Source organism: Vipera berus (genome assembly GCF_964194415.1).
Source record: "Vipera berus genome assembly, chromosome: 7".
Classification (NCBI taxonomy): domain Eukaryota; kingdom Metazoa; phylum Chordata; class Lepidosauria; order Squamata; family Viperidae; genus Vipera; species Vipera berus.
Genome location: NC_138209.1, coordinates 53,432,805 through 53,576,983, shown reverse-complemented (window position 1 = coordinate 53,576,983; position 144,179 = coordinate 53,432,805). Strand labels below are relative to the sequence as shown.

General features: G+C 43.1%; 1 protein-coding gene across 3 annotated transcripts; it reads left to right on the top strand.

Annotated features, from left to right (window-relative positions):
• The first annotated feature begins 43,946 nt into the window (after window positions 1–43,946).
• GALNT7 (polypeptide N-acetylgalactosaminyltransferase 7) lies at window positions 43,947–140,470 on the top strand. Of its 3 annotated transcripts, none has more exons than XM_081332316.1 (12): window positions 43,947–44,540; window positions 93,442–93,905; window positions 102,711–102,877; window positions 115,837–115,967; window positions 116,163–116,242; window positions 117,584–117,766; window positions 119,339–119,456; window positions 126,233–126,355; window positions 127,903–128,121; window positions 129,867–129,965; window positions 130,900–131,028; window positions 137,603–140,470. In XM_081332316.1, exons 1-12 carry the CDS (start codon window positions 44,415–44,417, stop codon window positions 137,738–137,740), a joined length of 1,977 nt encoding a protein of 658 aa, XP_081188442.1. In that variant the 5' UTR covers window positions 43,947–44,414; the 3' UTR covers window positions 137,741–140,470. The 3 variants fall into 3 exon arrangements, with proteins under 3 accessions (XP_081188442.1, XP_081188443.1, XP_081188444.1); XM_081332317.1 differs by lacking the exon at window positions 117,584–117,766 and adding an exon at window positions 117,249–117,431; XM_081332318.1 differs by lacking the exons at window positions 127,903–128,121; window positions 129,867–129,965.
• Window positions 140,471–144,179: the final 3,709 nt, after the last annotated feature.

Genomic DNA, 144,179 nt, shown 5'->3' with positions numbered 1-144,179 from the left:
TAAGTTCCTGTACGAGAAATGCAAAATCTTTCCTTCTCCTTAAAATCTTTGGAGGAATCTCTTTTAGAACCAGGACTTCTTGCTCAGCGACCACAACTTCAGTATCATAAGCAGCTTGAATAACTTCATCTCTAGTTGCTCTCTTTGTAAAATAGACCACCACATCTCTAGGTAGCTTCCTCTGCCTTGCAATCCATGAATTTACACGAAAATTTTTATCCATGCATCCCTCTATTTCAGATGCTGGCTGGCCCAATACTGCTTCCAAAGCCTCAGAAATCAGCTGCTTTAAGTCTTCTTTAGGATTCTCTTTTAAGCCCCTGATTCTAATAGCATACTGCATCTGATGATACTGAACAAGGCTTTTTAAGTATAGGTATCATTTGAAATAAAAATAAAAATTTTGGCAAAACATTCATTTTCACTGCTGCAATTCTTCCCAATAAAGATAATTGTAATTTTTTCCAACTATCTAATTCTTTTTGTATCTTTCCCCATAACATTTCATAATTATTTTTATATAACTTCACATTTGAGGCTGACAGATATATCCCCAAATATTTAATCTTTTTAACTATTTCAAATCCCGTTAGCTCTTCTAAAACAGCCTTTTGTGATACTGTCATATTTTTAGACAATATTTTAGTTTTTTGTATATTGATCTTAAATCCAGAAACTTTCCCATATAGCATTATTATCTCCATCAATTCTACAACTGAATAATCCGGTTGAGTTACTGTAACAACCAGGTCATCTGCAAACGCCCTCAATCTATAATCCTGGTCTCTTATTTGAATTCCCCTAATTTTTTCTGAGTCACGTATTTTAATCAGTAATATTTCCAATGTTAAAACAAATAATAGAGGTGACAACGGGCACCCCTGTCTTGTGCCCTTATACGGGCTGTTTGCTTTTGATATATTGCCCTAATTGGTTGTAAAAATTTGTCCCCAAATTCCATTTTCTCTAATACTTTCATCAAAAATTGCCAATCCAATTGATCAAAGGCTTTTTCAGCATCCAAAAAGATCAACGCTGCAGTGATCTGATTGTTTCTTTCCAAAAATTCCAATAAGTCTACAATATGTCTCACATTATTCTTCATTTGTCTACCACTTATAAATCCAGTTTGATCACCATGAATCACTTGTTGTATTACCCTCATTAATCTATTAGCTAAGATTTTTGCAAATATCTTATAATCAGTATTCAAAAGCGATATTGGCCTATAATTTTAGCTTGGGTGACATCCTGATCTTCCTTCGGAATCAAGGAAATAAAAGCAGTCTTCCAGGATGGAGGTACCCCTCCTCCCATTTGAATTGTCTTAAACAATTCCCTTAAAGGTTCCACCATTTCTAACTGAAAGTTTTTATAGTATACGGCAGTCAAACCGTCAGTACCCGGCACTTTACCCACTTTTAATTGTTTGATTGCTAAAAAAATGTCTTCATCAGTTATCAATTGATTCATCCCTTCTTTTTGTTCTTGCGTAAGAACAGGAATATTAGCTTTTGTCAAATAATCATCTTTATCTACATCTCTAATCTTATCTCTAGCATACAACTTAGAATAAAAATCAACAAAAGTCTTTTTAATAAGACTCTGCTGGTACACTACTTTACCCTTATGTTCTATTCTATCTATATTAGAAGCACTTTGCTTCTTCCTTAACAAGTAAGCTAACCATCTACCTGGTTTATTAGCATTACAAAAAGTGTTATGTCTAACATACCGTAAGTTAGTTGCCACTTGATCTGCCATTAACTTATCAAACTGACCCCTTAATAAAGTAATTACCTCTTTGATCTTCCCATCAGATGGATTCAGAATTAAAGCCTTTTCTTTTTCTTTAATTTCATTCTCTAATTCTTTCCTCCTAAATTCTAATTTACGTCTATGTTTATTGTTCAAATATATTAATACACCTCTCATATAACCTTTACTTGCATCCCAAACCATCTCAATAGATGTACCTTTATGCATATTAATTTTAAAAAATTCCTTCATCTGTTTTTTACACTCTTCCACATTTTCCTGGTATCTAAACAAATTTTCATTTAAACGCCAAGACCGTCTATCTCTATTATCTTTTTCTATCTCTAACCATACTGGACTATGATCAGATATAGTTCTTGGACAAATCTTGATCTTCTTAATCCTAGAAAAAAAAATCATTAGTAATTAATACAAAATCAATCCTAGAAAAAGATTGATGCCTGTCGGAGAAAAAAGTAAAGTCTTTTTCTTGCAAATTCCTTTCTCTCCAAATATCTCTCAATTCCAGGTCATCCTTCATCGCAAAAAAAAGATTTAGGCAGTTTAGCATGACTTGGGATGCTTTTAAAAAGACCACCCTTGTCCATTTGTACATCCAAAACACCATTCCAGTCTCCCATAAAGATACAAGATTTATAATCCCACTGAATAATCTTGCTATGTAATAAACTGTAAAAATCTCCTTGTTCTTGATTAGGAGCGTATAGTCCAACCAAGAGCGTTTTCTTGCCTTCTATTAATAGTTCAATCACAACATATCTTCCTTGTTTATCTGCTTCAATTAAAGTCGCTGTCAAAGTATTCTTAACGTGAATAACCACTCCATTTTTCTTATCAGTCGCAGAAGCAATAAACTGTGTGCCCAACCTCAAGTTTACCAAATACTTTTGATCCGTCGCTCTAATATGTGTTTCCTGTAAGCAAATAACATCGTTTTTAAATTGCTTTAGATATTGAAATACTTTCTTTGTCTTATGTGGTGAATTTAGACCATTAGCATTCCAGGTTAGAAGCTTTGTCGCCATCTTTTGCGACCTGAAGCTTTTGGAGCGCCTCTTCCAAAATCACCTGCACTCTCTTTGGCCTCGCTCCTCCCACTACTTTGCTGTAAGTAGGTTTTTGAGGTGCTGTCATACCTCTCTGCTGTTCTTGCTCTTGTCTCATTCGTCTAGCAGCAGCACGTTGTTCTGTACCAGCCTACTATCGGCCTTGCAGAAAAGGCAACCCCTTTACAGACGGCAAGAGGCTGGAATACGTCTGCCAAATTTATTACAAAAACAAACAAGACAGGAACCAAGATACCGGAGCTTTGAAACACTATCTGAGTGGTTGCTTTCAGCAAACCAGCCCTCCCCACACAAGTCCTTTATAAAGAGTTCAGGGTGTGGCTTCTCTCTCCCTCCTTCCGAGAAGCCCCATTGCCTTCCTCTGTTTACTCCTAATTGACTGCCTCCTGCGTTGGGCGTCCTTGAACAGGGCCAGCTGTGGGTCATCTTCATCCACGCTGTCAGGCTCACACAGCTAGGTCTCCACCAGGTGGGAGGGGCCTGGCTGGGGGCTCTGCGGAGCCTCAAAGCCATCATCAGCAAGTTCTTCAACACCCCCCTCCTCCCCCTCATCTGAGTCATCCGACCCAACTGCCGAACCCACAGGCTGACCCTGAATCACAACACTATCCCGCACCGCAGGGCCCTTCCCCCGGGTCTGCCGATCCGGATGCGGTCGAGATGGAAATTGTTCATGAAAAGCGGTCACCAACGCCGGGGCATGAACGGCAGTCGCGTCTTCCCAGGTGAAGTCCTCTGGTCCGTAACCTTTCCATTCAATCAGGTACTGGAAATGACCTTATAGCCAACGGGAATCCCTGATGCTGGCGACCTCGTACTCGGGGGTGCTGCCTCCATCACGAGGTCCTGATGGGGGAGGTTCCGCTCGGCGGAGTGGACAGGCCGGTTGCTCGGGGACCAACAGAGACCAATGAAAGACTGGGTGCACGCGCAGGGAATGTGGCAGAGTTAAGCGATAGGTGACCGGATTGATGACAGCCTCGACTGGGAACGGTCCTAAATATTGGTGATCTAACTTTCTCACCGGCCGTGTTGACGGTAGGTTCCTGGTGGACAACCAGACCCGATCTCCCACCGATAGTGGAGGCGTATCCCGTCTTGACCGATCAGCAAACCTTTTGTAATCGGCCTTGGCCTTCTCTAACTGACGTCGCACCAATCGATGGATCACCTGTAACTCTGCCATGAAGTCGTTCGCTGCCGGCTCCGGTGAGTCCACGGGAGAAAGGGGGAAAAACCAGGGGTGATATCCCACATTGGCCAAGAACGGTGTCATCTGTGTGGAGGTGTGCTGCGAATTGTTAAATGCAAACTCAGCTATGGCCAGATAGTCCACCCAATTGTTTTGCTGCAGATTGACGTAGCAGCGCAGATATTGTTCCAGGATACCGATGACCTTCTCGGTTCCCCCGTCAGTTTGAGGATGATGCGCGGACGAGAGGCAAATCTTGATATCCAACGCATGCATCAACTCCTGCCAGAAGCGGGCTGTAAACTGGGCCCCCCTATCAGAGACGACTCTATCAGGGAGACCGTGCAGCCGAAACACCTGCTGAATGAACATACGACTAGTGGCGCGGGCTGACGGTAAGCTGCGACAGGGGATGAAGTGCGCCATCTTGGTCAGCATGTCCACCACCACATACACTGTCGTAAAACCAGAGGATGGGGGTAAATCCGTCAGAAAGTCCATGGACACAGCCCCCCAGGGTCTTTTGGGTGTCGGCCAGGGATGCAGTAATCCAGGTGGGACCCCTGTCGCTTACTTGGCCTGCCTGCATGGGATGCAGGAAGTGACATAGGACTGGATGTCGTGTCGGACTCGGGGCCACCAGAAGGTATGGGAGACCAGGTTCAGGGTCTTGAACAGGCCAAAATGCCCCGCCGCCGGGTTATCGTGACACTGGCTGAGGATGATTCCCCTGAGTGGCCCTCCCGGAACGTAGAGCCGGTCACGATAATACAAGAGTCCATCCGTGACCGTCCAAGGAGAATCTGGCCCCACCTCCTCCTTCCGCTGAGCCACCCACACCTCCTGCTGCTGTGCCTCCCGGATCCGAGCCCGTATATCAACCGGCTCCCGCACCGCAGCAAAAGACTCGACGGGGATCACTGTCCTAGGCAGAAGCTTGTCTTTCACTCGGGAATATTCGGACTTCCTGGACAGAGCATCCGCTCTTTGATTGTGCCCGCTAGGTATGTACCGAACCCGGAAGTCAAACCTCGCAAAAAAAAGAGACCACCGGATCTGGCGTTGGTTCAAATTCCAAGCGGTCTGCAGGCTTTCCAAATTCTTCTCCAGAAAGTCCCGCAATGCAGCCAACTCGGGGTCCGACATGGAGTACAAATGCCCCACTGGGAGAGGCGCATCAGGGACTAAATCAATGGGGCAGTCATAGGGCCTGTGCGGGGGTAATTGATCCGCCTCTGTCTCGCTGAACACATCAGCAAAGTCGGACAGTTCGGGAGGCAAGGAAACCCCTGGGGAACCCTCCACCTGGCAGGCACAGATATGGCGGGAGTGGTCCACGCACTGCAAGCTTGGGAAGGTGACCAAGTTCTGTGACCAATAGATCTGTGGGTCATGCGCCCGGAGCCACCCCAGTCCCAAGACCACAGGGAAATGCAGATCTGAGGTGATATAGAACTGGATGGCCTCCACATGGGAACTGATGGCCATACATAATGGTTGCGTGGCGGCCGTAATTGGCCCAGACAGGAGCACTCGACCATCGATAGTCTCCACTAACATGGGTGGACCCACCGGGCACTGGGGAACAGCCCATTTGGCCACAAATGCTGAGTCCATAAAATTTGTGGTGGCCCCAGAGTCAATTAAGGCATGGACTGGAATCCCCTCTGGCTTGCCAGGAAGGATCAGACGTGCCTCCAATATCAGATGCCGTGGAGGTCCACAGGCAGCATCGGAAAGACGTCGCTCAGTGTTGTTGTGGGATGCCCGATCTATCACACCATGTAGATTGGGCTCGGGGCGTTTCCCGACAGAAAAGTAGGGGACTTTCTCGGGGCAGACTCGGTCACTGATGCCCGCTGTCACTTCTTTGGGCAAAAAGCAGCCAAATGCCCAGGGTCCCCACAGTAAAAACACAACGCCCCCGATCGTCATCTGTTCATTTCAGTCACCAATAGATGAGACCTGGCGGCACCCAGCTCCATTGGCTCCTCCCTTTGAACTGGGGGCTCATGCACAACAGGGGCTGCAGGGGTCTGTGGGGTGGCACGGCGACTCCTTCGCTGCTGCAACCGAACATCGATCCGCAGGCAGAGATGGATCAGCCCATTCAGGTCTGAGGGAATATCCACACGGGTCAGCTCATCCAACATCTCCTCCGACAATCCATCTTGGAAGGCATCCACAAGCGCAGCCTCATTCCAGGTGGAATCCTGGCTAAGCAGCCGAAAATCGCTGATATAGACCCTGCCTCAGAGCTTTCAGGCGTCGAGTAGCAGTCTGCGTCTTTATAGGGTCCTCATACATCAGACGCATATGATCACAAAACCCCACAAAGGTGTCCAACAATGGGCTAGGTTGAGCCAGCAGAGGCGTGCCCCAACGAGCTGCATCACCCGAAAGAAGGCTTAACACAAACCCCACCTTATCCCAGTCAGTGGGGAAATCAGCTGTTCTCATGCTGATAAGTAGCTGGCATTGTCCCAGGAAAGCAGGGAACAGTTCTGGAGTGCCTGTAAATTTATCCGGCATCGCAACTTGGCATTTTCTCCTGGGTGGGGGTGATGGTGGGGGTGCAGCATAAACCTGAGCTTGCAGTTGAGCCACCTGAGCTGCCAGCAAAGTGAGTTGCTGGGTGAGCTGGGCATTCTCAGCACGTAGCTGCTCCATAATATTAGTAAGGGGTGGGAGGCTGAAGGCAAACTGTTCTGTACCAGCCTGCTACCGGCCCTGCAGAAAAGGCAGGGACAACCCCTTTTACAAGAAGGCAAGAGGCTGGAATTACGCCTGCCAAATTTATTACCACAAAAACAAATGGAACAAGACAAACCAAGAAACAGGAGCTTTAAGAAACATGAACTATCCAAGTGGTTGCCTTCAGCAAACCAGCCCTCCCCACACATTCCCCTTATATAGAGTTCAGGGCGTGGCTTCTCTCTGCCTCCTTCTGAGAAGCCCCATTGCTTTCCTCTGTTTACTCCTAATTGACTGCCTCCTGCGTCGGGCGTCCTTGAATAGGGCCAGCTGTGGGTCATCTTCATCCACACTGTCAGGCTCACACAGCTGGGTCTCCGTGGTGACCAAGTAGGAGGGGCCTGGCTGAGGGCTCTTATCAGCAAGATCTTCAACCCCCTCAGCAAGGTCTTCAACACCCCCCTCCTCCTCCTCTGAGTCGTCCGGACCCACAGGCTGACCCTGAATCACAACAAGACCAGGCCTACAACTGCAAGGTCCAAAGATGCCAGTAAAGCAGCCAAGAATGTTTGTATGGTGAAACACTGCTTCATGTGTGGTTCTACAGAACATCTGCCCTGAGAGGAGAAACAGAGGAGCAGCGAAACATGATCATAGAACTACACAACTGACGTTTCCCTGGCAGCAACATTAACTGAAAAAAACACTTGGTTGTTGGACAGTGGGGTGAGTCAGAATATTGCAAATGATCCACAAATGTTTTCAAACATAAGACCAGCTAAACAAACATTTGTTAGCTTGGCTAATGGTCTGCTATTAAAGGGGAAGGTAATTTATGTAACTGGTATAGGAGAAATGGATAATGTATTACCGTATATACTTGAGTATAAGCCGACTCGAGTATAAGCCGAGACCCCTAATTTTACCCCAAAAAACTGAAAAAAGTTATTGACTCGAGTAAAAGCCGAGTATAAGTATAAGCTTGGCCCCTTCTTAGCAACATATCTATATTCTGTGCCACGCCGAGCCTCTCGTTGACTCTGGCAGCATCCCGGAGCTGGCTCGGGCCGCGGTTCACAGGGTCCGCTCATCAGGCTGCCAGGCTTCCTGGCAACACATCCCGCAGGGAAGGTCTGCTAGGGAGGCGGCAGTCAACCGTTGTTTCCCTCCTCGTGCGTGTGTGTGTGTGAGAGAGAGAGAGAGAGACCTGCGGGAACGGCTGGTAGAGGTGGCGGCAGTCCGGCGTTTGCGTTTTTTTGTGTGTCGAGCCCCGTGGGCCTGACACACAGGAAGGGGGGGAATGCCGGAATGCCGCTTCTTTACCAGCCATTCCCGTGGGTCTGACACACACACGCACGCACGAGGGGGAGAAACAACGCTGGACTGCCGCTGCCTCTACCAGCTCTGCAAGCCTCTGCCGCCCCTTCTCTCCGCTGCCTGTTCCGAACGAAGGGGCGTCCCTTCGTTCGGGCCAGGCTGTTGAGAGAAGGGAGCGGCAGAGCCTTGCAGAGCTGCTCCCTTCGGCTCCTCTTTGTTCAGGCCAGGCAGCGGAGAGAAGGGGCAGCAAAGGTAGAGAAACGCAAATGCCGGACTGCCGCCACCTTTACTAGCCATTCCTGCCGGTCTGACACACACACACACACACAAACACACACGAGGGGGGAAACAATACCGGACTGCCACCTCCCTAGCAGACCTCCCCTGCGGGATGTGCTGCCAGGAAGCTGAGAGAAGGGAGCGGCAGGGGCTTGCAGAGCTGGTAGAGGCGGCGGCACTCCAGCGTTGTTTCTCCCCCTCGTGCGTGTGTGTGTGTGTCAGACCCACGGGAATGGCTGGTAGGGAAGCGGCATTCCGGCATTCCCCCCCTTCCTGTGTGTCGGGCCCACGGGGCTCGACACACAAAAAAACGCAAACGCCGGACTGCCGCTGCCTCTACCAGCTCTGCAAGGCTTTGCTGCCCCTTCTCTCCGCTGCCTGGCCTGAACAAAGAGGAGCCGAAGGGAGCAGCTCTGCAAGGCTCTGCCGCTCCCTTCTCTCAGCAGCCTGGCCCAAACGAAGGGACGCCCCTTCGTTCGGAACAGGCAGTGGAGAGAAGGGGCGGCAGAGGCTTGCAGAGCTGGTAGAGGCGGCGGCAGTCCAGCGTTGTTTCTCCCCCTCGTGCGTGCGTGTGTGTGTCAGACCCATGGGAATGGCTGGTAGGGAAGCGGCATTCCGGCATTCCCCTCCTTCCTGTGTGTCGGGCCCACGGGGCTCAACACACAAAAAAACGCAAACGCCGGACTGCCGCCGCCTCTACCAGCTCTGCAAGCCTTTGCTGCCCCTTCTCTCCACTGCCTGGCCTGAACAAAGAGGAGCCGAAGGGAGCAGCTCTGCAAGGCTCTGCTGCTCCCTTCTCTCAGCAGCCTGGCCCGAATGAAGGGACGCCCCTTCGTTCGGAACAGGCAGCGGAGAGAAGGGGCGGCAGAGGCTTGCAGAACTGGTAGAGGTGGCGGCAGTCCAGCGTTGTTTCTCCCCCTCGTGCGTGTGTGTGTGTGTGTGTGTGTCAGACCCACAGGAATGGCTAGTAAAGGTGGCGGCAGTCCGGCATTTACGTTTCTCTGTGTGTCAAGCCCCGTGGGCCCGACACACAGGAGGGGGGGACGCCGCTTCCTTACCAGCCATTCCCGCGGGTCTGACACACGCACGCATGCATGAGGGGGGGAAACGCTGGACTGCCGCCGCCTCTACCAGCTCTGCAAGCCTTTGCTGCCCCTTCTCTCCGCTGCCTGGCCTGAAAAAAGAGGAGCCAAAGGGAGCAGCTCTGCAAGGCTCTGCCGCTCCCTTCTCTCAGCAGCCTGGCCCGAACGAAGGGACGCCCCTTCGTTCGGAACAGGCAGCGGAGAGAAGGGGCGGCAGAGGCTTGCAGAGCTGGTAGAGGCGGCGGCAGTCCAGCGTTGTTTCTCCCCCTCGTGCGTGCGTGTGTGTGTCAGACCCACGGGAATGGCTGTAGGGAAGCGGCATTCCGGCATTCCCCCCTTCCTGTGTGTCGGGCCCACGGGGCTCGACACACAAAAAAACGCAAACGCCGGACTGCCGCCGCCTCTACCAGCTCTGCAAGCCTTTGCTGCCCCTTCTCTCCGCTGCCTGGCCTGAACAAAGAGGAGCCAAAGGGAGCAGCTCTGCAAGGCTCTGCCGCTTCCTTCTCTCAGCAGCCTGGCCCGAACGAAGGGACAGTTCTTTTTTTTTGTTGTTCACTGGAGTATAAGCCGAAGTGGATTTTTCAGCCCAAAAAGTGGGCTGAAAAATTCGGCTTATACTCAAGTATATACGGTATATATACCAGAGTTAGACCATAATTTACTCAGTATTTCGAGCTTGGATAACATTGGGTATGAAGTACTGTTTGCAAAGGGTCAATACACCATCAGAAAAGGTGGGAGGATTTGTGCACAAGGTGTTAAGCTGGATAATTTATATATGTTAGAAAAGAAGCAGGATGGTTGTGCACGAACACTTACAGACACTCCCATGCATAATAATTGCGTACATTTATTACACAGGAAGTTAGGCCATGCAAGTTTTAGAGTGCTGCAAAGGATGCCAGACCTAGCTGAAGAACTACAAATTAAGCAATGCAACACATATTTAGATTGTGCTATTTGTAAGGAGTCAAAGTGGATGGATGAAGACATGTTCCGGTCTTAACATTTTAACATCTTAACATTTTTAACATCTTACAACATCTTATAACATCTGACTTTCCATTGTGAACAATGGCTCACACGGATATTTGCTCTATATGGGCCGATTACAATATTCTAGGTCAGACTTGTACGCCCTTAGGGGGGTTTCTCCCTCCTGCTCACAACCAGCCTTTCTGTCTACCATCTCCCTTGATGACGGGCCCAATTGTTGGGATCCCGAGAGGTGGTTGGGTTTACCTAGGGGCCTCTGGGGGAGATGCACTAAGAGCCCCCTGATATGTTTTTTAGCCAGTTATTTTAAGGGGTTAGGGAGGGGGAGGAATAGTGGGGAGGGGAGGGAACTAATAACCGGCATTCAGTCTGGGTCCGTTATGGGCTCTGGTGGAATGGGGTTGGGGGTAGAGGCTGCTGGCTCTGCGTGTGCTGGGGTGGGGTGTCAAATCCCCACAACGATAGGGAATGGCAGCAGGTGGTTGCATGGAGGGCCACATCAATATCTGGGATCACGCCCTCGCTATCTTCAAGCGGTGGTCCGCTCCGACCCTCCGATTAGCACCCTTTTGCCTGGGGATGAGGGTGATCAGGTCCCTGAGCTTAGGCTGGTGTATTTTAATGCCAGATCCATTGTTAATAAGGCTCCCCTCGTTCGTGATTTGATCAAGGAGGAATGCGCGGATCTGGCATGCACTACCGAAACCTGGTTGGGCTCGGAGGGAGGGGTCCCTCTGACTGAGCTATGCCCCCCAGGTTTCTGTGTGCTACACCAGCCACGGGCTCAGGGTAGGGGCAGTGGGGTGGCGGTGGTTATTCGGGAGACTTTATGTCCACGGAAGACCACCATTGTCCAGATAGGTGGGAGTGAGTCCCTCCTCCTGAGATTTGGCCCTCGGGTCCATATGGGCTTGTTGCTCACATACCTGGCACCCAGCTGTGTGGCAACAGCCCTGCCTGGGCTGCTCGACACCCTCTCAGGGTTGGTGGTGGAGTTCCCCAGGCTTATAGTGCTGGGTGACTTCAACCTGCCTTCCCTGGGAGGGTTGTCAGAGTTAGCTCGGGAGTTCATGGCTTCCATGATGGCCATGGACCTGACCCAGGTAATTCAGGGCCCAACTCATGTGGGGGGGGTCACACTCTCGACCTGGTGTTTTTATCTGGGCAGTGGTTGGATGATCTGGGAGGGGGTTTGCCAGCCATTTTTCCCCTGTCATGGTCCGTTCATTATCTCCTGCGGCTGGTCTTCCGCTACGCCACCCCCGTCGCTGGGCTGTGGAACCGACCAGGTGGTTCCGCTCCAGGTGCCTAATGGACCCAGAACGGTTCCAGATGGCTCTTGGGTCTATACCCATCGCCCTCATTCACAGCCCGGCCGATGCCTTGGTGGATGCCTGGGAAAGGGTGGCCACCGAGGCACTCGACCATGTTGTACCCTTGCGACCCCTGACCCGGCGCAGATCCCGTTGGGCTCCATGGTTTTCTATGGAGCTCCGGGAGATGAAGCGTCGGAGACAGTGTCTGGAGAGTGGTTGGAGGTCCAGCTGGTCCAAATCTGACCGATTGCAGTTAAGAACCTTCATAAGGTCTTATCTTGCAGTGATGAGGACAGCGAAGGCTAATTATTTCGCTGCCCTCATCGTGTCCGCAGATAATTGCCCGGCCGCCCTGTTTAGGGTGACTCGCTCCCTTCTTAACCAGGAGGTGAGGGAGGATCCCTTGCAGGGTCGGGCTGAGGAGTTTAATCAATATCTGGCGGATAAAATTGCTCAGATTCGGGCCGGTCTGGACTCCAACTGGGCAGAGTTTGATGACGGGAAAACGAGTGGTCTTGGGAACATTACTTGGGAAGAATTTGATCCTGTGACTCCAGAAGAAGAGGACAGGATCATGGGGAGGCTGAGTTCCACCACGTATTTATTGGAACCGTGCCCCTCCTGGCTGGTTTATGCAGCTCGGGAGGGGACACAGCGCTGGCTCCAGGCAGTAATAACTGCTTTTTTGAGAGAGGGTAGGTTCCCCGCCACCTTGAAGGAGGCAGTGGTGAGGCCCCTCCTCAAGAAGCCTGCCCTGAGCTTCCGGGTGGCAAGGCTTCGTTGACGGCAGCCATTTTGGCTGTCAGCCCCGTTGTTTCCGTAGAGCCGCCAAAAAAAAATCCAGAGTGTATCCTATAAGTAAGAAAACCTCAAGGCAAACAAACAGAGTTTTGCAGGTAGTGCATTCTGATTTAATTGGTCCTATGGTGCCCTCTCTAGGAGGAGCTAGGTACGTACTAATCTTAGTAGATGACTACACCAGATATGGGTTTTGCTATTTATTAAAGAGCAAAACAGAATTTCTTCAACAGTTCAGGCAATGGGTGAACCTTGTAGAGTGAAGATACGGCGAGACCTCCGGCATGGCGTCAGAGGCAAGCGGAGCAGTAGGGAAGGTTTTCCTGAACCGCCGAGCTTTGTTTTCTTTTTACCGAGCGGCTAAACGTGCCATTGCTGATCGTGGAGCGATCGGTAAAGAAGGATAGATGTCCAGGCTTGCCAGGGGTAGTGCGAACTTCCGGTGAAGTGAAGGACGGTCCTGATCTCCGGTAAGAGAAGAGGGCCCTGCCGAGAGGACATCAGGGCCACCGCCATGACAGAGCATTTTTTCATTTGGGGGAATGGAGCGAAAGCAGCGTTGGCACTTTACTAACTGAATTGCGAGGGAGGAACGGATCGCCCCCTTTAAAATTGACTTCGAAGGGATTCGGGAGGTGTAAGGCTTGATTGCGGCTGGAAGCGACAGAATAGTTTCCTTTACGAACAGCTCAGAGGTGGTGTGAAGATTGGGGGAGATCGGGTAATGGACCATTTGCTGAGTTAGTGGAATTGACTGGGCGCAGCCTTCTCCCCAATTCCAGTGTATTTGGGAACCTCCTCGGACTTTTACGATCTATTTTGCCGCTGCAATTTTTATAAATTTGTCCGACAATAAGCTGGCAAGTGACAGGAAGCTACCCTCTATCGTCTCTCTTCCGGCTTGGATGTGGACTGTATGGTGACTAAGTTATGGTTATTAATTAGCCACGGGGAGCTGCAGGAGAGCATTATATGCTAGTTTGGAGGAGGCTCTTCCTCTGTGTAACAGAAATGTCTAGCTCCTCATCTAAAACCGGGAAGAAGCTTCCGACATCTACATCATTGGCTCCAATTATGACTCCTCCTACTCCGCAAAGATACCTAGAAGCTGTGGCAGCAGTTGAGAAGACACCTACGCTTCAAGGAATTCAGAATCTGATATATTCCATACAGGAAGTTATGACAAAAAATCAGGAGTCCACAGTGAAGGATTTGGCTGAATTGAAACAAAAGATAGGGGACATGCATGGAGATATGAAACAAATCTCCGCAACATTGAATGACATCTGTATGACAATGGAAAGACAGGAGGGCCAGATCCAGGAAGTAGTTACAAAGGTTGAGAAGGTTGAAGCGGTGATTGAGAGGCGTGAGCTGTGACAGCTACTAGTTAATAAGCAGCTTGAAGACGATATAGTTCTGCTCGAGATGGAGAAATCTGCTCACATCCTGAGATTCCAAAATGTTAGGGAAGAGCCAGAAGAAGATTTAGGAAAAAAGATGGTGGAGATGGTGGCAGGATTGCTGCAGAAGGACAAGCAGATGGTGCACAATGAGTGTTTCCGGGTGTTTACATCGAAGACGGAACTATCACACCCTGACAACACAATTACGTAAATATGGGGTGAGATACAAATGGTTTCTCCCAGATGAGCTCTTGGTGATGTGGCAGGGGAAAAGAATACGTATTGAAACTCCCCAGGAGGCTGATGGTTTCCTCAAGAGCGAATTTAAAATTGTGAGAAGGATGGAGAAAGAGAAGATTTAGATAGCAATGGCCAAGAGAGAGAGTTGGAGGAGAAGGGAGCGGTAGGAGGAGGAGAAGGAGAAGGAGAAGGAGATGAAGAGAGGAACCAACAGGTAACCAGACAGACTACTAGAGCAAAGAACATAGATAAGTAAGGATGGGGGAAGAAATATGTCTGTTTTTGTTAAATATAAATGGTCTAAATGTACAGGGGAAGAGGAAGCGGGTCTTTAAGAATTTATTGAAATTGCATATGAATGTTATATGTCTCCAGGAAGTTCACATTAAAAAGCAACATGAATCTGTTCTGCATTGCCCAGAACTTGGTCAGCTATTTGTGGCACTAGCGGATGAGAAGCAAAGAGGCGTGATTTTTTATGTTAGGAATTACTTGGAACCAAAACTAATCTATAAGGATGATGAGGGAAGAATTTTAATGTTGGAGATATGCATAGGCCAATTACAGGTCCTCTTGGTGGGAATATATGCCCCAAATAATGGACAATCTGATTTTTATCAAACATATCAAAAGCTTAGTGGTCTACAATAAGAACATGTATCTATATTAGGCAATTTTAATGCAGTAATTGACAGGGATTTGGACTATAAACTGGGGAATAGTCAAACGAGAGGAAACAGGAGAATACTTCTGAAAATGTACGTAGATATGAGGGACGAGCTGGGTCTTACGAATATTTGGCGAACATTCCACCCTCAGACAAATCAATATACTTTTTTCCCTCCAGGCATGGATCATGGTTGAGACTTGATATGGTGTGGGTAACTACGGATTTAAAAGCTTGTACGGTAGCAATTGAGATAGAGCCTAGTATTTGGGCAGACAATAATCCACTGTTTGTTAGATGGAAAGGTGATACAATTAAAAGAAATAAGAGGTGGATGCTGAGAACAAGTATCTTGAGAGAGATAGAATTCCAACAGATGGTAAAGAGAGAAATGGAAACCTTTTTTATGGTCAATGATAATGGTGAAACCTCGATACAGACCTTGTGGGATACGGCTAAAGTGTATATGAGAGGGTTAGCGATTAAATATACAGGTGGAAAACAAAGACAGAAATTTAAGGAGAGGGAAGTGTGGGTAGCAAAGCTGCGGACCGCTGAGAGAAGTCTACAGACTAACCCCCTAGATGTTAAAGCTAAGGAAGCGGTAGATGTTAGTAAACATCAACTTCTTTTATTAGACCCCTCGTAATGATGGTTTACCAGTAGAGAAAGTATAAAACTTTCACAGATCTCTTTATAAAATATATGAAGGAGATCTTTAATATGGTCTTGAAGGAGTCTAAAGTTCCTAAGTCATGGTTGGAAGCCTATATTTCTTTGATACCAAAGGAAGGGGTGGAGCACACTCTTATACATAACTATAGGCCCATTTCACTTCTTAACTCTGACTACAAAATCTTTGCAGCTATAATGGCGGCTAGACTTAAGCGATATCTCAATGAATTAATTCAGATTGATCAAAGTGGTTTTTTACCTGCTAGACAGCTAAAAGACAATGTGCGAATTATAATGGATGCTTTGGAGTATTATGAGGCCCACCCTGAAAAACAGGCGGCATTCCTCTTCTTAGATGCCCAGAAAGCCTTCGATAGGGTCAATTGGAACTATCTTTTATCACAATTGAAATATATGGAGGCTGGCGATTATTTCTTGAATGTAATTCAGGCCATTTACAGTCAACAGAAGGCTAAGATCTTGGTCAATGGAGAAGAGTCGGATGAAGTGACGATAGCAAAAGGCACGAGTCAAGGCTGCCCACTTTCTCCATTGCTGTTTGTTTTTACTCTAGAACCTCTACTTAGGTCAATAAGACAGGATTTGGGTATAAAAGGGCTGAAGATTAGAGAACAAGAATACAAAATCCAGGTGTTTGCAGATGACCTGGCCTTTGTCTTAGAAGAGCCACTAACTTCTGGCTGCCGACTTATTGATAGGATACAGAAATTTGGTGAAGTAGCTGGACTACGAATAAATAAAGAAAAAATGAATATTATAGTCAAAAACATGACGGGAACACAGAGATTAGAACTACAAAATACCTTGGGCTTCCAGATAGTTTGTAAAATCAAATATTTAGGTATATGGCTGTCCGATAGATGTTCTTCAACAAAGGTCGATAATCATTTAAAATTGGTCGGACAATTGGAGAAGGATTTAGAGAAATGGGGTAAGCTACAACTTTCGCTAATGGGTCGGATAGCTTTGATCAAGACCCAGGTCTTGCCTAGATTGGTATTCCTTTTTCAGATGGCCCCGGTTAGACTGGATAAAACTTTTTTTAGGAATTTAGATAGGAGTACTAGTAGATTCATTTGGCAGGGCAAGAAACCCTGAATTAGATTAAAAATGATGCAGAAACCGAAAGAACAAGGTGGATTCGGAGTTCCAAATTGGCAATACTACTATAATTTGGCGATCCTGGTATGGGTTCGTGAATGGGTCACATTGGCGTGTAAACGTTTGTTGGCAATTGAAGGTCACGATCTCCAGCAGGGGTGGCACGCCCACCTATGGTGGGAACAAGGTAGATTCCCAGAATATTTTACTAGGCATTACTTATGTGGAGTTTTGATTGAGATCTGGGCCGGAATTAGGAAAATACATTATAATAAAGTGCCACTTTGGACCTCACCCCTGGAAGCTGTGATTTATCTGACACTATACAATTTTGAGAAAAAGTTGACTTATAAAAAGATATTAGATTCAAATGGGAATTTAAAAACAAAGTTATTACTTCAGGAACAAGGGCTAAATTTAGATTGGTGGACTTATATGCAAATTAGTAGCAAATACATGAAGGACAGACAGAGGCCTGGAATTTGCCGAGAGCTCCATACCTTGGATAGGATTTTGTTGGGAGCGGATGATAAGATCTTATCTAAATGTTATAAATTTTTTATGGCTATGGAAGAAGCTGAAGAAGATGTGAAGACTTTGGTCCATGCCTGGGTGAGAGATTTAGGTTGCTCAATAGATACTGAGAGGTAGAGCGAAATTTGGATTAAGAACATTAAATTAACTCAATAGCATATAAAAATATATATACAAAATGTTATATTGTTGGCATTTGCCGCCGGCCAGGCTCGCCAAAATGTTCCTGGGAACATCCTCAACTTGTTGGAAATGTGGTGTCATAGAAGGCACATATTTCCACCAATGGTGGACCTGTCGAGTGGCTATGAAATTCTGGAAGAATATTCAGAAATGGCTAAGTGAGATGTTGGGGTACCATATACAATTGTGTCCTGAGGTATTCTTATTGGGGAGAAGACCACAAAATATAAATAGAACTGTGTGGTACCTGTTGCTACATATTTATTTATTTATTTATTTATTTATTTATTTATTTATTTATTTATTTATTTATTTATTTATTTAATTTAATTTAATTTAATATATAGCCACTGCTTCAAGATTGGCGTGGGCCCAATATTGGAAGATGGATGTTAGCCCACCTGATCCTGGGTCTGTTCCTATCTCCCTCACTGACAGCTCGGCTGCCACTGAGGCACTCGACCGTGTTGTCCCCTTGCGACCCCTAACCCAACGCAGATCCCGGTGGGCTCCATGATTTTCTTCGGAGCTCCGGGAGATGAAATGTCAGAGACGGGGTCTAGAGTGCTGTTGGAGATCCAGCCGATCTGAGCCTGACCGATTGCGACTAAGAGCCTTTACAAGGTCTTATCTCGTTGCAATGAGGACGGCGAAGTCTAATTACTTCACTACCCTCATCGCGTCCACAGATAATCGCCCAGCCGCCCTGTTTCGGGTTACTCGCTCCCTCCTTCATCAGGAGGAAAGGGAGGATCCCTTGCAGGGACAGGCCGAGGAGTTCAGTCGTCATCTTGCGGATAAAATTGCTCAGATTCGGGCCGGCTTCGACTCTGACTGGACAGAATCTGACAGGGAGGATTTGATAGTGTTATCTGGACTGAGTTCGATCCTATGACCCTCGATGAGGTCGACAGGATCATGAGGAGGCTGAGCTCTACCACCTGTTTATTGGACCCGTGCCCCTCCTGGCTGGTTTATGCAGCCCGGGAGAAGACACGAGGCTGGTTCCAGGCAGTAATAACTGCTTCTTTGAGCAAGGGTATTTTCCCTTTTGCCTTGAAAGAGGCAGTGGTGAGGCCACTCCTCAAGAAGCCCACCCTGGACTCGGCGATTTTGAATAACTATTGTCCTGTCTCCAACCTTCGCTTTTTGGCGAAGGTTGTTGAGAGTGTGGTAGCGCATCAGCTTCCTCTGTTCCTGGAGGAAACTGATTATCTCGACCCGTACCAATCGGGTTTCAGACCTGGGCATAGCACAGAGACGGCATTGGTCGCACGGGTGAATGATCTCTGGCGGGCTTGGGACAGGGGTTGTTCCTCTATCCTAGTCCTATTAGACCTCTCAGCAGCTTTTAATACCATCGACCATGGTATCCTACTGCGGCGTCTCAGGGGGCTGGGAGTGGGAGGCACCGTTTTACAGTGGTTCTCCTCCTACCTCCTGGGCCGCTCGCAGTCGGTGTTGACGGGAGGACAGAGGTCCACCCCGAGATCTCTCGTTTGTGGAGTCCCTCAGGGGTCGGTCCTCTCTCCCCTCCTGTTCAACATCTACATGAAGCCACTGGGTGAGCTCATTTGTGGTTTTGGGGTGGGGTATCACCAGTACGCTGATGATACCCAACTTTTTCTTTCCACCCCGACCCAACCCAGTGATGCCCTCACTGTGATGTCCCGTTGCCTGGAGGCGGTCCGGGTTTGGATGGGGAGAAACAGGATTCGTCTCAATCCTGACAAGACTGAGTGGCTGTTCATACCGGCATCTCGGGCTGACCAGCCTTCTCCATCATTAACAATAGGGGATGAGGTATTACCCCCCCGTTGATAGGGCTCACAACTTGGGAGTCCTCCTGGATTCACGGCTCAGTTTGGAAGATCATATAGGAGCTGTGACCAGGGGGGCTTTTGCCCAGATTCACCTGGTGCGCCAGTTGCGTCCCTATCTGGACCGAGATGCTCTACGTACAGTCACTCATGCGCTCGTGACCTCCCGGTTATACTACTGCAATGCCCTTTACATGGGGCTGCCCTTGAGGACCACCCGAAGGCTTCAACTGGTGCAGAATTCAGCCACGCAAGTTTTGATGGGAGCTTCCCGATACTCCTGTGTAACACCTCTTCTCCGTGAGCTGCATTGGCTTCCGGTTGCCCTCCGGGTGAGATTCAAGGTGCTGGTAATGACCTATAAAGCCCTAAATGGCTTGGGTCCGGACTATCTAAGGGAACACCTGCTGCCGGCATCATCTTCCCATTGTCCTGTGCGCCCCCACAGGGAGGGTCTTCTCAGGGTACCGCCGGTTAATGAATGCCGGCGGGTTATTCCCAGGGGAAGGGCGTTCTCTGTGGGTGCGCCTGCCCTATGGAACCAACTACCCACAGAACTTAGGACTGCCCCCGACCTTCGCTCATTTTGCCGGGACCTGAAAACTTGGCTCTTCGATCTGTTTGGTCCAGACTGTGGGGTTGTTAATTTAACTGGGTTTTAGATGTACTCTTGGGGCTTGAATTTAATTTAATTGTTTTATTTGTTTTTAATTTTTTGTATTCATGGTTTTAACTGCCCTGTAAACCGCCCTGAGTCCTACGGGAATAGGGCGGTATACAAATCCAATAAAATAAATAAATAAATAGTAATACAGAAAATAATGAACTGTGCAGAATCAGATCGGCTTACTATGATGTTGAGGGGATGAGGGGACACAGATTACTATTTATCTTGGAATCAATGGTATAATTGGATGTTAAAAAGAGCTTTTAATTGAACTATTCTTCTTTTCTTTATGGTTGTTTTCTTATATGTAACAGGACAATATTATTCCTCCTCACACTGTGATGTAGACCGCTATTGATTTAATGTTTGTTCAGTTTATAAATAAATAAATAAATAAAAGATATGGCCATAAATTATGCCAGCTGCAAACAGACATGGGAACAGAGTTCATGTCTGGCAACTTCCAAAGGTGGCTGAGGAACCTAGGCATAAGGCATAGATGTACGAATCCATATTCGCCAGCAGACAGTGGTGTGGCTGAATGCAGGAATGGCATATTGCAAACAATGAAAGACTCACTGTTGGCAGATGCAGGAATGAGTAAAACATACTGGCGGGGGAAGCCATGAAAACAGCCAACTATTTAGTATATGGAGTGTTGCTATAAATGAAACTCCATATTTCCTGTTATATGGAAGGAAACCTTCATTGGCTTACCTAAGGACATTTGGCAGTTATGCCTAGGTGCATTGTTATGTATTCACATGTTTAATGAAAACAAACGTTAACCATACTTCAATGTAAACCAACGGGGCTGAGGTAAAACCGCGGCAGCTTTTGACAGCTGTCAAAAACTGCTGGAGGGAACTACGCAGGCGCTAACTGACTGACAGCTCTCGGCTGTCAAAGTCGCCAGCTACAGCGCACGTGCCACCAGATGACAGCTCCGAGCTGTCAAACCAGCCCGACTCCGATTGGCTGAAACAAACGAAGCGGGAAACCGGCACAGCCCTGATTGGTCAGACATCTGAAAGCTGCAAGTATAAATAGAGCGATGTTCTTCTGTTGTTTGCCTGGTTCCAAATAAAGTTAAGTTTTGCTTAACCTCGCTGTCCTGCCTGCTTCTTCAAAGCACTGGCGACGAAGGTGGGATATCTGCTTCACGTAGCTGAAGTCACCGCCTAAGGGGAAGAGAGATTTTTTCCCTTAGCCCGAGCTAGTCACTCGCTGAAGTCACTGACTGGAAGCATAGCTTCCACGATAACGCAAGCAGCACCCACGACCGGACAGCATGACGAACCACGGCCATATTCGTGAATTCAACACCCGCCACCCAGAATGCTGGGAATCACACCTAGGCCAGGTAGAAGAGTACCTGGTGGTAAAAAAGATAACCGACGATCGGGCCAAAGCAGCTGCACTTCTCTGGCTCAGCGGGCCGGCCGTATACGATGCCGCTGTGGGACTATTCAGTCCGGAACCCATCGCAACTATATCCTACGCAGAACTCACCGAGGGACTGAGCAAACACTTCATGCCAACGAAGTCAGAGCTGTTCTGGAGAGTGAATTTTGCCCGACGCGTACAACTCCCTGACGAACCCGCTAATGACTTCATAACTCGAGTCAGGCACGCTGCACAGCGGTGTCGATTCCCTGACCTGGAGGACCGGATCCGTGACCAAATCGTTATTGGGCTTAAAGACGAGCGCCTGCGGAGAAAACTAATCGCCAAACCCGCTCTAACGCTGGCAGAAGTAGCCATGAAAGTCATCGCCTATGAAGATAGCCACGGCGACAACCCCCGACCCCCTGATAGCGGACCCAGCGGGTCCGTGCACCAGGAGGACGGCACCTTCAGCGGGCCATAGGACGACGACATCTCCACGGACATCGATGCCGTTCAGCGTAGATTCGAGAGACTCAAGTCCCAGCGCAACAGCCGAGGGGGTCCTTCCAATAACAACAAGAGCGCCAGCTACCAACCTAGCAGAGCCAAATGTGCCAGCTGCGGCGGGTACCACCCGAGGGCATCGTGCCGGTTCCGCAGTGCCAAATGCCACGGATGCGGGAAAACAGGTCACCTCAAAGCCGTGTGCCATAGCCGGAGCCGAGAAAACCTACATGAATTGGAGGTGACGTCTGCAGGTACGAACCGACCCACATCCAGGGAAAAACAAAAATTTAAACCCCTAGTACAAAATGTTAAGGGAAAGGCAAGGGAAGATATGATCCACACCATCCTTAAGCCCAAAGTTAAAGTGGACGTCCTAATCCACGGAGTCCCTTGCGAGATGGAAGTTGACTCAGGGTCCTCCGTCTCTCTCATCTCATGGCAAACTTACAAGAACATTTGTAGCCGCAGCCGGCAGCAACCTGCCTTATGTCCCACTAAACTCCGCCTAGCGGATTTTCAAAAAACGCCCATTAAGCTCAAGGGAAAAGCCTCAGTCCCAATGGAGTTTAGGCAATTTAAGGGACCCCTTACTATACTAGTCACCCAAGAAAACAGGACCAGCCTGCTGGGGCTGGACTGGTTCGAGGCATTAGGAATAGCCCTAACAGGCGTCAACGCCACTCAGCTGTCAAACGTAGATACCGTCTGCCATCAATTTGCGGACGTTTTTGACGGCTCGCTAGGGAAATATACAGGACCCCCGGTGTCACTAAAACTGAACCCTAACGTAATGCCCATAAGAATTAAGGCTAGGAGGGTCCCCTTTGCTTTAAGAGGAAAAAATAGAAAACGAACTAGACAGGCTAGTTAAATTGGGAGTTTTAGAACCAGTCGAAGGGGCCGAATGGGAAACACCTATAGTGACCCCAATCAAGCCCAATGGCCAAATCAGACTCTGCGCTGATTATAAGGCCACCCTGAACCGCGCATTAAATGCCCATGCTTACCCTGTCCCGGCTGTCAAAGACATCCTCGCGGCCATTAAGTCAGGCGCCATTTTCGCTAAATTAGACTTGGCGCAGGCGTACTTACAGCTGCCTGTCACCCCTGACACCGCCCTAGCACAGACAATTGTCACGCACAAGGGAGCCTTCAAAATTAACCGCCTTCAATTAGGCATCTCTGCAGCCCCAGGGACCTTTCAAGAAATCATGGAGAAAACACTAAAAGGAATCCCTGGGGTCTGCCCATATTTTGACGACGTTCTAATTGCAGGTGTCGGGCCTCGGGAGCCCGACACTCGAGGGGGGGCCCCTCCACCTCCCCGGCACCCCCTGCCTGGCACCCGCCGGACTTGCCTGGCTCCTCAGTGGTCTGAGAGGCTCCGGAGGCTGCGCCGGACTTGGCCGGCTCCGTGGCGGCCCGGAAGGCTCCGGGGCCCGTGCCACCGCTTCGGCTTCCCCCATCCGCGCCGCGGCTGCCGTCTTTGCCCGGCGGCGCGTCTGTGCAGGGCTCCCCGGCCCACGGCGTGACCGGCAGAGGCCCGGACCCACCCTGCGTCACGGTGGCCTGGGAGGCTTCGGGAGCTTCGGCTGCACTACAGAAGGCTTCGGAGACCCCGCTGCTGCAGCTGTCTCCTCCGGCCGACGCCACGCCTGCGCGGGGCTCCCCAGCGGGTGGCACGCCCAACGGACGCTCCAGACCAGCTGAGGGCGGGACCGCCGCTTCGGGAGCCCGCAGCACGACACCGGCCTTTCCCCGGCTTCGGCTGCCGGGGCTACGTTCAGCGGAGCAGGCCGAGGCACTGGATGGTCGTGCGCAGGACTGTGTTGCTCGGGAGCCGGCAGGCCCGTTGGGGGACGGGTCCCTCCCCGCCGTGGTGCCTGGGTGGCTGGGGGTCCCGAGCGTGGACGACGACAGGGGGGGCCGGAGTTGGGCGCGGCAGGGAGGGGGTGAGGGGGTGGAACATGGTGGCGGCAGAGCACGGGAGGGGGCTTACCTGGTTGGGCGTCGGGCGAAGGGGCTTGTAGGGGAGAGGTGGGGAAGTTATAGGGAATGGGAGGGGGTGGGCGTATTTGGGTGGAGTATGGGTGGGTGTTTCAGGTGTGTATATAGTAGCGTTGGCTGCAGGTAGCGGCCAACACTGGCTTTGTTTCTTGCTGCGGCTGTTGCCTTGGAAAATAAAGTGCTTTCAGATCGCTGCGGAGGTCTCTCGTTCCTGTGTTCGGCACTTTGCCCTGCTTGCTGCAGGACGAGCTTTGACAGCAGGGGAATCGGAAAGGGACTTAGCGACCAAGCTGGCAAAGGTGCTCCTTAGGTTCAGAACAGCAGGGCTCAAATTAAGGTGAGACAAATGCTCCATAGGGGTGCCCTCAGTGGAATTCCTAGGGTTCAAAATTGATGCAAAGGGGATTCACCCCACTGAGTCTAAGATAAAAGCCATCAAAACAGCCCCTATCCCAAAAAACAAACAAGAACTGCAAGCCTTTCTGGGGTTAGTTAATTTCTACCACACCTTCCTGCCACATAAAGCCACAATAGCAGAACCCCTCCATAGGCTTTTAGATAAGGGCAACCCCTGGTCTTGGTCCCCGCAGCACGATGAAAGTTTCAGGCTTCTAAAAAACTTACTGACCAGCAACGCCACAGTAGCACTGTTCAACGAACAGCTACCCCTGTGTTTGGCATGCGACGCCTCTCCCTATGGCATAGGAGCAGTCCTAAGTCACTTAACGAGGGAAGGAACCCAAACTCCTATAGCGTTCTATTCCAGGACGCTGTCAAAACCTGAGCGCAATTACGCTCAAATCGATAAAGAGGCTTTAGCCATAGTGGCCAGCGTGAAAAAGTTTCACGACTACCTCTATGGTCGCCAATTTACCATTTTTACAGATCACAAGCCCCTGCTAGGGATTTTTACAGTCAATAAACAAACGCCCCAAATTTTGTCTCCCCGCATCCTCAGATGGTCCACCTTCTTGTCAGCCTATTCTTTCACACTCTTTTCCAACAACCCAAGAGACGGCTTTACACATGGACATCACCAGACGGTCAACACAGAAATCAGATTGACTATATGCTCTGCAGCCAAAGATGGAGAAGCTCTATACAGTCAGTAAAAACAAGACCAGGAGCTGACTGTGGCTCAGACCATGAGCTTCTTCTTGCAAAGTTTAGGCTTAAATTAAAGAAAGTAGGGAAAAGCGCTAGGCCAGTCAGGTATGAATTAAATCATATCCCTGTTGAATATACAGTAGAGGTGACAAATAGATTTAAGGAATTAGATCTGATAGACAGAGTGCCTGAAGAACTATGGACAGAGGTTCACAACATTGTACAACAGGTAGCAACCAAAACCATCCCAAAGAAAAAGAAATGCAAGAAAGCAAAATGGCTGTCTGAGGAAGCTTTGCAAATAGCTGAGGAAAGGAGGGAAGCAAAAGGCAAGGGAGAAAAAGAAAGATATGCCCAATTAAATGCAGAATTCCAAAGAATAGCTAGAAGAGATAAGAATGCCTTCTTAAATGAACAATGCAAAGAAATAGAAGAAAACAATAGACTAGGGAGGACCAGAGATCTTTTCAAGAAAATTGGAGAGATGAAAGGAACGTTTAATGCAAAAATGGGCATGATAAAGGACCAAAATGGCAGGGACCTAACAGAGGCAGAAGAGATTAAGAAGAGGTGGCAAAACTACACAGAAGAACTATACAAGAATGAGATTAACGTCCCTGATAATCACAATGAGGTGGTCACTGACCTCGAGCCAGACATCCTAGAATGTGAAGTGAAGTGGGCCTTAGAAAAGCTGAGCAACAACAAAGCTAGTGGAGGTGACAGTATTCCAGCTGAGCTATTCAAAATCTTAAAAGACGATGCAGTAAAAGTGCTACACTCAATTTGCCAGCAAATTTGGAAAACTCAACAGTGGCCACAGGATTGGAAAAGATCAGTTTACATTCCAATTCCAAAGAAAGGCAGTGCCAAAGAATATTCAAACTATCGCACCATTGCACTCATTTCTCATGCTAGTAAAGTTATGCTTAAAATTCTACAAGCTAGACTCCAGCAGTATGTGGATCGAGAACTACCAGAAGTACAGGCAGGATTTCGAAGAGGCAGAGGAACTAGAGATCAAATTGCTAACATACGCTGGATCATGGAGAAAGCTAGAGAGTTCCAGAAAAACATCTACTTCTGCTTCATTGACTATGCTAAAGCCTTTGATTGTGTGGATCATAACAAACTCTGGCAGGTCCTTAAAGAGATGGGCATACCAGACCATCTTATTTGTCTCTTGAGAAATCTATATGCGGGCCAAGAAGCAACAGTGAGAACTGGACACGGAACCACTGATTGGTTCAAAATTGGGAAAGGAGTCCGGCAAGGCTGTATACTGTCGCCTTGCCTATTTAACTTATATGCAGAGCACATCATGAGAAAGGCAGGGCTAGATGAATCAAAAGTTGGAATTAAGATTGCCGGAAGAAACATCAACAACCTAAGATATGCAGATGATACCACTCTAATGGCAGAAAGTGAAGAAGAACTAAAGAGCCTCTTGTTGCGGGTGAAGAAGGAGAGTGCAAAACTTGGGTTGAAACTAAACATTAAGAAAACCAAGATCATGGCATCCGGCCCTCTCAATTCCTGGCAAATAGATGGGGAAGAAATGGAGGTAGTGACAGATTTTATTTTCCTGGGCTCCAAGATCACTGCAGATGGGGACTGTAGCCAAGAAATTAAAAGACGCTTGCTCCTTGGGAGGAAAGCCATGGCAAATCTAGACAGCACACTAAAAAGCAGAGACACCACCCTGTCAACAAAAGTGCGTATAGTCAAGGCTATGGTCTTCCCAGTTGCAATGTATGGCAGTGAAAGCTGGACCATAAGAAAGGCTGAGCGCCAAAGAATTGAAGCCTTTGAACTATGGTGCTGGAGAAGACTCCTGCGAGTTCCTTGGACTGCAAGGCGATCAAACCGGTCAGTCCTAGAGGAGATCAACCCTGACTGCTCTTTAGAAGGCCAGATCCTGAAGCTAAAACTCAAATACTTTGGCCACCTAATGAGAAGGAAGGACTCACTGGAGAAGAGCCTAATGCTGGGAAAGATTGAGGGCAAGAGAAGAAGGGGACGACAGAGAATGAGGTGGCTGGATGGAGTCATTGAAGCAGTAGGCGTGAGCTTAGATGGACTCCAGAAGATGGTAGAGGACAGGAAGGCCTGGAGGAACATTGTCCATAGGGTCGCGATGGGTCGGACACGACTTCGCAACTAACAACAAATTCTTTCACATTAGAACACAAACCAGGAAAAAGCATGGGTCACGCAGATGGGCTTAGCAGGCTGCCCCTACCAGAGATAGACCCGGACCCCGCACCAGCTGGAAAAATACTAGCTATCTCTGAATTGCCAGAATGCCCATTATCAGTCAGGGACATTTCTTCAGCTACTGCTATGGACAAAATCCTGGGCAGAGTCTTAGGCTACGTCACTTCAGGGTGGCAAACCACACCCCCAGAGCCAGAATTCCAACCCTACTTCCTAAAACAAAAAGAATTATACTCCCACCAGGGATGCATATTATGGGGCAGCAGGGTAATAATACCTGAAAAACACAGAGCCAAAGTCTTAGAAAGCCTGCACGAGGGGCACCCGGGAACTGTCAAAATGAAAGCTTTAGCCAGGAGCTACGTCTGGTGGCCTGGCCTCGACAAACAAATAGAAACACATGTGGCTGGGTGTTACCCCTGCCAACTTGTCAGAGCAGCCCAACCCCAAGCCCCTGTACACAGATGGGAAACAACAAAAACACCCTGGTCCCGCGTCCATTTAGACTTTGCGGGTCCCTTCCAGGGACAAATGTTCCTAATAGTGGTAGATAGTTATTCCAAGTGGTTAGAAGTGACCCCAGTCACAAGCACGACCTCTGCAGCCACAATACAAGTATTAAGGGGATTGTTTGCCACACATGGGCTTCCGGATGTGTTAGTCTCCGATAACGGCCCCCAATTTACTTCCCACGAATTCCAGAGTTTCACAACGGCGAACTCTATTAGGCACACCACCACGGCTCCGTTTCACCCCTCGACGAACGGCTTGGCTGAGGTGATGGTGAAATCAACCAAAGAGGCACTGCGGAAAATCATCACCGGCAATTGGCACCGCAGACTTGCTCAATTTGTATTAGCACAACACACCACCCCCTGCACGACCACCGGGAAGTCCCCGGCAGAACTCCGCTGGGGCAAACGACTTACGACCAGATTGGATCGCTTACATCCAGACAGAAACCCAGCAGACCCAGAACTTCCCCTCCGACACAGGACTCTCAGTACCGGGCAAGCCGTCTGGGCTAGAAACTACGGAGGTGGGAATAAATGGACACAGGGGGTCATCATAGAACAGACGGGTCCCCTGTCATACATCGTCGAGACCGGAAACAACACCCACCTCCGTAGACACATCTACCAGTTACGGCGACGCAGCCCACAAAATATGGGAGAAAGGGGGAACTACGAAAGGCTATCAGAACCCCCCCCCCGCAAACACTGTCACACCAAAACCTCCCCGAGAAAATGTCATCACAGCAAAACCCCACACAAAATGACTTTTTCCCACAACACGATTCCAACCCAGAAACGACGGAGCCAAACCCTCTGCCCCCTGAGCCAGACTCTAACAGAAGCACTACACCTAGGGGCAAGGAACGACCAGAGGAGACACCCCCCCGGTGCTCCGAAAGAACAAAAAGACCCCCCGCCTACTTGGAAGACTTCGAATGGGAAAAGCCGAAAAGAAACAGCCGGGGGAAAACTTCAACTCAATCAGAGGGAGGGGTAAGGGGTGTTATGTATTCACATGTTTAATGAAAACAAACGTTAACCATACTTTAATGTAAACCAACGGGGCTGAGGTAAAACCGCGGCAGCTTTTGACAGCTGTCAAAAGCTGCCGGAGGGAACTACGCAGGCGCTAACCGACTGACAGCTCTCGGCTGTCAAAGTCGCCGGCTACAACGCACGCGCCACCAGATGACAGCTCCGAGCTGTCAAACCAGCCCGACTCCGATTGGCTGAAACAAACGAAGCGGGAAACCGGCACAGCCCTGATTGGTCAGACATCTGAAAGCTGCAAGTATAAATAGAGCGATGTTCTTCTGTTGTTTGCCTGGTTCCAAATAAAGTTAAGTTTTGCTTAACCTCGCTGTCCTGCCTGCTCCTTCAAAGCATGCATATTCCCAAAAGCACCAGAAGGAAAGGACAGAAAAAGGCCAGGAAACCTAGGTTTGTTGGATATGAGCCAGGTTCAAAAGGATATTGATTCACAGATGGAACAAAGTTTATGATTTAAAGGTCTGCTAGTTTTACAGAACAAAACAATTGAGACAGGGTGCATGCTAACACCGAGGTGTTCATGCCAACATGTAGCGCTAGTTCTCAGGAAGGAAAGACTACACAAAGCCCAATGAAGGAAGAACAGAATAGCAGGTTAGAAATAGTAGGAATAGAAGAGGATAGACTTGAGGTAAAGAGAGAAGTAACAGAAACACAGGAACAGATGATACCAAGGAACAATAAACACAGGAACAGATGATACCATGTAGCAATAAAGGTGTACCTCTTGATTGGTTCTCAGCAGGTGGGGTTAGAGCATATAATGTAAGGTATGAACCTCGTAATTATCAAGAGATGTTATCATTGCCTAAAGTAGAACAGGATAAATGGAAGGAGGCTATGGACAGGAAATGGAGTCTATGAATGTGTATCAGGTGTTTACCCTTTTGAGATTAACAGAAGAATAAAAGGCCATGGGGTGTAAATGAGTACATAAAAGCATTTGGGTTAACAGCTGTTTAGCTTTAAATGGGATGAATGTCAAGGTATTGATTTAACAGCTAACCAGCTTATGTAATATAAGATTTAAGATGTAATGATGGGAATGACTTAGCAGGGTCTGTGTCTCTTTAAGAGTCTTCATATAAAGGGAAGGCTCTGCTGATGTGTTCTCTCTCTTCCATTTCCTGCTGTAACTGTGGTTTGTTGGCTCCTGCTATATTAGCACGTGCATGTATATTGTTCCTGGTGTATGATATTGTAGATAGTGTAAGATAAATCGCCATTTAATATAGACCACTATTTACTGTGTTTACTTCTGGGTTTACTCCTCACACAATAAGACTATGCATGCTCTAACACCTATTATCAAAAATTTAAATGGACCAGATCGTTATTGATGTGACATAAAGTATTCCTAAAAAGACTAGCTTAAATTTTTTCCTTAATATTAATTAAAAATGAACAGTCATAAAATTTCTTATCAGACAAATGCATGCTGAACAATATTAACACAGTGAAAATAAAGTGTGGCTGTAGATCCTACCATGCTCTTCCATCTGTTTACACTAAACTGTCCATAACATTAGCCTAAAGACTACTTATGTGACTCTGGCAGTTTTCCAAGAGAGAGAATACCCTATCTCAAATGCTACTTAATGGAGTAAAAGGTCTTGATCCCTTGTTTATGTGAGTCATATTCATAGGATAATTCTTCAGGCAGAACACAATTTGGAAGTGAACCAAGAACTGACTGAAAATAGCACAAAAAAGACACAAGCCCCATTCTCTAGATTCTATATACTTGTGGATAAGTTCCAAGTACACATACAAAATTAGATTCATCTTATCCACATATGGGCTTATCCATGAGTATATATGGCAATATTTTTTTAAAAAATACCGTACCTGTAGATACCTGGGAATAAGCCCATCTGTAGAACAGCTGTCCCTTTAAGTACTTTTTAACCAAAATACTGAAATAAATCAAAGTAATTGTGAAAATTAAAATATACAAAATTTTAAAGAGTTGGCTTATCTGCAGGTAGCATATTTTTCATAGTATTTTGCTTAAAAATTGAGGGTTGATATATCTAGAGGTAGGCTAAAAAATGAATATATACAATTACTGCAGTTATGAAATGATCAGATGAGATTAGTGTGTACAGCACACTCTTTCTCTGTGCAGTTTCAATTACCCTATCAGTTCTGCAGGCTACGTATAAGTCAACTGATTGTGATGTTTTAAGTCTAACCTTATGGTAATCAAAAATGTGGGATTTATTCCCAGTATTGCTGGATCATCTTCTGTTTTCTTACAAAGTTGGTGATTCTTGGAGCCATCACACTTTGGGGCACTTCCATTGGTTCTGGCTATGTCTGTTCTAGACAAGATTAGAACTGGAACTCTGACAAACTTTAGGTTTTCTTTCTCCCAGTACTAGTGTTTCACTTACTATAACAGTTGATTTAGTGTGACAAAAGAAAAGAAATTCTAACTGCCACAATTTTAGATAGAGGCTTCATCTCATCCATTCTGATTTTTCTATGTATTTATCATGAGTTAATAGTTTCAGTTCCCTTGGGTTTGCCTGCTATCTTCCCAATCACAAATGTAAGCCTTATTTGAGGATATTAAGGGCTGCTACCTCCATGTCTCTGAAATGCTTCTGACAAAGGTTACATTCCATAATTCCACTTTCTCCTGATTTTCAAACCACACATAGCAAAGCTACTTAGCATCAATATTTCACAGCCATGTTGCAGTTCAACTGATTAACATATCAGTCTTTACCATGTAGGGGAATTAAAGCAACATGCTTCTTAAACTGCTGCACTAGAAGAGTAAAAGCAGGTGACAGTCAGGTAAACTGATGGAATAGCTGCTACAACAATTCTGCAAAACTATTAAATGTTTCCAGACAGATTAGAGAAACATGTATGCATTCATTCGACCCAGCTCCCTGTTTCATAGCACTCTGTCAGGAAGAAATACAAGGAGAAAAGAATGGAAAATAATCACTTTGTTATTTTAGCTTCATGTTACCAGTTTTAAATGAAGAATTGACTTAATTTTTTTCGTGACCTAATATTTAGAGCAGCATTTCTTAATCTTGGCAATTTTAAGACATGTGGACTTCAACTCCCAGAATTCCCCAGGCAGCTTAGGTTATCAGTTCATCATGTAATAAAGACAACTGTCTGTACATTGTACATGACATATACACAGCATATAATATGTACCTCTTAACAACAGCTCACAGTATCTCTTCATAATAAATATGGAAGTCACAGTACAAATGGTATACTAAATATAATAAAAAATAAATGTAGTTTGTCTTTAAAAGTGAATGTTATTCTAAGTCCAAATGTTAAAAATGCTTACCTACAAGCATAGCTACATTCTTTATTTCCATGTAAATGGGACAAGTGCCAGTTAGTATCAGAAATTTAAGCATGAAGAGCCTTGGTGGAGCAGTGGGCTAATGCCTCCTTAAGTAACACCAGCTGCCTGCAATTATTGCAGGTTCGCATCCCACCAGGCTCAAGGTTGACTCAGCCTTCCATCCTTCCGAGGTAGGTAAAATGAGGACCCAGATTGTTGGGGGCAATAAGCTGACTTTGTAATAATGCCGCTTGGGGGTGTGTGAAAGCCCTAATAAGCAGGTATATACATAGAATGAAGGCTACTGCTAAGCTTGTAAGCCGCCCTGAGTCTTCGGAGAAGGGCGGGATATAAATGGAATAAAAATAAAAATAAATAAATAAAAAAATGAAGAACTTTAATTGGAAGAAATGCCAGTTCCTTAAAAAAAGCAAAAATATCCCTGCAGCTGCAGCACAAACATATTTACACACTATAAAAATCAATAAAACCCTTTCTCAAGGTTATTTACGATACAAATGCCAGTATTTGTAAGGTTATGCTGGTAAATTTTACTACATAGGACTACAATATAAGGTATTGCCTATTTGACGGCAACTCCCAAATTGAATGTTCTGTCTAAGCACAAGCTTGTTAAAAAATTACTTGGATGACAGAAAAACAGGGCGTGTGTGTTACTGACTCATCCCAAAATACGACATTTTAATTGAGTACAAATTAATGTTCTTAGAGCAAATCAGAGAGGCGTGTCATTTGAAAAAATTCAAAACTTAAGTAAGCATGTTCCATGGTTCAGTCATACCACTAACTAAAATTAATGGTACCACTAAATTAAAGCAGCCAATGGCAAATCTGATTGGTAGCAGGCAATCCTTTAGCAGCAATGCCAAAAATGAAGGAAAGAGGTGACATAAAAGCAAGGACAGATGCTCTGATAGCTTCCTTTCCATCAGAAAGATGACCAATCCTATGGCATTCTTGCTTTCAGACTTACATGAGAAAAACAAGCGAGGGCAAGTGACAAACATACAATTTCACAACGTAAACTCTACCCCAATAGACTCATGTGCCCTGTTGCAATTCAAGTATAAAAGGGTGGAGTTTCTGTCATGATGTCCCTGACATATTTTGTCATCAATGTGACTATCTATGTCCTTTACCAAGTATGTTGCATTGCGGTTTGGGAGAAAACATGTATAGGGAGAAAACATGTGTTCCCTTGAAGAGTATCTATCTGAACACATATATCTATACCCTTTTGGTCAGTAAAAATGTGATTTAAAAGAGGAGATGGAAAACATGATTGGGCCCAAGATAAATGACAGAACCACTAAAAAAATAAGAATCTGGCATGTATATAGCATAAACATAATATGTTTGTATGAAGTAGGCTAAGTACTCCTACTTCATGCTATGGAAGCTGGTGAAAGACAGAATGCCCCTAAAAGTCTACAGGTTAAGATGGATAGTGAATAATAATAATAATAATAATAATAATAATAATAATAATAATAATAATAATAATAATAATAATAATAATAATAATAATAATAATAATAAGAAGAAGAAGAAGAAGAAGAAGAAGAAGAAGAAGAAGAAGAAGAGGAGGAGGAGGAGGAGGAGGAGGAGGAGGAGGAGGAGGAGGTAGTAATAGTAGTTGGAAGGGACCTTGGAGGTCATCTAGTCCAACCCCCTGCTCAGGCAGGAAACCCTATACCATTTCAGGCAAATGGCTGTCCAGTCTCTTCTTAAAAACTTCCAGTGTTGGAGCATTCACCACTTCTGGAGGCAGGTTGTTCCACTGGTTAATTGTTCTAACTGTCAGGAAGTTTCTCCTTAGTTCTAGCTTGCTTCTCTCCTTGACTAGATTCCATCCGTTGCTTCTTGTCCTGCCTTCAGGTGCTTTGGAAAATAGCTTGACTCCCTCTTCTTTGTGGCAGCCCCTGAGATATTGGAACACTGCTATCATGTCACCCCTCACCCTTCTCTTCATTAAACTACACATACCCATTTCCAGCAACCGTTCCTTATATGTTTTAGCCTCCAGTCCCCTAATCATCTTTGTTGCTTCTTTGTACTCTTTCTAGAGTCTCAACATCTTTTTTACATGGTGGTGACCAAAACTGGATGCAGTATTCCAAGTGTGGCCTTACCAAGGCATTGTAAAGTGGTATTAATACTTCATGTGATCTTGATTCTATCCCTCTGTTAATGCAGCCTAGCACTGTGTTGGCTTTTTTTTTTTTTGCAGCTGCGGCACACTGCTGGCTCATATTTAAGTGATTGTCCACTAGGACTCCAAGATCCCTCTCACAGTCACTACTATTGAGCAAGGTACCACCTATACTATACCTGTGCATTTGGTTTTTCCTACCTAAATTTAGAACCTTACTTTTTTCACCATTGAATTTAATTTTGTTAGATAGCGCCCAGTGTTCAAGTCTGTCCAAATCCTCCTGTATCTTTAAGCCTATCTTCTGGAGTATTGGCTATTCCAGCCAGCTTGGTGTCGTCTGCAAATTTGATGAGTTCCCCATCTATCCCCTCATCCAAATCATTGATGATGTTGAAGAGCAGTGGGCCCAGAACAGAGCCCTGGAGCACCCCACTACACATTTCCTTCCATGTAGATGCAGTTCCATTGAGGACCATACACTGAGTATGTCTGGTCAGCCAGCTACGAATCCATCTGGTGGTGATACTGTCTAACCCACATTTTTCCATCTCATCAAGTAGTAGGTTGTGATCTACTTTATCAAATGTCTTATTGAAGTCCAAGTAAATTATATCCACAGCATATGTATTTATATGTAAGGGTGTAAATATATACTTATGTCGTATATAGCATGTTTATATGTCTGTTATGTACACAATTGAGGACAACAGAATTTCATTTCTAATATGTGCCAGTGTGCCTACAGTAAAAAATGACAATAAAGGGTATCTTATCTTAATAAATGTTGTTGTTGTTGTTAGTTGCAAAGTCGTGTCTGACCCATCGCGACCCTATGGACAATGTTCCTCCAGGCCTTCCTGTCCTCTACCATCTTCTGGAGTCCATTTAAGCTCATGCCTACTGCTTCAGTGACTCCATCCAGCCACCTCATTCTCTGTCGTCCCATTCTTCTCTTGCCCTCAATCTTTCCCAGCATTAGGCTCTTCTCCAGTGAGTCCTTCCTTCTCATTAGGTGGCCAAAGTATTTGAGTTTTAGCTTCAGGATCTGGCCTTCTAAAGAGCAGTCAGGGTTGATCTCCTCTAGGACTGACCGGTTTGATCGCCTTGCAGTCCAAGGGACTCGCAGGAGTCTTCTCCAGCACCATAGTTCAAAGGCTTCAATTCTTTGACGCTCAGCCTTTCTTATGGTCCAGCTTTCACTGCCATACATTGCAACTGGGAATACCATAGCCTTGACTATATGCACTTTTGTTGACAGGGTGTAGACAGCATTTTAGTGTGCTGTCTAGATTTGCCATGGCTTTCCTCCCAAGGAGCACTTCCCAAGGAGCACTTTCCTCCCAAGGAGCAATTTCTTAGCTACAGTCCCCATCTGCAGTGATCTTGGAGCCCAAGAAAATAAAATCTGTCACTACCTCCATTTCTTCCCCATCTATTTGCCAGGAATTGAGAGGGCCAGATGCCATGATCTTGGTTTTCTTAATGTTTAGTTTCAACCCAGGTTTTGCACTCTCCTTCTTCACTCGCAACAAGAGGCTCTTTAGTTCCTCTTCACTTTCTGCCATTAGAGTGGTATCATCTGCATATCTTAGGTTGTTGATGTTTCTTCCGGCAATCTTAATTCCAACTTTTGATTCATCTAGCCCTGCCTTTCTCATGATGTGCTCTGCATATAAGTTAAATAGGCAAGGCGACAGTATACAGCCTTGCCGGACTCCTTTCCCAATTTTGAACCAATCAGTGGTTCCGTGTCCAGTTCTCACTGTTGCTTCTTGGCCTGCATATAGGTTTCTCAAGAGACAAATAAGATGGTCTGGTATGCCCATCTCTTTAAGGACTTGCCACAGTTTGTTATGATCCACACAATCAAAGGCTTTAGCATAGTCAATGAAGCAGAAGTAGATGTTTTTCTGGAACTCTCTAGCTTTCTCCATGATCCAGGGTATGTTAGCAATTTGATTTCTAGTTCCTCTGCCTCTTCAAAATCCTGCCTGTACTTCTGGTAGTTCTCGATCCACATACTGCTGGAGTCTAGCTTGTAGGATTTTAAGCATAACTTTACTAGCATGTGAAATGAGTGCAATGGTGCGATAGTTTGAACATTCTTTGGCACTGCCTTTCTTTGGAATTGGAATGTAAACTGATCTTTTCCAATCCTGTGGCCACTGTTGAGTTTTCCAAATTTGCTGGCAAATTGAGTGTAGCACTTTTACTGCATCGTCTTTTAAGATTTTGAATAGCTCAGCTGGAATACTGTCACCTCCACTAGCTTTGTTGTTGCTCAGCTTTTCTAAGGCCCACTTCACTTCACATTCTAGGATGTCTGGCTTGAGGTCAGTGACCACCTCATTGTGATTATCAGTGACCACCTCATTGTGATTATCAGGGACGTTAATCTCATTCTTGTATAGTTCTTCTGTGTAATTTTGCCACCTCTTCTTAATCTCTTCTGCCTCTGTTAGGTCCCTGCCATTTTGGTCCTTTATCATGCCCATTTTTGCATGAAACGTTCCTTTCATCTCTCCAATTTTCTTGAAAAGATCTCTGGTCCTCCCTATTCTATTGTTTTCTTCTTGCATTTTTCATTTAAGAAGGCATTCTTATCTCTTCTAGCTATTCTTTGGAATTCTGCATTTAATTGGGCACATCTTTCTTTTTCTCCCTTGCCTTTCACTTCCCTCCTTTCCTCAGCTATTTGCAAAGCTTCCTCAGACAGCCATTTTGCTTTCTTGCATTTCTTTTTCTTTGGGATGGTTTTGGTTGCTACATGTTGTACAATGTTGCGAACCTTTGTCCATAGTTCTTCAGGCACTCTGTCTATCAGATCTAATTCCTTAAATCTATTTGTCACCTCTACTGTATATTGAACAGGGATATGATTTAATTCATACCTGACTGGCCTAGCGCTTTTCCCTACTTTCTTTAATTTAAGCCTAAACTTTGCAACAAGAAGCTCATGGTCTGAGCCACAGTCAGCTCCTGGTCTTGTTTTTACTGACTGTATACAGCTTCTCCATCTTTGGCTGCAGAGCATATAGTCAATCTGATTTCTGTGTTGACTGTCTGGTGATGTCCATGTGTAGAGCCGTCTCTTGGGTTGTTGGAAAAGAGTGTTTGCTATGACCATCGTATTCTCTTGACATAATTCTATCAGCCTGTGCCCTGCTTCATTTTGTACTCCAAGGCCAAACTTGCCTGTTATTCTACTTATCTTTTGGCTTCCTACTTTAGCATTCCAATCCCCCATGATGATAAGGACATCATTTTTGGGTGTTAGTTCTATAAGGTGCTGTAGGGCTTCATAGAACCGGTCAATTTCATCCTCTTCAGCACCAGTGGTTGGGGCATAGACTTGGACTACTGTGATATTGAATGATTTGCCTTGGATTCGAACTGAGATCATTCTGTCATTTTGAGGATTGTATCCCAGTATTGCTTTTCCTACTTTTTTTATTGACTATGAAGCCTACTCCATTTCTTCTGAGGGATTCTTGCCTGCAGTAATATACCTGATGGTCATCTGAATTAAATTCACCCATTCCTGTCCATTTTAGTTCGCTGATACCTAAGATGTCGATGTTTAGTCTTGTCATCTCTTGTTTGACCACGTCCAGCTTTCCTTGATTCATGGATCTTACATTCCAGGTTCCTATGGAGAAAAACCTCTTTACAGCATCGGACTTTCCTTTCACCACCAGACATATCCACAGCTGAGCGTCCTTTCGGCTTTGGCCCAGTCGCTTCATTCTTTCTGGTGCTACTAGTACTAGCCCTCTGCTTTTCCCCAGTAGCATATTGGACGCCTTCCGACCTGAGGGGCTCATCTTCCAGCATCATATCATTTTGCCTTTTGGTACTGTCCATAGGGTTTTCATGGCAAAGATACTGGAGTGGTTTGCCATTTCCTTCTCCAGTGGATCACGTTTTGTCAGAACTCTCTGCTATGACCTTTCCGTCTTGGGTGGCCCTGCATGGCATAGCTCATAGCTTCATTGAATTATGCAAGCCCCTTCGCCACGACAAGGCAGTAATCCATGAAGGGGATTAATAATAAATAGCCATAGCTATTGTAGAGCTGAGTGCAGAAAAGGACTATTGTTGGAAGAAAAGTCTTCATTATGGTTCATCCAAGCTGGGAATAAACATGGCAACTGCTTTGGGAAGAAGGTTGTAGTTTATTGGAGGGGAAAGCCAGACAGAAAGATGGTTGCAGCAGAAAAGAAGGGCTGACCACATGTAAGGAGTAGGTTTTTATACCCTCTGGATCCTTTTGTTTAGAGTTGCTTCCTGTTCCTGTTTGAAGCTATTTCCTGTGTCATGAACTTTGGACCTGAGTCTGAGTGTGCTCTTCTGGTATTCTGATGGTGATGGGTTGATCCTATTATGTCCAAAGGTCATGTCCTGCTTCCCTGGGGCTGGGGTATGTAGATTTTAGGTGTCTTTGTCTTCTTAATGTTCTAGTTCCAACCTTCCTGATGGTTCACATTTGCATATCAATAGAACTGGTTTTTCTGCTTGGGGAGAGGAGACCTGGGACTATTAAGAAATCTGGGCGTGCTTTCTGGTTCTTCAATATCTTTTAGGAAATATATTTTTCTGCCCTTTTAATATTTCCTTCTCTGAGGAGCTGACTTTCCACAGTATGTATCATGTAATTTATTATTCTTACCTTACTACAGTCATACATGTGCTCTACTAGGAGAACTCTTTGTGTGTCAGTATTTTTCTTTATGTAAAATGAAGAAAATAGCATTTTATTTTCCGCTCTTGACACTGAATTCATTAAGACTTACATGACTTATTTCAGCTCTGCAAATGGAAGGCAGCATTGAAATGCAAATTATATTATCTGAACAAAAGATCCCATCATTAGAATAATAGAAGCTAAAATGAAAACCAGACAAACTTTTTTTTTACTTCTTAGCATGTTGAAATTAGTCTAATGCCTATGTCAAAGCAAGAGAAACAATAAATAATGAAAGGTGGGTGATGCTAATTGTTAGAGAGAAAGAATAGCAAAATCAGCAGCACAGAAAAACAGATTTAAAAGTTGGCAATTGCTCACTTGTGTTATGTTAAAACAAATTAAATTCAGACTTATGCTACCATTGTAATATGCTATTTGCTAAATAGTCTTGGGCAAAAAATCAAGAGAAAAGAAATATTGGCTTCAGAATTTTTCTATTCTGTTCTGAGCATTTTTGCTATTTACATCATTAGCATAAGATGCTTCATTCTGAGCCAGATAATGTTATTTATATCAACAAACAATGTTGTGGAAAGATAGAGGTTTTCTTTTAGAGAATCAAACTATTGCCCACCTAGTCCAGCTTCTGATGGTTTGAGGATGGAGCAGGCTTTGCACAGGATGTGAAAAGACATATTTCAAAAGTGGATGGGAGCAGGAGAATGATGGAGACTGTATATTTTAAGAGATGTTGATTTATTGATTAAATACCATCAGATTGTTCTCAACTTTAGTAACCACACATACAGATTTTCTCCATGGTGATCTGCCACTAACTGTTCAAGTCTTCCAATGGTAGACTCATTGTTGCTGTAACTTAAGTCTATCAATCTTGCTGTTGGTCATCCACTTTCTTTCCTTTAATCTTTCCCAGCATTAAAATCTTCTTGAGAGCTAGGTCTTTGCATAATATGTCCAAAGTAGGTTAATTTGAACCTGGTCATTGTGTCTTGAGTGACAACGAATTGATTTATTCTATCATCTTGGTTATCCTGTAATCAAGTAAGCGTGCTGTGAATACATACTCTGGGCATACACTCCTGACGTTCTTCACTCATGTTTACCAGGAACATACCTCTTCCACATAGAAAAACCACACAGGACTCAGAGGGGAGTTGGGGAGTTAAAGAATGAAATGGGCATCTTACATTTATGCAAAACTTTATTTTGTTCTTAAAACCTCACACAGATTTGCCCCAATATATAAAATTGGTGATAATAAGGATCTAAGAGATTTTCAAAAACAAATGCATGCAGTGGTTTTTGCACATCTGATCTAACCCATTAGCAGCAGTTCTCCATAGTAAGAGATGCCAGAATTCTGCATGCAATACATGTGTTCTCATCCTGGCACTTGTTATACTGATGACAATTGCATTCTCACAATATCTTCAAACATTGTCATGACTTGTAATTTCAGAAATCTTAATATTATTAGATATGGTTTTATGTGAAATAAATACACTTAAAATAAAAATACACAGAACAAGTGACTTAAGAAAAATGAATTCTAAAGAATAAACTAATTTACTGCAGAAAAAGAATTACCTTGCTTGGGTTCAAGAAACGATGAATTGGAAATACATTTCCTATCTGGAGGAAAATGAAATTTGGGGGTAGGAAGAATGACTGTGTTCCAGAGCTAACCTTCATATATTAAGTTAGTGAAGCATTATCTTGAAGCAATTATTTTGATTGAAAGGATAGATCTGCTCTATTAGATTCAAAATTCAAATATTACATGTAGCAAGATGCACAGATGTAAATATATCCATGCATAAGTGCTCAGTTTGTGATCCTTTAACTATTGATGAACCATAGCTCCCAGCAACACCAAAGTCATGACCCATATTTTAATTTTTTAAAAACATAAATACACACAATATTACAATTTCAATATTTGAGTCCTTCGGGAGAAGGGCGGTATATAAATTTAATAAAATAAAATAAATAAATAAATAAATATTTGAATCTCTTTTTCAGAACATGTTTTTGGTAAGACTCGTCTATGTTTACCATGACTGTTGATTCACATAAGAAACATAAGAGCTATTTTTTTCCTGCAATAAGTCTTCTTTAAGTCTGCATAAACCAGTACAACTTGATATTCAACCAGTCTTTGTACCAATCTTGTCTACTATCAAATTTCTGTCTCATGGTTTGTATGATGCTTTGTGTCTCAGTTTTCTGTTAAAAGTTAAACACCTATTGCAAACATTAAAATGACATGAATAAATGCAAGGATACCCCTGATGAAAATCTGATATGAACTCAGATAATAATATTGTCTTCATGCAATATGTTTTTAAAAGGTTATCCTTAAGCCTTGCTGATTCATTGTTTGAATTAGGCTAATAGATTTCATTCAAGTTTCCCTATTTTGTTTTAGTTACACAATTCTTATATCCATGCATGTATACCTGTAAAAGTATGTGGGAATGACCTAGGAACAAAAGAAGAGACCAGTTCAATTTTTTAAATATTGAGAAATGATAATACTGCAGTTGTTCAAACAGGTAGCCAATGCGTCAGAGAATTAAGATTTTTAGTTTAGTATCTCTCTAATACAATGTAATCATTGTGGAAGCAATGCAGTTTTCTACCTTCACAGCAGAATCTATATTACAAACCCCAGTAGCCAATAAGATATATGAATCTGTAACGCAAGTTTAAGTTTTATTTAGATTTTAAATAAAAATACATAAATAACAAAAATTATATAATATTGTATCTGCTCCTCAAAAGTTGTATGTGTGCTTCTGTACATAATATTTCAAGAGATGAGGTCATAATTATATGCATATTCAACAGCTATGGGTTACAATCACAATTATATTGTGAAAAACAGTATTAAAATAATTTTATATATAGTTTTCTATTAACACACATCTTATTTTAAGTAAGTCATATTAGTTTTCATGGGTGTACATGATGGAAGAGTGCTTAAGATTATGGGCACTACCAGGCATTATCTTTGAATCAGGTCATAATAAAGATGTGTGTAATTTTATTAAGTGCCTAGTAATTCTTTGTATTCTTAGTGAAATGCCATTTAGCTTAGCTCTTGAAAAACCTGATGTACCTTTTTGCTTTATTTTATTTATTTATGGGCTTAATATGACTACACAATTTGATCATTGAGACTCAGGAAGCTAACAACAAAGCAAAGAAAAACAAACAAAAAATCAATTCTAGTGAAGATATTTTATTTATGGATAACTTTACAATCAGCATGAACCTTTTATGAAGGTTATTCCACATAGCATTTTTTGTACCCAGAAGAAACTATTTTGCTGACAAAAATCAACAAGATGTACAGTTAGTCCTTGATTTATGACCATAATTCAGCCCAAAATTTCTGTTTTCTAAACAAGACAATTGTTGAGTTTTGTCCCATTTTATGACCTTTCTTGCCATAGTTCTTAAGTAAATAACTGCAATTGTTAAGTTAGTAAAATGGTTGTTAAAAAATTCTCCCTTCCCCATTGATTTTGCTTGGTAGGTCGCAAAAGGTGATCACATGACCCTGGGACACTGCATCATCATAAATACATGCCAGTTGCCAAGTGTCTGAATTTTGATCACATGACTGTGGGGATGCTGCAATGGTTGTGTGAAAAATTATCCTAAGACACTTTTTCAGTGCAGATGTAACTTCAAATGGTCACTAAAAGAATGGATACGTCAGAGACTACCTGTAGAAGCAAATTAACATTTTGCTCTGTGGATATATTACATTGAACCTGTTGCCAATATCCATGTAATTTTAACTTATGATACATATTGTTATCCTTTTTTTTAGAGGTAGAATAAACATTGTGTCAATATGAGATTTTCGTTATCAAGTACATTAGATTTTTTGCAACTTGTCCATTAGATCTTGCAGAAAAGGCATGCTCTAGATCTGTGGTGGCGAACCTATGGTATGCGTGCCACAGGTGGCACGCAGAGCTCTCTCTGTGGGCACGCGTGCCATTGCCTCAGTCCTAGGCCTTCAGCTGGGTTTTATAAAACCTCTCTAACAGCTTTTTTATTTTTAAAAAACATCAAAACCAAATGTAAAGTCATTCGATGTTCTCTGTTCTTCAGTATAGGATGGCTATGTCCTTGACACATATGAACTACTAAATAGATTATTATAGAAACATCCATGTTTTTAAAATAAAAGGCAAGGCAATGGATAATGTAACAAAAAGACAGAAAAGGCACTTTCAATAGCAGCTAACAATTATTCTAAGGGCTTGCCCAAAAAACATATCCAAGTCCCCCAACAGCCCCCCAAAATGAGGGAACCAAGAGAGGGAACTAATTTGCCAAAATTTTCCTTGATACTTTTTAGTTCCAGATTTCACTCTTACTCTAAAAAATCAGTGAGTCTAAGTAGACATTTAAAATTCTGAAGATCAAACAACACTTTCTATTGCAATCCTCCCCTCTCCTCAGGAAGTGATCAACACAACGATTTACTTGATTTGGCCTTTCATTTTGCAGGTTTGAGAGACAACTTAGAATTGAGTTACCAGAGCAGAATCTGACCAAGAGAGGACAACTAGGGACACTCATATCCAGAAGTGAGTACAATTCCTTCTAGAATAATCCTTTGGGGCTTATTTGTTTAAATAATTCCACACTGGCATTTCGTTTTCTGAGGCAGAATGCCTTTGAGCACTTTCCTCCCCTCATCCTTTACCCAAATAACCTCCTAGGATATTATTTTTAACCTGTGTAGTAATGATTGATAACCACCGACATTAAGAATCCTTTTTATGATGTAGTTCTCGGGCACACCGTTTCTTTTTGATCGAATTTTCTCCCGTGTCAGTCCAAAGAAAAAGGCCAGCTCTGAAAGAATTGGCAAATGTGCTAATCCTTCCCACCTCACCAGAGCTAGGAGAAAGAGTCCAGTATTTACCCAACTTTTGTCAGGTTTACAGTTGCAAATCCACCTCCTTAAGGCGACGTGTCAAATGAAAAAAAAAGGGGATAGGAGGCAACCTCGAGTTCTCTAGTGTCAATCCAAAGCAAGCCACGTGGAGCCTTTGCTCTGGAGGTAACTTCCTGCTCAGCTTCAACAAGCTGGCCGAAAGATTAGCAAGGAAAGCAGAAGGAACGAGACATACAGAATATTCAAAGAGAACCAGGGGAAAAAAACAGGCACAGGGTATTAGGGAAGAGGAGCAAAAAAAAGTTTGTGATTTTACAGGGAGGGAGCGGGCGCGCAGTAAGAGACCGAGAAGGAGAGGCGGTAACAATTGGAGAAAATTGAGGAAGGCCGAGGGAGGAGGAGGAAGAGGAGGAGGAGGAGAAACGAAGCTGCAGGGGAGGCGAGCGAGAGCAAAACGGGGCTCGGCGCCAGGCGCCTGCCTGTGAGGGAAAAGAGGCAGCAGCGAAAGGAGGAAGGAAGGGGAACCACGCAAAGCTCGGCGCTCAAGTGAAGAGCAGCAACAGCAGTCGCCGGGAGGGGGGCGAGAGCAGGATCCCGGTGGAGGCGGCGGCGGCGGCGGCGGCGGCTGGGCAAGCCGCTGTGGCAGGCGCTGAAGATGCGGCTGAAGCTGGGCTTCCTCTTGCGCGTCGTCCTCCTGGTCGGTTCCTTCCTGGGGCTACTGCTGCTCTGGTCTTCGCTTTCCCCCCGGGCCGAAGAGCCCAGCCCGGGGGAGAAGATTCGGGTAAGTGGCTACCGCGAAAGGGATGGGGGAGTGCCTGCGGGGGGGAAAGGTGGTGTGAGGTCCGCGCACCGGCCGACGGCCCACTCCCGCCGGTTGCCTGGGTGTCGGGCCGAAGCTCTCTTTCGATCTGGGTCCGGCCGAGAGGGGGCGGTGGCGGCTTTGGTTGCTGTTTGTTCTGTTGCCCAGGCTGCGGCCTGTGGCGTTGGCGAGGCCTGCGAAAGGACATTGGTGGCTTTGGAGGGGCTCTGCTACAAGCTGGGAACTCCCCTTTGCCATGGGGCGGTGGTGGGCAAGCAGCCGCCCAGCAGCGGGTGGGCGGCGTTTCTTGAGGCAGCCGGACATTGCCTACTTAAATGCTTTTATTGATGTTGTATGAAGCGGGACTTTGCCCTTAGCAACCTTCTAATGTGTGCGGAAGGTTGAAAAGGCTGTGCAAAAGCCGTAATATTGTAGTTTGAATGGCAGGTGTAGGATGCCTCTGACCCCAGATTGTGGGAATAAGTGGCATGCTTTAACACAGGATCTTCTGTCAGGTGCTTCTATCAGAAACAATGACATGCAGAGATGCATAAAATATTTTCTTTTTAGTATTTCTAAATATATCCCTATAGAAAGATATATGTAGTTTAATAATTACTATCCTTTGGAGGCTATTTTTGATCCGTGGGAATGTGCTAGAAATGTAATGGGATATTTCTATCTTTAGCAGTTTGTTTTGCACCTGTAAAGTGTTATGAATTTAATATTTCCTCCCCTATTATCCGCCCCAAATCATGTAGTTAGGTTGGGCTGTGAATTAATTACTGCAAAATCATCACTTAATTTTCTATGGCTAAAGATGGACTTGAACCTGAGCCTCCCTATCTCAACACAGAGCAAAAATTAAAACGTGGGCAGAAAAGAAAATTTTACCCAGAGGGCTTTGCATTGTATCTTATTTAAACCAGTCAACCTGTTTCCTTACCATACATACCAGGAACTTGTAGTCCAGCAGGTGGTGCATTTCTGTGCCGCCTTGCACACTTGTAGTCCAGTGCTATGCTCTTGAGTTCACCAGAACGTATTTCTAAAAAACAATACATGTAGATGTTTAAACTTCAGAAGTAAATTAGTCAATGTCAGAGTGTTTACTTTTTTGTTCACTTAGTCCTGCTTCTTTGAGTCCTGCAAAAACTTTCAGATGTATATTTTTAAAATCTTTTTCCAAACCAAAACAGACTTACTAATAATATTTTTGATTGCTGGTAAAAGTAAAAGATAGGGCTTTTAATTTTGGTAGCAGTTATACTGAAACTTGGTAAATTTGATGATTTGTCCATGGATTGTAGTTGGATAAAATCTCACTTGTGCCTTTTTGAACTAAAATAGTGCATGCTTACCTTTTTACACTTCTTTAGCTGGCCTTTGTGGCATGAACATCAGCTGTTTTTGTTTATTAGGTAGTCTTTTTTTAATTATAATGGCAAAGCTTTGACTGAAATATATGCACCCAGCATAATTAATACATTTAATTTCTAATGGTGTATATACTGATCTGTGTTACATCAACCTTAGGGTTGCTTTCGGCATTGATCTTAATTTAAAACATTTATATACCCATCCATCTTATATTGAACTTTGGATGCTTCCCAATGAACAATCAAAACAATATCAATAATAAAACAACATAATACATAAATATATTAAAATCAGAAACATAAAAAATCCCTGGCACCAAAGTTAAGCTTGCAACATACAATCCCTTATGAAATCCTCTTATCCGTTTCATCATATCCCAGTGCTTGGGGGGGAAAGCCAGTTTTTAGTGCTCTGTGGAAGGCTAGGAAGGTGGAGAAGCCTGCTGAATTTCAAAAGGGAAGATATTGCAAAGGTAAATCAAATATTTCCAGAATTCTGTCTGGAATGAATACAAAGATACAGGTTTGCAGTAGAATGGTATAAATACAGATAGTTCTTGCTTAATGATCATTCATTTAGCAACCATTCAAAGTATGGGTGATGTTCAACAAATGGTGCTTATGTCCAGTTGTTGCAGCAATCCCACTGTCCTGTGATCAAAATTTGGGGTTTTGTAACCCACACTTAAAATTGCAGGACACTTTAAGTCCCCTCACCCACCTATATTCCCCATCTCTGTTCTTTTGATTGCCCAGCACAGCAGCGCTCCTCTGCAGCAGCACTGGGGCTGAAGTAGAGGCCAAGTCCTCTAACTTTAGTGCAAGTGTCACTGTGGCCAAGAGTTTCATTGTGCAGCAGAATCAAAAGGAAAGAGATGGGGAAGATAGGTGGGTGGCTGGGGTTGAAAAGGAGGCAGTTCCTTACCGTATGGAGGCTTGGGGCTGGAAGGGAGCAAGCTGGGAATGACTTGGATCAGGTTGGGTCCTGGCCTAGTGACTGATAGGGTTTGATTAAGAACAAAGGGATGGCTATCGCTAAGCAGTGTAGTCACATGATGTCAGACTTTTATGCTTCTAATTACTGTCATAACTTGAGATCACCTGTAACACGATTTACTTGCTTTTTCCAGTTGAGTCCATGGTAGTTCTATTTAAGAAGTAATTAAAATTTATATATTCTCTTGATTTAAATTAGTCTGATGTCAAAACTGAAACAAATACAGTATGGGTAAAGTGTTTCTTACTAAGAACCTTCTAAAATGGTAGTGTTAGCCAAAATACTAAATTATGTACACATCTGAATCCGACCGATTGCGACTAAGAACCCATATTAGGTCTTATCTCGCGGCGATAAGGGTGGCGAGGTCTAATTACTTCACTACCCTTATCGCGTCCGCAGATAATCGCCCGGCCGCCCTGTTTAGGGTGACTCGCTCCCTCCTTAATCAGGAGGTGAGTGAGGAACCCTTGCAGGGGCGTGCCGAGGAGTTTAGTCAACATCTGTTGGACAAAATCGCTCGGATTCGGACCGGTTTGGACTCCGACTGGGCAGAGTACGACGATCAGGACACGGGTGGTCTTGTCAATGTTATCTGGGAGGAGTTCGATCCTGTAACTCCGGAGGAAGTGGACAGGATTATGGGGAGGCTGAGCTCCACCACATGTTTATTGGACCCGTGCCCTTCCTGGCTGGTTTATACAGCTCGGGAGGGGACACGAGGCTGGTTCCAGGCGCTTATATCTGCCTCTTTGAGTGAGGGTAGTTTTCCCGCCGCCTTGAAGGAGGCGGTGGTGAGACCTCTCCTCAAGAAGCCTGCCTTGGACCCAGCTGTTTTAAATAACTTTCGTCCGGTCTCCAACCTTCGCTTTCTTGCGAAGGTTGTTGAGAGCGTGGTGGCGCATCAGCTCCCTCTGGTTCTGGATGAAGCGGATTATCTAGACCCGTACCAATCGGGCTTCAGGCCCGGGTACAGCACGGAGACGGCATTGGTCGCGCTGGTGAATGATCTCTCGAGGGCTCGGGACAGGGGATATTCCTCTGTCCTAGTCCTATTAGACCTCTCAGCGGCTTTCGATACCATCGACCATGGTATCTTGCTGCGGTGTCTCAGGGGAGTGGGAGGCACGGTTTTTCAGTGGTTCTCCTATCTCCTGGGACGTTTGCAGTCGGTGTTGGCAGGGGGGCAGAGGTCGACCTCGAGGCCTCTCGCTTGTGGAGTCCCTCGGGTCGGTCCTCTCGCCTCTCCTGTTCAACATCTACATGAAACCGCTGGGTGAGATCATTCGTGGTTTTGGAGTTGGGTATCATCAGTATGCTGATGATACCCAGCTTTTCATTTCGACCCCAAACCACCCCAGTGATGCCCTCGACGTGATGTCCAATTGCCTGGAGGCGGTTCGGGTCTGGATGGGGAGGAACAGACTTCAACTCAACCCTGACAAGACTGAGTGGCTGTGCGTACCGGCATCTCGGGATATTCAGGATATCCCATCTCTTTCTATGGGGGGTGAGTTATTACCCCCCGTAGATAGGGCTTGCAACTTGGGAGTCCTCCTAGATTCACAGCTTTCTTTAGAAGACCATATAGTAGCTGCGACTAGGGGGGCTTTCGCCCAGGTCTGCCTGGTGCGCCAGTTGCGGTCCTATCTAGACCAGGATGCCTTACGTACGGTCACTCACACGCTCGTGACCTCTCGTTTGGACTACTGCAACACTCTCTACATGGGGCTGCCCTTGAAGACCACTCGGAGGCTCCAACTGGTACAGAATGCAGCCGCGTGAGTTGTGTTGGGAGTTTCCCAATACTCCCATGTTACACCTCTGCTCCGCGAGCTGCATTGGCTTCCAGTTGTCTTCCGGGTGAGATTCAAAGTGTTGGTAATGACCTACAAAGCCCTACATGGCATGGGTCTGGAATACCTTAGGGAGCACCTGCGTCCGGCATCAACTTCCCTCCACCCAGTACGCTCCCACAGAGAGGGCCTCCTCAGGGTGCCACCGGTCAAAGAATGCCGACTGCTGGCCCCCAGGGGGGAGGCGTTCTCTGTGGGCGCGTCAGATTTATGGAACCATCTTCCAGTTGAGCTCCGGATGGCGCCCGACCTCCGCTCCTTCCGGCGTGATCTAAAGACTTACCTCTTCGAACAAGCTGGCCTGGCCTGATGGGATGGGGTTGGGTTTTATTAATGTGTTTTAACTTTTCTTATTGTGTTTTAACTTATTGTAAGAGTTGTGGGCATTCTGTTTAATCTCTTTTAATTTTTGTATTTTGTCTTTTACCATGCATTGCCCTGTTCACCGCCCTGAGTCCTTCGGGAGAAGGGCGGTATACAAATAAAATTAATAAATAAATAAAATATAAAAAAGACATTTTTAATGAAAATGCAGAATGATAACTTCAACACTATTGTATATAAACCAAAATCCTGGATCATATTTTGTGAAGCATGTTACTTTTAGTCAGGAATTGCACTTGAAATACCAGGAGCAACTAATTCCTTTTCACCAAACATTCTAGCTGTTTAGGACGATAAAAAAGTATAGATGTGCTCCCATATTATTATAAGGCAGCTTTGCTCTAAAATGAGATTCTAATAAGATTGAAAACAAGTTACAGCATATATTGGAATTCTTAAAGAATGCCCTTTGACTTAAAATAATTTTAAAGAGATTGAATTCATGTTTAAACTTACAATAATGACACAGTAAAGACAATAATGTGCTCCATAAACTTACATTTTTAAAAATCTAAACTATTTGAATAGTAGATACTAACAACCTGCAAATTCCAAAGCCATGAGAAGTACATGTGTTAATGTAATTTATCTCCAAATTAAAAAAAAAGGAAAGAGATACGTGCATATATCTGTTGATATTAGTTATACATATACATTCTTATTTTGTTGATATGAATGTTGCTTGTGTAGGTACTGCTCCTAGAGTGTGTTTTATGAAAAGCTGCTTCTTGAATACATTTTCATATCACACATCTTAAACACAAACTTATAGAAAAGGCTCAATATGTATATGAAGACTATATAAATAAAAAAACATTAATAACTTAAGGTAAAGGTTCCCCCGCACATGCGTGCTAGTCGTTTCCGACTCTAGGGTCCGGTGCTCATCTCCGTTTCAAAGCCGAAGAGCCAGCGCTTGTCCGAAGATGTCTCCGTGGTCATGTGGCCGGCATGACTAGACGCCAAAGGCACACGGAACACTGTTACCTTCCCACCGTAGTGGTCCCTATTTTTCTACTTGCATTTTTTTACGTGCTTTCGAACTGCTAAGTTGGCAGAAGCTGGGACGAGTAACAGGCACTCACTCTGTTACGCGTCACTCGGGATTCGACCTGCTAAACTGCCAACCTTCTGATCGACAAGCTCACTGTCCCAACCCACTGAGCCACCGCGTAATAACTTACTTTATACTAATTCAAGAGATGAAGTCTATCCAGCAAGTGCTGATTAACTTGCTCATCCAAGTGTGTTTGTTTCTTGCTTTATTTTTAATGTATCAAGTTTATGGCAAGTGTACATTCCTATCACCTAGTATTTGATCCTTTTTAATTTGAAGAACAAGTGACCTACCCTGAAATCTGCATGTAAAACATACTTAATCTCCACAGAATCTCTCTAAAATAATTAAAATAATATTTCAGTTCCCCCTAAATAAGCAGTAGTCTGTATTCTTAGTGTTTTGCTTGTAGATTCATCAAGTTTGCCAGTGATATTTTCTTTTCCTGAAGGATAGTATAAATGAGGTGTAAGTAGAACTTCATGAATTTTTAATCCCAAAATAGCATGTACATCAATTTCTAGAGAAGATCACAAATAGTGTTAAGTATTCTAGGCTATTGTCCTTTTTGTTCTCTTTTGTACTATGGCAATTTGGCCATTAAAAGTAATTGGAACATTTATCATTCGAAAAGTGTTACAACACTTTAATGGAACTAATGGTATAAAAGAAAAAGGTAGGATTCTGAAGAAAAAAATACATCTGTTTTTATGAAAATCAAACATCGTGGGCTGGACGTCGTAGATTTTACAAGTAGTGTGTTTTGGGGTGATATTTTGTACTGTCTTCATTATGCAAGGAAACAAATAGTGGAGATCAAAGCTTGAATTGCTATAATGCACTGTAGTCTTCTGCTTTGCCTAATTTATGGTGCTAACCCCTCTCCTCCATTAATCATGAGCTTTCCAAAACACACTGTTTAATGATGCTACAGAAAAACTTTTGGATTTTTTTTAGTAATCATAGCTGTAATTCCAAGAAAAAGACAGTGTGTTTAAATAAGCATTCAGTACAATGCTGTTTTCTAAAAGTAATTATTTAACAGTGAATTATCTGCTTTGGGGGAAGTGTGCCATCACATTAGTTAACGAGTAGTTCACTGGAAAAAATAACATCCTCACCAACTGTGTTGAACATTCATTGTGATACATGAGAGGTTCAATTCCAGCTCTCTGGGGGATAATTTCTGTTGATATAAAGAATATAAAGCAAGAGCAGTGTTCAAAAAGGCCACAAATCACCTTTTCAGCATTAAAGAGCTTATGAAATCCTGGAACAATGAGTATTTTGATTGCAAAAGTGTTTCCTAAATTTGTGTTGGCAGAATCTCACTCTATGGGACAAGGCCAAGGAAATGTGCATGTTTAAAATTGTGTGAACTTTTATATTACATCTTTTAACTGTATTTAGAATCTATACAAAACCATTCCAAATGAATAGTGTAACTGCACATTATGACCAGCTTTTATATGATCTGAATTCATGAATATGCTGTTCAAAAGAGTATTGTTAAGAAAGCAAACAAAAGTACTTTATCCATAAAGATGTTGCTAATGTATGATATGAGGAAATTTTGGGAGAGAAAGGATTGATGGAAAAATAGTCCCAGGCCATTTTACAGTATTTTTTGTTTGTTTGTTCAGTTTATATAGCTGTCCATTTCACATACCTTATTTCCTTACTATAAAAATACCTTTATGTACCCAGGCCAGAAGTACTCTACAATACTTTACAGTGGTAAAATTGAATTTTACATTAGCTAAAATATCATGTCAACTGAAGTTTATGAGATTTATTACATTTGTACAGGCTTGCATGGAAAAGAGAAAGATAATTTGTTTTTGGATTGGAGGCCAATCTAGCTGTGACAGATGTCTAGGTTGATGCCTATCTAGGCTGATAAATCCACTTTCCCTCACAATTTCATATGTACGTTATTCCTCACAAAGTTGTGCACTAGGGCAAGTCATAACTATCCCAGATAGAAAGAATGAACCTTCTTTGGTCAAAAATTTGCTCTTGTGACATTAAGTTAGTATTGGATTGGATTGGATTTATTAGATTTATATGCCGCCCTTCTCCCTAACGACTCAGGGCAGCTCACAACAATAAAAATTAAGAGACATAAAATACAAAAATTAAAAAAGAATTAAACAATGAATATAAGAAATACGGGACAATTTAACACGATAAAAACCAAATTAAAAACCATGGTCAGTCCAGGCCCGCTTGTTGTAACAACCATGTCTTCAGGTCACGGCGGAAGGATCTAAGGTCGGGCTGTCCGCAGCTCCGGAGGCAGTTCATTCCAGAGGGTCAGCGCGCCCACAGAGAAGGCTGTCCCCCTGGGGGTCGCCCGCCGGCATTGCCTGGCCGCCGGCACCCTGAGGAGGCCGACTCTGGGAGCGAACTGGGCGATGGGAGGTTGACATTGGCAGCAGGTGGTCTCGCAAGTACCCCGGGCCTAAGCCATGTAGGGCTTTAAAGGTAATTACCAGCACCTTAAACTATGTATTTCTGAAGGACAGCTTTGATGAAGGCTGTAAAAGTAACCCTGGATATTTATAGAAGAATTGTGTTCTTATAATACCTTGCACCTTTTTCTAGTACAGAAGCAGCTATGTAGTTGCCTTTTTATCTTTGATATATTTAATCTTTTTGCCTCAACCTCTTCTTGTCTTCTCCATATTCTTTTAGCTGGGAACAGGGCTTAGGAATATAATATTAACATAATAACAAGAGCCTTGGTGGAGCAGTGGGCTAATGCCTCCTTAAGTAACACCAGCTGCCTGCAATTAGTGCAGGTTCGCATCCCACCAGGCTCAAGGTTGACTCAGCCTTCCAATCTTCCGAGGTAGGTAAAATGAGGACCCAGATTGTTGGGGGCAATTAAGCTGACTTTGTAATAATGTCGCTTGGGGTGTGTGTGAAAGCCCTAATAAGCAGGCATATACATAGAATGAAGGCTACTGCTAAGCTTGTATGCTGCCCTGAGTCTTCGGAGAAGGGTGGGATATAAATGGAATTAAAATAAATAAATAAAATAAAATAAATAATTCTTCCTCACTTTTCTTTTACTATATTTGTTTTTGAAAACTTGAAAGAAATTGGCTGTTACCAAATTATTATTCCTAGTATATAGCATTTAGTTTTATCTTCATCTGACTGTAGCAATGAGTCAAAACAGTGTTTTCTTGGCAACAATACGTATCATATATTTTCTTCTATTGAGATGTTTATTTATTTATACTTTGAATATCAAACTCTTGCCTTTGCAGGTTGTGTTTTAAGTATTAAAACAAGATTAGTTCAAGATTAGCTTCTTTTGAGATCAGCCAGTTGCTTTTAGTTGCTATCACCTGCTATGCTGCCTAGGATTTAATTTGTACTAGGCCAGGGGTCGGCAACCTGAAAAAGGAAAAGAGCCACTGGGAACCGGTTCCATCACACTGCCCGTTCGCGCGGTTCCATCACACTGCCCGTTCGCGCGGAGGTACGCGCGCACCTCTCCAAAGGTTTGGGGAGGTGCGCGCGCACCTACGGTCGTTCGGAGAGGTGCGCGCGCACCTCTCGGAATGGGCAGCAGCGCCGCTTCTTGGGAAAGCTGCCGCGGCCCGTCTGCAGAGCTGCCGCTCTCGGCAGCCTGCAAACGTGCCGCGGCAGCTTTCTCAAAGACCGGCGCCGCTGCTCGTTTGCGCGGAGGTGCGCGTGCACCTCTCCAAAGGTTTGGGGAGATGCGCATGCACCTCTGCCCATTCGGAGAGGTGCGCGCGCACCTCTCCAAATGGGCGGTGCCACTCTCCATTTGGAGAGGTGTGCGCGCACCACTGTCCGTTTGAAGAGGTGCGCGCGCACCGGGCGGCTGGGAGCCGCAGGAGACAGCTCAAAGAGCCACATGCGGCTCCGGAGCCGCGGGCTGCCGACCCGTGTACTAGGCAATCCGTGTCTTGTTGGAACATTTCAGAGATATTTTCTTACCTAAACAGAGAAACAAAATGACAACATGTGGGCAAAAAAGCAATGGCACTGGGAGCAACTTCCAACCTTACTGCCATCTTCATGTGCATATTGGGGTGCATATTAGGGAATGCATAAGAGGTGCCACATGGGTTGGGAATAGTAGTGGTGTGCACCAGAGATATCATATGGGTCAGGCAGGGCATGCAGGTTGGTGGTATAAGTTGCGAATGGTGCTTGAGGTGTTGTCAGGGTTGGGTAGGACATGGGCAATGCACAAATTAAGAAAGATCCATGAAAGTCAATGGAGTGTAATAAGATGATGGTATGGGTCAAGAAGAATGCATGGGGATTTCAGGGCTGTGTGAGAGATGGGCCAGTCATGGGTGGCATGGGTTGGGAAAGATGCTGGTAGTGTGCAAGAGGTGTTGTGCAGTTTAGGTAAGTCTGTGAAGTTGAAGAGGGTTGGAATGATGTGTGGGGATGCGTAATGAGCCAGGAATGTGGGTCAGGAAAGGTACATGGGATATTGTAATGGCCCAATTGGTTTCTCACTTGGAGAAAGAGGATGAACCAGAACCAGGGTCATCAGACATGGAGATCCAGGGTCCCCAGAAATGCCCAGAGAGCCTGGGGTTGAAGGGGAACATAGTCCTGGGTACCAATGTTGCAAAAATTGGATGTTTTTGCTTTGACAATATAAGAGGCAGCCTTTTCCTTTAAATTGTTTTGCTGTTAGAATTAGATGAAGCTGGGGGGGGGAGAATGTTACCCCGGTTGTTTAAGATAAGAAATTGCGCATTATAGAACAGAAGGGAAGCTTTGCCCTTCAAACTGATTGGAGAATGTGATTTATGACTGCAAATTGGAGGAGGGAACTGTGCCAGATATTAGGTGCTGAAGGGAGGGGAATTCAGATTTTGGCATCTCAACATGCCGTGCCGACACATTGTTCTTATTATTATAGACTTTTTAGAATAAACAGTACCTGAAGGTTCTTTGAAGTGTTTCATTAGCTGGAACCATGACATCATGCCAAAATCTACTTTCTCTTCAAACTACCTGGAGTCTTGAGCTCCAGCCACTGTCTCTAGGATTGAGGGAAGCTGGCAAAGATTCAGGGGAAAATTTTCTCCCCCCCCCTTTTTTTATTAGTTTTCCAATATTACAATAGTATCTTTAAAAAGCAATGTGGTGTCTGGGTTACAATAATTCCATTTCAGACAAATACATATTATTACAAATCTCCAAATTGTTGTAACCAATAGTTCCTCTCTCATGTTTCCTTTAATACATATTATCTCTTATCTAAATTAACATACTTCTCATTGCTATCCATTAGTCATTTAATAGTTTTCTTATATTTGTCAATACTTTGGTATATTTTATATTTTAACATTCCATCTTTAAAACATCAGATACCTTATATATTTTTCCAGCTTTAATTTTACATTAATATTAAAATTAAACGTTTAAAGTTTCTCATTTTCATATTTCTAAATAACCACTTTTCCCTTTACACAATTTTCTCCGATACCTAGTAATATAAATACACTTCTTATTCATCTCATTTCCATATCAACAAGTTAGTAGTACGATATAAGAATGGTAGTCATTAGGATACCAATTGTAAGGAGGAGAAAGAGGAGGACAATATAATATTCTTATTTCTTATTTATAGTTTCCACATATTGAAAATTAACCAAAATTTCTCCCGTTTCAACATTTAATACATCCTTTCATGTCACTACATCCAAGTATATTAGTTACATTGTATCATTCTTAACATATATACATCTTATCCATGTCATTTAAAGAGCTCAATATTTCAATGTTAGTATTCATACATCTGTGTTTTATTTTTTTTAATTAGTATTTTTATCTACTCATCAAAACAATCTCTCGTAATCCAAGTACAATCCTGTCTATTTTGGTATTATCTATTTCAGGCCTCTTAAGGATGTCCATATTTCTTCAATCTTATTCTTGCTTTCTTCCTTTGCCATGTCATTATTCGCTTCTTTGCCTCAGGGTCATCAAAGCATTCTTGTGTTGTTATATCATGTTGAAGTAGCCCTGCAGTCTCCATTTTTGAAGGATTGAGGAGTCCGTTAACAGCGCCAAATCTTCTCATTTTCACCTCTTGATATAATTGTCCTGGACTGAATAAATTTTTTTCCACCTGTTTCTCATTTTGGTCTTCAAAAGTCTGTGTTGAATAGTTAATTCTTCTGCCAATGTATTTTATTGTTCAATTTCTTCTGTTAAGTTCTGTCCCGATAAAATATTAGTTGTAGTCACAGTTCGAGTTTGTTTCTTCGAGATGCTTTCTAATTCTTTTCCAAAAGCTCTTATTTCATTGCCAGCTGTAGAAAGGAACTGATAAGTTTGGTAAGATATTTCCCACATAGCATAGATTTGTTTTTGAAACTCTTCCATGGTGGAGTTTCGCATCTGGTGTTCAAGGTTAATCTTATCTTGTTTTTCTTAAATATTTTCTTGATTATTTTTAAAGAGAAAGTCAGATTGCAATTTCACGTTTAGCCACTGGGTGTCCCCCAAGTGCTTTGAAAATTCTTTTCTTTTGGTCTGTTTCTTTTTTCAACTTTTTTTTAAAAAACACCCCTGAGCTTGCTCGCCTCTTATTTGAAGGGAGGGTTGAATTTCCCCCTCCCTCTCCGTGGGGGGAAGGTATTTTTTTTAAATCCCATTTATATCCCGCCCTTCTCCGAAGACTCAGGGCGGCTTACAATCTAATGTGCTTAGCAATAGCCTTCATTCTATGTATATGCCTGCTTATTAGGGCTTTCGGGGGGGGGCCCAAGCAGCATTATTACAAAGTCAGCTTATTGCCCCCAACAATCTGGGTCCTCATTTTACCTACCTCGCAAGGATGGAAGGCTGAGTCAACCTTGAGCCTGGTGGGATGCGAACCTGCACTAATTGCAGGCAGCTGGTGTTACTTAAGGAGGCATTAGCCCACTGCTCCACCAAGGCTCTTTTAGCAGCTTATTTAGGTGAAAAGAAGAAGATTAAGGTATAAGAGAGGAATCTTATCCCCGTCTCTTCCACGCTGCTTTAATGTTGCCTGGTGGTAAGTTTGACTTCGGCTGTCTGCATCCTAGTAACTGGCCATATTACTATGGCCGGTCTTTTGTCCTCCAGTTTGAAGGGAATGCACGCACTAACGGGGGGGGGTTGCGGCTCCTCCACGTTTCTACAAAAGCCCCTTCTTGCTGGTCGCCCCTGTAGGGCGAATCTTTGGCCCTTTTAGCACCCCCCAGCGATGCAAAACTGGACGTGGAAGGTGAGAGACCTCCTCCAGACGTCCATGTCGGCTGGCTTGGCAAACCAGAAGCCCTCAGGGAAATATTTTCATCATGGGAAAAGAGAAACAGCTTGAAGACAGTAACCTGGCAGTTACTGACACCCCAGAGGAGGAAGCAACAGATGGCATGCTGTGGGAAGATGAGTTTTTGCAGAACTCCCAGTTGGAGGCGGATGTTCTGTTCCAGCCCACTACTGGCCCTGCACAAATGTCAGGGACAACCCCTTTTCAAAAATCAATAGGCTGAAAGTAAGCCAGCCAAATTTATTTACACAAAGGAAACGAAACAGATCCAAAACAGAGCAAAACAAAATGCTAACCACGACTAAATCAGAACCTGTTCAAACGGTTGCCTTCAGCAACCAGCACCTCCCACACATTCCCTTTTAAACACAGTTTCAAGGCGTGGCTTCTCTTTGCCTCCTCCCGAGGTGCCTCACCTTTGTTCATTCCTGCTTATCTGCCTCCTGCTTTGGGCGTCCTTGAACAAAGCCAGCTGTGAAACATCTTCGTCCAAGCTTTCAGGCTCACACAGCTGGGTCTGAGGAGGAACAAGATGGGAGGGGCCTGGCTGAGAGCTCTGCAATGCCTCAGAACTTTCCTCTGCAGGGTCTCCAATCCCCTCCTCCTCCTCCTCCTCCTCAGAATTGTCCGATTCAGCTGCCGAACCCACAGGCTGACACTGAATCACAACAGTGGATCCCAAGCAGTTAGGAGAGCTTATCTGGTCGTCAAGCTGGAACTACTCCAGCGGAGAGTCCAGACGCGTCGAGACTGCCTTGCCGCCCTCAAAGACTTCAAAAGCAGAATGGTGGAGAGCTACCAGATCGTCTGCCACTGAGAATTTGGGTGAGTGGAAAATCCTGTCTGCAGACCAGAGAGCCCTCCAGCCCCAGGAGTCCCCTGCTAGGCCCTCAAGCCCCACAAAGAGAGAGACCCCCAGCCTGGGACCCCTGCAGCAATGGGAGGTTTGGGAACCCCACAAGTGGAAAGCCAACAACCTCTGAGCTTGCTACAGCTAATAGAGCCCTTGCAACAACTTTGGGTGGTGCAGAAGCCTGGAGATCAGCAGCTGGTGGGAGGACGACCACAGCAAGGAGATTGTTCACTGCCCCTGAACATACAGCAACTGCTGAGGAGCCCGCAAATGAGGGAGATCCAACAGCAATCCCTACCCATCCAGCAACCGTTGGGCCTACAGCAGCAGGGGGCGTGGCCACAGGCCATGAACATGCAACCCCTGGGCATACAGCAGCAGTCAGGATGGGACCAGCAGCAACTAAGGGTGCAACAGTTACAGTGGGGAGCTCAGAAGCTAGTGATTGATCCACCTTTCAGGACAGCCTTCGATGGGGACCCAGAGAAGCTGATTTTCATTCTCAACCAAGTGCGCTCTCATTTGAACCACTGTGCCTACTTCTACCCAGACCTAGCCGCTATGGTTGACATGATTGCGCCCAGCCTAGAGGGAGAGGCATCTGAATGGCTGAATAATTTATACAATGAGCAAGCCCCTGAATTGGAGGATGCCCACCTTTTCCTCCTAGGACTAAGAGAAAGATTTGACGACCCGTCCATTGCTCTCAAAGCAGAACAAATCCATAAGATTAAGCAAGCCGGTGGGCCTGCCCTGGAGTATGAACGAGAGTTTTGCAAGATAGCTGGTCGACTAGAGTGATAGCCTGAGCAGTACATAGTCCATTACTTCAGGGAAAGGTTGGACAACCACCTCTCTCAGGCCTGCATCTATCGAGCAATGCCTGATCAGCTGTAAGAATGGTACCAGACAGCAATAAAACTAGATGTCCAGCTCGCCCATTATAAGAAGCCTCCCCCACCTGAAGCCGAGCCGAGGCCAGAACAACCCGAATGGCAATTACCCCCACGAAAACCTTCAAGTACTATGATGGCTGAAAGACCCAGGCCACCTACAGGCCCATCTGGATGGGGAGAAACAGGCTTCAACTCAATCCTGCCAAGACTGAGTGGCTGTGCATACCGGCATCTCGGGTCAACCAGACTATTTCATCTCTAACGATGGGGGGTGAGGTGTTGCCCCCCGTTGATAGGGCTCGCAACTTGGGCGTCCTCCTGGATTCACGGCTCAATTTTGAAGATCACATAGGAGCCGTGACCAGGGGGGGCTTTTGCCCAGGTTCGCCTGGTGCACCAGTTGCGACCCTACCTGGACCGAGATGCCCTACGCACAGTCACTCATGCACTCGTGACCTCCCGTTTAGACTACTGCAATGCTCTCTACATGGGGCTGCCCTTGAGGACCACCCGGAGGCTTCAGCTGGTGCAGAATGAGGCCGCGCGAGTTGAGATGGGGGTTACCCGATACTCGCATGTAACACCTCTACTCCACGATCTGCATTGGCTTCCGGTTGCCCTTCGGGTGAGATTCAAGGTGTTGGTGATGACCTATAAAGCCCTAAATGGCTTGGGTCCGGGATATCTTGAGGGAACACCTGCTGCCAGCATCAAGTTCCCTTCGTCCAGTGCACTCCCACAGGGAGGGTCTTCTCAGGGTGCCGCCGGTTAAAGATTGCCGGCGGGTAACACCCAGGGGTAGAGCCTTCTCAGTGGGCGTGCCTGCCCTTTGGAACCAGCTGCCTGCGGAGCTTAGGACTGCCCCCAACCTCCGTTCATTCCGCCAGGACCTGAAGACCTGGCTCTTCGAGCTCTCTGGCCCAGGCTGAGAATTTTTAACTTTAACTGGGGTTTTTATTTTTCTCTCAGGGCTTGATTTAATCTTTTTAAATTGTTTTTAACTTTTGTATTGATTTTTCTTTTAAATATCCTGTAAACCGCCCTGAGTCCTTCGGGAAAGGGCGGTATATAACTCTAAATAAATCTAAATCTAAAATAATAAATTAAGTGTTTCCGGTGCAGACAGCAGGGACATCGAGCAGCAAATTTCCCAGTCCCCTACCCCCAAATGCAAAATAAACCAGGACCAGCAGCAAGAAAGAAACCTGCACAGTGGCTAACGAGAGAGAAATCCAACCGGATCATGCAGGAACCTGTTGCTCAGGTCACATCCCCCACACGGGAGGACACTGGGACTCAGGCTGGATCCACCCCCGTTCTACCCTCTTTTGGCAGTGACAACAAAGGAGAGAATGACTTGATGGTGAGCCGACACGTCCCACCTTTATCACTACCTGCCAAGCTCATAATCCCTAATTGGGTACGCAGGTATATTTAAAGGTGCTAGTTGATTATGGATGCTCCTGATGCATCATTAGCTTGCCATTTGCCATGAAACTGGGTATACGAGCAAAACTGTTCTCCAAACCTGTGAGGTTCGAGCAAGCTGATGGCTCCCTGATGGGAGGGACTTTAGTCACACAATTAACAGAGCTGTATTGCTGCAAAAGAACAAAAGTGGAGTCCTATAACAGTGCGCCTACACCTCCAAAAAAATCACTGAAAGCGAGAGAAGATGGGCAATCTGGGAGAAGGAGGCCTTTGCCATTAGGTGGAGTCTGTTAAATTGGCGACACTACCTAGAGGGGAGCAAGGTGCCATTTGAAGTATGGCAGATCACAAAAACCTAGAGGCACTGAACACCCCCTGCAAACTGTCCCCAAAACGTGCGGTGGGCACAGTACTTTAATTGTTTCAACTTCACTCTAAAGTATATACTGGGAGGAAAAAACTTCCTAGGTAATGCGCTATCCCGATTGCCCCAGTACAAAAGCGAATGCGAAGAGGTCAACGAGGCAATTATCCACAGTTCACAACCTGCGGCACAACTCACACCTCGCAGAACCCCTAATCCTGATGACCCTGGAGCAAAGAAGATAAAATGAGAGCTCCTCACTGATCAATGGTTCAAAGATAATCAATCCTCCTTAACATGCAGGGTGGGTTTGGCATACAAGGGGGGGAAACTGTATCTGCCTGAAGCCCTCTGTCTCAATGCTCTCAAACACAGCCATGATGTAAAACAGGCTGGACACTTCAGATATTTAAAAACTCTACATCTCATCAGCCAGCAATTTTGGTGGCTGGGGCTAAAACGAGATGTGGATAACTATGTCAGGAGTTGTGCCATATGTGTCACCATAAAAAGAATTCCAGGGAAACCCCCTGGGTTACTGCAGCCGGTGGCAGACCCTTCTCAACCATGGGAAGAAATAGCTATTGACTTTCTTGTAGACCTACCCGAAAGTAGAGGAAATACTGCCATCTGGACTGTGATAGACCTGTTTTCGAAGCAGGCTCATTTTGTCGCCTGCAAAGGACTCCCATCTGCCCAGTGACTGACTAAATTGTTCCTGAAACATATCTATTGGCTGCATGGGGCCCCTAAGCCAATAATATCGGATAGAGGAGTGCAGTACACAGCAAAATTTTGGAGGAGTTTTCTTAAATTAATTGGATCATCTCAAGGCTTATCATCTGCTTTTCATCTGGCTACCAATGGGGCTACAAAATCCACTAACAAAATGGTGAAGCAATATCTCAGATTCTATGTTTCCTACCAACAGACAAACTGGACTGACCTCCACCCTTTTCCTGAGGTGGTTCTCACAGTGTTTATCTTTATTGTTTTATTCACTTTGCTGTTACTGTCTGTTACGTTAGGATGTAGTCAGCTAGCTCTCTTTATGATATATATTTAGTTTTTATATTTTTGTAAGTAAAAGGCATTTAGTAAGATTATGCGTCGTGTTTTTATTGCCTTCCTGCATGCACATCATGCATTCTCTGAAGCACGGTCCTTCGCCCTCTACAAAGGTGATTTTTACCTTGACACCCCCCGCTGCTGGGCTGTGGAACCGACCAGGTGGTTCCGCCCCAGGCGCCTAATGGACCCGGAACGGTTCCAGACGGTGCTTGGGTCAATATCCCCATCACTCACAGCCCGGTTGATGCCTTGGTGGATGCCTGGGAAAGGGCTGCCACCGAGGTGCTCGACCGTGTTGTACCCTTGCGACCCCTGACCCAGCGCAGCTCCCGGTGGGCTCCATGGTTTTCTGTGGAGCTCCGGGAGATGTAAGCGTAGGAGACGGGGTCTAGAGAGCTGTTGGAGATCCACCCGATCCGAATCTGACCGATTGCAGTTAAGAATCTTTATAAGGTCTTGCAGCGATGAGGACAGCGAAGGCTAATTACTTTGCTGCCCTCATCGCGTCCGCAGATAATCGCCCGGCCGCCCTGTTTAGGGTGTCTCGCTCCCTTCTTAAGCAGGAGGTGAGGGAGGATCCCTTACAGGGGTGGACCGAGGAGTTTAGTCATCATCTGATGGATAAAATCGCTCAGATTCGGACCGGTTTGGACTCTGACTGGGCAGAGTCTGATGTGGAGGAATCGGACGGTCTTGAGCATGTTATCTGGACTGAGTTCTATCCTGTTTCCCCTGATGTGGACAGGATGATGGGGAGGCTGAGCTCCACCACCTGTTTGTTGGACCTGTGCCCTCCTGGCTGGTTTATGCAGCTCGGGAGGAGACACGAGGCTGGTTCCAGGCAGTAATAACTGCTTCCTTGAAGGAGGGTATCTTCCCCGCCGCCTTGAAGGAGGCGGTGGTGAGACCCCTCCTCAAGAAGCCTGCCCTGGACCCGGCTGTTTTAAATAACTATTGTCCGGTCTCCAACCTTCGCTTTTTGGTGAAGGTTGTTAAGAATGTGGTGGCGCATCAGCTTCCTCTGTTCCTGGATGAAACTGATTGTCTGGACCTGTACCAATCGGGTTTCAGGCCCAGGCACAGCACGGAGACAGCATTGGTCGTGCTGGTGAATGATCTCTGGCGGGCTCGGGACAGGGGTTGTTCCTCTGTCCTAGTCCTATTAGATCTCTCAGCGGCTTTTGATACCATCGACCTGTTGTGATTCAGGGTCAGCCTGTGGGTTCGGCAGTTGGGTCGGATGACTCAGATGAGGGGGAGGAGGGGGGTGTTGAAGAACTTGCTGATGATGGCTTTGAGGCTCCGCAGAGCCCCCAGCCAGGCCCCTCCCACCTGGTGGAGACCCAGCTGTGTGAGCCTGACAGCATGGATGAAGATGACCCACAGCTGGCCCTGTTCAAGGACGCCCGACGCAGGAGGCAGTCAAGTAGGAGTAAACAGAGGAAGGCAATGGGGCTTCTCGGAAGGAGGGAGAGAGAAGCCACGCCCTGAACTCTTTATAAAGGACTTGTGTGGGGAGGGCTGGTTTGCTGAAAGCAACCGCTCAGATAGTGTTTCAAAGCTCCGGTATCTTGGTTCGTGTCTTGTTTGTTTTTGTAATAAATTTGGCAGACGTATTCCAGCCTCTTGCCGTCTGTAAAGGGGTTGCCTTTTCTGCAAGGCCGGTAGCAGGCTGGTACAGAACAGTTTGCCTTCAGCCTCCCACCCCTTACTAATATTATGGAGCAGCTACGTGCTGAGAATGCCCAGCTCACCCAGCAACTCACTTTGCTGGCAGCTCAGGTGGCTCAACTGCAAGCTCAGGTTCATGCTGCACCCCCACCATCACCCCCACCCAGGAGAAAATGCCAAGTTGCAATGCCGGATAAATTTACAGGCACTCCAGAACTGTTTCCTGCTTTCCTGGGACAATGCCAGCTCTTTATCAGCGTGAGAGCAGCTGATTTCCCCACTGACCGGGATAAGGTGGGGTTTGTGTTAAGCCTTCTTTCGGGTGATGCAGCTCGTTGGGGCACGCCTCTGCTGGCTCAACCTAGCCCATTTTTGGACAACTTTGTGGGGTTTTGTGATCATATGCGTCTGATGTATGAGGACCCTATTAAGACGCAGACTGCTACTCGACGTCTGAAAGCTCTGAGGCAGGGTCAACGCCCCCTACAGGGCTATATCAGCGATTTCCGGCTGCTTAGCCAGGATTCCGCCTGGAATGAGGCTGCGCTCGTGGATGCCTTCCAGGATGGATTGTCGGAGATGTTGGATGAGCTGGCCCGTGTGGATATTCCCTCAGACCTGAATGGGCTGATCCATCTCTGCCTGCGGATCGATGCTCGGTTGCAGCAGCGAAGGAGTCGCCGTGCCACCCCACAGACCCCTGCAGCCCCTGTTGTGCGTGAGCCCCCAGTTCAAAGGGAGGAGCCAATGGAGCTGGGTGCCGCCAGGTCTCGTCTATCGGTGACTGAAATGAACAGACGACGATCAGGGGGGTTGTGTTTTTACTGTGGGGACCCTGGACATTTGGCTGCTTTTTGCCCAAAGAAGCGACAGCGGGCATCAGTGATCGAGTCTGCCCCGAGAAAGTCCCCTACTTTTCTGTCGGGAAACGCCCCGAGCCCGATTTAGAAGGTGTGATAGATCGGGCGTCCCACAACAACACTGAGTGACGTCTTTCCGATGCTGCCTGTGGACCTCCACGGCATCTGATATTGGAGGCACGTCTGATCCTTCCTGGCAAGCCAGAGGGGATTCCAGTCCATGCCTTAATTGACTCTGGGGCCACCACAAATTTTATGGACTCAGCATTTGTGGCCAAATGGGCTGTTCCCCAGTGCCCGGTGGATCCGCCCATGTTAGTGGAGACTATCGATGGTCGAGTGCTCCTGTCTGGGCCTATTACGGCTGCCACGCAACCATTATGTATGGCCATCAGTTCCCATGTGGAGGCCATCCAGTTCTATATCACCTCAGACCTGCACTTCCCCGTGGTCTTGGGACTGGCGTGGCTCCGGGCGCATGACCCACAGATCTATTGGTCACAGAACTTGGTCACCTTCCCAAGCTTGCAGTGCGTGGACCACTCCCGCCATATCTGTGCCGGCCAGGTGGAGGGTTTCCCAGGGGTTTCCTTGCCTCCCGAACTGTCCGACTTTGCTGATGTGTTCAGCGAGACAGAGGCGGATCAATTACCCCCGCACAGGCCCTATGACTGCCCCATTGATTTAGTCCCTGATGCGCCTCTCCCAGTGGGGCGTTTGTACTCCATGTCGGACCCCGAGTTGGCTCCATTGCGGGACTTTCTGGAGAAGAATTTGGCCCGCGGTTTCATCCGGCCCTCGTCCTCGCCAGTGTCTGCACCCGTGCTCTTCGTCAAAAAGAAGTCGGGCGAATTGCGGCTTTGCTGCAATTATAGGAAACTCAACGCCATCACGGTGCGCAACCGTTACCCGCTGCCCCTCATCCCCGAACTCTTGGACCGACTCCGGGAGGCTAAGATCTTCACGAAACTGGATCTGCGTGGAGCTTACAACCTCGTCAGGGTTCGGCCGGGTGATGAGTGGAAGACGGCGTTTGGTACTCGCTATGGACATTTTGAGTACACGGTGATGCCGTTTGGCCTGACCAACGCCCCCGCCATGTTTCAGCATTTCATGAATGACATTTTCCGGGATTTGTTGGATCAGTTTGTCGTGATCTACTTGGATGACATCCTGATCTACTCCCCGTCGCGTGAGGTGCACCATCAGCATCTCCATCAGGTCCTGCAGCGACTCCGAGAACTCGGCTGTTTGCCAAGTTGGAGAAGTGCCAGTTCTACCGGGTGACCATCGATTTCCTGGGTCACCGCATTTCTCCTGAGGGCATCGCCATGGAGCCGAGTAAGGTTGAGTCTTTGCAGAGTTGGCAACCCCCGCGTCGCGTGAAGGATGTTCAGCGACTTCTTGGATTTGCCAACTATTACTGAACTTTCATCCCTGGGTTTGCTGCCTTGACAGCCCCACTCACCCGGCTCCTGCAGAAGAAGACTCGGTTCCAGTGGAACGCTCCAGAACAACAGGCTTTACAGACTTTGAAGGAAGCCTTCATGAAGGAGCCCATCTTGAAGCATCCTGACCTGTAACGGCCGTTTGTTGTGGAGGCGGACGCCTCCGACATTACCATTGGGGCGGTGTTACTCCAGGCAACGACGCCCAGCGGTACCCTCTTCCCTTGCGCGTACCATTCGCGAAAACTGAACCCTTCGGAGCGCAATTATACAATCTGGGAGAAGGAGCTGCTGGCCATCAAAGCGGCATTCGAGGCCTGGAGGCATCATCTGGAGGGAGCGCGGCATCAAATCGAGGTCCGGACGGACCATAAGAATTTGGAAAGCCTGCAGACCGCTCGGAATTTGAACCAACGCCAGATCCGGTGGTCTCTTTTCTTTGTGAGGTTTGACTTCCGGGTTCGGTACATACCTAGCGGGCACAATCAAAGAGCGGATGCTCTGTCCAGGAAGCCCGAATATTCCCGAGTGGAAGACGAGCTTCTGCCCAGGACAGTGATCCCCGTCGAGTCTTTTGCTGCGGTGCGGGAGCCGGTTGATATACGGGCTCGGATCCGGGAGGCACAGCAGCAGGAGGTGTGGGTGGCTCAGCGGAAGGAGGAGGTGGGGCCAGATTCTCCTTGGACGGTCACAGATGGACTCTTGTATTATCGTGACCGGCTCTACGTTCCGGGAGGGCCACTCAGGGGACTCATCCTCAGCCAGTGTCACGATAACCCGGCGGCCTGGCATTTTGGCCTGTTCAAGACCCTGAACCTGGTCTCCCGTACCTTCTGGTGGCCCCGAGTCCGACACGACGTCCAGTCCTATGTCACTTCCTGCATCCCATGCAGGCAGGCCAAGTCAGCGACAGGGGCCCCACCTGGATTACTGCAGCCCTTGCCGACACCCAAAAGACCCTGGGGGGCTGTGTCCATGGACTTTCTGACGGATTTACCCCCATCCTCTGGTTTTACGACAGTGTATGTGGTGGTGGACATGCTGACCAAGATGGCGCACTTCATCCCCTGTCGCGGCTTACCGTCAGCCCGCGCCACTAGTCGTATGTTCATTCAGCAGGTGTTTCGGCTGCACGGCCTCCCTGATAGAGTCGTCTCTGATAGGGGGGCCCAGTTTACAGCCCGCTTCTGGCAGGAGTTGATGCATGCGTTGGATATCAAGATTTGCCTCTCATCCGCGCATCATCCTCAAACTGACGGGGGAACCGAGAAGGTCATCGGTATCCTGGAACAATATCTGCGCTGCTACGTCAATCTGCAGCAAAACAATTGGGTGGACTATCTGGCCATAGCTGAGTTTGCATTTAACAATTCGCAGCACACCTCCACACAGATGACACCGTTCTTGGCCAATGTGGGATATCACCCCCGGTTTCTCCCCCTTTCTCCCGTGGACTCACCGGAGCCGGCAGCGAACGACTTCATGGCAGAGTTACAGGCGATCCATCGATTGGTGCGACGTCAGTTAGAGAAGGCCAAGGCCGATTACAAAAGGTTTGCTGATCGGTCAAGACGGGATACGCCTCCACTATCGGTGGGAGATCAGGTCTGGTTGTCCACCAGGAACCTACCGTCAACACGGCCGGTGAGAAAGTTAGATCAGATTTAGGACCGTTCCCAGTCGAGGCTGTCATCAATCCGGTCGCCTATCGCTTAACTCTGCCACGTTCCCTGCGCGTGCACCCAGTCTTTCATCGGTCTCTGTTGGTCCCCGAGCAACCGGCCTGTCCACTCCGCCGAGCGGAACCTCCCCCATCAGGACCTCGTGATGGAGGCAGCACCCCCGAGTACGAGGTCGCCAACATCAGGGATTCCCGTTGGCTGAAAGGCCGTTTCCAGTACTTGATTGAATGGAAAGGTTACGGACCAGAGGACTTTACCTGGGAAGACGCGACCGCCGTTCATGCCCCGGCGTTGGTGACCGCTTTTCATGAACAATTTCCATCTCGACCGCATCCGGATCGGCAGACCCGGGGGAAGGGCCCTGCGGTGCGGGATAGTGTTGTGATTCAGGGTCAGCCTGTGGGTTCGGCAGTTGGGTCGGATGACTCAGATGAGGGGGAGGAGGGGGGTGTTGAAGAGCTTGCTGATGATGGCTTTGAGGCTCCGCAGAGCCCCCAGCCAGGCCCCTCCCACCTGGTGGAGACCCAGCTGTGTGAGCCTGACAGCGTGGATGAAGATGACCCACAGCTGGCCCTGTTCAAGGACGCCCGACGCAGGAGGCAGTCAAGTAGGAGTAAACAGAGGAAGGCAATGGGGCTTCTCGGAAGGAGGGAGAGAGAAGCCACGCCCTGAACTCTTTATAAAGGACTTGTGTGGGGAGGGCTGGTTTGCTGAAAGCAACCGCTCAGATAGTGTTTCAAAGCTCCGGTATCTTGGTTCGTGTCTTGTTTGTTTTTGTAATAAATTTGGCAGACGTATTCCAGCCTCTTGCCGTCTGTAAAGGGGTTGCCTTTTCTGCAAGGCCGGTAGCAGGCTGGTACAGAACACGACCATGGTATCCTACTGCGGCGTCTCAGGGCATTGGGAGTGGGAGGCACTGTTTTGCAGTGGTTCTCCTCCTATCTCCTGGGCCGCTTGCAGTCGGTGTTGACGGGAGGGCAGAGGTCCGCCCCGAGGTCTCTCGTTTGTGGAGTTCCTCAGGGGTCGGTTCTCTCTCCCCTCCTGTTCAACATCTATATGAAGCTGCTGGGCGAGATCATGGTTTCGGGGTGGGGTATCATCAGTATGCTGATGATACCCAACTTTTTTTCTCCACCCCGAACCAACCCAGTGATGCCCTCTCCGTGATGTCCCGTTGCCTGGAGGCGGTTCGGGTCTGGATGGGGAGAAACAGGCTTCGTCTCAATCCTGCCAAGACTGAGTGGCTGTGCATACCGGCATCTCGGGTCAACCAGACTATTGCATCTTTAACAATGGGGGGTGAGGTGTTATCCCCCGTTGATAGGGCTCGCAAGTTGGGCATCCTCCTGGATTCACAGCTCAATTTTGAAGACTACATAGGAGCCGTGACCAGGGGGGCTTTTGCCCAGGTTCGCCTGCTGCACCAGTTGTGACCCTACCTGGACTGAGATGCCCTACGCACAGTCACTCATGCGCTCGTGACCTCCCGTTTAGACTACTGCAACGCTCTCCACATGGGGCTGCCCTTGAGGACCACTCAGAGGCTTCAATTGGTGCAGAAGGCTGTCGCGTGAGTTGTGATGGGGGTTTCTCGATACTCCCATGTAACACCTCTACTCCGCGAGCTGCATTGGCTTCCGGTTGCCCTCCGGGTGAGATTGAAGATGCTGGTGATGACCTATAAAGCCCTAAATGGCTTGGGTCCGGGATATCTGAGGGAACACCTGCTGCCGGCATCAAGCTCCCTTCGTCCTGTGCGCTCCCACAGGGAGGGCCTTCTCAGGATACCGACGGTTAAGGAATGCTGGCGGGTTATTCCAAGGGGAAGAGCGTTCTCTGTGGACGCGCCAGCCCTATGGAACCAACTCCCCATGGAACTTAGGACTGCCCACTACCTTCACTTATTTCGCCGGGACCTGAAAACTTGGCTCTTCAGCTGTCTGGCCCAGCCTGAGGGGTTTTAATTTTTACTGGGTTTTAGTTTTAAATTTCAGGGACTTGATTTAATTAATTGTTTTAATCTGATTTTAATTTTTGTATGTTATGTTTTTAATCTTCCCTGTAAACTGCCCTGAGTCCTATGGGAATAGGGCAGTATATAAATTTAATAAAATAAAATAAATAAAATAAGATCTGCGCATTCCCTAAGGACATGTCCACGGTTGTTATCTGGGCTTGCTGGCTTCCGAATGTTAACTTTCTGCAGTGTCTTCTGGACAGAGGTGACATCAAAGCTTAGCACTTGCTCGTCAGGATGGGGCACAGATTTCCTAGCTGGAGTGCTATTTGATGCCTTAAATCAGGGCTTTTCAACCGGTATGCGAGCACCTGGCTTCTGGTACGCGACGTCGCCTAGCTCCCCCCGCCCCCTCCTCCCCACCCCCATGCTCCGCTCCTTCCCAGCTCACTTGCTGCTGGAAAGCATGCTGCTTGGCAGCGGCCTGCAGCAACCCTACAGAGGGCGCACGCAGGAGCAGAGCAAGGTCCTGCCCTCCCCAGGGACTTCCTGTGCAGCAACCATTTTGACTTCTGAGCGGTGCTTTTTTGGGGCACACATGGCCGGGAAGGCGTGTAGGAGTCTCAGGTAACTGTAAGGCAATCGGCCTGCTCCTCCCCCATCCCCCGCCAGCTCCAGGAGCCCCATGCGAGCGCCTCTCCAGCCTCCGATCCCTGCCTTTCGAGCAGGAGTGGCTATCAAACCCCGGGCTCGACAATCAACTGACGGAGGGGATCCGTGCAGCAACCCGGCTACCTGCCCTGCCAGCCGCTCGTTGCTCCACCGATCAGCTGGGAGGCTAAGACACCGGATTTTATCCACGGACCAGTGGAGAACACCGCTGATCAGGTGGGAGGCTGGGATTCCAGATCCGATGCCGGCAGCCAGCTGGAAGTCCCGTCGGGTGGCCCCGACACTGCCGAACAACCGGGAGCATCGGCAACCTTCTCTGGGGGCTGCCAGTCAGCTGGGAGCCTGGGGCTTAACAGCCGCTTCTGCTCAAAAGCACCAGCACCCCTAGGTGAGAGGCAGCCATGAGAGAAGGTTGCCGATCCTCCCGGCTGTTCGGCAGTAGCGGGGCCACTTGCTGGGACTTCCAGCTGACCGGCGGCGTCGGATCCAGCCTCCCACCTGATTAGCGGTGTTTTCCTCTGGTCCACAGCTCAAATCCGGAGTCTCAGTAGGCAGGAGCCGGGGATCAGCGTTTCTGAATGGGATTTCTAAGTGCGACTTAGCTGATCCCGGGCTCCTGCCCTGCTCGCTTGCGGAAAAGAGGCTGCTTGCTAAGTGAGCCCAGGATCAGCTGAGTCACACTGAGAAAGCCCGCTCAGAAACGCTGATCCTGGCATGCTGCCCAGCTCATTTAGCAAGCAGCCTCTTTTCTGCAAGCTAGTGAGCCGGGCAGGAGCCTGGGATCAGCTGAGTCACGCTGAGAAATCCCACTCAGAAATGGTGATCCCAGGCTGCTGCCCAGCTCATTTAGCAAGCAAGCGAGTGAGTGAGATTGCCAGAACCGTGAATCGGCGTTTGCTCAAAAACGCCGATCTCATACTCCTGCAATCTTTCTTGATTTCTGCTTGCTTTCTGAAAGCAAATGGGATGCGCAGGAGGCGAGATTGGCGTTTCTGAGCAAACGCCGATTCGTGGTCCTGGCAATCTCGCTCGCTTTCAGCTTGTGGAGTTCGGAGCTGGCTGTATGGAGTCGCCAGAGCTCCCAGCAGGTCAGTGCGACACTGTGCTCGCGGGAGGCAGCATCCGGGGCCGCTGATCAGCTGCCGACTCCATACGGCCAGCCCCAACCTCCTGCGCTTGCTTTCAGAAAGCATGCTGAAAGCGAATGAGCAAGATTGCCAGAAACGCGAATCGGCGTTTGCTCAGAAACGCGAATCGGCGTTTGCTCAGAAACGCCGATCTCGTGCTCCTGCAATCTTCCTTGGTTTCAGCTTGCTTTCTGCAAGAGAAAGCAGGGCCGCTTCCACGGGTGCTGCTCTAGAGCGGAGAAGGAGAGGCCAGTCCTCATTTGGCCCACCAGCCCCGGGAGAGCCCTGCACAAGCGCGTCACCGGCCACCAAATCCTGGCTTTCGAGCAGGAACAGCTTTGCCCTATTTGCTGGGAGCACTCTGTTATGCCGCCACCACAGGTTTCCAGCAGCGGGAGGCTCCAGGGCGAGGGCCTGTCGGGGGTGAAGGAGTTGGGGCTGCTCCGGTGGGCCACTTCTGTGGCAGTGGGGCATGCTGGTGCCCTGCGCTGCAGTCCACTGCGGGGGCCGCCCTGGGAAAGTTGAAAGCTCAGCTCTAGTCCGGGACGGTCAACCACTCCGAGCCCTGTCTGGCTGGCTTTGTGCCTCTGTCCCCCAAGAGCAGCTGTTGTGAGTTGCTAGCATGTGCTTCCCTGAGTGACGGATCTACCCCCACCCAGGACTCCGGCTGCGTCTGCTGGAATAAAGCTTATTAAATGAGCTAGCAACCTCCAAGTATCATTGATAGATCTTCCCTAACTTTCCTCCAGTGCTTCATGAAGAGTTAAGTGGGCGTCAGGTTTTTTGGTAAAAATGGATTTGGAAGGAAGGAAGGAAAGAAATGACAATGGAAGGGAGGGAATGAAGAAAGGACAAAGAGGGAGGGAAGGAAGGAAGGAAGGGACAATGGGAGAGGGAGGGAGAGAGAGAGATAAATAGAGAGAGGGAGAAAAAAAGAAAGAGAGAGGAGAAAGAAATAGGGAGGGAGAGAGGGAGAGAGAGAAGGAGAAAGAAAGGGACAGAAATAGAGGGAGAGGGAAAGAGGGAGAGAGAGAAAGAGGGAGAGAGAGACAAGAAAGAAAGAGGGAGGGAAAAAGAGTGAGAAATAGGGAAAGAAAAATAGGGAGAGAAAAAGGGAGAGAGAGGAGAAAGAGAGAGCGAGAGAGAGAGAAGGAAAAAGAAAGGGAGGTAAATAGAGGGAGAGAAAAAGGGAGAAATAGAGAGAGGGAAAGAGGAAAAATAGGGAGAGAAAGGAAGAGAGAGAAGGAGAAAGAAAGGGAGGGAAATGGAGAGAAAGAAAGGGAGAAAGGGAAAGAAAAAGGGAGAGAAAGGGAGAGAGAGAAAGAGGGAGGGGGAGAGAGAGAAGGAGAGAGAGAAATTAAATTAGTAACATGATCTGATTTCCCCACTAACTTTGCTTGTTAGAAGGTTGCAAAAGGCAATCACATGACCCTGGAGCAATGTGACCATCATAAATATGAATCGATTGCCAAGCATCCGAATGTAAATCACATGACCCTGGGGATACTGCAATGGTCATAAGTGTGAAAAATGTTCATAAGTCACTTTTTTCATTGCCGTTGTAACTTTGAACAGTCACTAAGTGAATTGTAAGTCGAGGACTACCTGTACTTTATCATTTTTTTTCTTTTTTTGTGGGGGGGGGGTCAGGTTTTTGACACCTTGCTGGGCAACTGGTGGTATTCGGACATTGCCTTGTCCTAAAAGTGGTACAATGGATGAAAAGGTTGAAAAGCCCTGCCTTAAATCTCCCAAAAAATGTGTTCAGTTTGTTTAGGACAGGGGTGTCAAACTCAATTTCATTGAGGGCCACATCAGCATTGCGGTTGCCCTTGGGGGGCCGGGTGGGCGTGGCCAGGGTGGGCACGGCCTACTGGGTGGGTGTGGCTGGAGTGGGTGTGGCCTACTGGGTGGGCACGGACAGCTCTACATCGTTCGTGTCAAGAGTGCCTGTGGGGGCCTGGGCAGGAGTGGGACAGATCTGAGGGTCTCTGGCAGAAGGAGATGGGACCGGGGCAAGTGCCAAGGCATGGTCCACTGGAGGAGCCTCAATGTTCCTCTCAGGCCATGGGGGGGAGCTGGATGGTGGCACGGAGGTCAAATGCCCAGCCCAGCTCTCAAGCACCCGCAGCACTAAGCCCAGCACCACTTTCCCAAGGGGGTGCCCAGCAGCACTTACCTCCTCCTCAAGGCTGCTGCTGCTGTGTTTGCTCCCTTAGCCAGGTTGCTCATGATGGGTACAAGGGCAAAGTTAAGAGGGAAGCCCACTCCCTCTCCATGTGAGGAGACCTGGCTTTGTATCCAAAGCTTCCTTAGCAATAGGATGGGAGACCCCCCATGATAGGCCAGGAGGAGGGGGCAAGGGGATGGTGAAAGGGCAGCAGGGAAGGTCTAAGGCAGGACTTCCCTCAGACCCTTCCTTCCTTCCTTCCTTCCTTCCTTCCTTCCTTCCTTCCTTCCTTCCTTCCTTCCTTCCTTCCTTCCTTCCTTCCTTGAGTGGTGGGAAAATATTTGAGATGAGGGAGGGAGAAAAACAGGCAAGAAACACAGCTGGGGAAGTGTCATCCTTTGTGAGGAATGAAGAAATGCACCATCGCCTGTAAGTGGCCAGCACATGGCCCTCGCCTACTTCACATATCCGGCTTGGTGGGCTCTTTGGGAGGGGATGCCATGAACAGCATGAGAGTTGATGTTACCTGCGCAATGCTGCCCAGCCTCCAGCCTGCCCGATTTTGGTAGGCAGTGGGGCACTCTCCACATAGTGCCAAGAGGCTGAGCCAGGTGGCATGGATCTGAAGAGAAGTGCAACGCTGCCCAGGCCCTAGCCTACCTGAAGTAGGCAGGACCATATGCTGGCCACTTCCAGGCGATGGTGAATTTCTTCATTCCTCACAAAGGGTGATACCTCTCCAGAGCGCGCCTAGGGGGCAGTGCCAATGCGGCAGGGGCTGGTCCCTCACTGTTTCCAGATGGCCTTGTGGAGCTATGACAATGTATTTCAGCATAGATGGACACCACAAAATTGTACATTGGCCCCCGGCCAGCCTGGGCTAGGGCTAAGGCAGCAGGGGCCGTTCCCTCACTGTTTCCAGGATGGGTTCACGGGCCACATGAAACCACTTTGCGGGCCAGATCCGGCCTCCGGGCTTTGTGTTTGACATGTCTGGTTTAGGAAGTCTGTCATCCTTGCATCTCGATGGAGTCACCTTGTAATCTGTGATGGCCTGGATCCCTTGCCACATTCACCTGGTGTTTGTTGGGCCCTGAAAAAAGTTCTGAATTTTCTGGCAATGGGCTTGCTTTGCACCTTTTATGGCACTTTTTGAGATTTGCTCTGGCTGTTTTAGGTGCCAGCATGTCACCAGATTTAAAAGCCACATTCCATGCTTTCAGCAGCTTGAGGACCTCATAAGTCAGCCACGGTTTTTCATTCACCCTCACAACAATTTTTTTCAGGACACAGACATCTATGCACTTTTGGATATATGCAGACACCGTGGTGGTATACTCCTCAACATTTGTATGTTGGTTATCAGTAGCTGCTTCCTTAAACATGCCCCAATCTGTACACTCAAAGCAGTCTTGTAATGCTTCTATAGTTCCCTCTGTCCAAACCCTCCTGCTTTACTGTAGGTTTCACTCTGACTATATGCTGGAATAAGCAGCACTGAGAGATGGTCAGAGGAGCCCAGGTGAGGGCAGAGGATAGCTTTGAAAGCCTTCTTGATGTTGGAATAAGCAAGATCCAGTGTATTGTCCCCTCTGGTTGCAAAGTCCATATATCGATGGAAATGTGGCAGGGTAGCTTTCAAATCCAGTTGGTTAAAGTCTTCCACTACAATAAATGCGCCCCCTGGGTGAGTAGTTTGTAAGTCACTGATGGTATGACAGAGAGCCTTCAGGGCCTCTTCTCTGTCTGCATCAGGGGGGATATACACAGCTGTGATAATGGTAACAGAGAATTCTCTAGGCAGATAGAAGGGTTTGCATTTGATGGTCAGAAGCTCCACATCTGGGGAGCACAGACTTGAAACCACCTTAGCATTATTTACACCATTTGTCATCTATATAAAAACAGACACCCCTTCCCCGGGATTTGCCACTAAGAGTAAAACTCCTGTCCAGCTGAAATGTTGAAAATCCCATCAAGCTAACAGCAGTATCTGGGACAGAGGGCTTTAACCAAGTTCCTGTTGCGATGGTGACACAACAATTTCTCACCTCCCGGTTAGTTGTTAAATCCAGCCTCAAGTAATCCATTTTTGGTTCCAAGGAGTAAGCATTTGCAAACAAAATCAATGGAAGAGACACTCTGTAAAGTCTAGCTTTTAGCCTAGATCAGCAATGGTGAACCTTTTAGAGACTCAGTGCCCAAACTGCAAACTAAAACTCAGTTATGTATCATCTAGTGCCGGGTGGGCATGGCCTATTGGGTGGACATGGCTCATTGGGTGGGCATGGCTGTGGTGATAATGGTAGACTGGGTGGGACTAAAATGTTCAATCAACCAATTCCAACTTTGCGAGATCTTTTTTTCCCGTGAGAAGTTGAAATTGATTGATTGATTGAACCTTTTTTCCCCCCACATGCAGCGATGGAGGCCTAAAGCGAAAAGGTTTTATAAAACCCTGCTGAAAGCCTAGGACTGGGGCGACAGTGCGTGTGCCAATAGAGAGGGCTCTGTGTGCCACGTGTGGCACACATGCCATAGGTTTACCACCATGGGCCTAGATGTTAGGCCTCTGCGTTTGCCATGTTTCTTCTTACGGTCACACCTCCTACTTTTTTTGCCCTGAAGATGGTCAGCAACTGAGGGAAACTTCCCAGCTGCAGTTGCTGCTCCTCCACTCTGCTCCTGAGGCCTGAAACTCTGCCTTCGCTGCTGAAAACACTGAGCACACTGCTGTTCCCACCTCCAGCAATTTCCTTTCTTCCTTCCTGCTACTCCAGACACTATAGCTGATCTCTCACCCTCCATGCCAGCAGCCGGCATCTCCGTCATTGATTTTATCCTCTGAAGTAATCCAAGGCCATGCAGACTCTCCCAAACAGTTTTCTCCACCATTCCTTTCACGCTGAATTTCTTCATCTCCAGTATGGACTGATGTTGGTATGAAAGTTTAGCAGCCCAACTCTGCTTAGTTGTCCCTATTTCCGAAAAGTGGTTCAGTCCGGATTGTTCATTTCCCTCTGTAGCCCCCACACTTTTGAGAGCTGAAGCAGCCGCAGCCAAGCAATGTGCCACCATTTTAATTCTGGCTTGTCAGCTGCCCACATACAGTAAGAAGAGGAAGGAGAGGCACTGCTGCTGCAGTTTATATCAGCAACGGGCTGCCTCTCATGAGGAACAGCTGCCACTCCCACCTGATCCGCAGGCGTAAAGAGCAGAGAGATGGGGAGGTCAGAGGAGGTCAGTGAGGCTGTTTGTGAGGAAGCAGCCTTGCCTCTCCTAATGAGAAATACCAGGTTGTGGATTATTTAGTCAGGCACGTGGGAGGGAGTCATTGATGAAGACAACCATTCATTTTCATGTTGTCTTTGGCTTAGTGATCCCTGCATCCTGATTTAGTGCTTGATCCTTGGGTTTGTCTTGATAGCTTTTCCTGGACTTGAACTTGGATTTGGAACTGGGTTCAGATTTTCTTTTCTTCAGGAAGTTTCATTGTGGGGTATGTTTGTTTGAAAACGTATTGCTTCAGCTTCATGTCTGTGTGCTTGGTCTTACTGAACTGCTTGGGAAAAAAGTTTGTGACTTGGTGGATTTTGGGGGATATTGCTATAACAAGTAGAGTGACGCAGTAAACGTACTCTACTTGCACATATTACCATGCGTGTGAGTTGGGTCAGAACTGTGTAAGAGCTGCCACATGGGTCAGAAGGTACATGGTAGGGCAGTGCTGCTCAGGAGATTATGTGGAAGTTCATATGAGGTGCTGCATGAATTGGGAAAAGCAAGCAGGAAGGTAGATCAAGGAAGGGCTGAGAGAGTGGGACAGGTCAGGCAGCATGGGCTGGGAAGGATGCGTAGCAGGCATATACATAGAATGAAGGCTACTGCTAAGCTTGTAAGCTGCCCTGAGTCTTCGGAGAAGGGCGGGATATAAATGGAATTAAAATAAATAAAATAAATAAAATATTTCATTGTTCCTTTTTTTACCCCTTCCCGTCCCACCAAGCAGATAAGTTGGGTACGTGAGGGAGTGAGGGATTGTGAGGCTGACTTGGAAACTGTTACAATGTTGAAAATGAAGGCAGTAGCCAGTAGCAACAGAGCAGCCAATCAACCATCCCATTAGCATATACAGCAAAAGAAACTCCTGGGACATAGTTTTTCTAAGAGTATAACTTTTCCTATATGCCTATAGATCCATATAGGCACAGAAGAAGCCAAGCCAATTTTAATGGTTCCCCTGGAAAGCAGTATAGGTAAATTCTCCTTTTCCCAGTTAACCCCCCCTCCCGGTCCATTTTTCACCAATCCAATGCATTCTTTGTGTTTTGAGAAACAGTCTGCACCATTCGAAAAGTTCTCATTACCTTGAAGTGTAGGGACTTTCTCCGGCTCAGCCGGCTCACTTGAATCCCTCAATCCCACACAACTCCCCCAAGAATTCCATCCCCTCTTGTTTTGGTTGTCAAGATGCAAGAAGAATTGCAGGTGTGGTAGAATCAGAGTCATCCTTAAAACAGACATAATTTGGGAGTCATGGGTTCCTGATTCTGGACACATTCTGTAAATTAGCCCATTTGTGTTGTTCCCCTATGATGTACTGTTTTTCCCAGTTAATAGGCATCAAATATGAGGTTTATAGCTAATTAAATTGTACTATTATGCTATGAATTCTGTATTATTATCACTTTTAGAGTTGGGCATCATGGTTCAAATTTCCACCCATTAAACAGAACACTAGTTTGATAATTTTAATCATTTTTAAATTTTGTTTCCTTGCTACAATTCAGTGTATTAGTGTTCAGTATTGTGTGAGCTTGGATGGTATTGTTTGCTCAAAAAAAATCATAATTTGAATTATTGACTTAAGAAACAGTGTAAATGCTAAAACTACTCTTTCATGTAATCTGCTTTCAAATGTTTTCCATGAACTATAGTCAATTTGAAGGAGATACTGAATGCTGGGAAAGATTGAGGGCAATAGAAGAATGGGATGACAGAGAATGAGGTGGCTGGATGGAGTCACTGAAGCAGTAGGTGTGAGCTTAAATGGACTCCAGAAGATGGTAGAGGACAGGAAGGCCTGGAGGAACATTGTCCATAGGGTCGCGATGGGTCGGACACGACTTCGCAACTAACAACAACAATATTTGTATTGTGGGAGACTTCAGTGCAATTGTTGATGTAAAATTGGACTATAAAAGTAAAGTAAAATAAATCAAAAAGTTAGGAGAACTTTACCAAAGACCTCTTTTAAAATGGTGGAAGAAATAAGAATACAAGATTTATGGAGAGAATTAAAACCGGAGAAAAAACAGCATACCTTTTACTCTAATAAGAACAAATCATAGTTGAGAGTCGACATGATATGGATGTCATCGGAGCTACAAGAAAATTCTATATTTATTAATAACAGTAAGAATTGTGTTTGCCTAATGTGGGAAAACAGGTACTATCAGAAGAAAAGAAGAAATATTTGATGGTGTAATATTGGATCTAGATTGAAGAAGTTAATATATACCACTGAATTTCTAATGGACTCAGACAACATGTTGTCTATTAAGTATTTGACTGTAAAACTAGAAAATTAATAAAATATTTATTAAAAAAAGACACCTGTTCACAGAAGCAATCAATCAGATTCCAAACTCCACCATGGCCAAGTCTGAAGACCTGTCCAAGGCTGGAATGGGCTACAAGACTATCGCCAAGCAGCTTGGTGAGAAGGTGACAACAGTTGGTGTGATAATTTGCAAATGGAAGAAACACAAAATAACTGTCAGTCTCTCTCGATCTGGGATCCATGCAAGATTTCACCTCGTGGAGTTTCAATGATCTTGAGAATGGTGAGGAACTGCATGGGAGATTTTGTCAATGATCTCAAGGCAGCTGAGACCATAGTCACCAAGAAAACAATTGGTAACACACTACACCGTGAAGGACTGAAATCTTGTAGTGCCCTTAAGGTCCCCCTGCTCAAGAAAGCACATGTACAGGCCATCTGAAGTTTGTCAATGAACATCTGAATCATTCAGAGGAGAACTGGGTGAAAGTGTTGTGGTCAGATGAGACCAAAATCAACTTCACTGTATTTGAAGGAATGCTGCCTATGACCCGAAGAACACCATCCCCACCATCAAACATGGAGGTGGAAACATTATGCTTTGGGTGTGTTTTTCTGCTAAGGGGATAGGACAACTTCACTGCATCAAAGGTACGATGGACAGGGCCATATACTGTCAAATCTTGGGTGAGAACCTCCTTCCCTCAGCCAGGGCATTGAAAATGGGTCATGAATAGGTATTCCAGCATGCCAGTAAGCCGAAACACAGGGCCAAGGGAACAAAGGAGTGGCTCAAGAAGAAGCACATTAAGGTCCTGGAGTGGCCTGTCTCCAGACCTTAATCCCATAGAAAATCTGTGGAGGGAGCTGAAGGTTCGAGCTGCCAAACATCACCCTCGAAACCTTAATGACTTGGAGAAGATCTGCAAAGAGAAGTGGGACAAAATCCCTCCTGAGATGTGTGCAAACCTGGTGGCCAACTACAAGAAATGTTGCCAACAAGGGTTTTGTCACCAAGTACTAAGTCATGTTTTGTGAAAGGATCAAATACTTATTTCATTCAATAAAATGCAAATCAATTTATAACTTTTTTGAAATGCGTTTTTTTGGATTTTTTGTTGTTATTCTGTCTCTCACTGTTAAAATAAACCTACCATTACAATTATAGACTGATCATTTCTTTGTCAGAGGGCAAATGTACAAAATCAGCAGGAGATCAGATAATTTTTCCCTCACTGTACATGGTAAGTTTCTCATGTAAAGTTTTTTTTTAAAAAAATTAAAATTATTCAACAAATAATTAACGGATATGACATTTCCTTTCATGGAAAAATAGGCCCTTGGCTCCAAGCCTGTACTGAAACAGCCACAAGTTTGCCAACTTTGAACCCCATGAGAGTCATAATTTCTGGATTTTGAATACATTCTGTAAGTTAGCCCATCTAGAGGTACTGTTGCTCTAAGATCCACCCTTTTTGCCCAATTGAAGGTTACAAAGTATCAAGTAGACATGAGTTTTAGCAGAACACAGATTTTGTGATAGCAAGGTGGCCAGAGCCAGATGCCGCAAAGCAGCCTCATAACATGTCCGTTACCATGCTTCACAGTTTGGATCAGTTTTTTTCTGGTGAAATGCTATCTTTTTCATGAAATCTATTTTCTAGTACCATGGCCAAATAGATCTGTATTTTCCTTGTCCATAGCACATTATTCAAAAAGTCCTGGTCTTTGCCTTGGCGATCATGAGCAAACTGTAGCCTTGCCCTGGACATATTTCTTCCATGCATATCTATTGTCTGCAGCTTGTTTTTCATGGTAGACTCATGCACTTTGAGATCAGTAATGGGGAGAACTACCTGTTGGTTATGATGAAATTTTGGGTTTCTCAGAGATTCTTTCAGCATCTCTTGGGCTGAATTTGCATGGAACAGCCTGGCCCAGGATGGGTGGCAGTGGTTTGAAATCTTCACTTGTAGATGGTCTTCTGGACAACGGTATGATGAATGTTCATCTCTTTAACTGTCTTTTAAAATCTCTTCCCACTCTTTCTGAAGGCCTTAGAAAGCTCTTTTGATTTAGGCATAGCAATACCACACACTCAGCAACAAAGAATAAATCAAGTTAAATACCTGAGGCTTCTACATGACAGGTTCCTTTCAGATGCTAACAATGCTCATAATTTGAATCTTATCTACTGCACCTGATTTTAATTTTAGATTTGTGAGGTAGTGATAAATCTACTTACTTTTTCCAGATGCAAAATTTACATTTATGTTTATTTAAATTACACAATAAATTTCAAAATATAAATGGTATATTGCATTTGTTATATATCCTTTAACAGTTTTATTCAAATGAAGATCAAATATATCTATGTTGAAATATGCTAAAAGTTTTAAAAATGTTAGTATTTACTTTTTCACATGACTGTACATGTTCCCTTCTTCCCACTCCATGTTATTTATCTATTAACCTTGGCAATATTATAATATATAGTAAGTTAATGATATTGACCGATAAACAAATTATTTGATCTGCCCTGACAATGAGGAGGTGAATAGGGCTAAAGGAATAAATGAGAATAGGGCAAAAATTAGTAATCCCACTGACTTGTACAAACATTGTGAACCACATAACTCTGAAAATTTTGTCAGATTTTTCAGGATTGGAATTATTTTAAAACATTTCCCAAATAATCAAGATAATTTCGAGTTGAAATGGAATGTTCTGTACAAGATATACTTGAAACTGTTCAAAACCAAAGCAATCTGCACATCTATGTTCCTTATATATTTAATAAATACATCTTCTCTGACATAAAATGTTCATTTGATCCAGATCTAAGTCTGCTGTGGAATATACCCATCTCTGAGTTGTCAGGTTATATAAGTCCTCCTGGTGTATTGTATCTCTCATGTTTTGTTGCTGAACTTTGCATTGACAATATTTGATCCTTTTTATAAATTTAGTTATTTCCAAACTATGAGAAAACTTTTTATTGAAAAGGTAACATGTCTTGTGCCACTTATATTCACTGTGGTTGAAGCATATGTCCTTGCAGTAAAGGCTAAGTTTATTTTTTTCTTTTCCTACACATATATAGAATTAAAATCCTTAGGACGCTTGGTTAAATACAGCACATCTAACATTCCATTTTTGATATTGTCTATGTACCTGAAGAAAAATGTTATTAAGTTCTTCAGTATATACCTGAAACTCTTCTCACCATATATTACCATTCCAAAAGACAGCTATTACAATCTGCACCCACTGTATATTTCCTGTCAACAGAACCATGTTCTCCAGTCCACATAATGTTTTACCATTTACTTCAGTGAATATCATCCATAACAATCCATTTGTCATATGAGACTGAAGAAAATTGTGCTGAATCTCAAAGTGGTATATATTCAAAATTACCTTTTAGTAAATGCATTCATGCAGGTTTTAAAGTAGAGTGAATGTCAACACCTTAGGTATGAAACTGAAAACCACCAACCTTGTACATCAAAAACCATGTTGCCTCTTGCTTTCTATGGATTTCATTCCTTCTAATTTTGCTTTTCAGTATAAAATGACAAATTGGATTTTCTCTCTTCCATTCTTCCCTCAGCTTTCTCCTCTTCCTTCTATCTTTTCTTTTTCTCTCTTCTCTCACCTCTTTTCTTCTCCCTTGTCCCTTGTCTTCTCCCCTTCCCTTCCCATCCTCCCCTCTTCCTTCTTCCCATTCCTTCTTTATTCTTCCCTTCCCTTTCCTTACCCAGACAGGTCTGTATAATGTAATGCATTTTCTAGAATTTTGGTAGACAGTGAAATGACCAGTCATCCCTGCTTTTCCCCCAGTTCATTTGTTAAACGAATGTACAGATCATGAAATGGAGCTTGGGGATGGGGAAAACCCTGGAGGCCTAGTGCAGGTACAAGTGTGCCTGCTTCAGACCTCTCAAGGCCTCTCCCACTCCAAGATATGCCATGCTCCGCTACCTACCCCTTGAGGGCCTCAAATGCCAGGCTACCACATAGCTGACTGTCTTGTGAGAAACAATGGGGAAAGATACATTGGGCATGCCTGCCTTTCCTAACTTTTCTCAGTCCTTCCTCCTGCCAAGATGTCCAAACTTTCTGGGCAAAAATAAAAGACCAGTTCTCTAGCTTTTCAGAGCTTTCTGCACAATGAGCTGGCCATCAGGAGGCAGGAAAGCTTACCTAACTCCTGCTAGAAGCAAGACCCTGCATAAAAGGCAGTAGCTTCAGGGTGAGCATCCCAAAACTTTTCCTTTGCTTAACCTCTCCCTCCCTCTCCCAGAAAGCAACATTTCTTTAATAAACAAAACAACAAAAGCTGGGAGGAACAGACATTGATCTCTCACCTATCCCAATTATGTGCTAAAACTAAACTTTGCTTTCCAGTCTCTATCCCTTTTAAAAACCTTATCTCTAGGCTGAAGAATAGGGCAATGAAGTAAGCAAGGAAAGAATTTTTATGCAGCCTTTTCCCTTGAACTGGAGAAAAAAATGTTAATCTCCAAAACTATAGACTAGAGACTTGTACAGCAAAATTAAGGATACTGGGTCTCTGCAAGCTTTAGATGTCCTTCTGACTGACTGCTAGGATTTAAAGGCTAGACTGTAACTTCCTCTACAGATAGTCAAACAGCAAACCTTCCAAAGCTTTTATGCAGGGGCCAGCTTCCCAAAGCCTAGCAAGTCTCCCAGGGGCCAGCTAATCAGCACAGAAAACTCTGAAAGGAACTACCATTCACACAAGGACTTGTTGGGACTCCAGAAATGATGACTGCTTTCAGGAGGCATGGGAAGCAGGCCTGAGCACTGTGGGTCCTATCAGGAGATGATGGGTGAGAAGAGAGGCCACTGATCCCAGTGGTCTGTCATAAGGATATGGCATATATCTTAACTTTGAAACATGGTCGTAAGTTTTTGGGGTGTCGATTGTTGTCAGGACCTACTTCAAGCCCACATCTTAAGAAAGCAGAACTCTTGGAAGCAGGAACTTTTATTAAGAATAGGAGATAGTAGGCATAATAGACATGATCTGAGATTTCCCGCGCCACACAGTACATTATAGTGTCCCCAACCAGGACCCCACCCCGTGGATCAACCGCCCGATGTGGGATAGCCAATCCCCAAGTGTTAAGTCCGTTGTGGGAACCAGGGAGATAACATCGTCCTGTCTCCAGTTTGTACAGTGAGGGTCAGCGGCTTCTTCACACCTTTCTCTGGGTGCATGGACATAAACCGGGCACTGAAGTAATAATAATAATAATAATAATAATAATAATAATAATAATAATAATAATAATAATAATAATAATAAGAATAATAATAATAATAATAAGAAGAAGAAGAAGAAGAAGAAGTTGGAAGGGACCTTGGAGGTCATCTAGTCCAACCCCCTGCTAAGGCAGGAAACCCTATACCATTTCAGAAAAGTGGCTGTCCAGTCTCTTCTTAAAAACTTCCAGTGTTGGAGCATTCACCACTTCTGGAGGCAGGTTGTTCCACTGGTTAGTTGTTCTAACTGTCAGGAAGTTTCTCCTTAGTTCTAGGTTGCTTCTCTCCTTGACTAGTTTCCATCCGTTGCTTCTTGTCCTGCTTTCAGGTGCTTTGGAGAATAGCTTGGCTCCCTCTTCTTTGTGGCGGCCCCTGAGATATTGGAACACTGCTATCATGTCACCCCTCAGTTATATTCCTTATTCTCCTTTGTTCTTAATTGACGGTTTAAAAGATAGAGTTCAGAGAGAGATAAGCAGGAAACAGGATACAGACCCAATAAACAAAATAAGGGATTACATTGTAGTGAAGGGAGGAAGCGAAAGCAATAGCAATATCCCTGCAGATACATCCCCCCTCCCCCTTGGAGACATGGCAAAACCCAGGAGGTGGAATGAAATAGAAATGAAATGAAATAAAATAGGAATGGGTTTTGACATCCTGCCCCCCTTAAAAATAGGAGAGATCCACCTGTAGTGAAACAAAAACATATATAGAGTTATAGAGGTTAGTCTGGCTTGTTGGGATATTCTGTATGAAACTTCTTTAACAGTTTGGGTGCTGTGACATGACATTTGAGGACCCACTCATTTTGTGAGGAGGAAAGGTGTTTCCAGGCTACTGGGTATTGTGTTGCCCCATGACACTTCCTACAATCTAAGATTTCTTTTATCTCAAAGTGTTGTTCCCCTTCAACCATGATTGGAGGTAGGGGGGAGTTTTGGTCTTAAGGGCGACTATGGCTCTCTCTTCAGCAAGCTGCAATGAAAAATTGGGTGTATTTGCTTGAGGGTTTGGGGTAGTTCTAATTCTACCATTACTGGGTTTATGATTCTTATGATTGGGAAAGGTCCTATGTATTTTGGACCAAGTTTTTTACAGGGCTGTAGGGATTTTAGGTATTTTGTAGACAAATTTCTCCTACAATGAATGCTTTAGGTTCGACTCTCCTTTTATCCGCTTGTGTTTTGTATGCTTGTCTAGCTTCGTCCAGTGCTTTCCTAACTACTGGCCAGGTGTTTTGTAATTGTGCTATCCATTCTTTAAGTGATCGGATTTCTGGTTCATTTGGGGTTAGTTCTGGCATAGGGTTGAAACTTTAACCAGTGGCTACCTGAAAGGGAGTGTATCCTGTACTAGACGGGACTGCGTTATTGTGGGCAACTTCTGCAAAAGGGAGTAGGTCTGTCCAGTTCATTTCCTGGAAAGTAATAAAGCATCTTAAATATTGTTTGAGTACTGAGTTGGACAGTTCACTTTGGCCATTACATTGAGGATGATGACTAGATGACAGTCCCTGAGTGGTTCCTAAGAGGGATAAAAACTCTTTCCAGAATTCTGATGTAAATTGCACTCCCCTATCTGATATGATGTGTTGGGGTGCCCCATGCAAACTGTAGATGTGCTGCATGAATAGTTTCGCTGAAGTTTTTGCGGTGGTGATCTTTTGGCAAGGGATAAAATGCACTTGTTTTAAGAACAGTCTGTAACCACCCAGATGACAGTGTTTCCGTTGCTTTCTGGTAATTCCACTATAAAATCCATGGATATTTCCTTCCATGGAGCTGAGGGATTCACCACTGGTTGTAGCAGTCTGGGCGATTTCCCGTGCAACCTCTTGGCAACTGCGCAAGTTGGGCAGCTGGCCACGTAGCTTTCTATGTCCTTTTTCATGGATGGCCACCAAAATTGTCTTTTAATTAAATGTAAAGTTTTTACAAATCCAAAATGCCCAGCTGATTTTGTATCATGGCACAGCCAATTTCCCAATATATAACTTCTCCCCCACCCATGGCAGCCCATCCTTGATGGTGCACACATGTCTATTTTTCTGGAACCATTCATTTGTTTCTGAAGTCTTCCAGAATTCGATTCTGGTTTGGCTATTCAGCTGTGGCTTTATTTTGGCTTGGGCCCTGGTAGTTACTGGCGCTGCCAGTTGTGGTTCAGGCATGAGTGGTTTAGAATCGGCTCGCATGCTGTTATATTGGGGCATGCGAGACAGTGTATCTTCCAGGAAGTTCTTCTCTCCCCCCCCCCCAGCAAGTGTTTGAGCGTCAAACAGGATTGGTGAAAGTGCTGAGACCAGCGGGTTTGCTTAAGAATGAGTTTTCTGGGTGTTTTGAGTGCTTCCAGGTTTTTGTGGTCTGTCCAGACCTTGAAGGGGATTTTATTCCCTTCAAGGAAATGACGCCATGTAATTAATGACCACCTCACAGCATACGCTTCCTTCTCCCATACAGCCCAGCATTGTTTTTCTCAACGAGTTTCCTGGACATTTACGCACATGGTTGCAGTGCCCCATCGTCGTTTTCCTGTAATAATACAGCCACCGCCGCCACATCGCTTTCATCCGCCTTTATTACAAAAGGTTTATCCAGGTCTGGGTGTCTCAGTACAGGTTCGGCAGAAAGTCTCTTTAACCTCTCGAATGCCGCTTGGCATTGAATTGTCCAATTCAGTAGCTGGCTGGGTTTCACTGAGGGACAAACCCCCCTTCATTTTTAACATGTTCGTGAGGGGCAGGGCTATTTGGCGAACGAAGAGATGAACTGGCGGTAGAAATTTGCAAAACCCAGGAAATTTTGTAATGCTTTCTTGTGCAGGGTGGTGTCAATTCTAGTATTGCCCTGACCTTCTTGGGGTCCATTTCGATGCCCTGTAGGGATATGCAATACTCCAGTTAGTCTATTCTTTCCTGGTGGAATTCGCATTTCACTAACTTGGCATATAGGTGGGCAGCTCACAGTTTTTTTAAAAACCGCTCTGACTAGGTTGACATGCTCCTCTTTGGACTTGGTGAAGATAAGGATGTCATCTAAATAAACCAGGATCCCCTTAAATAGGTGCTCCCTTAGCACTTCATTGATTAATTGCATAAATACTGCAGGGGGTCCTTGTAGTCCGAATGGCAAAACTTTGAATTGGTAGCATCCCTTTGGACAATTAAACGTGGTCTTCCATTCGTCCCCTTCCTTGATCCTAATGGGGTAGCACGCTTCTTTTACTTCTAGTTTGGTAAAAATCTTTCCTTTTCATAGGTGAGATAACATGTCCTTCGTGAGGGGTAGGGGATACAGGTTACTTTCACTGATTGCATTCAGGGTGCAGTAATCCACCCACAAACGCAAAGTGCCGTCCTTCTCCCTAAAGAGGACTGGGGCGGCAACTTTGGGTTTGGCAGTTTTGATAAATCTCCTTTTTAGATTTTTATTTATGAATCTTTCCATCTCCTCCATCTCTTTAGGGCTCATGGAGTACAGTCTGGGCTTCGGGAGTTTTGCCCCGGGTTTGATTTTTATAGCACAGTCCGTGGGTTGGTGAGGAGGGAGCTCATCCACCCGTTCCTCTCTGAATACTTCAGCAAGGTCCCGGTATTCTTCCAGTATTTCTGGTAACCATTTCTTTTCTCCCACTGATGCTTTCTCCTCTCCTAGGGTTGGTGGGGGCCTTTGGGGTGTTAAGTTTGCATGATCCCCCTCTGGGAAATTGAGCTCTGCCATTCTCCAATTTACCCAGGGGTTCCATCTCTTTAGCCACTCCAACCCCAGGATCATTGGGCATTCCATGCCTGGGGTCACTACAAATATTATGTCTTCTTTGTGGTGCCCCAGGGATAGATGTATTGGTAAAGTGGCTAGGGTAACTGGCATTCTCCCCCTGCTATGGACCCATCTAACTGGCCAAATGAGATCAGTTGTTTCAGCCTCCTCACCGGGATGCCCAAGTTCCCCACTAGCATTGGGCTAATGAGGCAGCGTGTGCAGCTGGAGTCTATTAAGGCTTTTACTTTGACAGCTTCGGGCATGGAGGGGGCTAATATAGTCACTGTCTTGAGGATAGGAGCGATGGGTCCACTTACCAGGGGTTCATCTTCTGAGTTGTCGTCAAAGGTATCCGCCACCCCTGCGATGTAGGCTCCGGCCTAATTTAATTAATTTCTGTTAATTTCTGTTCCCTGCCCATGCGTGGCAGATGGTGGGGGCTGTACAGCTTCTGTTGCCCTCATGGCGGGCTCTTGTGGCTTAGCTGGGGATTTCCCTGACTTCCTGGCTAGTGATCGGTCTGGGTTGCATGAAGAAACTTTCGAGCAGTACTGTCCCTCTCTCATTTAAACCAGTCTGTTGATTTCTTGGTTGTGGCCAGTGGTTTTGCTGTTTCGTGCGACAGCTCAGGAGGTGAGCAGCCCCACAGTTTTCCTCAGTGGTGTCTCTTCAGTAGATCAATTTCTGCTTCCTCCACTAGGACATACCATTTGTCGAGTCGGCTTGGGTCACCTCTAGGCAGGCAAGCATCATAGAGGAATTTAGCCCATCTTTGAAATGGCTAAGGAGGATGTCTTCCGGCCAGTTCAGCTTGTTGGTGATGGCCTGGAATTCTTGTGTTTATTTGGCCACTGGGCATCTCCCTGCCTCACCATTTTGATTCTCTTGTGGGCTTTCCGGTCAGCCAGGGGGTCCTCAAATGACCTTCTCAGAGAGGACATGAAGTGGTTGAAGTTGTGGAGCTCTGGGGCATCAGAATCATGCAGGTTCACCATCCAGTCTGCAGCCAGCCCATCCAGAGTGGATTGCACAATATGTATCCAGCCTTTGTCGCTGGGGATGTAGCTCAGGAATTGGGTTAGGAAGAACCACAAATGCTGCGACTCCCCCCTGAATTTCGCATCCAGCAATGGGAATCTTTGGATGGATCGGTACCTTCGCTGCCGATGGTGTTTTCTCCCATCCCAATCAACAGTTGCGGGCCGGCAGGGAGTGGGGGGTTGCCGATGTGGCTGCTGCCTTTGCGGATGTCCCCGCGACTTCAGCATCCGATTCCCCCTCAGTGTCTCTCTGCAGTCGAAGGTAGTGGAGGGGCCACGGGGTTCAGGTTTCTTATCCCCAAGAACGCAGGTCAATAGCTTTCTCTAGGATCCAATTTGAGTGCTGCACGCGATCTCTTTCCTTTTTGCTAAGGTGAAAGGATATCTCCATTTCTTGCTGCCATCCGTGTTGGTGGCTGCCACATCTCAGGGTCACCTTCCTTGATCAATTCTCCCACTTGTCTTTTTTCCCAACGCCCATTGACCACCAAGGTTTGTGGTTGCGCATATCTCTCACTTCTTCCGAGGAGTAGGACGTCTTGGATCCCAACAGCTGGCAGGGTCCCGGCTGGAGGGAGGGCTCTCCCTTCGCGGTGGGTTCCTTTTTCTCTGCCTCCGTGTTTGACATTGTAGTTTTTGCGAAGTCCCCTGGTAAAAGTCTTCCTTCCAGGTTGACTATTACTGCAGATCCTGTCTAATGTCAGGACCTACTTCAAGCCCACATCTTAAGAAAACAGAATTCTAGGAAACAATTTCTTCCAAGCAGGAACTTTTATTAAAAATAGGAGATAGCAGGCATAATAGACAGGATCTGAGATTTCCCATGCAATGCAGTAGATTATAGTGTCCCCAACCAGGACCCCACCCCATGGATCGACCGCCCAATGTGGGATAGCCAATCCTCAAGTGTTAAGTCCGTTGTGGGAACCGGGGAGATAACATCACCCTGTCTCCAGTTCGCACAGCGAGAGTTGGCGGCTTCTTCACACCTTTCTCTGGAAGCGTGGACATAATCTAGGCACTGAATTTATATTCTTTATTCTCCTTTGTTCTTAATTGACAGTTTAAAAGATAGAGTTCAGAGAGAGAGATAAGCAGGAAACAGGATACAGACCCAATAAACAAAATAAGGGATTACATTGTAGTGAAGGGAGGAAGCGAAAGCAATAGCAATAGCCCTACAAGTACATCCCGCCTCCCCCTTGGAGACATGGCAAAACCCAGGAGAGATGGAATGAAATAGAAATGAAATGAAATGAAATAGGAATGGGTTTTGACAGTCATATTTTACCATCATTAAGTGACCTGTCATTTCTCAAGGACTACCTTTATTGTAGCATGATAAGTTGAATGGGATACAATTGGAGGAATGTTTAATTACCAAAGCCATTATTTACATTACCAGGCACAGCCCCAGTTTGATTTTTACAACCTGAAGCTGAAGTGGTTCCCATCTTCAAAAAAGGAGAAAAAATAAAACGATCCAGGAAACTACAGGCCAATCAGCCTAACATCAATACCTGAGAAGATACTGGAAAAGATAATCAAAAAAACATCTAGAAACAAATAAAGTTATAATTAAAAAACAGCATGGGTTTGTTAAAAACAGATCATGTAAACCAATCTTATTTTATTCTTTGACAAAGTAACTAAATTAATAGATCAGCGAAATGCTGTGGACATAGTATACTTAGACTTCAGCAAGGCATTTGACAAAAGTAGACCACAGCCTACTTCTTGGTAAGCTAGAAAAATGTGGGATAGACAGCATTACCACCAGATGGATTTGTAACTGGCTGACATACTCAACAAGTAGTAAGCATACTCAACAAGTAGTAAGCATACTCAACAAGTAGTCTTTAATGGTATTACATCTACATGGAGTAAAGTAAGCAGTGGGGTAACACGTGGTTTCGTCTTGGGCCCAATACTCTTCAATATCTCCATAAATGAATTAGATGAAGGAATAGAAGAGAAACTTATCAAATTTGCAGATGATACTAAGCTGGCAGGAATAGCTAATACCCCAGAAGACAAGCTCAGGATCCAAAAAAGATTTTGACAGACTTGAACAATGAGCCCTATCCAATAACATGAAATTTAATGTGGAGAAATGTACTGCTTTATGTGGAGAAAAGTAGTACTGCTTTATAAAGCCTTAGTAAGGCCTCACCTAGAATACTGCATCAAGTTTTGGTCACCACATTAAAAGATGTTGCGCTTTTGGAGAAATGCAAAGAAGAGCAACTAAGATGATTAAAGGCCTGGAGACTAAAACATATGAAGAATGGCTGCAGAATTTGGGTTTGGCTAGTTAGAGGGGAAAAAAGACTAGGGGTGGGACGTGATAGCAGTATTCCAGTATTTGAGAGGCTGCCAAAGCACCAGAGGGCAGGACAAGAAACAATGGATGGAAACTAATCAAGGAGAGAAGCAACCTTGGTGGAGCAGTGGGCTAATGCCTCCTTAAGTAACACCAGCTGCCTGCAATTAGTGCAGGTTCGCATCCCACCAGGCTCAAGGTTGACTCAGCCTTCCATCCTTCCGAGGTAGGTAAAATGAGGACCCAGATTGTTGGGGGCAATAAGCTGACTTTGTAATAATGCCGCTTGGGGTGTGTGTGAAAGCCCTAATAAGCAGGCATATACATAGAATGAAGGCTACTGCTAAGCTTGTAAGCCGCCCTGAGTCTTCGGAGAAGGGCGGGATATAAATGGAATTAAAATAAAATAAAAAAAACCTGGAATTAGGGAGAAACTTCTTAACAGCGAGGACAATTAACCAGTGGAACAGCTTGCCTTCAGAAGTTGTGGGTGGTTCATCACGGGTTTTTAAAGAAGAGACTGGACAGTCACTTGTCTAAAATAGTATAGGGTCTCCTGCTTGGCAGGGCGCTGGATTAGAAGACCTTCAAGGTCCCTTCCAGCTCTATTCTGATTTATTGATTGAGATCAACGAGGCTCCTGATAAAGCTTCTCTTTAGTTTCGTGGGAGACTGAATTCTGCCTGTAGAGCAGGTACCTACGTTAACAATTCAGCCAGAATGGGTACCCACAAGCATTTGTTACAAGATGTCTGTGCAACGTGGGGAGAGAAAGGAAGAAACATGATACAAAACCAACTACATGGCACACCCTGCCATACATCAAAAACAGTTGAGAAACAGTAGGATGCAGCTTCCAAGATCTGCAAGTGGGCATCGCACACCACCCAGAGGCTACCATACAATGACCAATTATACATTGCAAAGATCACTTGGAGGTGGGAGATACTTCCAGTATAATCTACTGGATCACCTGCATGGATTGCCCCTGTGACTATGTAGAACAGATTGCAAAACACAAATGAGCAGTAAGATGAGGAAATGTGAACTCATTAGTAGCCTCACATTGCAATGTACAAGGACAGACATTCAATTTTGCGGGTACCAAGATTGTTGGATGATAAGGCTGATCAGGCACAAAAGAGCCAGGGAAGTGATTGAAACCTGGGAAACAAGTCCCTCCTCAGTCCACAGGAGTGCTGATTTACCATCAGCTTATCAAGTACTTAGGAGGTGAGGGCTTGGCAGCACACGGAAATATCAACCAACGATGATGTAATAGCCCGCCATCAACATTCCAATCAGCTACTAAAAAGCCTCACACATCCAGGCACCATATAACAGAATATTACAAAGAATAGCACACAGAGAATAGCCCAAAGCCCACACTCTCCTAGAGAGGAATTCCCAGAAGATTGGCTCCAGCACAAGTCTGAAAGATTGGAAGAAGTAAACCTCTGGTCTTGGTGACTGACCCAGACTGGTTTCTTCAACATTATTCTGGTACATGTATATTTACCTTCATTTGTAATATAAAACATGACTGTGAGAAAGTAATTTCTGTAATTGCTTGCTTGTAATATAGATTGATCTTAACAATTTTTATAAATATTCATAGTGATAAATTGAAAGTGAAAAGAATGTGGAAAAATGAAATTGAACTTGCCATGTAACCAATTCATGTTGTTTTATGTTTATTATTTTTGTGTGTTTGTAGGACTACAAAGAAGCCATCAATCTAATGCCAAACAACAGAGATAATGGTCTAATTCCTGGAAATGACAAATTTAAGCCAGTGTTACCCTGGCCTCATGTTGAAGGTGTGGAAGTAGACTTGGAATCAATTCGACGAAGGAATAAGGCCAAAAATGAGAGATTTCCTCATGCTGGTGGAAAGAATGATCAGCAAAATATTATGCAGAGACAGTATCTTACTTTTAAGCCACAGACACATATCTACCATGACCCTGTATTGCGACCTGGAATTCTTGGTAATTTTGAACCCAAAGAACCTGAATCCCATGGAGTTGTAGGTGGTCCTGGTGAGGAAGCTAAGCCATTTGTTTTAGGACCAGAATATAAAGAATCTATTCAAACCAGCATTAAAGAATTTGGGTTCAACATGGTAGCAAGTGATATGATCTCATTAGATCGGAGCATTAATGATTTACGTCAAGAAGAGTAAGTTTTAGTTCTGCTTCTATTTTATACTTATTCAAGAGTAATATAATTTCAGTAAAACTGATGACACCATTCTTATATTGTATTTACTGTGATAAGGATGTAACAGTTTTTGCAAGGCATCCTTCCCCCCCAAATAGAAAAAAATAGAGAACTAAATATTTCCTACCACTTCTGCTAATAATAATGATTTTTAAAACTAGTACACCCCTGACTCTTAACAAATCTGGTAATTTAACAGCCACCAAAGAAATAATAAAAGAAATAAAAGAAAAATATAAAAGATGGCAAGCACAGCTGAACAAAAGAAATGAAGTGAGGGCTCATTTTTCTTCATCAAAAGTCTGGTGAAGTGCCAGCTTTTTATGACTTAAACAATAGATGTGGGGGCCATCTGGATCTTAAATAATACATGGTGCTATGTAGATGAGATAGGCGTCACATAAATTTAATAAATGAGAGAGTGATAAAGAGAAATTATACAAAACAAATCTGTTTTTAGAATACTCCCATTAAATTATAAAATAGACTTGTGAAAGAATTCAGAAACTTGACTCAGTGTTGACAAAATTCAAACTTCAGAAGCATATGCAGTAATAAAATGATAAGAGCATATAAGAAAAAAAATACTGTTAAATAGAACCTTCAGTTCAAAACCTGAAGTTGACTGGAAGGTGTATCATTTGAAAAGACTTAAAAAACTCAAACTATTTTCTGAATAAACTATAACATTCTTTGCAAAGCCTACACAACTATATGTTTTGAATGGCTTTGAATTCCTACACTGAGCAGAGAGTAGGACTTGACATCTAAATAATCCCTTCATACTTTATGATTTTATGAAGTAACAAAGTACATGTAAATAATATTTTAAAAATAAAGATGACCTGTACATTAATTTTTCCCAATTTTTCATTTTTTATTGAATAAATGAAACAAAATCTTTGCTTCAAAATCCCTGCACATTATACAATTTTAGTTAGAATTTCAGAATTTATCTTTTATCTCTTCTATGTAATGTATTCCATGCCTTAAAGCATATAATTTGATAATTTGTCTTTCACGAGATTTTGCTGTAATTTTTTTTCTTTATCTGATGTAGATATATGCCTTTGTCATATCCAATACTTTTTTACATTGCTTTATTTTTGGCTTAATAAGAAGCTAAAAATATAATTTGGTTATGGCAGGTATACAAAGTAGCCTCACAAAAATATATTTCTAAAATGTTATTTAAAAGTCACGTGGGTTCTAATTTCAGTAAAAATAATAATCTATTCATAGTTCAGTATTTACAAAGCTACTATTCTATTAAAAATGTATAATCATATGTTAAAATTATGTGATTTAAAATAGCAATAGCCAGTTTGATCTGGTGGTTAAGGTGCTGACCTAGAAAACAGGAACATGTGAGTTCTAATCCTGCCTTAGACGTGAAAGCTGGCTGGGTGACTATGGAGAGGTCACTCTCTCCCAGCCCAAGCCATCATATTGTTATTGTGGAGAAAATAGGGGAAAAGAGTGTTAGGTATGTTTGCCACCTTAAGTAATAAAGGCAGGATAAAAATCTAGTGAAGTAATACCCGTGCTAGCTTTCAAATGATGGTAAGGAGCATTAGATAGGTATAGAGGAATACAACTAAGTTAGTGTATGGATGATTATGACTATCACGTTTCAAGACATCCTAATATGGCAAACAAGATACTCGTTAAATTTGAGGATCAGCTTTCAAGGGTCTTTGGGATCTGCTAATTTGTGTTGTATAAGGATCTTTAATAGCCATCTTGTTTTGGTAGGTTTTCAGTCTGAAATAGTGGCTTCTTTTCATCTTATTAGCTGGGAGCTTTACTACAAGAATTTCTTTGTATCTATCACGAAACCAAAGACAGATAAGCTGAACTTAGTATTGTCCTCTTGTAGTGGAAGTTCCTTATGTCCATATAAAGTTTTCAGTCCATTTGCTTTTCCATTGTCAAAACAATAGAAGATTCTTTCACTATTCAGCCATCTGCAATTGGAATTGAGAACTGCAAAGGAAAAATGCACTCAGCAGAAGGGAGGAATTGGTAAAGCTCTGTTCCTTTTATGTTGGCCATAATTTTCAGACAATTGAAGAGTATATTCTGGTGTACATTGTCAGGGGATAGAAAGTTGCATCCTTTTTCTCCTACAGAGGATATTGTGGCATGGAGTAAACCAATTTGGACATTTGCATTAACCAGAGAATGATCAGCTAAAGGGTCTTGCTTAAACTTTTCTATTAAGCGCACTTGTTAGAAATAAGACAAAGTTACCAGCTAAATGTTTGTTTTTCATTTTCTGTATTTAACATATTTATTTCTGTATAATACTTTATTTTTGCATTGTGACAATTGAATTGTGAAGGCCTCTCTTGTACTATAGTTAAATTGTTAAAAATATTAGATGGTCCATTAGTATTATAAATAAAAGTGGCTTTAGAATATATTATTGCTGGGAGGAGAAAATAAGTAGAATCCATAGTACATATTAACAAAAAAAAGGGTAAGACTATAGTGTAACATGGAATTGTTACAATATATGTTTTGTTGATAATTTTATGACATGCTATTTTCTTACTTAAGGGACATGGTGGCTCAGTGGGTTAGGACGCTGAACTTGTTGATCAAATGGTCGGCAGTTTGGCGGGTCGAATCCCGAGTGCCGCCTAACAGAGTGAGCGCCTGTTAGTCGTCCCAGCTTCTGCCAACCTAGCAGTTCGAAAGCACGTAAAAAATGCAAGTAGAAAAATAGGGACCACTACAGTGGGAAGGTAACAGCGTTCCGTGCACCTTTGGCGTCTAGTCATGCTGGCCACATGACCACGGAGACGTCCTCGGACAAGCGCTGGCTCTTCGGCTTTGAAACAGAGATGAGCACCGGCCCCTAGAGTTGGAAACGACTAGCATGCATGTGCGGGGGAACCTTTACCTTTACCTATTTTCTTACTTAGAGAATTGTTTAGGAATATTCAGCTTAAATATTTAACAATTTTTTACAAACCTTTTCTATAAAGCTTTCATAGTTACAGTATTCACGCAATGTATTAATGTGACAATGACATCAGCATCGCATTTTCATAGAGAAAATTATGTTGTCATTTTCTCTAAGTAGATAAAACAATCTTTTTTTCCTTTCATCAAACATTTAATTAATATAAAGCAGTTGTCAACTTCCTGATTGTGCTATTAGCAAACTAAATCTTTTCTGCAGTGTGCTTTTTATTATGGCTCTACATTCAAAGACAAAAATGTGCTTTTGAAGTGAGGAGCAGATAGTGTAGCTCCTGTTTGTAGTTCCTTAAAGAAGCCAAATGATCCTGGCAAAAAATGTTCTACTGAGCATATAACAATACTGTCTCTTATTCTGTTACAAGATTAACTTTACAAGTAACTTTTTTCTTTTTCTCTTTCTCTTTCTTAGAATACAGTATAGAAGTCTTTAAAACTTGGCCTCTTTCTGAGATTCAGTCTGGTTTGGAATGCCATACCTGTTATAATACATAAATCTAACATAATAAACATAAATAACAAGAAACATTTCAAATTCTTCTACTGCCACAAATTCATAAATAGACATTCAGAGAGCATGGATTCAATCCTGAAATAGACCTGTGAGAAATTCTGAAATTGCAGTGACCCAAGATGGACAGTATTGTATTAGATAAGCAAATACTTTAATTCAATAAATGCTGTCTTTCTAGGATAGAAATGTATTTTACTGGTATGCAGATTAGCTTCACTATTGAGGAGCTTGACAAATACTATAGTATATAGCTTTTATCATCTGTCAGTAAACTATTTTTTTTTAAAAAATCCTTACATTAGGATTGAATATTGTATAGGTGAAAGCATTTGGAATTCTCCCTGTAGCAAGTCATTCTGGTATGTAAAAAAGGCACATAAACAGAACATGTGATATACACAATTTTCTGGCTTAAAAATGCCTCCAAGTATGCAGACATGGAATGAAGATAAGAATATTTGTAAAAAAAAAAAAGGGGGGGACGTGATACAAATAAATAAATAAAAAAAATTGAATAACACAGAGGTCTCCACCTTTCTTGTTTGGCAGACCGGAGGGAAAGAGAGGGGGAAGCATTTTACGTGCACACATGTGCGCACACAAACAGGGCGGTGCTAGCACCCGAATGACACTACCTCTGTACAGTTTTTGCTGCGTGGGTGCTAGCACTGTCCCATTTTTGTCACGTGGCACTCTATTTTCACCACACAGCCCTCCGTTTGTGTAGCAGCAGAGGCACTAGCGTTAATGGGGGTGAGCATGTGCACACATGTGCGCACACTGGCCAGCCTGTTCCATGGCCCACTGGCCAGCAGGCCACAGCCCAGTAGTGGGCCGGGGCCCACAGGTTGCCCCACAGTGGAATAACACACCCACTGCCTTTGTTGTAGTAACTAAAGTACTGTTAAAATAGAATCTTTGTTCTCATAAAATATTTAACACTAGGTGGCAGAATGATTCTAGGTTTAATACAAAACATGCACGGAAGTGCGATGTATATGATAACTACCAATATTAGTATTCAGTCTTAAATGTGAAATAGTTGCTATCTACCTTGCTCATTTTAATATAATATTCATAAAATGATAATTGGCAATGACATTGTGGCTTTTTATAAATATATTTGTAAATATGGTGATGGAAAATACAATAACATGCTTTTTGATGGTAGTTTACTTGCCACTAGATGTCACTTTTATTCTGTGAAATAGCAGTTGGGTTTTTTATTGTATTAAACTCTAAACTGCTTGAGAACTTGTTTTAATAGTAGCAGACATCTCAGTTTATTAACCAGATTTTTTTAGAAAGGTATGCTTACGATTTATTTAAAAGAAAATACTAGCCTGATATAGATGTTAATCTTAATTTTTTTTCTTTTAATACCTTATTTTTAAAATTCTGGATATTGTGAATAATGGAAAAGAGAAAAATCAGAATATAGAATAACAGAGTTTGAAGGGGCCTTGGAGATCTTCTAGTCCAACCTCTGCTGAAGCAGGAGACCCTATATCATTTCAGACAAATAGTTGTCCGGTCCCTTCTTAAACTCCTCCAGGGATGATGATTAATTGTTCTCATTATCAGGAAATTTCTCCTTAATTCTAGGTTGGATCTCTCTTTGATAAGTTTCTGTCAGTTACTTTTTGTCCTGCCCTCAGGTGCTTTGGAGGATAGGTCGACTCTCTCTTCTCTATGCCCCTGAAATACTGGCAGACTGCTACCATTTCACCCATAGTTCTTCTCTTCGTTAAGAGTATACATAATCAGTTTCAGTATTGCAAAAAATAGCTGTTTGCTTTGTGTTCAGTATTTTTTTTTATTTAAAAAGTTTTACAGTACATTTTAACTTTAACAATCCCCCCTCCCCCACCCCTATCTAACCCTCCCTATCCCTCTCCCCCATTCCCCCCTCCCCCCCAACTTCCCAGAGCTAAGTACAAGGTATAAAAACGAAAAAAAAACATAAGCATCCATATGCTATCAACAATAAACTATTAATTCTATCACCCTCTAGCTCATGTAAAATGAATACAAACAATATTAATATTACAGATAAAAAAAGGAAGAAAACAGAAAAGGAGCTTTACTCAAATGCTAAATGAAATTTCTTAGTCCCAATCCTTATTCATATTAATTTCAAAAAAGAAAAAAAAAAACTTTCATCAACTATTTACATTCTCCCGCATTTCTCTAATTTCTAAACAAATTCTCAATTACGCGCCAAGAGCGCCTATCTCTATTAACCTTATTAATCTCCAACCAAACTGAATTATAATCAAAAATAGTTCTTGCATATGTCACGCCAAATGTCTCGCAGTTCCAGATCATCCTTAAGTACAAATAAAAAAAAGATTTAGGCAATCTGGCATGACTCAGGACACGCTAAAAAAAACAAACCAGCTTTATCCATCTGTACGTCTAGGACACCATTCCAATCTCCAATGAAAGTAAAATGAAAAATTTAAAAAATTTATAATCCAATTAGGTAACCTTTATGTGTAGTAAGTTAAAAAAAGTCAACTTATTGTTGATTAGGAGCTTGCGTACCCCATCTTAAATTCAATAAATCCTTGGTCCATAACCCTAATATGCGTGTCTTGCAAACAAATAACATCAGTCTTAAATATTGAAAAACTTTCTCCTCTATGATGAATTTAATCCATTGACATTCTAAATTAAAAATTTAGTCACCAATCTTGACGCCCCAAAGCTTTTGGATCACGTCTGAAATGGCCCCTGTAACTTCTTTGGACCGCGCCCCTCCCACAGCTTCACTGTAAGTACGCTTTGGAGATTCCATAACTTTCTGCTGTTCTTGCTCTTGCTCTCGTCTCGCTCGTCTTGGGGCGGCACGCGTCATCCTCTGCTCTCCAGCAGCAGCCGATGAGACTGTAACTTGATCCCCTCCAGCACCATTCTCCTCTGTCTGTCTACCTGCAACATCTTGAGGCTTTCCCTCACCATATCCCTTTGCAGCTTCCAGAAGTGATAGGGGGGTTGCTTTTAGCACATTGCTGTAAAAATCATGTGCCTGGGCCACAGTAACCAGACGATGTCTTTTACCTTCGTGCATCACCACCAGTCCGACTGGAATCTCCCATCTAAACTTGATATCACATTTCTTAAGGTCCTGTACAAGAAATGCAAAATCTTTCCTTCTTCTTAAAATCTTTGGAGGAATCTCTTTTAAAATCAGGACTTCTTGCTCAGCAACTACCAATTTAGTATCATAAGCAGCTTGAATGACTTCATCTCTAATTACTCTCTTTGTAAAATAGACCACCACATCTCTGGGTAACTTCCTCTGTCTTGCAATCCATGAATTTACACGAAAAATTTTATCCATGCTTCCCTCAATTTCAGATGCTGGCTGGCCCAATACCGCTTCCAAAGCCTCAGAGATCAGCTGCTTTAAATCTTCTTTAGGATTCTCTTTTAAACCCCTGATTCTAATAGCATACTGCATCTGATGGTACTGAACAAGGCTCAATTCTCCGTCCATTTTGTCCCTTATAGTTTCATTCTCTAATACCTTTACTTCTAATATAGAGTTCTTTTGACTGAGATCCTCCACTTTTTCATCCAGCTGTTGCACACATTCAGCTACACTTTCAATTGTAGACAACATGTCTACCCTCATTGCTCTAAACTTCTCTTCCATCTTCATCTCGAATTTCTCCTCCAGCTTTTTCAACTTTTCATCCATCATATCAGACATTAATTGTGAGTGCTTTTCAAAGGCATCTTGTAAATCCTTAAGCGTCAATGCCGGAGGAGGTGCAGGAGGAAGCAAAGCTTGCAACGAGGTCTGTTGCACCGGGGAAGACCCCGCATTCCGAAGAGCTTTAGAAGTTTTGGCCGCCATCTTTCCCCACTTTCACTTGTTGCGCACTTTCACTTTAAAGCTATAAAATCCATTGAGCTAGGGAGTAAAAATAAAAGTCCACATCACCTTGACCTCCTGCATCACCTCTGCCTGCATCTTGATACTCAAGGGTATTTCCTTCTGGCAGGGGTGGTTGCTAACGCCTGGCTCTGCTCCAAAAATCACGGAGCAAAGACGCTGCGCAGCTCGGAGCAACCCAGGCTTCGGGGGGGCTCAATCCTTCAGCCGCCCAAACTCTCAGCTCAGGCGGCCCCGGAGAGCTCAACCCCTACCTGGGGCCTCACCTCCTCCTCTTCTCCCGAGGAGGGGGCTTCAAATCCATCTAAACAGCTGATCGGCGCTGTTTACGATGAAAAAAACACAGCTGCGGAGCGGACAGCCCGGAGGCGGCTGTCTTCGGCGTTGCGTCGCCACCGGAAGTCCCTGTGTTCAGTATTAAAAATACTGTAAATACATTGTTAATAGAATGTAAAAAATATAAAACAGTGGAATATTCACCCTGAATAATAAACTTGAACTTTCAGACTTTTGAATTTAAAATTCTGTCATCAGTTGAATGGAAGAATGCACATTTCTTTGTTTATAAAAAAGAGTATTCATAAAGAATATACAGACACAGCAAATTTGGGTATCAGTAGCACATCTGCTTATGTTAAAACTACAGATTTTTTAAAATAATAACCTAGAAGTCAAGTCATTATTTGAGTGTACCAATTTCATATCAAAATGCAGAAGTTGATAGAATTGGTGTTTTTAGTAGCATTTCTGAATTGAATTAAAGATAGGAATACTGTATATTAGCATGGAACTAAAACAGTGATAGCTTTAGGTCAGTAAAACAAAAGCAAAGCTGAACTAGTTTGAAGTCCTTGATAATATTTTTGGAAAATTCTGTTGGATCTTGTCTTGGCTTAGAAGGTAATGTCAGACCTAATCAGTACTTAGTCACCAGAGAATACCAGAGCTGCAGGATATACTGGAAAGGCAATCACAAATCATTCTATATTATTGCCATATACTTACCAGTGGAAATTGATTGAAAGAAGACGTGCTGCTTTTTGAAATTTCAGTTGATTCACAATATTACATTAATTGGTGTATAATTTTATGCTGTAAATAAAAACAGGTTTTTCTCTTAATGGATAACTGCTAGAAGGGGGGGGGGAATGGAGCTTTGATCTATTTAATAGATCATATGCATAGACATGAATAAGACTTTCCAACTGATGGATGCTAAAAAAAATGTCTGAATTTGTATTTCTATTCATATATTCTTCATTGAAACTAGTTTTATTGAAATTAATATTGGAAACCTTGGTATTCATAAAAAATATGTAAGTATTCATAAAAAAAATAACAAAATTGTCTTTTGCAGGTGCAAATACTGGCACTATGATGTAAACCTTCTCACCTCCAGCGTTATCATTGTCTTCCATAATGAAGGGTGGTCTACACTCATGCGGACAGTTCATAGTGTCATTAAGAGAACTCCAAGAAAATATCTGGCTGAAATTGTTTTAATTGATGATTTTAGTAATAAAGGTAAATGCATTTAACATCAGTATGAAACCAAGGTTGGATCTAGCAAACTTGAGGTAGCAGAAATACTGAGATGATATCCAGCTCTTTCTGTTCCTATTTAGAAAGCAACTTGAGAAGTATTGGGCTCTTAATCTGTAGACATCATAGAATGCTTGTCACTGTAACTATAAATTTATGTACTTTGTATTGCCCATAAATATCATTTAGATGAAATAAGTTAAATACTAGGTCTTTATAAATATATCTTTACTCAATTCATTTAGCACTGCATTATATGTTGCTACTATTGTGAACTTTTACATAAGGGTGTAATTTGATAAATAATGAGATAACTAGGTATTATTTTCAGTTTTGAGTTGTATTGTGTGACTGAATTGAATTGAAGACCTTGAATTGGATAAGGAGCATGGTTAATGGATTAGTAATAGTGGATTCAGTGGATAGCCTAAATCAAAGTTAATAAACTTTTCAGGAAGAGTTAATACAAGTAGTCCTTGACTTACAACCACAGTTGAACCCAAAATTTATGTTGCTAAGTGAAACAGTTGTTGTGAGTTTTGCCCATTTTATGACCTGTCTTGTCAGAGTTGTTATGTGAATCACTGTAGTTCTTAAGTTAGTAATGCAGTTGTTAAGTGAATCCATGTTTCCCATTGATGGTGATCACATGACCCCAGCACACTGTAACCATCATAAATATGAATCAGTTGCCAAGTATGCAAATTTTGATCATGTGAAAATGGGGATGCTGTAATGATCATACGTATAAAAAACCGTCATAAGTGACTTTTTTCAGTGCTATTGTAACTTCAAACATTCACTAAATGATTGTAAATTGAGAACTACCTGTAGATAGCTGTATGTACAGACATATTTCATTAGATTTGTTAAAGCTATAGTATGAAGAATTTGGGAAGATTATTACAGTTAAACCAAGTAGATAACTAAAGTGAATATGGCTCTAGCAATTTAAATAATACCATACATATTTTAGTCATTGCCTTTTGATGAAATACTGCCTATTGCATTTGGGAAGATATGCTTATCTCCTTCAAAATCATAATTCATAATTCCTTGTAAGGAGTCTATGCAGAATTGTGAATGATCATTTTAATATAGTACAGGTAGTACTTGAAGTATGAACCTAATGGAGTTAAGGTTCATAAGTCAAAAAATTCATCAAATGAATCAGATTCAATTTTACAATTTTTTAAAATCAAATTCCATTGATTAAATCAAATGGATCGTTAAATGAATGAAGATATGATTTATTATTTCCTCTGCTTTGTTAATTGATCTCTGCTTGAACTGAGAGGCCTTCCCACTGCTGCCGGCCGCCCATCAGTTGTTTGCTTCCACTCAAGAACTAAATGCCTGCAAGCAGGCTGCATCGCCTTTTGCAAAGATTTTTGCAGTTGCCACTAATTAGCTTAAGTCTCCAGCCAGGCACTCAGAGGGAGATGGCTTGCAACAGTAACACATATGGATGGGACCTTGAGATCATGTAGTCCAGGGGTCCCCAACCTGAGGGCTGCGGCCCACTACCGGGCTGTGGCCTGCTGGCTAGCAGGCGACGGAACAGGCAGGACAGTGCACACGTGTGTGCATGCACTCACCCCCACTTGTTCTGGAGCCGCTGCCACTGCAATCAGGGTGCCACATGGCAAAAATGGGGCAGTACTAGCAAGTCATGCAGGCGCTAGCATTGCCTCATTTGTGTCATGTGTGCTCGTGGCTCCATTTGTGTGTGCACACGCACATGCATGAAATGCTCCCCCCTCCCTTTTCCTCCAGTCCGCCAACTGAGAAAGGTTGGAGACCTCTGATCTAGTCTAACCCACGGCTTTCCCATGAGACTACTGTATTTCTGATAAATGCCTATCCAGTCTCTTATTAAAAGCTTTCAGTAATGGGCCCCCACAACTTCTGGAGGCAGTAATATATGCTAATCTCCAAAATAAAAGTAGGAAAACACAACATTATAGAATACTTTGTGAGGAGGCTGGCTAGCATTTCTACAAGTACTATAGTTAGAAACACAATAGTAAGTAAGTACATAAAAAGAAGAATTTAAAATACTTACAGAAACAGTTCTACTCCTGAAACCCAAGCAATAGCAGATTCTCCACCCACACCAACAAAAAAACTCAGTGCTGGCTTGGTTCTTGTTTGGCCATGTGACCAGAGACAAAAAACAAAGCCCTGCCTTTGGTCCCTGGTCACACAGCCAAACAAGAGCAGTCACCGAGTCTTTTTGTTGGTGTTGGTGGAAAATCTGCTGCTGCTTGGGGTTCAAGACTAGAACTGCTTCTATAAATATTTTAAATTGTTTTGTTGCCCAGGCAAGTCACAGAGTTCAAAATGGCCACAGCTGCAGCAGGGACTGAATTCAAGTCACATGGCTACACAGGCCTCTTTTTGCTCTCAGTTTTGAATTTGTAATGTAAGTACCCTTTCTGAATTAATTTGTTTTTGTAAAAATTCGCTAAATAAACTTTCATACCTAGGGGATTAGCTGTTTTTTAAACATAGCATTCCAGTAAAAATAGTAATCAGTTCAAATATTTTCCTGTATTTTTGATTATCTCATATTTTGTATATCAAAGAGACATAGTCATGCAATCTTTACATCCCATGTGAAGTTTTGTTTTTCTTGTTTTGTGTGTGTGTATTTATACACACACACACACACTGAATATACAGTGTGTGTGTGTATATATATATATATATATATATATATATATATATATATATATATGAGTCAAATGTTAACTATTTAGATTACCTTGCTAGGCCCCAAACATGGGGCAAATCTTTATTTCCTGTTTTCAGCCTTATCTCAAAGGCCATCAAACAGGCTGTAGTCACACCGGACAGTTCATATATTTGTGTAAATTACTAACAAAGAATTAAGGGAGACTAAGATGCATTTCTGACTCTTTAGTCTTCATCAGTCAGTCATACCCTTCTGAGATTCGACTCATATCTCCCCTTGCAGAAAGCTAACAGAGAGCGAGAGAGATCCTGTGGCTCAAGAGGTAAAAATACTGCCTAATATGCAATCAGCCAGGTTCGAATCTCAGAAGGGTATGACTGACTGATGAAGACTAAAGAGTCAGAAATGCATCTTAGTCTCCCTTAATTCTTTGTTAGTAATTTACACAAATATATGAACTGTCCGGTGTGACTACAGCCTGTTTGATGGCCTTTGGGATAAGGCTGAAAACAGGAAATAAAGATTTGCCCCATGTTTGGGGCCTAGCAAGGTAATCTAAATAGTTAACATTTGACTCATATCTCCCCTTGCAGAAAGCTAACAGAGAGCGAGAGAGATCCTGTGGCTCAAGAGGTAAAAATACTGCCTAATATACAATCAGCCCAGGTTCGAATCTCAGAAGGGTATGACTGACTGATGAAGACTAAAGAGTCAGAAATGCATCTTAGTCTCCCTTAATTCTTTGTTAGTAATTTACACACACACACACACACACACACACACACACACATATATATATATATATATATATATATATATATATATATATATATATATATATATATATATATATATATATATATATATATATATATATATATATATATATATATATATATATATATATATAGTGTGTGTATATATATATAATAAAGTTGGAAGGCTTGGAGGTCATCTAGTCCAGGGCTTTTCAACCTTTTCACCCATTGTACCACTTTTAGGATATGGCAACATCCAAATACCACCAGTCGCCTAGCAAGGTGTCAAAAACTTGATGACCAAAAAAAAAAGGAAAAAAGTGAAGTACAGGTAGTCCTCGACTTACAACAGTTCGCTTGGTGACTGTTCGAAGTTACAATGGCACTGAAAAAAGTGTCCTGCCGAGCAAGATACCTGGGACACTGTGAAAGTCATAAATATGAATCAGTGGCTAAGCATCTGAATGTAAATCACAAGACCATGGAGATGCTGCAACATTCCAGCTGATTGGAGCTTCTTCTGGGGTCAGAAGAACCAGGATCAGCACCGAGCTCCAGCTGTAGCCTGGCACTGATCCTGGCGCTTCCACTGAGCCCTGACAGCCCTGCAGCTCCAGCCGTCTGTCGCTCAGGCTTGTGCGATGCTGCCACTGGTTCAGCTCATTCCCCTCCCCCGCTACCACTTTTCTAGGATGGTCGCGTACCACCTGCTAGGTGCCAATGTACCACAGGTAGTACCCGTACCACTGGTTGAAAAGCCCTGATCTAGTCCAACCCCCTGCTCACGTAGGAAACCCTAGTGTTGGCTATTCCTGCCAGCTTGGTGTCGTCTGCAAATTTGATGAGTTCCCCATCTGTTCCCTCATCCAAATCGTTGATGAAGATGTTGAAGAGCACTGGGCCCAGAACAGAGCCCTGGGGCATGCCACTACACACTTCCTTCCATGTAGATGCAGTTCCATTGAGGAGTACACACTGAGTATGGCTGGTCAGCCAGCTACGAATCCATCTGGTGGTTATGCTGTCTAACCCACATTTTTCTGTCTTATCAAGTAGTAGGTTGTGGTCTACTTTATCAAATGCCTTACTGAAGTCCAAGTAAATTATATCACAACATTCCTCTGGTCCACTAATTTTGTCACCTGGTCAAAGAATGCAATAAGATTTGTCTGGCATGATCTGTTTGGTAATGATTATGTTTGCCTCTAGGTGTCCGTTGATTCATTGCTTGATTTTTTTTCAAAGATCTTCCCAGGTATTGAGATCAGGCTGATAGGTCTGTAGTTTCCTGGATCCATTTTTTTCCCTTTTTTGAAGATGGGAATTACACCAACTCATTTCCAGTCCTCTAGTAGTTCCCTGGTGCTCCAGGATCTTTGAAAGATATAGCTCAGTGGTTCTCAGATCACATCTGCCAGTTCCTTGAGAACCATGGGGTGTAGTCCATCTGGTCCTGGTGACTTGAAGTCATCTAGGGTAGACAGGTGCTCACTTACCATTTTCTTGCCTATCTTAACTTGTTTTTCTAATCTGTTTTTTACGGTACTGTTTTTGATAGGTTGCACTGTTTTTTCCCTTTGTGTAAATACGGATGCAAAAAAAGAGATGAGCAGTTCTGCTTTCTTCCTGTTGCTTGTCACCTTCTTGCTACTTTCTCCCACTAATAGACCAATCATTTTCTTTACTTTTTTCTTTTTTTAAATGTTGAAAGAAGCTTTTTTGTTAGTTTTTGACTTTTATTACAAGTCTTGTTGCAAGTTCATTTTGAGCCTTAGCTTTCCTAACTTCATCTTTGCTGGCTCGGCCTATTTGCTGATATTCTGCCTTAGTTATGTTTCCTTTTTGTCTTTCAAATTATCAGAGAGTTCTTTATGCAACCATGCTGGTTGCTTTTGAGAGCTATTATTTTTCTTCTTCGTTGATATTGAACTAGATGGCTTTTACGATCTCACTTTTCAAAATTTCTCAAACTTCTTGAGTTGTTTCTCTTTGAGAATTCTCATCCATGGAATCCTTCCCAAGGTCTAAGTTTGTTAAAATTAGCTCACTTAAAGTCCAAGACTCTAGTTTGACTGTGTTCTATTGCTTGTGCTTGCATAATGCATGGTTATTCCCCCCCAAGGTCTCTGTGGTTTCAACACCTATCATTTCATCTCTGATAGTGAGAATTAAGTCCAATATGGCTGATCCCCTAGTTCCCTTTACTTTTTGGGAGACAAAGTTGTCTGCTAGGTTTGTCAGGTAATCTGAGCTTCCATTTGGTGCAGAGTTTGTCTCCCAGTTGATGTCAGGGTAATTAAAGTCCCCTGTTACTATTTTGATGTGCTTCCTACATATCTTAGTTAACTGACTAGCAAAAAGTTCATCTATTACCTCTGTTTGGTTTGGTGGCTTGTAGTATACACCCATGGCAATGTCATTTCCCCCCTTTTATATTGACCCAAATGCATTCAAAACAGTTTTCATCATTGTTCTGCTCTATTTCTGTAGAGATGTAGTTATTTCTTATATAAAGAGCAACTCCACTTCCTCTTTTATTTGGTCTGTTCCTTTTAAATAATTTAAATCCCTCTAGCTGTGTGTTCCATTTGTGGTTTCATCCCACCAAATATCCGTAGTGGCAACAATAGCATATCTGCCCTCATTTACCTGAATTTCTAATTCACCCTGTTTGTTGCTCATGCTCTGTGTGTTGGTGTATAGACATTTGAGTCCCTTATGATTAACCCTGTGTTTACTTTCTACATAACCTTTGTGGTGCCTGAGTTCTCCTATTTTCTTACCGCCTGTTTGATTAGTGCACTTTGTGTGGAACTCGCTATTAAAAGCTTGATTTTTCTTGACAGCAAGGTTGATATTCTTGTCCACACACACATCTGTACATAACCCTAGATTGCCGGGAACAGGAATGTTCTGTATCAACTCACTGTTCAATTTAAATATTTCTCAAAAATATGTGAATTTATTGCCAAGTAACTCAGTCCCTTTCTTTGATGGATGCAAACCATCTCTTTTGTGTACTTTTTCATTGGACCAACTGGACACATCATGACTAATATAACCAAGGCCTTCCCCTTTACACCACTCCTTTAGCCACATATTGAATTCTGTTACCTTTTTCATTTTGCTCCTTATGCACTGGTAAAACCTCTGAAAAAGTAAGCCTGCAGCCTATCCTGCTAAGTTCCTGCCCCAAGTTTTGGAAATCATTCTGTGCAGAGAGTACATCTTTTTGGGACAGATCGTTAGTGCCAAGATGTACAATAGCATCCACATCACACTCCTTGCTGGCATTTTTGATTATCTTATTTAGCAAGTTTATATTGCTGCCCGTCTCATAAGAAGTGATTCTGGGGGCTTAAAAGCAAAATACCAAATCATATTACCATATATAAAACATCAGAAATAAAGAACAACAAAAATAAAAACATAAAGGAATAAAACATAAATGGATCCCAGGATAGCTGGAGGACAATCATAATTTAGCCTGATTCAAGCATTTTGCAAACACAGCAGGGGTTCTAAGGGTGATGGAAGAACCAGGTTTTCAAGGCTTTCTGGAAGGCGAACCTCATCACAGGGAAATGATAGCTGAAACTTCCTGGGTCCTACCAGATGGAAATCGTTTGCACAGAATCCAGAGCATAGCTCTTCTGCTGATGGGTTGGATACATGTAATTGATTAAATGCAAATGCAAATAACCTAGCACTTGGAAGCAAACTGGCAATCAATGCAGCCCATGGAAGAGATACACATAACTGTCCACACAGCCATATTCATTGCTAACCAAAGCTTCAATGTCAGAGACTGGTAGACAGTTACAAGAAATACCTATTTTTCTTAGTATCTGAGGAAGGAGAATACCAAATATTAGAACCAAGAATATACTTACTTTTCCATAGAAATAGCTTATCTGATCATTATTTTGAATATTTTTTGCAAAGTCAGTTTTCATAGTGTCTTTATTCAATTACAGTAAAACCTCCATAGTTGACCACCTCCCTACATTTACCACTCCCTAAGTTGTTTTTGAAGACTGGACATACACTATATGTACACAATAGAAAGCCAACCTCTCTATATGGACCACCTCCGTTGTATCTTGACCACCTGGTATTAATTTGTATAACTTGACCAGTTGAGTCCAGTCTGCACAATGGCCAGAAAAGTGAAATGAATTCCTTTCAAAAAGAATACAATATTTTTTACTTTGATTCAGCAGTAAAGATGACATCTTTAACACTGACAAGTGTTAACTCTTTTTCAAAGTGATGCCTGGCAGTAGCCTTGTTATAAGGGGTGACAAATGTAAGAGTGGAAAACTTTCTAAAGACTATTTCATAGTTCTGCTGTATGCTAGCTTAACCAGAGAGAAGCTAAAACCTTTGGTGATTGGTAAATCAGCAAAGCCATGCTTATTCAAGAACTTGAAGCACAAAGACCTTCCCATCACCTGGAAATCTAACAAATCTGCATGGGTGACTGGTGCCCTATTTGAGGAATGGGTAGCAGGTATTCACTGAGAAATGAAGAAGAAGAAACAGTCCATTCTTGTAGTGGACAATTGTGAATCATCTTACAAAAGTGAAACTGAATTTTTTACCTCCCAATACTACATCAAAAATTCAACCTCTCAATCAAGGCATAATCAAAACATTCAAAAGGCACTATTGAGCCCAGCTTCTGCAATGGGTCATTGCTTAAATGCAAACCTATGGTCCATCTAGAGAAGAAAAATCCTAACCCTAACCATAACTTAAGTGAATTAAGTGAGGAGGACAGAGAAATGGTAAATATTCCAAAAGAGGATGTCAGTCATTTGATAATGCAGTTAAAGTTATTTGCCATGGAAAAATGCCTTAGGTATACTGAGCAGTAAAGCCAGTATTGAGAGTGCTTTCTCTGCTTACCTTCATAAAAAGAATAATAAACAGACTAAAATTGACTTTTTTTTTTCCAGAAAGAATGATCAAACCAAGAAAAAACAGTACATAAATGTATTGATTTTGTATGATACAGTATTGTATGAATGATTTTCATGTGTTTTCGCTATACAGTATGTGTTTCTAAATGACATTCTCTAATAAAAAATGTACAATAAAATTAGGCACGTGTACATATCAGTACAGTTGGTTCATATGTTAACCACTTTTGTTCAGTCCCTTAGGTGGTCAGCTTTCAGAGTTTTACTGTATGTCACTTTTATCTTTGAATTTAAAAATAATCTTCTGACAGATAGTCTGACATTATGTTCAAGTATCCTCTGGTACAATGAAGAATTTATAGTTGATTCTGTGGTGTGAATGCCCAGGCTATGATGCAGCAAAGCAGCTCCAAGGCATAACATTTCCTTTTTTTATATAATTTTTTAAATTGATTTTCCAGTATTACAATTGTATCTTTGAAAAGCAACGTGGTGTCTGGGTTACAATAGTTCCATTTCATACAAATACATGTTATTACAAATCTCCAATTTGTTGTAGCCAGTATTTCCTCTCTTTTTTCCTTTAATACATATTGTCTCTTATCTAAATTAACATACTTCTTATTTTATCTGTCAGTTATTTTTGGTTTTCTTACATTTGTCAGTACTTTTATATATTTTATTTATTTTAACATTCCATCTTTAAAGCATCAATCACATAAATTTACCAGCTTTGATTTTACATTAATATTAAAGTTAAATGTTTGAAGTTTCTCATTTTCATATTTCTAAGTGACCCCACTTCCCTTTATCACAGTTCTCTCCAATACCTAATAATCTAGATAAAGATCTTATCTATCTAATTTCCATATCAACAGGTTAATAATTCAATATAATATTCTTGTTTTCATTATAATTTCCACATACTGTAAATTCAATAACCAAAATTTCTCCCATTTCAACATTTAATACATCCTTTCCCTTTTCCTTTGTATTTGCTTTCTCATGCTTAGACTTATAATTTTTATTTTTATCACTACATCCAAATATACTAGTTACATTACATCACTCTTAACATATAAACATCTTAGTCAATTTCATTTAAACGGCTCAATATTTCAATTTAACTGTTGATATTCACACATCTAAGTTTTTTAATTAGCCAATATTTTTATCTTCACATCAAAACAATTCATAATCCAAATACAATCCTGTCTATTTAGATATTTTCTGTTTCAGGCCTCTTAAATATGTCCATTCTTCTTCAATCTTATTCTAGCTTTTTTCCTTTGCCATATCATTTTCCGTTTCTTTGCTTCAGGGTCATCAAAGAGTTCTTGTGTTGTTGTATCATATTGAAGTGACGCTCCAATCTCCATTTTTGAAGGGTTGAGGGGTCTGATAGAGGTACCAAATCTTCTCATTTTTTTCTCCTCTTGGCGTTGTTGTCCTGGACCATCTGTTTTTTCTTCCATCTGTTTCTCATTTTGATCTTCAAATTCCTTCTGTTTTATGTAACAGATTTTTTCCTCCATCCATTTTGTCAGGTTTTTCTCAAAGTTTTATCTGCTTGTTGAGTAGTTAAATCTTCTGTCAGAATATTTGATTGTTCAATTTCTTCTGTTATGTTCTGTCCCGCTAAATTATTAGTTGTAGTCACAATTTGAGTTTGCTTATCCAAGATGCTTTCTAGTTTTTTTCCAAAAGCTCTTATTTTGTCACTGGCTGAAGAAAGGAACTGATAAGTTTAGCAGGTTATTTTCATCATAGCATAGATTTGTTTTTGTATTTCTTCCATGGTGTACTCTCACATCTGGTGTTCAAGGTTAGTCTTATCTTGTCTAAAATGTCAGCCAAGTCTCTCTCTCTCACAGATTGCAATTTCAGGTTTAGCCACAAGGTGTCCCCCAAGTGCTTAGAAAATTCATTTCAATTGTTTCTTCTGTTTTAGAAGAACAGAGCTAGGTTTTCAAATAAGGATAGAAAGTAAAGAGTAGATATTCAAAAGCTTTTAGTCCACAAGGTTTTTTTCTCTCAAAAGGAATAAAGTTCTAGTTGAGGTCCAATTCTTTTTAAATCACCCCTGTTTTACAGTTGTATCAATTTCTTATAGTGGAGTGTTGTCTTTGTTTTTCACCAATTGCTGTCCAGTTGTTTGGTAATCTTTTAAAATCCTTTCCTAGACCAGGGCTTTTCAACTGGTGGTATGCATACCACCTGTGGTACTTTGCCATGTGGCAGGTGGTACATGACTGCTAGCCAAGTGTAGCAGATGAGGAGAATGAGCCTAAGCAGCCAAGCCTGAGGGAGAGGCAGCTGCAGCTGCAGCACTGTCGGAGCTCGGCAGAAGCTCCAGAAGCCAGCAGGGCTCCAGCTGATTGGCGTTTCCAGAAGGAGCTCGGAGCTGAGGGTGAACTGAAGAAAAAGTGGGGGAGAGAGGAGAGGCTATAAAAGAAGATGGTTTGGGTGGGGGAAGGGGAAAAAGACAACAGGAAAGGTTTAATCCTTTTAAACACATGTAATTAGTTTTACCCCCTTTAACTGAGTCTGTGGCTTTTAGAAAGTTTTCTTTGAAGGTAAACTGGCTTAATTTAAAGCTAAAGCTTTTCACAATTACCGGAGCCTTTCAGTCTCGAATTGCAGCATTGTGACACATGACACGCCTGGGGCAGCTTAAAGAGGGAAAAAACGGAGTTTGTGTTTATTATATTTTCTTGCTTTGCACTTGATTCCTTTGTCTTTAAGGGTACAGGGAAGGGATTGGTGGGGTGTGCATTCTTACTACACTGTGGAAGAGCTCAGAAGGGCCAACCAGCTAGCTCAAGAGTCTATAAACTTAAAGAAACTTTAAGACCTGTGGACTTCAACTCCCAGAATTCCTCAACCAGCCATGAGGGCTGAGGAATTGTGGGAGTTGAAGTCTACAAGTTTTAAAAGTGCCAAGTTTGAAGACCCCTGAACTAGCTGGTAGTGGTGCATATTAATAAACATGGATAAATTCATCATGCATTTGTCAGTGCAAAGGGAAAGTGATTCAGCAAAGGAACAAAGGAAGAAATTAAAACTGGTACTTTTTTTACTTTTTTTCCTACAGTTTGTAATAGTTTATTAGATTATAGAATAAAATACAAAAGCAAATAGGACACAGTGGGAAGGAAAACGGGGGGGGGGGGAAGTGAGGGGGAGAAGGGAAAAAGAACAGAGTTCCTCTGTTGTAGTAGGAAGGAAGCATTAACATTGAACCTCAACTTTTTACTTTTCCATAATATTATAAACTAGCCATTTCTATAACAACAAGTGAATCTAATCAGTAAAACCCAAAATCTCCCCCCCTTTTTTGTCATCAAGTTTTTGATACCTTGCTAAGCACTGGTAGTACTCAAATATTGTCATGTCGTAAAAGTGGTACAATCTGTGAAAAGGTTGAAAAGCCCTGTCCTAGACTCATAGTCATCTATAATCTTTCTGAAGATATTAGAGAAATGTCAGTGACAAAGAACAAATGAAACCAAATGTCTGATGTTTTAGGTTCCTGCAAATCCTCTCTAACACTGTTCTAAACATTTATACCTCATCTGGTGCACTTGATTCTAATTTTAGGTAATTTGAGGTAGTGATGAATATCTTTACTTTGTAAAGTATACTTTTCCTCATGCAAGGTGTACTTACTTTTTCCACATGCAAATATTTAAGTGACACATACACATTGTGTAAATGGTGCGTTACATTTGTTATATCCCTTTATCAATATAATTGAAATAAGGATCAAATATCTATATGATGAAAGAAGTAAAAATGTTAATGGTGTCTTCTTAATTTTTTACATGTCTCTATGTATTAAAGATATTTTAAAGAACTTAGAATCTTTTGTTTTCAGGCTCAGGTGTACTAATGAATTGTAGGTACTAATACATATATCGTTTCATCACATCTTGATTGCTAATAAATGAAGCTTTTTATTTTGTGAGTTAAAGTCTTGATGATTTGAGAGGAGTGATGTATGTCAGAGCAGCTGTAGTATATTATCACTCTTCTTCTGTCAATTGAGTCTATTTTACACTGGTAAGAAGCCTAATTTAAAAATGAAATCTCCTAAAATCATTGTTTTAGAATGGCATATATTCATTTGGGACATGGCTGGAAAATTGGTTAATATTTCTTTTGCCTTTCTGTTGGCAAAAGAGTTTAAAATATAAAGATTATCTGTGTCCGTTATATAATACAGGTTAATTGTTGAATGTTACAATGTTACCTTTCTGTTTTGTTTTATGCTTGTGAAATAATCAAGAAATAATTCTTAAGTGAGCTTGCAGCTATACCAAATTTATATAATGAATTTGACATCGATAACTTTGGAGAATAATCAAGAAATCTTAAATAAGTGTGCACTTATCAGTAAATATACCTAAATTACACATTGAATCTGACATCCTTGATTTTTGGAGAATGTACATATTTAATCAAATATATGTCTGTTCTTAATATAGATTTAGTTTGTATTGTCAGCTCAACCTTAAATATTTATAACATACATGGATACCTCTTTTTATTATTTGATAGAACACTTAAAAGAAAGACTAGAGGATTATATTAAGCAGTGGAATGGCCTTGTAAAGATTTTTCGAAATGAAAGGAGAGAAGGTTTAATTCAAGCTAGAAGCATTGGAGCCCAGAAGGCTAAACTTGGAAAGGTAGAATACTGTTTGCTAAATAAAATCCTTCTTTCCATATAATCTCAATTTTACTTTTAATAGATCCTAAACCACATTATTATTGTAACCACGGTTCTTTAATTGCAAAATTACATTTTAAAAAATAAACAACATGTATTTTTATAAGAAAATAAAAACTAAATTGAAATCTCCTTTCCTCTTTGTTTTTTAAAGGTTTTAATTTACCTTGATGCCCACTGTGAGGTGGCAGTAAACTGGTATGCGTCACTAATAGCTCCTATATCTAAAGACAGGTAATAATTTGCTTATTTATATCCCTCAGGAATCCTTTAAACATTGTAATGTTGTAGTATTCAAGACAGATAATCATTTTTAATAGGTAATTTTCTAACACATTTTATCAGCTGCTCAAATAGGAGTTTGCAGGTTGGCTGATAAAACTGTTTTCTCTACAAAACTAGGAAAAATACTTAAATTAACAGTTTTTATCTGAAGTATACTTAGCACTGTAAATAGTTTGAAGTTCTGTTACTACCTAAAGACATTAATTGCATAATTGATTTCACTTGTAATGCAAACAGTTGGCAAGTTAATATCCATATTTACACAAATGAAGGCTACATTAAAATGAATAAAAATCTGAGAAAGTAGTCCTCAGTGTGCAAAGCAGAATTGCATATGAATAGTCAGAAATAAAAGATATTGCTTTAAATTGTTTCCCTCCTTTCTTTTCAATAATGAGTTTGGGTAATTACAGCAGAGCACTAGTTTTGGTTTCAAAGTGTTCCAGTATTCATAAATGTACCTGTTAAAATAGTATATTTGCTAGCTTTAAATCAGACCTAAAGTTTAAAAAAAATCTATGACATGTTTAAAAATGTATCTATTAAAATAATATATTTGCAAGCTTTACATTTTTTTTACAAAATTGATGACATATTTTAAAAACCTGGCAAAACCACTTGACAGTCCCTCTGCCTCATGAAACCAAACAAGACAAATGCATTTAACAGCAGAATGCCACATTGTCCAAATGCAGAACATGCAATTTACATCATTCCCTTTTACAATTAATTTTCAAGAATCTGTGCAGGAAAAAATAAACGTATTCTTAACATTAATTTGAATTCATTCTGTTAATTCATAATCTCTGTTCCTCATTTTTCTTTTACAGGAAAAGTACTGTATCTGTGTACTGTAGTTATTCAAACTATATTTGGATAAGGCATTAAAGATAGCGTGTAATCTATCAGATTAGACAGCTTAACCTTGTCTCTTCCCCTTCCATAAATATTTCAGAACTACATGCACTGTGCCTCTAATAGATTACATAGATGGAAATGACTATTCCATTGAACCACAGCAAGGCGGGGATGAAGATGGCTTTGCCAGAGGGGCCTGGGACTGGAGCTTGCTATGGAAACGTATTCCATTAAGCCACAAGGAAAAGGCAAAAAGAAAATATAAAACTGAGCCATATCGGTAAAAAACACTGTTTTGTTATAGTGATCTTTATTAATTCATGCTTACCTAAATCCTTTCATTTTTTCCCCCTCTTTTCCATGAACCATGGTTCGTTTAAATGTACCATATGCCTTCCTTCATCCTCACCATCATCATCCAAAATCCTGCAGAACCTCATGTACTGTGCCGCTTATAGATGTCATAGATGGCAACACTTATAATATTGTACCCCAAGGGGGTGGTGACGAAGATGGGTTTGCTAGAGGAGCATGGGATTGGAGCATGCTCTGGAAGAGGGTTCCCCTGACCAAACGTGAGAAGGCAATGAGAAAGACAAAAACTGAGCCGTATCGGTAATCACTAAATGGCTTAAATGTTTTTCTTTTTCTTAATGTACTGACCTATTAAATACTTGCATGATCAATTTATTCTTAAAAATAATGCTTTAAAATAAGCCCTATCTTATTTTTCACTAACCTGTGATCAAGCATTTCTTATATAACTAAATTAACTTTTGCAGCTTGTCAATAGCATGCTTATTTACTCTATTTTCTAAGCAAACTATATAATAAATAATTGCTGCTTTACAAATTGCTTAGAATGGATGTTGCAATTTGCACATCCTTCAGATTATTAATGTCTGCTATTTCAATGCATGGTTATTCTTGTTCACTAGAAAAGTAATGATCAAAATGGGAAATAACAGAGCATGTTGATATCAGTGTAAACTTACTGCCCTTCTGACATCTTGGGCCTGTTTCCAGTGTACTGAATTGCCTTATATATTATTTTATTTTGTGTTGTATATTTTAACAGGTTTGAATGACACTGAGATTAGTTTCAATAACTTAGTAGTTATGCTATAAAAAATATAATGTTATGCTATGCTGAAAGGGAAATATAAATTGTAAATGCTTGCAGCTATTGCCCAGTTTTTCTATTCAGTGTTGGGGCTACCCCCAAAAGAAAGTAGACAAAACTTCCAAGGCCAAGAGTTTTGACAAAGTTACTCCTGCGGAACAGCTCTGTGGCAGGAGAACACCTTGGCCAGAGCTCTCTCAAGCTCGGTGTCAGGAGAAAAATTGACCCGATAAATTATTAACACTGATGACAACAAAATGCATGATACATTAGGTGTAAATATTTTGATTTTGTTGATTTTTACAATTCTCTTTAATTTGTTTTCACTAATAAAATGAATGTTCAAAAAGAAAATATACCTACCTGGAAAGGAATAAGGAATGTCCCTTTTTCCTGTCCCCATATTAATAGGCCTATAGTTCTGATTTAATTCAATTATTCTTCACTAATAATGCAACCAGGCTTATTCTGAAAGATACTTTTCTTTTAGCTAAAGAATTTTTTTTTTATCATTTCCGCAGTTTTAAAAAATGGATGTGTTTTTTTTACTTTGTGATTTATTAAGTTTGAAATATTTTATTGAAATTATGAAGCTTTGATTAATTAATTAAACATTTTGGTTCTCTAGCAGAAAAATGTTTTTGCCCATTCTCAAATCCCACTATTTTCAATAGTTTATAGCAAAAACTTCAGTAGCTAAGCATTCCAGTCACTTGGTCTTTTTTTAACCTTTACATGTTTATAATCTATTTTGAATTGATACAACTATTGGCATTGTGAATAACGCCTCCTTATGTAAAAAATAAAGCAAACTAATACTTTTTTCCTTTTAAGCTTTGAAAAGGAACTGTTCCATTCTAGCATTTCCCCCATATGTTATTGTTTAAAATTCTTGAAAGAATTAAACATTTAATCTGTTTCAGTATTCCTAAATTCTAATTATTTTATTGTGACTTCAGAATCAATGCTTTATAATTTCTGCATATCTAAATTATTCCTTGTTTCTTTAATAAAATAACCATTTATGCCATGCTGCATACAAACCCTTTTTGTTTATCTTCTAGATCGCCTGCAATGGCTGGTGGATTATTTGCCATTGAACGTGATTTCTTTTTTGAGTTAGGTCTCTATGATCCAGGTCTACAAATCTGGGGTGGTGAAAATTTTGAAATATCCTACAAGGTAAACAGTCATTCCAGACAGTCTATTACCATTGTTCAAGTAAATGTGTGGTCATTTTTCAGGCTACTTTTCACATTCACCTTTATTGATAAAAGAACTAAATGCAGTCTCCTTTCTAGCAACCTGCTTAAGGTTATATAGACAATTATGTAATACTCTTTCACATGTAATCCTTCATTGTGAATAATCTTAAATTTATTTTTGCTTTGTTTTATAGTGTAAAGCAAGTGTTTTGGGGATTTGGGGGGGGGGTCTCTAAGCCAAGTGTAGCTGTTTTTCTATAAGAGTTTTAAAAATAGTACATTTATTGATCTTGAATTTGTGCCTTATTTGCCTAATATTTTGGGAGATTGACTTAAAAGGAAATTTGCATAAGTGTCATACCCTCAACCTATTTGTTCATTTCATTTTATTTTTCGGGTACTGCCATTCTGTTAGGAGGGGGGATTCACTCTTTGGGGAAGGAGAAGCTCTGTGGGCTCTGGGATGTATTTCCTTTGTTTTGTTCTTTTCACCTTTGATGCATCTCTCTGGATGTGAATGAGAGGAGGAATGTGCCTGGGGCCATCTGTCTTATCTCTACATTGCTGGGAAGAGACCAGGAAGAAAATGAACTGCCTGTCAACTGCAGTTTATCACTGATTCTCATAACAACTTTGCACCTGTGGATTGGCTAAAATGGAACTGGACAGTTGGGTACTGGAGAGGGGTTTGAAAGGAGAGTTTTAATGTACCATTTTGCATGGAAATTATTCAGACCTTCCCTTGCTATACTGCTATCCCTATCTCTCAATAAAAGTTCCTTTTGAAACAATGCCAGTTTCAGGAGTTCTGCTTCCTTGGGAGTGCTAGCTGAGGCAGGACCTTATATTAGGCAAGATCTGCAAAGTGATCAACCTGGAGAGGCATCCTACCGTGGGCACTGTGCACACTATGTCTCTCCATGGCAGTGAGCAGGACAAGACTGAATGGTGGGAAGAGTCCACCACCAAGACACCCTGAAGAGATGGATGGAGGAGACAGCTGCCATGGAGGAATCTACGAAGCCGAGATGGTCAGTGTGGGAAAAAGGGAAGACTGAGACAGAAGGACTTAACAGATAACTTTCACCTGGGGTAGCCAAAAGCAGGGCTGGAGGTGCAAAATGGAACTGCTCTACGACAACAAGGAGACCGAGGGAGAGCAGAACCCAACTGACCAGATCCTGAAACAAGCAATACACTTCATGGTGGAAGCTTTTCAGGACCTGAAAGTAAAATCTGGGCAGCGCAGAGGGAGAAGTAAGGAACAACTTGAAGAAGCTACATGTGATAACAGCAAGTCTGTAGCTATTGAAACCGCAGTGGGGGAGAGTGGCTGTACCGAGACAGCAGTAACCACCCCAGCTGCTCTGCAGCAAGCTGCCCCCCTTGGGATGAATGTCCCACAAGCAGCCAGCAAAAGAACCCCACATCCTGAGCCAAAATTGGTCCTCTTGGGATGAAATTTGACGGGGATCCCCAGCAATTGGGATTCTTCCTTGCCCATGTTCTAGAGCCCCAGCCTGCCTACATGACTGGTACATCCTGGCTGAAGAAGTGTAGATCAACCAGAATCGCAGCAAGTACCGGTCAGGCAGGGTTTGGAAGCGATCTCCACTGGAAAAGAAAGGAGTGGCAACCAAACCCATGGCAGCTCAACTGCGTTCAATTGCTTTCTTCAAATGTGGCAAGGAAAGCCATCTCGCTCTGGAGTACTGCATGAAAACCCCTGCCAAGAAGGGAGACCAACTGTCTGGAGGGAAGCCAAATGAAAACTACAAAAGGACATGGCCCTGGAGATCACGGACATTGTAGAGTTCTGTCCAACCCCAAAATAAAGAGGGGGACTCTGACCCTGCCAGAGGACGGACCGGGGATGCCCGAAAGCAACTACGATGATGATGCCTTGGTAAGTGAGACAATGCCCATAGAACTGTTAATCCTGGACAAGAAAGAAAAGGTGGCTCTAAATGTCCTACTTGGGTTGCGCCAGGTGCCTAATCAGCCCAACCTTGGTAGGAAAATTGCATGTTGCCAATTCTATGGGTCCATTGCAGGGAGCATCCCAACGAATTTTGCCACAAAACCACTCGGACTAGTCATGGGAGGCCACTCAGAGACTCTAACCTTCATAGTGGCACCTGACATGGAATGGCCTCTCATCTTGAGGTTGACCTGGCTGAAGAAATAGAACCCGCTAGTGTATTAGAGAGAAGGATGCTTGAAATTCCCTAAAGGGAAAACTCCCTTACCAAATAAGCACAACCGCCCAAAGAAGGAACCAGCCTGAGAGGTAATGACTGCGTTGAGCGGTGAAACCTTGGACAACATACCTAGAGAGTATACAATCTAGCTGAGGTTTTCAGCAAGAGGAGTAGGGATGGATTCCCCACCACCACCAACCCACAGACTGTGCCATTAAAATCGTCCTGGGAGCTAAACTGCCAAAACCAAGGCTATATTCGATGACTCCCAGGGAATTAGACGAACTGCACCGGTTCATAGATAAAAATCTGGCCTGTGGCTTCATCCAGTTGGCCAGACCCTGGAAGGCTGCACCCGTATTGTTTCAAGAGAAGAAAGATGGGTCTCTTCATCTCTGCATGGATTATAGGGGTTTAAACATGATGTGTGTGGAAAATGTATATCCCTTGCCCCTCATGAAAGATATTCTGGCCAATCTCTCAAACGGAAGAATATTTTCTAAGTTAGACCTGCAAGAAGCATACTACTGAGTCAGAATCAAGGAAGGGGATGAGTGAAAAACTGCTTTCAACTTCCCTCTTTGGTTGCTTCCAATTTAAGGTTCTCCCATTTGGTCTACAACCCCCCCCCCCCTGTATTCATGCAACTGATCAATGAAGTGCTCCATGAGGATATAAGGGAGTTTTGGTGTACCTGGACAATATATTATTTTATACCAAAATGAAAACTGACATATGAAACCAGTCAGGGCAGTCCTAAACAAACCCCGTGTAGCTATGGTATATGCAAAATTGTCAAAGTGCGGGTTCACAAGGAAAAAATCCACTACCTAGGCTACCAGATCTCGCACGAGAGGGTAGAGATGCATCCGGAAAACGTGTGGGCCATCTTGGAGTGGGTTCCCCCTGCACCAGAAAGCAATTACAGAGCTTCCTGGGCTTTGTGAATTTCTATCGGCAATTTATCCCCTCCTTCACACAAGATTGCGCTCCCTATCACAAATCTATTAAAGACGGAGTGGATAAGCCAAAGCCCAGCCAGCCCCTGAAATGTACTATGCCAAGCTGCCTTTGAAAAGCTAAAGAAACTTCTCAGGAGAGCCAGTGCTAAGACACCCAATCCAGAGAAACCATTCATAATTCAGACCAATGCCAGCGATGTAGCAGTGGGTGAAGTACTTATCCAAGAGAATGTAAAGGACCAATTACAGCCCTGCACTTACACTTCAAAAAAGTTGTTAGAGACTGAACCTGCTGGGCGGTCTGGGAGAAGGAAGCTTATGCAGTGCAGTGGGCTTTCTTCACCTGGAGATTTTGCTCCTGGAAGGGAGCAAAATCCCTTTCCAAGTTTGGACTGATCATAAAAACTTAGAGGCTCCCAAGACCCCAGAAAATTGTCTCCCAAACAAGCACGGTGTGCCCAACATTTTCATCAGTACAATTTTACTCTCCACTACTTGCCATTAGGAAAAAGCTTTCTGGCTACGCTTTATCAAGGATGCCACAATATAACAGCATAAAAGCAGAGGTAATTAAGCCTCTACTCTCTGCATAGCAAATAGCATCTTCAGTAATTACCAGGGCACAGGCAAAAGACACCCCACCGCTAGACAACGCCACTATGATTGCGCTTAAACAAGCCCTAGAAAAAGACAAGTGGTTCCTAAGCCACAAAAACCTCTGCTTGATGTGGGATGGATTAGCATGGATAGGTGGGAAGCTGTACATTCCCACCACCAAAAGACTGAAAACAATGCAAGTCTCCCTTGATTCAAAACTTGCGGGACACTTCGGATTTGTAAAAACCCTACATTTATTGAGGAGGCAATTCTGGTGGCCATCTTTAAAAAAGGACATTGAAAGCTATGTGACCAGCTGCACCACTTGTGCAGCAGCAAAATGAAGACAACAAAAAACTCCTGGCCTTTTGCAGTTGGTAGCAAATCCTTCAGCACTCTGAGAGGGATCTCTATGGATTTCATCATAGAACTGCCAAAAAGAGCAGAAAACACTCATTTAGACAGTGACTGACATGTTTTCAAAGCAGGTCCACTTTATCCCATACCAGAAGATCCCAACTGCCAAAACTCTTAATAAAACTGTTCCTCCAACATATCTATCAATTGCATGGGGTGAGCACCTGTTATTTGTCCCAGCTTCTGCCAACCTAGCAGTTCGAAAGCACGTAAAAATGCAAGTAGAAAAATAGGGACCACTGTGGTGGGAAGGTAACAGCATTCTGTGCGCCTTTGGCGTCTAGTCATGCCGGCCACATGACCACGGAGACGTCCTCGGACAAGCGCTGGCTCTTCGGCTTTGAAAAGGAGATGAGCCCCTAGAGTTGGAAACAACTAGCATGCATGTGCGGGGGAACCTTTACCTTTACCTCACAATACAATTTCATATAGAGGGGTCCAATTCACCTCAAATTTCTGGAAGGTGTTCTTGGACCTCTTAGGCACGGAACAGGGCTTGAGTTCTAGTCACCATCCTCGAATGGGGGGACAGAATGAACGAACTCAGTCCTTAAGATGTTTCATCAACTACCAACAAAACAATTGGACTGACCTCTTGCCATTTGCTGAAGTGGCATATAACAATGCTGTATACGTTAGCACGGGGTACACCCCTTTTCAAGTGGTCAGTGCCTGAACCCTTAAGGAATGATGAATCAACTGCAGAACAGAAAGGTCAGAAAGGCTCTCAGTGAGGCCAGAGAAGCCTATAAGACTCAGGCAGATAAAAAGAGAATGGAACCTAAACCTTTCCACATTGGGAACAGGGTATACCTGTCTACTAGATATCTGCAGTCACTATAACCCTCCAAAAAGTTAGGACCAAAATTTGTGCGTCCCTTCCCCATCAAATGCATCATAAACCCAGTTACAGTAGAACTGGCACTTCCCAAGGCATTAAGGCAGATCCACCCTGTATTTCATTGCAGTTTGCTACAACCTAAGATACCTCGCCTCTATAGCCTATGACAGGTGAGCAATATTTTGAAGACACCATGGAGCCCCCAGTATCTAGCTACGCTTGGAAGGATCTCCCAGCACCCCAGAATGAGTAGGTCTATAAAAAGCATGCTAGAGCTCCAAGATTGCTCAAACTCTTTCATGCATGTTATCCGGACAAGCCTGATTCACTTCTCATTTCTTTTTCTCCCCATTTTATTCTTTTCTATTTCTCCAGGTGGACCTCTCCTTTTAAGGAGGGTTAGGTTTCGCTCTTCGGGGAGGTGAAGCTCTGTGGGCTCTGGGATGTATTTCCTTTGTTTTGTTCTTTTCACCTTTGATGCATCTCTCTGAGTGTGAAAGAGAAGAGAAAAGTGCCTGGGCCATATGTCTTAACTGTACTCCACTGGGAAGAGGCCGGGAAGAAAGTGAAACGCCTGTGAACTACGGTTTATCACTCTGGTTCTCATAAAAACGTTGTACCTATGGATTGGCTGAAATCAAACTGTACAGTTGGGCACTGGAGAGGGGTTTGAAAGGAGAGTTTTAATGTACCATTTTGCACTGGAATTATTCATATCTTGTCTTGCTATTCTGTTATTACTATCAATAAAAATTCCTTTTGAAATGATGCCAGTTTCAGGAGTTCTGCTTCCTTGGGAGTGCTAGCTAAGGCAGGACCTTATAGTAGATGAAGTTGGAGAACTCATATATAATAAGAGACTTAAAATATGGCACCTTTTTTCAATAACCACTTTGTAATTTTGAAGTTTGAACAAGGTCAGGTTGAATAATGCTGTGCATTGTATATATATTTGATTTAACCAAATCAGGAGTCAAATTGAACCACTTCTGTGGCCCTGAAAGTTGTACCTAGATTTTTACAAAGTGAATTACAATTGTTTGCTAGATAGAAGGCTTTCAATTTCAACACAACTGTTGTAGTTTGTTATTAGGTAATCTTTTTGATGAAATAATACCAAAATGCATAAAAGCAGAAATCCATATATGAAGTGGAACAATATTTCTGAGTAAGCCTACACAGATACAAAAATTTTAAAAATGTAAAATTATCTATTCTATTAAGCTGTTCAGAATAATATCAAGATTTTAGTAACAAAAAACAGTACTGATATAATATCTTCCAAGTCTCTAGCCACATCTAGGTTTATTTCAGTTAAAGAATCCAACAAAATCCTAATAATAAAATCACAAATTGTATTTCTTTAGTATGCTAAAAATTAATACATCAATTTGGAACCTAATGAGCATTTTACTATGGTCTGAAAAAATAATATGGTTCAGATTTACATTAGTTTTGGGGTTTAATATAAGACTACAAAATGAAGTGAGTCTCTAAAATAATTTCTAGACATTACTTCATAATTTGGCATAAATCCAGTTGTTATAGTGTTGACTATTTTATTAATATTGAACACTATTATATATTTTTTCTTCCAGATAAAATGTAACTGCTCGTTAGATTTAACTATGGAAGACATATTTCTTTGGTCATTTTGGTAGTAATGCTGAAAGTGCATTTCAATTAAATTCTTTCTATATAATGTTGACTTGGTAAAATCTCCTTGTATATTCAGATTTGGCAGTGTGGAGGACAGCTACTGTTTGTGCCTTGTTCTCGTGTTGGGCACATATATCGTCTCCAGGGATGGCAAGGGAATCCACCTCCAGCTTATGTTGGATCATCTCCTACTTTAAAGGTAATACTTATGTCCCTAAAATATTAATAAATGTAAATATTTTATATCATTTCATATTAATAATTGAATTAAATTAAAGCTCTATAGGTTCCCATTAGATTTATTTACTTATTTAATGTATTGCATACAATTGACACATGCTAGACACACAATGCAGTCCTGACAGTCTAGACTGCTAGTTGATTCTGTTTGGCACTTGCGTGTCTATCCTTGGTGCACCGCTGGGGGCTTTACACCAATTAGTTAGCAGTACATGGGCTGATAGCTTTTCCAGGTTCCTCCACCAGTTTTGCCTTGGGTCACAATTCCTTACATCTGGCCAGGTCCAGCATGGCTTCCACTCTCTGCACACGTGAACTCAGCTAAGTTTTTCCCAAGTAGATAAATTCCTACCATTTATCTACTTGCAATATTGCATGTTTTGAACTGCTGGGTGGGCAGGAACTAGGGATCAAGCTACAGGAGCAAATTCCATCTCACAGAGCCGGGCTCAAACCACCAGAGTGCAGACCACGCACTGCATCCCTCCACCCCAGAAATGAATAGGAATGCAAAAATACCTATTTGACTATTCAGATATATTGCTAAACAGATCTAGATTGAATAGACAGCCTCTGACCGTAAGATCAAATTAAATTAATCCTAATTTGAATCCTGCAATTGGACAATTTTGCACATCCTTGTAAATGTTTTCTAATTATCTATCCCTATTTAGTTAATAGGTGAGCATTCAGTGATCCCAGGCAATTTTTTTGCATTCTCTGGAAATCCACCTAAATTGTACTGCTGACTTGACAGTGAAGTTCTAAATGCAGTCTTTAAACTGTAAAAAGCTTCACCAACCCTAGTTTATTAAACAAAGATACATAAAAAGTTTTTGATATAATTCCTTACTGTAAATTGATAATAGGACAATATTTTTTCGGTTGCAACTTTCACATTGTTACAGTAGATGTGACTGGGATTAAACCTTCTTTATACCAGTCCTAAGTTCATAGAGCGAACTACTTTAAATCCACTTTGAGCCACTGGAGATATAAATTGACATTCTTTTCATTCATAATATCCTTTCCTGAATGAGAGAGAAGAATAAAATTATTCAAGAAAGATATGACCACAATTGAGCCCAAAATTTCTGTTCCTAAGTGAGACATTTTTAAAGTGAATTTTCCTCCATTTTATTACTTTTCTTGCCACAGTTAAGTAAATCACTACAGGGTGTTAAATTAGTAACACGGTTGTTAAGAGAATCTAACTCTCCTATTAACTTTACTTGTCAGAAGGTGGCAAAAGGGGAGTTACCTGTACCCAGGAGACACTGCAACTGTCATAAATATGAGTCAGTTGCCAAGTGTCCGAATTTTGATCACATGACCATGGGGATGCTGCAATGGTTGTAAGTGTGAAAAACTGCCATAAGTCATTTTTATCGGCGCTGTTGTAACTTCAGATGAACAGTTCACTAAATGAACTGTTGTATGTTGAGGACTATCTGTAGTTGCTTTCCATTTTTTAAAATGTATGCATTAATTTTGTGTGTTTTACAGAACTATGTCCGTGTTGTTGAGGTCTGGTGGGATGAATTCAAAGATTATTTCTATGCTAGTCGTCCTGAAACAAAAGCACTAGCTTATGGGGACATATCAGACCTGAAGAATTTTCGTGAAGATCACAAATGCAAAAGCTTTAAATGGTTTATGGAAGAAATAGCCTATGATATAACTTCTCATTATCCTCTACCACCTAGAAATGTGGAGTGGGGAGAGGTAACTGTTCTTTCAACTAAGTCAATATTTAATAATCTCCTGAGCTAGCCTTGTCTAAGAATGTATATTGGATTAGGAGCATAGGGGAATCTTGTAAGAAATAGGTGTCTTATATGTAAAAAGTATTTAAACTGTTGGAACCATATTAGATCATATATTAAACCATATTTAATTAAATTAAGGCCTTCTGAACAAAACCAGTTTTTCAGAAAATAGTGCTAGTTTTCCAGGTAGTAGTTGCCAACCAACTAGCGATACATATGCCATATTGCTGTCTGAGCTGAAACTGAAAATTTAGATTTTTTTTGTAAACCATTGCAAAAAGTAGCAGATATTCATATATTAATATCAGAGTTTAGGCATTATGATCTGGAAGAGAATCAAAATGTTAGTATTAATTGTATGAATAGAAAATTGTTTCCTAGGGTTAGGTACTATAAAAATGAAAACACCTACATTTTAAACTAATTGTTACGGATAGAATGGCCCTTGTGTTTTTTCCAAAGGACAGTTTTGTGATCAGCATGTGTAATAAATAAGCCAACGGCAGTTAAAGTAAGTATTGTCTTTATGAAATTGAATTTAGATGGCAAAGAGAAGGGTACGTAAAGAAGTGGTTTATTCATAATGATACTCATTTATGAGATTGATAAAGATTGAGACAAATAGAGCAAAATGCTGTTTCTTAAAAAAAAATAGGAAAAAACAAGAGAAAAATCTGGAAGATTTTAAAGCCTTGGTGGAGCAGTGGGCTAAGTAACACCAGCTGCCTGCAATTATTGCAGGTTCGCATCCCACCAGGCTCAAGGTTGACTCAGCCTTCCATCCTTCCGAGGTAGGTAAAATGAGGACCCAGATTGTTGGGGGCAGTAAGCTGACTTTGTAATAATGCCGCTTGGGGGGGGGGCGAAAGCCCTAATAAGCAGGCATATACATAGAATGAAGGCTATTGCTAAGCACATTTAATTTGTGCTTAGATTGTAAGCTGCCCTGAGTCTTCGGAGAAGGGCGGGATATAAATGGGATTAAAATAAATAAAAATAAATAAAAGTAAAGTTATTGCAATTATTGCCAAGGCTATTTTGCCATTCACTGCCATTCAAATAATTGGCCACTGACAACTGCCAAGTATAGAGAATTAGCAATAGTTACTGAAAATGATTTAGGGGAATTACATTTTTGCTTTACTTAAATAGTATGATATCACATATCATTAACATATTGCCTGTAGATTACTTATTTGAAAAAAACCTCCTTGTTCTTTGCCTCTAACAAAAAGAATTCTTATTCTCATGGAACAGATATTTTCAATATATTTCATTACATTTCATTCATTATTGTGGCTGCTGTTGTGAAATAATCTTTAATATATATACAGTTTGTGGCAATGGTAGAGAATATTAGGACAGATTCATTTATGTATCCCATTTATTGGGAAATCATGCTTTAAACAATCAGTGGAATTCATAAAGGGAAGATTCTCTGTGCTGATAATTGAGTTGAAAACAAGATTAGGTATATGCACAAATTCTCTTTGTTTTTCATTTTAGTGTTCCACAATTCAGGGCTAAAGAACTTGTGATCTCTAGATATTGGTAAACTACAGTTCAGCAGCTTCTACTGGGCCCCACAAAGGGTTATATTAAGCTGTTTTGTTGTGGATTACAAATAATAGTTTTCCATATTATTTCTATTTATTAATTTACTATATTGTAACAGTAGTACAAATCATAAATGTGTTTCAGATTAGAGGTTTTGAAACAGCATACTGCATAGATAGCATGGGTCATACCAATGGAGGCTTTGTGGAACTTGGTCCATGCCATAGAATGGGAGGAAATCAAGTAAGTAGACTCAGATAATGTTTTCAGTTGTGAGCCAAAATATTAAATAAATTGCTTATGATTTTTAGATTGGAACTGCCTTCCTTCCCAATCCAAGAGACATTTTTGTGATATAAACATCATATCACAGATTTATTTTCTTACGTGTATGTATATGTGTGTATCCTAAAAGTTATTACTCTTCCATATGCCTTGCCCCAATAAATACTATATATACTGTAATCTCTTTTTTATTTATTTGAAATTGTTTCTTTAAAAAAAATCTGCTTTGAATGTAATATATACAGAAAAGCTGTCTATATGTAAAGGGATTGTGGCTGTAATTCTGCTTCAGTTTATATGATTTTGACAAATAAACTAAAGCAGTTGATATTTTTATTTTCATGCCATGAAAACAGGAATAATATTCTCACTCTATATTTTGGTGCACTTAAGATTTAACAGTTCAGTTTCTATGTACCCTTCTCTTTTAGTCTTTCAAACAAATTTTCGTTCTGAAAGTTTCTGAATGCAGAAGCTGAAATGCAGAAGTTGCAGTTTAATATTCAGAAGAATGCAAAGGTTTTCTGAATATTAATAAAATGTTGATCCATAAAATATATTGATCAATGCATATCCAAGTTGTTTCAATTGTGTGTGTCAAATTATAGATTCTAAGTATTGCAATTGTGCTTGTTTCATGCATTCTAAATATGCATGAAATGTGTAGTATATGTGTACTATAGTAGTTAAGGTTCTTAGCTAGGAATAGATAGATACACTTTCAAATCTATCCTCAATTGGTAATATTTAGCATATAGCTTTCTAAATTTTTTGTCATAATAATTTTTGCCAATGCGTATTTAATTATATTTATAAGCTTTTATATGTTTTATATGTTAACATTTTTTAGTTATTAGAACAAAATATGCATTGTTTTTAATATTTATTTTAGCTCTTCAGAATTAATGAAGCTAACCAACTCATGCAGTATGACCAATGCTTGATTAAAGGACCTGATGGATCCAAAGTTATGATTACACATTGCAATTTAAATGAATACAAGGAGTGGCAATACTTCAAGGTATCTGATTAGTGCTGAGAGTCCCATTAGGATAACAATGATTAATTCTGTTTATGAATTTTAGATAGATTTAAATAATAGCATAAAACAGGTTGAACTAGACATTAATATTATCTTCTGATGGTTTCACCCTTTGTCCATCATAGAAATCATTACTGTTTATGAACAAGATTTAATGAATTTATCCACCATATTCTAATTATCTATGTATGAATATATGCATGTATGTATTATTTTGTGATGTAAAAGGCAAGAGGGAAAGGTAAAGAGCTTGCAGGCACACTAGGAGTGTGATGTCTTCAACTACTTATTTCGTTCTTTCGTACTTATTTATTTATAAGATTTTTTACTATCTGAAATCTTACTGCCCTCTACATGACTTACTGAGCTTCCAATATACAATGCAATGCAAAATCACTATAATAATTACCGTATTTATCGGCGTATAACACGCACCGGCGTATAACACGCACCGCCGATCACATCCATTCGCGCTGCTGTGCGGTATTTACTATGGGTCATTAACATTATATCGGCGTATAACACGCACACATCATTTGCCCCCTATTTTCAGGAAGAAAAAGTGCGTGTTATACGCCGATAAATACGGTAAATAATGCAATTGGCAATTAAGCAGTAAAAGTAATAATACCACATTCATAGAATGTTGGCACCAGTGGTTGCATTTAACTCTCCAAAGGGATTGGAAAGCCTTGAGGGTTGGGATGATCCTTGTTTCCAGGACAAGCTACTTCAGAGGAAGGAAACTGTGACAGAGGATGCTCACTCTGCTATATGTACTGGTAAATGAATCTTAGGGATCTTTTAGCAAGGGCTTCCTAACTGGATAAGAGAGCAAAAATCCTGTTTTAATACCATCCCTGGGCTCAGCTGCCTATACTGCCAAGGCTCTAGTCTAGATAATCTTTATCTTCTAGAATTTTCTACAATTTCAGTTCAGTTCAGTAGCCTACCCAAAAAGAAAAGTTAAACATAGAAAGTTGTTTAATTCACCTTGTTTAGGGTGACTCGCTCCCTTCTTAACCAGGAGGTGAGGGAGGATCCCTTGCAGGGACGGGCCGAGGAGTTTAGTCATCATCTGACAGACAAAATCGCTCAGATCCGGGCTGGTTTGGACTCTGACTGGGTGGAGTCTGATGTGGAGGAATCGGACGGTCTTGATCATGTTATCTGGACTGAGTTCGATCCTGTTTCCCCTGATGATGTGGACAGGATCATGGGGAGGCTGAGCTCCACCACTTGTTTGTTGGATCCGTGCCCCTCCTGGCTGGTTTATGCGGCTCGGGAGGGGACACGAGGCTGGTTCCAGGCAGTAATAACTGCTTCTTTGAAGGAGGGTGTCTTCCCCGCCGCCTTGAAGGAGGCGGTGGTGAGACCCCTCCTCAAAAAGCCTGCCCTGGACCTGGCTGTTTTAAATAACTATCGTCCAGTCTCCAACCTTCGCTTTCTGTCGAAGGTTGTTGAGAGCGTGGTGGCGCATCAGCTTCCTCTGTTCCTGGAGGAAACTGATTATATGGACCCGTACCAATCGGGTTTCAGGCCCGGGCACAGCACGGAGACGGCATTGGTCACGCTGGTGAATGATCTCTGGCAGGCTCGGGACAGGGGTTGCTCCTCTGTCCTAGTCCTATTAGATCTCTCAGCGGCTTTCGATACCATCGACCATGGTATCCTACTGCGGCGTCTCAGGGGGCTGGGAGTGGGAGGCACCGTTTTACGGTGGTTCTCCTATCTCCTGGGCCGCTCGCAATCGGTGTTGATGGGAGGGCAGAGATCCACCCCGAGGCCTCTCACTTGTGGAGTCCCTCAGGGGTCGGTTCTCTCGCCCCTCCTGTTCAACATCTATATGAAGCCGCTGGGCAAGGTCATTCGTGGTTTCGGGGTGGGGTATCATCAGTACGCTGATGATACCCAACTTTTTTTCTCCACCCCGAACCAACCCAGCGATGCCCTCGCCGTGATGTCCCATTGCCTGGAGGCGGTCCGGGTCTGGATGGGGAGAAACAGGCTTCGTCTCAATCCTGCCAAGACTGAGTGGCTTTTCGTATCGGCATCTCGGGCTAACCAAACTATTCCACCTTTAACGATGGGGGGTGAGGTGTTACCCCCCGTTGATAGGGCTCGCAACTTGCGCGTCCTCCTGGACTCACGGCTCAATTTTGAAGATCATATAGGAGCCGTGACCAGGGGGGCTTTTGCCCAGGTTCGCCTGGTGCACCAGTTACGACCCTACCTGGACCGAGATGCCCTACGCACAGTCACTCATGCGCTCGTGACCTCCCGTTTAGACTACTGCAACGCTCTCTACATGGGGCTGCCCTTGAGGACCACTCGGAGGCTTCAACTGGTGCAGAATGCAGCCGCGCGAGTTGTGATGGGGGTTTCCCGATACTCCCATGTAACACCTCTACTCCGTGAGCTGCATTGGCTTCCGGTTGCCCTCCGGGTGAGATTCAAGGTGCTGGTGATGACCTATAAAGCCCTAAATGGCTTGGGTCCGGGATATTTGAGGGAACACCTGCTGCCAGCATCAAGTTCCCTTCGTCCAGTGCGCTCGCACAGGGAGGGTCTTCTCAGGGTGCCGCCGGTAAAAGATTGCCGGCGGATAACACCCAGGGGGAGGGCCTTCTCTGTGGGTGCGCCTGCCCTCTGGAACCAGCTGCCCGTGGAGCTCAGGACTGCCCCTGACCTGTGTTCATTCCGCCGGGACCTGAAGACTTGGCTCTTTGAGCTCTCTGGCCCAGGCTGAGAATTTTAACTGTTCTATTTGCAGGGATAATTTAATCTTTTTAATTGTTTTTTAACTTTTGTATTTTGTATTGATGTGATTTTAAAATGCCCTGTAAACCGCCCTGAGTCCTTCGGGAAAGGGTGGTATATAAATCAAATAAAATAAATAAAAAATGTACCAGACTTGGCCTCTTGAGTCAGCAAACTAGTGTCTCATTAAGGACCTCTGGCATTTCCTTTCAAAAAGGTATTGACGACAGTCCTGAACCAGCTCATAGTCCTTTCCATAGTCCAGTTCAGTCTGCAAATGAGAGAGTCAAGAATACAAAGGACATCGTGCACTCTCTCTTTGGAGTAGAGGGGAGAGTTGATCTCACAGGGTTGAGTCAGTATGTGGTGGGATCGATTGTGTGGATGAATAAAATGGGCAGGGTTATTTTGTTAGTGTTCACTGCTTTGTTTATCTTTTTTATATGTTATGTATTGTTGTGTATCTAGAATTAGGAAGAGGAGCATTATTAATTAAAAATAGTCTTCAACTTAATGACTGCTTGAAGTTCCAGTAGACTTTCCCAGTGTTAACTTGCAACGTGTAATGACTGCAACATGTAATGGATCTCTCCCTCCCTATACATACAGATGAAAAATGCTGTGGTCATGTTTTGGGGTTTTGATAGCCAGCTAAGTTTACTGTTTGTAATGTCCCACAGTCACATAAATGTCATTTGTGACATTTTTAGCTGGTTTCCGCATTTACTTCCAGTTTCTAGCAAAAAAAAACACCCTTTAGAGAAAATGAATTCACTTAACAATTGCTATGTTAGCTATTGACTGCCACATTACATTAATGATGTCATAAAAAAACCAGTCATGACTTGAGTCCAGTCACATGATGCCTCAACTTAAAATTGTAATTTCAGGATTAATTGTAGTCATAAGAGTACCTGTACTGGCTTGATTATGATTCACAGAGCCTCTCAGGGATGGGGGATTTGATTGCCGATGAGTAAAAATAGAGGGAATAACGATAGTGATGGGCAGCATAAAATTGGCACACAAGATACCAAAGGCTGTCCCAGCCACAGCCTTCACTTACTGTTCTGGCAGAAACTTTGATTCCAAAAGCCCCAAATTGTGAGCCAACTCCATTTGGTAAGTGTGACCTTCTCGAGTTAAAGATTAAATATTTCCTGATTGAATAGGCTTTGGAATTATAGAAGTTTTTCTTGGTAAGATTCATACTGAGCTTATTTTTCTTCAAGTTACTAGATCAGGACTGTATCACACATTTATTTATTAAACTTTATTTGCCACCCATTTCATTTTGAAATGACTCTGGGCGCCTTCTGTCATTCAGTCAGAAGTGGAGATGTATAATTGAGTATGACTTGCATATTGGTGATACATTACCTATGCCTACTTATGATCTTTCAAAAAATGTACATTTAGAAGCTGAATAGTGGGACAAAAGGCTGGCTCCTGCAAGACTCATATTAGAGCTCCTACATATCTGATGCCTCAGCCTCCACCATGGTCATTTGAGACCAACCCCTCCAGAAGATAAAATACCATTATAAAATTGAGCTTTATGCTTCTACCCTTCAGAGCTGGTCCAGAAGGACATTGTGATAGATGGCATCAAAAGTCATTTGAGGACCAGGAGGGTCACATTATTCCTAACCGAATCTTCCAACAGACAACTCTTACTTAGGTGCTCACCTACCTAAGTCCCAAAGTTTTAGTCACACAATTTTATTTTGTTGCTCAAAAAGGAATATTTTTATTGGGTCTGTTTTTTCTTTTGTGTATATATTGCTACTACAATATATTCAATACAATACAAACAAAAGGTGGAGAACCATTTAGCGAACAACGATCCGAGGCAAGTATTGCAGGGACTGCAGCACTTAACCAACTATAAGGGCAGCACGAGGAGCATGGCAAACACCAATGCCTCGTTGGCTGAGGAGCTGAATATCTTCTTCGCCCGCAACGAGGTTAAAAGACCAGACCCCGTAGCCTTTGCTGGCCGGCCTTCTGACTCTCAGCCACTCACCCTGTGTGAACACCAAGTGAGAGCTGTATTGAAGGCTGTGAATCCCAGCAAAGCCGCAGGCCCAGATGGGGTGCTGGGGATAGTGGTCAGGAATTGTGCTGATCAATTAGCAGGGGTCGTGACAAGGATTTTTAACATCTCCTTGCAAACGGCATGTGTACCATCGTGCTTGAAAGCAGCTACCATTGTCCCAGTCCCCAAAAAAACTGCAGTTGAGTGCCTGAATGACTACAGACCTATTGCATTAACATCTGTAGTCATGAAATGCTTCGAAAGATTGGTTCTCCAACATCTTAGGACATACCTCCCACTGGACTTTGATAAACATCAATTTGCCTACAGGGGAAATAGGTTGACAGACGATGCCATAGCTACTGCTTTACACTCTGTAGCAAGTCATCTCGAGAAGCCTGGAAGTTACGTCAGGATGCTTTTTGTTGACTACAGCTCGGCTTTCAACACCATTTTGCCGAGCATTCTCATCGAGAAGCTGACTGACTTGAAATTCTCCCCCGCCATCTGCGATTGGATTCAAGACTTTCTTAGGGATCGGTTACAAACAGTGGGGGTCGGCTCTGCTTTGTCCACCCCCCTGAAGCTTTGCACCGGCACGCCACAGGGCTGTGTGCTTAGCCCCTACCTGTACTCTTTATACACTTATGATTGTGTGTCATCTGACCCATCCACTGCGATAATCAAGTTCGCAGATGATACAACTGTGGTGGGTCTTATTACAGGTGGGGATGAGACAGCATATAGGGCGGAGGTACAAAAACTATCCATATGGTGTAGTAACAACAACTTACACCTAAACATCGGCAAGACGAAAGAGATGGTGTTAGACTTCCAGAAAAAAAAGGAGGAACCTGCCCCACTTTACATCGGAGAGAACTGTGTAGAGAGAGTTTCCTCCTTTAAATTTCTGGGAGTCTACCTCTGTGAAGATCTGACCTGGAAAGTTAACACAACTCAGGTGGCTAGAAAGGCCCAACAGAGGCTTCACTTTCTTAGGGTCTTGCGGAAGAACAGGGTAGAACAACAGCTAATGACCCTCTTTTACCGGTCTACTATAGAGAGCGTCCTCTCGTATGGTATTGTGGTTTGGTATGCTGGTCTGACAGCCGCGGATAGGAAAGTATTACAGAGGGTAGTGAGCACAGCACAAGACATTGTGGGCTGTTCCCTGACACCACTGGATGACATCGCCAGGGCTCGTTGCCTTGGAAGAGTGAGGAAGATTCTCAGGGATGACTCACACCCTGGACGGTATCTCTTTACTCTCCTACCATCCGGTAGGAGATATAGGAATATAGCCAGCCGTACCAACAGGCTGAAAAATAGCTTTTATCTGTGGGCTGTTAGGCTTTTAAATGGGACATAATCTTATGCAGAATTGACTTGGGAGGCCGGTGTGTGGTGTAGTTGGTTCACATAGTGTGGTGGGATGGAGGGTTTGTTGTCACTGTGTGTTGGGGGGAGAGAGCACGGGGGGAGGCTCAGCTAATCTCAATGTACACATGTTGTACTTTGACAATAAAGGTTTATTATTATATTCCTTTGTATATTTTTTCCTTGTAAATCTAATAGTAAATAGCAGATGCCTGCCAAAAATGGAAGATCCATAGAATTGTTAGACTTAGGCAGGTTGATCTAACAAATAGTTCCTAACCTATATTCCTACTCTGCTATTGAGAACTTAAGGAAAAAATAAATTAAGTTTTGTTGTTTTTAATTGGAAACTAATAGCTTATTGCTTTTGCTTTTCAGAATCTCCATAGATTTACTCACATTTCATCAGGGAAATGCTTGGACCGTTCAGAGGTTCTACATCAAGTATTTATTTCAGATTGTGACTCAAATAAAGCAACACAAAAATGGGAAATGAACAATATCCTAAGTGTGTAGACAAAATAGCTGCATCTACCTACTGACAAATGTAATTTTTAAAGAACTGAAAATAACCTGAAAACTGCTGCAACTGTTAACTTGTATAGCTGGGAGCCTGGAATGTCCTGAGCTGGATGAAGGATTTATATGAACTGTGATAGATTTATCATCTGCAGTTAATGTTTACAAAAACTGCTCTTACCTTAAATGTCAATAGATGTTTACATCTCTTTGCTTTCTTTTAGGGTGTTGTTTTAAGATGCTCTGGCTTATCATTTAAAGTGCTTTGACTTGTTTCACTGGAACAAAGTTAGAAGCACAAGCTTGGATCCAAAGAAGTAGGAGATTGTTTCTACATGGGTCATTCCTTTTCCTCTTATAGTGACAACCCTATCCCAAGAGCCCTCCTTAGGGACCTTCTGTAAACTTTCTGTATGGTGTAAAGGGCTGAAAATGGGCAACTTCCCGGGTGTGTATAAGTGCCTTTCACTTGGGCACAAGCAAAAGAATTGGATCCAAGTATTTGTTGTCTTCTTTGGGATTACACTCAGGGGTTTGCAGGCAGTTTTTGTTTTAAATTCCAACATTAACACTTGAAAAACTTGGAGTATAATATGGGGATTATTGACTTGTTATATATTGTTTTGTTTTTACATTTTACCAAGCACTGCCACAGGTTTATAGCCAAGGTGGCCTTCTTTCATAGTCATGCTGCTTTTTTGAGAAAAAAATCCTCAGTATATTTAGTGCCTCCTTAATTTTTTTTCCTTAACTAATCAAAGAAAATTTCTTACAGCATGAATATATTGAAATCTCTTTTCTTGCTAGGAACAGGAAAAAATGTGCAATGCACTCATTATGTTTAAATAATGTTCTAACTTTACTAGTATACTCTTCACTCCTAATTAGTACATTAAATAATTGGTGCATAAAGCATACCAATAATGCAACATGAGTGTCCAAAATAGTAATGTTAAAACATCTTGAACATTTTGAAGGATTAAATTGGTGTAAAGGGTGGCACATAAATCTATGAACCATTTGTGTGAAATAGCATTGAAACAGATTAAGACTTCTCTAATTTGATGCCTCAAGTGGAATTTGTTGCACTGAATTGCATAAAGATACACTGATTTCCCTGCTGTGGAACCCTTACATAACAAGATAGGTCAGAAATGAAAAATGTGTCTACATCTGCCTAATATGGAATAGCAAAATTTATCTAGTTCAGTTCATAAAATTGAATCAAATTTCTTAACAATTTCTGAATTATTTTATAGGAAGTATTTGGTAAATCTATCCATGTACAGTAGAATTGGGGAGTAGGTCTTTGTTTCTTTGGTAAACTTGAGAATTTCATTCTTCCAAATAGTTTAAGAGATGTTTTGAACAATTGGATTTGATATAGCATGAAAACAAAATCAAACATAGAAAATTAAATATATACAGCACATTAGGATTGTGCTGTGACCGTTTCAGTTTCAAAAGTGTACTTGAGAGAATTCAGTGATATAAACATATCTGTCTTCATTTTTTTTAAGGCATTTCTTTTCCTGAGGGAAAAAAGAGCTGTAGAGGGAAGCTGTGCAATCTAAAACTGCTTTAGAGTTGCACGTAGGTTCTATAATCACACTCCTGTACTTCCTGAATCACCTTCCCAAACTATTTTGGAAGCACTGCTCAGCCCTAACTAATTAAAAAAGTAAAGAATATTTTTTAAAAAATGTGTGGTTAATAAAATGCATTTTGGAGAGAATAAAAAATGTCCAAATTAAATATTCAGTCTTAAAGTGTGATTTCAATAATTACATTGTGGGTCTAGTGTGAAGTAGTGCACACGTATATTCTACTGAAAATTCTTGAATTACAAAATAAGTGGCCTAGTGGTAAAGACGCTTACCTCTCATTCAGAAGGTTGAGAGTTCAATCCTACGTAGCAGCAGATGTTTCCTACAGCGCAAAGAAAAAAAATATCTGCTGCAAACTCCAAGTAGTGTCAGGAAGGGCATCCTGCCAGTAAACACTATTCCATCCAGTCGCCCTGATCCTAACCCGAATTCAAGGATTACAGGGTCGTAAAAAGGGAGTTTATTAAATTACAAAAATAATTTCAGTAGTGCAAATCGTTGGCACTGATTTTATCTATCCCTAAAAGAGAGTGATGGAGATTCTTTATTTAAAAGGATAAATGCTGACCTTAAGACCAGATACATATAATTTAGTTTTAGGGTGATTTTATTTTTGAGGCATCTGTGGGTATTCCATTTAAAAAGTGTTAATAACTTGTGGAAGAAGTTGGGGAAAGGGTGATAAAATTTCTGGGCACATTTAATATTTCTTTGAGTATTTCATTTTTTTGGAGTATATATTAATCATATTACTATGCATAACTGAGATTGCACGTTGTGCAAGTGTGTATGTGCTAAATGGGTATTGTGTGCAATCCATTTAAAATAATAATATATGTGAGAATGGATCTGTATTTTTAAACATAACTCTTATAAGCCGTTACTCCTAATGACTTTTCATACTGTAACCTGCTTTTTAAGTAGATCCCATATCCTTGCTCTGTAAGTTGTTCACTATGCATTTCTACTCATTTTATAAATTTGATTTATGCAGATTTTGATACACTGTATGTTTCTGTAAAGATTGTATAAATCTTCAAACGTTTTACAGGGAATAATCTGGGGTTTTTTCTGTATATCTTCTGGGCTGCTTATTTTTTAGGTGAAATAAATTTTAACTTGTGGGTTTATAATATATTTGCACCAATAATTGATTTTCCCTTAATCATGTTCATCATTCATCAAAATACTTTGAAAAAGTGTGTGAGTGTGTGTGTGTGTAATGCATACATGAAAGAAGGATTCATAGATGAATGGATAGATTGTTGTGTTGCCTCATTATGGTGGTGGATGTTGTTTCTGGATGGGATGAACAAACAATAACAGGAATGTGTGCCAAAAGTAAATATTTCCAACAGGGTTACCCAACTTATGAAGGTCATCCTAGCTGCTGAGTTAAAGCAAGTTGACAGTTAAATCTTGGCCATAAGCAATATAGGAAGATACTAAAAGGGATTATCATACTAAAGGCATCAATTCATACTACACATGAGAAGTCAGTGATCACTCCATATTTTTACCAAGAAAAGTACATAATGTGAGAGATATAGATGAAGTTGAAACGCAAATACTTTGGCCACCTAATGAGAAGGAAGGACTCACTGGAGAAGAGCCTAATGCTGGGAAAGATTGAGAAGAACGGGACAACAGAGAATGAGATGGCTGGATGGAGTCACTGAAGCAGTAGGTATGAGCTTAAATGGACTCCAGAAGATGGCAGAGGACAGGAAGGCCTGGAGGTACGTTGTCTATGGGGTCGTGATGGGTCTGACACGACTGCAACTAACAACAACAACATAGATGAAGTGAAAAAAGAGTTTTGGCTTATGAATAGAAATAAAACATGCCTTAGAATTTGGCTGGGCCAATTTACATGGAGCTGGTGGTTACTCCAGTGGTCAACCCAGGCCCAGCTAATGCAAAATTCAAATAATCCAGGATTCAACTGAGGCAAATTTGGAACAATATTACATGCAAATAGGGCATTGCTGGGACACTTATGCTTTCCTTTTGCATGTGGTTTGTACAGCATCCTGCCCACTGATTTTCCTCTATCCTTTGCACTGGATACCTATGCTGCCTATCTTCCCAGCACCTTGTTTCCCCATAACTTCTACTTACTGCACTTCCACCCTATATTTTTACCCTCACCATCCTGCATTTACTTCCCATGCCTTTCTATCACCACTGGCATTTTCCTTGGTACTCCCATCCTGCAATGCCTTTGGCAGAATATCCAGCTCTGAACCAGCAAAGCACACAAGCTTTGATCCATGCAGAAGTTTCCTTATAGTATCTGATCCATACATGGACTAATTTGTTTATTTCTAAGACAAGAACATTAAAGTAGAATTAAAAATGTCCAGACATAGCATCAAATCTTATTCTGAAAGTCAATAAAAGTTTGTTGTATGAAGGCAAATCTTGCATCAATTTGCACTTGAAAATAGTTGCTATTTGTGCTGGTGTGCACACTATTATGTCTGTTAGTAGAAGAGTACTCATAACTTTTAAGTATTCACACGTGTTTTAAAAGCAGTAAGGTATTACTTAAGGTTTTAAGATAAGAGTCAATGTGCCAGAACTACCCCCAAACGAACCGGTAATCCCAGCACTGAAGGAATGGATTGCACAATTACAAAACATCTGGCCAATCATTAGGAAAGCTTTAGACGAAGCTGGACAAGCATACAAAACACAGACAAAAAAAGAGTCAATCCCAAACCCTTCAGGGTGGGAGAGATGGTATATTTATCCACAAAATACCTTAAATCCCTACAACCCTGTAAAAAAACTCCGACCAAAAAATATTGGACCTTTTCCAATTAAAAGAATCATAAACCCAGTAACAGTAGAATTACCCAAAAATCTTAGGCAGATACACCCCATTTTTCACTGCAGTTTACTAAAAAGAGAACAACAGTCACCCTTATGAACAAAAACACCACCACCACCACCTCCTATCATGGTGGAAGGAGAACAACACTTCGAGGTAAAAGAAATCCTGGATTCTAGGAAACACCATGTAGCAACTCAATACTTAGTAGCTTGGAAACATCTCCCCTCCTCAGAAAATGAGTGGGTCAATAAACATCACATTAGAGCACCCAAGTTGCTTAAGAAGTTTCATACAGAATATCCTAACAAACCGGGCTAACATATTTTGTTTCTTCCACAGGTGGGCCTATCTTTTTTTTGGGGGGGGAAAGGAGGGCAGAATGTCAGAATCCATTTATATTTATATTCTAACTCCCTATATGTGCAAATTTAAATCTCACCCCCTTACTGGATTCTGCCATTTCCAAGGAGGGAAAGAGAAGGCAGGGTTGTTAAGAGCCATCTCTACCCCTTAGGTGCAAGGTTTGTTTATTTAGCCTGCCTGGAGGCCATCACAAAAGACCAGGGAAGAAACCCTTTGAACTAAGAAGAACAAAGAAAGAGGGAGAGGGGGGAATTCTATGTAGAGATGGAGGTCAAGGATATGAAGGGACCGTGTGCAGCAAACTGCCTGCCTTAGTATCTTGTTTACCGTATGTCTATGAGCTCACTCCAATTAGCATTGCCATGGACTGCCAGGAACCATCAAGATATGTCAGACTCTACCCTGGCTTGGCTGTTCTTAAAGACTGACAAGGCAGTACACCAATAAACAATGCTTTTGCTGTGCGCTCTTTCCTGCTTGTTAAAAACTGTATAAATACAATAAACTCTGCGTAGGCAGACAGACATTTTGGGACACCCTGCTATGACTGGTCTCTGAATCCGACAGCTGGCACCCGAACAGGGACTACAAATCTTTAATAACAAACAAACAAGCAGGGACTTTCCTCCGGGAGAGCAAATTCCAACATAAATTACCTTCATCTGGAATAGACCCCAAGGTGCACCTTCATCCTACGGGACCCCTCAGAGGTAAGTATGGGTTGCAAGCTATCTCACCAACAGCAGCAGCATGTAGAGGAGCTTCACTTCCTGTTACAAAAGTCAGAGCTTACAGCACCTGAGGCAGAGATAAGGAAGCTTGTTGGAGAGATAGGGAAACATTGTCCTTGGTATCCGGAGCGCGGCACGCTCCACTTACAGGACTGGGTAAACATAGGGCATACTTTACATCTTGAACCCCAGGCTACAGTTCATATAATACATCTATGGTTTCAATGCCGTCAAGGAGTGGAAAGATTTGGCTCTGATGCTTTGGCAGGACAACAATTGACCACAAAACCACAACAAAGCAGTCTTATCGTCTGCAGGTGTTCTTCAAGGTTAAACTTCAGTCAACAACAGTATATCAGAAATTTCATTCTTCTTTCACCACTAGATGTCCTCCTTGGCTTATTTATCAATGTCCAATATTTTTAACAAAAAGTCTTTTCCCCGTTTTATATTTCCTCGCTGCTCTTAAATCTTCTGGGGGTCTTTACTTTCCAGCCCTTTCCCATCAGGACTCATCATTTATAATCCTCAAAGAGAAGAAAAGAGAAAAGCTTGCTCACCCAGCTTCAGCACACAGTTGAAATTCAGCTGATTTATGGTCCTTCTGCTCCTGCCGGAGACGGCTATGGCTGGAAGATTTTAACAGCCTTTTTCTTCGCTTTTCCAGAGGGTCCTACAATTCGCTCCAATCGGGTGCCCCCTGATCTGAGCTTCTGAAGTATCCCTCCTCCTTCATTGCCCCTCCAGGGCAACTTTCCAACCCTTTAAGGGTCGCTAGACGAAGAAAAACCAAGCTGGAAAGCCGAGCACTGACTTTTCCAACTTGTCCCGACAGCTGCCAAACAGCTACTTCTATTGAATTTGGCTAAATTTAAACAGACATTGTTTTGGCTATA

Bases quoted from the DNA above. Each gene is read 5' to 3' on its own strand.
- GALNT7 (XM_081332316.1), top strand. From the start codon at position 44,415: ATGCGGCTGAAGCTGGGCTTCCTCTTGCGCGTCGTCCTCCTGGTCGGT. The intron at 102,878-115,836 runs GTAAATGCATTT...ATTATTTGATAG, and splicing joins TGATGATTTTAGTAATAAAG to AACACTTAAAAGAAAGACTA. The intron at 129,966-130,899 runs GTAAGTAGACTC...TATTTATTTTAG, and splicing joins ATAGAATGGGAGGAAATCAA to CTCTTCAGAATTAATGAAGC.